The following is a 121,896-nucleotide window of genomic DNA, read 5'->3' as shown; positions in this document are numbered from 1 at the left end:
CAATTATTAACCCAAGCTACATGAATTTCTGGATACTTTTGCCAAGTTGCCTGAAAGTAACTTTTTAAAATTCAAATCAAATCATGTTATTTTGTTTTAAATTTCTAAAGATGGATTTCAGAAAATACTTCAGAGCTCCTAGCTAGGTATGCTGCAGGATTTGGCCTCTATTTACAGCTCTAATGTCAGCTCCCACTGCCTCGGCACCTGAGCCCTTCCCTCAACCACATCAAATGATGGAAAGCTCAAGGAATGTGTCAGAGTGTAATTCTTTGCCTAGACCCCTCACACTTTTCTTCAGCTAGCCAATTCCTACTTGTTGCTTTAAAATTTATCATCAAGCATCAGTTATATGAAGCACATAATTACATGTCTTCCATGTCAGTGCTTGCCATGAGTCAGACTCCACAAAAAAGTCACTTAATCTAATCATCAAGAATGTCTGCATAGATATGTTGTGTCCAACTTCCAGCAGAAGAAGAAAATGCTCCATTAGTCAGTGATTTACGTAGTCCTGTGACAAAGTAGAGACTTAAGATCCACATAAATGTAGTTATCTCACAACAGACAAAGATGCCATAAATGTACACTGAGAAAAAAAAAAAAGGTAGCCTCTTCAACAAATGGTGGTGGAATACCGGAAATCCATATGTAGTAGATTGAAATTGAACCCCTATATCTCACTCTGCACAAGACTCAACTCAAAGTGGATCAAGAACCTTGGCATTAGACCAGAGACCCATAGGCTACTGGAAGAAAAAGTAGGCCCAATTCTCCATCACATCAGCTCAGGAAGACTTCTGAGGAAGATTCCTAAAGCACAACAAGTAATAACAAAAATCCATAAATGGGATGGCATCAAACTAAAAAGTTTCTTCCCAGCAAAGAAAATCAAGAACATGAACAGAGAGCCTACAGAATGGGAGAAAATCTTTACCACCTGCATCTCAGACAGAGCATTAATCTCCAGGTTATACAAAGAACTCAAAAAACATCAAAAAGAACAAACAAACAAACAATCAATAAATGGAATTGGAATAGAATTTCACTCAGCCACAAAGAAGAATGAAATTATGGGATTTGCCGATAAATGGATGGAATTGGAGAGTTTCATGCTCAGTGAAATAAGCCAGTCCCAAAAAAACCAAAGGCCAAATGTGGATGCTAACCCATAACAAGGGAGGGGAGGGAGGGGAAGTATACAAGTTCTTTGGATTAGACAAAGGGGAATGAAGGGGTATGATGGGAATAAGAAAGAGTAGAATGAATCGGACATAACTTTCCTATGTTCATATGCAAATACACGACCAGTGTAACTCCGAGTCGTGTTCAACCACAAGAATGGGATCAAAGTTGTAATGGGTGACATACCATGTATGAGTAAAATGTGAAAATACACACTACTGTCAGGTATATCTAAAAAAAGGTCAAGTTCCTCTAACTCTAAGACCCCGTTCTCTCTGTGTGATTCACTTCCCCACTGATCTTCCTATCATTTAGATTCCTGAATTTTCTAGAGCATCCTGGGCTTACCTTTGTTTTTCTGTTTGCCCCTGTGTTAGTCTCCCTCATTCAACCATAATTTCTGGAGGGCAGAAACCGTGTCTAACCCACAAAGTCAGGCTCAGCCTATGTTCGTTGAATGAATGATGAATGAATGAATAAACATCACTTATAACTCTGACCTGAGTTTTCCTTCATTTCCTTTGCTGTCACCAATGATGACTTCATGAGCTTGTCTCCTTGGGGGATCACCGCTCATTTCCTCTGATGTCTCAGTTCATGCTGGGGTCTTCCAACAGAGCACAGGTGACGTCATGGCCATGGAACTCCTCTGCCAATAAAGGTGGACCCCAGACAGCATCCCATAAAATCAGCAGAAAGAGAAAGAGGCTGAGTGAGTGGGCCCGTAGAAAGTCTCTGATTGCCCATACATGCCAGAGAGCGAGAGGAAAGGGAACACAGATACAGACAGGACGGGGCCTCTGTTGTGTGGCAAAAGCTGGCCTCCCAGGGTGAAAAAGGAAAAGTGAGAATTTGGCACTCAGGTTTCCCTTGAACTTGAAGTGATCAGAGCAACAAGAACCATTGTCCACCTAGGCTGTCCCATTGATGCCAAACCTCACTCCACTCTCTTTGCCCAACGATTTGAACCCCAAAGCAGTGTGGTGGTAGATACATGGATTTCGCCCTTTATAACAGGCACCTTCCATAGCAAGAGTTTCTGACTGAGTGTTGCTTGGACCACATATTCCACAGTTTGGTCACCAAAGTGGCAATTATCCTTTATTCCTCCTCTCCAATTTCACCGCAAACATTGCAGCATCTCCACAAATGCCACCTAATGGTTTGTGTCACCCACTCAGGAGAAGAGTGAAGAGCACGTCCTTGCCTGTACTTGGACACACACACATGCACACAAACTTGCGTGCATATCCAATTGTATATACAAGCATGTATTCAAAGATACATATACATGTTTGCACATATAATTAAACACACACACATTTTCACATATCAACTAAAGGAAGGACTCTTTGATCTTCTACTAGTGTTTATCAGGGACCCGCTCTGTGCTGGCCATGATGCTCCATCCTAAGGGAAAAAAATAAAGGATAAGACATTGTCATCACCCTCAAGCAGCAGATGAGTGAGACAGACATACGCAGAGTGAGTCACAGAATAGGAAGGCCCTGGAAGGACTGCAGAGCCATCCTACCTGGTCTCAGGGTTCAGTTCTCCAGGGAAGGCGGAAGCAGATCTGATCCTTGAAGGTAACCAAGAAGAAGAAACTACAGTGCAACATGAAAGCGGTATGAGTTTGGGGAAGTTGTAAATTGTTCCCCATGGCTTGATTTTATGAGACAAGGGAAAAGGATAGGCGTCTGGAAAGAAATAGAGGCAGAGAAATAGGCAAGTCCAATTTCATGAAAGCAACCTACTCTGAAACCCCAAAGCTAACAACATGGCAAAATTAGCTATTGCAGAACAAATCGTCTCCAGAAAAAACAAAACAAACAAAACACACACAGTTAGAACTACTGATAAATATAACAGCTCCCCCCACCGAATAAAATATAACTACTTTCTCCCCCATTAACATATGGACCAGAGCAAAAGAGGTTTCATCCGTCAGATATGCAAGAGGACTATAAAAACAAGGTAATAGATTCAGACTGAAGTTGAAGTTGGAGACATGGGTAGTGGGCAATCATGCAGTCTGGTATATCAACCTAAGAAATTTGAACTATTTTCTGAAATCTTCTTTAGAGAGTTTAAAAAGAGAATGACATGATTAGATTTGCCTAGCCAAGAGCTAATGAAACCCTGGGGTCTTCCTCTTGTCAGGGGCAAACATAAAACTGCTTTCTAGAGATCAGGACACACTCTGAAAATACCAGCCCTACTGTAAACAAGCTTACAAGAAAAAATTAAAACCACACAAGTTCAAACTACTTGGTATCAAAATGAAAATTAAGACCCAAAGGAATTTGACTTGTTCATACTTGTCAGAGTGTGGAAAGTTAAAAGACAGACAATACCAATTGTTGAGTTTGGAAATCAATCAGCAAACTCCTATGCTATTAGTGGGAGTATCAATTTAATATAGCTATTTTGACTACTTAATTCCACTAAAGTGGAGATAGATGAACTCCACTCTCCAAGGATTTCATTTCTCTGTGCAGCAACACTAATTCTTACTTACTGTTCAAGAAGAAAAAAACACAGCAATCATTGCTTCACTGTTAATTGTAGTGAAAAACTAGAAAAATAAGTGGTCATTAATATGAAAATATGGTTTTTCCATATACTGTGATGCCACAGAGTTAAAATAAACATTCTAGCTCTGTGTACCATCGTGTTTAAATCACAAAAGCACAGCATTGAAAGATTAAAGATAAAAATACACATTACTTTTATAATATTTGTATATACATATACTTAAAACTCCTCTATGTATTGCTCATGGGTGCATACATAAAATGACATACGTCAAAATTCAGGGTAACTGTGACCAGGAAACAGACTGTGTGGAATGGAATGACAAGGTTTAATTGATATCTTAGCTTATTTCTTAATGATAACCACTTTTGATCTGGAAAAAAATGAGGCAAATTGCTAATCTGTTATGTCAACTATAGGTATATGGGTCTCATTCTCTAAATTATATTTTCAAAATGAATTAAAATTTAAAAATAAGAATAAATACTATGCTAGGGACTTTATTCTGTTAGTAGAGGAGTAGCACAGCTAGCTTTGTTCTTTAGGAAGCTCCCTCTGGCCTCTGCGTGGAGGATCTTTGAAGCGACTGAAGAGAGGCAAGGAGACCTGGTGAAGAGGCGATGTAGGCTGAGAAAGAGTTAATGAGGCTGGCATAAGTGGGAGGCCAGGGAGAAATGGGAAAAGATGAGCTGGAAAGCTATTGGGGGAGGTAAAGATGCCAATCGGCTGTCAGTCTCCTTTTTCTTGTGGTACATAAACAATTTTTTTACAAGCTTCCTTCTTTTCTCCTTTTCAATTGAAGTTTGACAAATAGACAAGAGCATTCATCATGAATACAGCCTAACAAATTTTCACATAATGACCACCACCCAGATCATCTTCTCCCAGTCTCTCTGTACTCCCAAAGGTTATCACAAATCTGAGTTCTATCACTAGATTAATGATTAGTTCTATCACTAGATTAGTGAATTTTATCTAGATTAATTTTGCCTGTGTTGAACTTTATAAAAATTAATTTATAAAATATGAATTCTCTTTTTTTACTTGGTTTTAGTCACTCAATTTTTTATATCATTCATTTATTCATTTTCATTGCTAAATAGTATTCGAGTGTGAGTATTTAATTCTACTGTTTAATTGTCTGCTTGGTTGTTGATGGGGATTTGAGTCATTTCCAGTTTTAGATGGAGCTACCATGAGCATTCTTATACACATCTTTGGCTGAGTCCACATGCAGCCTTCCATTGGGTATAAATTTTAGTGGTAGCATTACTGAACAATGGGGTATGATATTATTGCTTTAGTAGATATTGGCAATGCTTTCCAAAGTGCTTGTACCAATTTACATGGCCACTAGCTCTAAATGAGAGTTCCAATTGTTTCACAACTATAATCACTCTTGGTATTGTTTTGTTGTTTTAATTTAGACAAGAATGCACTAGGTATACGATGATAAGTCTTTATGATTTCCATTTGCAATTTTCCATGATTCAAAAGCTGAGCATGCTTTTATATGTTTACCTTTCATTTATATACCTCTGTCATAAAGTCTTAAAAATAGGTCACCGTTCCTTTTCTTGTCATTTACACCATTTTGAAATAAAAAAGAAAATGACTGAGGTGTCTGTGATTCCTGCCATTCATCTCCTATTCTGGGGTCTTTTGCTCACTGCCTTCTTTTAGAAGGAGGCACGACAACTCACACATGACTGTATGGATCTAAGTGTTTTGAAAACTCTACATACTTATCGTTAGACAGGTTTGTGTAAGAAACTAGCTTTTTTTTTTTTTCCCCCAGAGTTGGTTGCTCTAGAGGACGGGCTTACACGGGTTAGGAAGAAAGTCCACCATAGAGAACAGTCTTTCTGACTCATTCTGTTCCTGCGGCCTCAGCATTCACCAAGGACTCCCTCCCTACCCCACTGCCCTAGTTATTTATTTACTCCTTTGTTTTTTCTCTGCACCTGCATTTCATTCATTTTGCTGGAGCATAGGAGTGAAGTCAACAGGCTCTGGCCCTGTGTGGCTCTCTGTAGGATGAGTCCTCTGTAGGATGAGTTCCCGTAGCTTCTAGCATTCTTTCTTTATAATACTTATTTGAATCCCTACATTTGTCACTCAATCTCTTGCATTCCCCTCTAGACACAGCTCCTTGAAGCTGGAATGTCACCTGTTTTATTTACTACTCTACCTGGTGTGTTTACCAGGGCTTGGGACATAGGAAGTAATTAGAGTCAATATTACTCAATGAATAACCGAAATTGTTTGGATCTGAATCCCAATTTCTATCCCAAATTAGATGTGTGAACTAAGATTCTTAACTGAGTCTTGGTTTCCCTTTCAGCAACAGGGAGCTAATCATATCTACTTTAATAGTTGTTTGTGGAGATTTAAATGAAACAAACCATGTAAAATGGCTATGTCAGTCATTTGTCCATAAATACTCCTTTGGAAATATTTTAGAATAAGCTAATGGATATGTGAATCCATTCTAACTAGGAGAAGTCACGCAGACTTGGGACTGGTGAAGCTTTTTATCTCTATCTCAGAAAAAAATACATGTCCTTACTAACTCCTAAAGAAAGAGGAAAAGGTTTGCACTTCTCCATATCCCTGCAGTCTGTTTAATTGGTTGGTTACCAAGAGTCATGTGACTTTTTGATCTGGGGCTGGTTAATTGGCTCAATAAATACCAGGAACTATACCAAACAGGGATGCAAGACTTGGCAGAGAAGGTAAGATAAACTTTTGTCTCTGAGAACCTTATAGACCTTTGTGGGTTTCCCCACCCCACCAGTACGGGCCATTAAACCCAGTGTCACTCTTCCACTGAGCTATTCCCCTAACCCTTTTTAATTTTGAGTCAGGGTGTTTCTAGTTACTCAGGCTGACCTTTAATTTGTGATCCTCCTTACTCAACCTCCCAAGTAGCTAGGATTACAGGGGTGCATCACCGTGCCAGGTTAGAATGTTATAAGCTTGATAGACATAGGATTTTGGTCCATAAAGCTAAGAGGTCACTGATGTTTGCCCAGCATGCACTGAGCCAAGCCTAGCAGAAATGTGGCTTGGGGCAGTGAACACCAGATCAGAAGCTGAAGGTTTATGAAGTATAGAGTGGGAGTACTTCTCAAACCTTCCTGTGCACATGAACAACCTGGGATCTTGTTCATAGGAAGGTTCAGGTGGTACAGTTTTAGGTGGGGCAGGGGCTTCCACTTCTGTACTTGTACCACACTCTCTGGGGATGCAGATATTGTTAGTTTGTGGACCACGTTTTGAGAATCAAGGGTCTAGACTCAGAGAATGCCATAATGACAGAGGTATAAGAACAGGTATTGGAAATCCCATCCTTATAAAGTAACAATCCAAGACTCAGGTTCAGGCACATCTCATAGCCGGTAACGGGGAGAGCCAAGACTGTGATGTGGACCTGAGTCCCAAAGTCCACATATCCTTCTGCACTGCTGGGTGGCTCATCATGGTGATGACAATGGCTATTCTGAGCTGCAGTTCCATCTTTCTGTAAGTCTACATGAATTGGGGCTATGTCTCTTGTGGGTACGCTGTCAACTACTTGTAGATAGGCACAATGGACTGACTAGGGGACTCATGTCAGGAGGCTTTGATGCTGGAATCACCCAGTTCTCCCCTCCCAGTTTCTCTCCCCTCTTCTGCCCCCACCAGCAGGAGTTATTTTCTCTCTCTGGATCTTTGATCCTCAGAATTGAAGTAAAAATTTGAAGTGTGGCCTTAGGTTCTCCCTAGCTGCCCCTGGGGCCCAAAGGTACATCGCAATTCACAAAAAAGTTGCTGAGCTGATACCAGGGCATGAATGGTCCTACTTTGTCTAATAACCAAGAGCAAGCAGGCTGGTCTTTCTGGCAAAAAAGCAAGCCGTAAGCCACAGGAGTACACTTCCAGGCCTTGGAACCAAATGGATTTTGTCAGTCTGGATCTGGAAATTGCTTAGGGTTGATGGTTCCTTTTTCCTTTCCACTTCTTTTCTTTTTGAATATGAATGGCTCTGTTTTCCTATGCCTGTCCTATCACTGAATTTTACAAGCAGATAATTGTTTCTTTAGTTTTACAGGTTCGAAGATGGAGAACAATTAGACCTCAGGGTGGTATGAACATAGAGGCTTATCCTTACCTGATTTAGAAAATGAGATCTGGGATTGTTAAGTTAGTTTTAGATGAGATTTAAGATGTTTATTTATGTATTTTATTTATATATTTTGCAGTGCTAGATTGAACCTGGGGATTTTTGCATGCTACAAAAGTGCTTTATCACTGAACTACATTTAGGAATGGGGATGTAGCTTAGTGATAGAGCACTTCACTTACCTCAAGAGGGAGGGAGAGAGAGAGAGAGGGAAAGAACTTGGAGATAAAGTAAATCTATTTTGCTTTGGAAGCCAGAGGGTGAACTGTAAAGATGTCCATGGGCAAATCCCTGGAAACTCTGACTGTTTTTACATGGCTAAGGGGAATTAAGGTTTAGCCATATGGAATTAAATGTGCCAATCATTTTAATTTAACATAGGTGCATTATCCTAAAATTTATCTGAGTGGTCCCACATAATCACTAAGGTCCTCGAATGTGGAAGCTGTGGCAGAGGGGAAGAACCCGAGACAGCACAATAAGAAGGAAGAGGGCCACAGGCAAGGGATTGTAGATGAGGAATGAACTTCTCCGCCAGACCCTGCAGAACTGGGAAATTAACAACTTTGTGTTGCTTTGAACCACTGTTTGCGGTAATTTGTTACAATGACCATAGGAAACTAATATAAGACCTGTCCTGCAATTACTCTTAGACAAGTGGTTTCACCTTTGCATTCCTAGGCTTTCCTTACTTCTCAAAATAATAACTGTTCAGGGTAAAAATGAACAAAGAGGCAGAACTACCTGGCGCACAGGCACACAGAACATGTGAATTTCTAGCTTCCCCTTTTCTTCCTGGTTGGAAAGCACAAGAAGAGGGTCACAGGCAAGGAGACAGTGTTTTCAGCAGTGTGTCTTCTTCCTTTGCTGTGGACCCTGTGAAGGACTCCCCCAGTCAGCTCCCCAAACCCACCTTATCTGAGCACTGGCTCCTTATCTGCCTTGGGGGGGTGCCTCACAGCTCCCACTTCCCTAACTGAAAACCCCTCTTAGAATACAAAAGCTCTTTAGAAGCCCTTGAGATGAGAGCAGAGCCAGAGCCTCACTCTGCAAACAGGCTTTCGGAGATGAAAGAGCAGCTTAGCCACTGGTATCTCTCCTCTGGTTGCCATGTTGCCCACTGACAGAATCAGAAGGCGGTGCCCTGAGGGGGGCCAATCAGAGGCTGGCCTGCCTCCCCCTCCTCCTACCCACGCACCCAACACAAACATCCCTCCAACATTCCAGCTTCCTTAATTAGTTGTGTTATGAGCTTTTATTTAAAAAGCACATTTAATACAAGTATAGTTTCGCAGATACAAGTTTTCACTTTGTATGCTACAAAAGTCTTTGAATATTATTCTCTTTACAAAATGGAACCTTACAAAAATACTGACAATTTAATGTTTTTATACATTTTTCTCTAGTTGCAGTTATTTCTCTCATTGTAAAACAATGGCTACCACAGAACTATTGATATTTTAGTTGAGATTAAAAAAAAAATTAACTCATTGCTTTTTTAAGCAGCTAAAGTAAATAACACAGGTCGAGACACAGTTTATAATCATAGTGGATATAGCTAAAATTGCTTCAGAAATAATATTTTACATAGTTAACTTTTAATGTTTTATACATTATTTATATAATATTTATATATAAAAATCATAGCTTGCTATACGTTGAAATGAAAGGACGGATTCTGTAACAAGGATGTGCATGTGGTTGATCCATATGGTTACATGTAGCCCTTTGAAAGGTTTGCATCCAAGATCAAGAAGCATTTCTTTCTTCCTCCTTTCCTCAAAGGTCCAGTAGAAGGGGTCCCCATCTACCACCCAGAGTACGACCTTGCTTGGAAGGACACTTATGGATAGAGAATGAGGAAAACTCTACGGAGATTTAACCCATGTGTTCTGCCCAGCAGAACCTACCAAGAACTGCCCTAGGGGTCAACCCCAAGACAACAGTGCTTTACACAGCTTAGCAAGAGCAACTCCCACGGAAACCCTCTCCGCTCCGTTATCTTGAAGGGTAGCCTTTCAGGCAGGAGACCGGCTGCTACTCTGGCTCCCTCCGAATTGGAGTAGCTGAAAGGTTGTTTCATCTTTCATTCTGCCCTTTTCCTCCCCTGTCTCCTGTCCAGAAGGCTGTTTTGCATCAGCCAGAGGCCGACCATGCCCTTGCTCATCTCTGGACACTCATAGGAAACCCCAGATTTCAAGGGAGATGGCAGTAACCGAAGTCTAACCGTTTCTAAGAGTGTGCAAGTGCCCGGTGATTGACGTGTACAACATCAGCATCCTGTGATCGACATCACAACATCACAACATCACAGGACGATGAGTCAAAAGAAGACAAATGGAGGCCTGGACCCTCCAGTTCTTCTGAAATTGTGCTATTTGTGAAGTTCACTCATCCCACAAAGAGTCTTCTAATCTCTAAAGTGAGGGACCATGGTTGTGGGCCTGTGGACTGTGCAGGGGTCAGGAGCTGTGATAGAAAATCCTAAGGACTAGGGATTTGGATTTGGGATCTTGACCACTTGACTGAGCAAATATGCTCATTCCTTAGATTTAAGAAAACAAAATTTCCTGAACCAAAGTCACAGTAGAGAATAGAGTGGATGAGAAGGGGGAATGCCAGAGGGGAGTCCCCCAAGGCTAGGTTGTGGATTCAGTGCTAATTCTGGTGTGATGTGCTACAACATTGAATTTGCACTTTTCTCACAGGCCTGGGATTCTCAGGTCACAGAAGGTGACCAGAAGACTCAAATCATTTTAGTGTTTGTGGTGGGACAGGCCCGTGCTCACTAGAACATGAACACTTAAACCAACTGCACATCCAGGACTCCGGCACTTGGTGTTAGTTTGCTGTTGATTCCACATAGGTGAACGCTACCTATTTTGGAAGGCCACAAGGTAAGACTTTTTTTTTTTTTTTCCTTTTCAAAAATCAGTTGGGCAAAAAAGTTTTTCCCTACATTCTACTGTCTGATGAGATTGGAGAGCAGCAAGAACTTGCTGTCAGCAGTCATTGTACAAAAAAAAAAAACCAGCTCAGGAGGCGGGCAGCACCTACACCATGTTGTGGTGATTGTTCCTGTCAATAATGTCCACAGGTGAAAGGATCTCCTTCCTGATGGCAGGCGAAGGCAGGGAGAGTGTCGTCTTAGTCTTGAAGAGGTCTGACACGAAGAATACCTAGGAGAACAAATCAGAGATCCGAATTAGTAATTGCCACCTGGGATCTGGGGACAGGCAGAGGCAAATGGAAGGAAGGTGGGAGGTACACAGACTTTAGGAAAAGAGAGCCCTAAACCATAGCTCTTTAAATCCGGAAGGACCATAGAGATCACATAGTCCAACTCTTATTGTTTGAATGGGAAAACTAAGGTCTGGAGGACAGTGACATGGCCCAGGTTGTGCAAGAGTAGAATCCAGTTTTATGGACTCAGTCCAGTGCTCTGTACCTGCAACCCCAGACTTCCTGATTTCTCAGGGCAAATGAGCAATGAAAGAGAAGTTCTTAAGCAAGGGAAGCAAGTCATAATTAGTCAGTAATCCAGGCTACTTTCCCTTTCCTTACAAAGGAATTCAGGGTGTAACCAAGTCAGATTGGCCAATATGAATTCCTGTCAACAGGAGCTGAAGTTAGGAAGCAGCAGTGACCACTTTTTCCTAAAAACCCCATGATAGCAATCATTTCATAGGGGACAAGAAGCCAGGTCTTTTTGCAGAGGGAGTCAGCAACTAACTTGGAGGAAAAAGGTCAATAAAAAAAATCTCCTATCCTCATACCCAGCATTCTTCCTCCTCTGGGCATGTGACCTAGGAGTCTGTCCTAGAATCATTGAGTGCTGAAAACCCTTTGGCAAGCATATAAGGATGGCTCAGATGTAGCTGCTGTGTCAAGGAGCTATGATGCAAGAGTCAAGAACTTGATGAGCTACTGGAATAACAAAAACCTGTGCTTTGTATTAGATAAGCAAAGTAAATACACAGATTTCCACTTGAGCCATTTAGCAGCAGGGGTTTGTATTAAGTAATTATAAGTGGCAGCTGTCAATTGTGTAATTTAATAGAAAATACATAGCTGAATGGAAGTGGGGAATAAAATACTTTCAAAGTTCCTGGCAAAAGATGTAGTTCAATGGGACAGCGCTTACCTAGCATGCACAAGGCCCTGAGTTCAATCCCTAGCCCCCTCAAAATCTACATCCCACACTTTCAGAACTGAAATGTTTTGCAATATCTGCAGATGGTAAAGTGCTCACTAACAATTAAGGTACTGCCTTTTCATTCTGGCCACCTTTTTTCTGGCCAAAAAAAAAGAAAACTTCACCAAAACTAAGACTCTAACAGCCAGGGCCTGGTCATGGTAAGGCCTTGGATTATTTGTTGAACTGATTTCCAAAATGTCACTTCTCTAGTAACACAGCAATCAACAAAGTGTCATAAAGAAACTAGTAATGCTGGCTACCCCAGGAGAGGGGAACGGAGTGGCCAGAAGATAAATAAATTTGGAGACCCACAAAACTCTTTTGTATCTTCTAATTTTGAGCCTGTTACATATTATAAACATTTCATTTTGTTGGCTACTACAAGAAAAGGGGATCTTAGCCAAGAAATGTCACCCTTTAATACATTTTTAGCTTGAGAGCCACTGAAAGTACCCTTTTGCAAAGGGGGGAAAAAATCTAAGTCTTTTCTCCCTGTCTTTTCTAAGGCAGTTTGAACAGAGAAAAGGTTGGGACAGAAAGGTCTGTCTCCCAGCCAAGGTCAAACTTGAGAGGAAGGAAGGAAACGCCCTGTGTGCCAGCTGCTAGGGGGCTCCAGGCTTCCCAACAAGGGAATCCATTAGGAGCAACTGGGGAGGTGGTCTTCAAGTGCCCCCAGTATAAGAAAAACTGAACAGATGCGATCAAAGTTCAATGTGTTCAATGATGAAACTTTCAACTTCTCCCTACCCCAGCCCCTTCTCTCCCCCATGCCCTCCCTTCCTACTGTACTAAAATGATGCTATCATCAGACAGGTGCAGATTCTGTATCCATTTCTCTACCTAAAATTATCCTCCCTTTTGCTTTGTCTCTAGGTAAAGGTCTCGATCCATCTCTCCATCACTGGCTCTTACCTCCACTATCTCAGCAGGCTCTCCCAGTCCTAGTTTCTTAGAGATCTTTCTCCTAGATTCCATCTGTGAGGGCAAATCAGACAGAGAACAACTCCCTCATCCCCAACAAACACCTGAACCACTGACCCCTTAATCTACTGATTTATCTCCCAATCTAATATTTTGGGGTTCATATTCATTGCATGTTAGAGTTTGTGTTGCCTAACTGCAAGATGGAAATAATATGAAGGTTAAAGGTCACGGTGAACTCAAGAAGACCTAAAATTGTGCCAATAACGAAGCATTTCTTTTTCTAATGCTGTGGATGCCACAGTAATTACTGAGCCTAGACTAAGTGATGCTCCCTCATGTCTTCAAAGCTTTGCTAGCTGGCTGTTCTTCCTGGATGGGAGGCTCTAGAGGAGACCCAGTCCTTATCACCCTGGATCACCCTCAACACCTAAGTTGGGTTTTGCACCTACCGGGTGGTCAATACATGTTTGTTGTTGAATTTCTAAAGTTCCCCCTAGTTCATGAAAAGCAAGTGCTCTGGCCTTGGGTTCTACCAGTATATACAAGACCAACAGACTTCAGGGGAAGCACATACTCGGATGCCACAATGCACACAGCCAGGCAGCAAGACGAAGGGTTGAGTGAGGTCAGGCAGAATCCCACCTCCTTGCTTTCAGTATGGCTTGAGGTTACACAAACATTTTTTGAGGGGGGATCATTAAACGTGATCCTATCAAGACTCAAACAGGGCTTCATCTTCCTAATGCTTAAACAACAGAACACAAAAAGCTCTAGTAAATAAAAGTGGTAAACATCTTGGCTTGGAACAGTTCCACTTCCTGGGTGATCTCTACCTGGAGGCCGAGGCTGGAAAGGCTCTACACAGATTAGTGGACCTTTCTTAGGTCCACAGAACAAACCCACTCCCAGTCCACAGCCCAGCTCCACAGGTCTTCTCACTGTACAAAAGAATATACCACAATGAGCACTGTCTCAGCAAACAAGAAAACTAGACGCTAGATACCAAGAGGAGGTCTAAGCTACAGTGCTCAGGACATTGGCTTTTAATTTCATTTCTCTGATTTTTTGAATTTTATAAATTACTTTTTCTGAAAAAAGAATCAGGGCAATTATTAAACATTTATTAAACCCCTGTTGTGTTTTAAGTCCCAAGAATATGAAATTGAATATTCACAAAACACAGTTCTTTGTCCTCAAGGTAAGTCTAAGCCAATGAGGGAGAGTCACGTAGGAAGATGGCCTCCACAATATTGTGTTTGGAGGAGTGTGACAGAAAGAGGCCAGAGTGGAAAAGAAGCCCAGAGAATGTGGCTTTAAATTCAGACTGAAGGGATGGGGAGTGACCCTTACAAGGTTTCCCCAGGGGACAGCTAATGGGGCTTAACTCTGGAGGATAAGGAGGGGTTCCCCAGGTAGGGAATGTCCTGGAGATTGTTACAGGCAGAGGGAGCAGCACACTGGGGTGCAGAAGTCGGGGAGAACAGAAAGTTCAGGACTTCCTGATGCTCAGTGTGGCCGGACAGAGCCATCAGTGAAGCTGGAGAGCAGAGGGCCTGAACTTGAGAGGCCTCCTTGGACACGTCCAGCACTTCAGACCCCCTCCTTTCTAGACATCATTGTCAAGGGTGAAGCACTGGAAAGTTTCGCAACAAGGTCGTGCTAATAACTCAAAGGAGTCAGAGAAGGTACAGGGAGCCCCAAAATGGGGACTACAGAGTCTAGGAGAAGATGAGTCCTGGGATGGCACTATGAAGACAAAGAGGAAGAGAGTGATTTTGAAATACCGAGGATAGGCCTGTAGCTGATAGATGCGATGTGTCTGTGTGGGTGGGTGTGACTTTAGCCATGACTTTCTTGCTAGTTCTGTTTTTCTACTACTGAATTTTTTTTTCCACATTGGTTCCCACTGAAAACTCTTAAAATTGGGGTAATTAGGGCGAGGGGGAAAATGATAGCTCTCTTCCGCCTTCTAATATTTTGGCTCCTTTTGATATGGTCTTGGGGAAGTGATTCTGACCTCCTGCTGAGTCAGAATGTCAAGCTATTCTGTGATCAGATCTCAGGGCGGAAGGTGATTTGATTTACCCAAACACTCTGGACAATATGGCTCTTCCTTCAAGAGCAAGACTACACACAAACAAAGCAGCTCTAGGCTGTAGGAACCCCATCCACACCACATGATGAAGAGATAAGAAATGTGCAGGGAGCAGCTCCTTATGAATGGCTTTTAAGGCTCTAGCACCACCGCCCTCTCCCCCATTCCCATCCAACCACAGAGCGCTGCTGAGAAGCTTTGTTCTTTAAGGTGGGATGGACTTGTTTGCAAATCCAAGGTTTGCCACTTTCAGCCAAATACCCATGTGAGGGATACAATGCCTATCTCTTGGGGGTTACCATCAGGATTATGGGATGTAATGTGGATCTCAGGTATGGCACCATGACACACAGAAGTCACTACCCCTGGCTTGTGGGTTCAGTGCCTGTCTACGCAAACTCACTTCTTTGTATCTTGCTTTTATGTGGAAAAAGAAGGAAGAAGAGAAAGAACTAGAAAAACTAGAAAGGAGAGGGGAAAAGAGGAGCCATTAAGAACGTGAATGAACTTGGGAAAGTGGATGCTGACTCAAGACAGCTCCAGGGACCGTGTGCTGACTTGGAGTTTTCCACAAGGCAGATAGGATCTGCTTTTAAAGACTTACAATTTCTGGGGCTATTTTTGGAAATGAGTCACACTGGAAAAGATGCTCTGGAGTCTTCTTGCCAGCGTTCACCTGCTGCGGAGATGCCAGCCCCGCCTGGAGCACACATGGCCTGGTCCTGCTGGGCCTGCTTGGCTGGAGCTCACCAAGAACCAAGTCCACCAGAAGGAGGAAGTCTGGGTGGTGGCCAGGTCTCTACCTCCAGGGCCATGGACGGTTGGATCAGCACATTTTGAGGGCCATTTTGTGAAGGGCAGAGTATGACAACTAAACTGTCTTTTTAAAAGTTCCTGGAGTCCAAGAGTGTTTCAACTCCTGACTGTGTGTGAGTGAACCTGAAGATAGGAATCATGCTCTTGGCCATGGAGACTCTTTATAAGCTCCCACTGAGTTTAGATACCAGCACAGGGCAGATAACTATAAAAGCCAAAGGATTTTAGAATCGTAGAAGCAGAAGAAGACAAGAGTTGTCTATTCTGGTATTTTGGGTTTGAGTGCAGCACTCAAATTATCTGTTTCAGAATCACCTGGGTTCTTCTTGAAAAAGCAGATTTCCAGGCACACGACAGACCAATTTGGAGAGTGGCCTGGAATCTGCATTTCAACAACACCACAGGTATTTGTTGTGCAGACTACAGACAAGAGAACTTCAGTGGGCGGTCTATGAAGATGAATGGATGGACTCAAATGATAGATGTACCATTGCGTGGATGTGTGTCACTGGGCTTTAATATTCTGAGACAGGCTCTTTTATCTGCACCCTGGACACCAGGATGCCTCCCTGAGCTGCCTTCTCTTCCCTCTTTGGTTCCCCTACTGAACTTTTAATGACCTTCCGTTTCAGCATTAGGCCACAGGCCGGGATGCATGATCCTTCAATGCTATGTCATGTTTCCCCTTCTAGACTGTCAGCTACTCAAGGGCATGGGTTGTGTTGAGTCATCTCTGTGCTCACAGTTCAGGAACAGCAGCCCTCAATGAAGGCTGATCCCACTGCCATGTGCAACAGAGATCCTGGTTGCTGCTGCTGATTTTGCATGCACTTCAGTGTGTCTTGGCCCTGAAATTTCCTTTGGGCTTTCTGGTCCACCATACTCAACACTCTCCAGATTAAGGAAAGGAGAAATTTCCTGGGAGGAGAAAGCCTTGGGAATCAACTCACCCTCCTGCCCTACTATATAGTAAGTGCTGTCTAGACGAAAGTTATCTTTGGCAGCCTTGTCTTTTGGAGATGGCATTACTCAATTACAATCATTATTTTTTGTCCTCAATAAAGGGCTTTCAGCAGCTGTTGACACGATACATTTGCCAGTGTCTGTGGTGAGTGATTTCCTGATGCATCTGAGAAGAAACATGATGGTGCAGAAAGAGTGTCACCCCAGGAGTCCAGCAGCAGGATCCAGTCCCCAAATGGCTATTGTTGTGGAACTGGGACCAAGTCACACTCTTGTGTCATCTTGAACCGATACAAAATGAAAAGGTTTGATGATTTCAGGTGGTCTTCCTGCCCTGGATTTGTGTGCAAATATTATTAAAAAGAAAACTAACTTCCTATATTTACTGTAAAGCTTAAATGAATAATACATGTGAAAACACTTCCTATCTGTGAAGGACTTTTCACATCTTATCTCAGTTATCATCATTAAGAATCATCACTGCTACTGAGGAACACAAAAGAAGTTAACCTTCTCTAAAAGAAGAAAGTGGGTTTGGAGGAGGAGAGGAGAGTGTCATGGGCCATTCTGATGAAGTGCCCTGTTGAGGAGCCTGCAGGAAGGTTCTCCTGGGCTAGCACAAAGGAGGGCACCCAGTAAGGAGGACCCTGAGGGCTGGTGGCCCTGCAATGGGGCGCTAGTTTCAGCAAGAGCTGGTGCTCAGGAATGTGGCACCCAGAGATGACAGAGAATGGACAAAGACAAGAGCCACCATCCTCAGAAATCCTCCAATTTAGAAGCTAAAAGGGAGAAGGGGGCTATTATTCACTGAGCTGGCCTCTCCTTTTTATCCAATGGTTTGCACCTCTGAGCCGAGAAACGAGGCATTCTTTCTATCCATCCCTATGTCTTATGCTATTCTTTCTACATACAGATCCCTGGCTGATCTTCTGTATGTCATAACAAATGTCCACTCATCTTTCAAGAATCACCTTCCTTAGGAGTTCTAGACCTCCGAAACCCTCGAGGAGAATTAATGATCCCCACTCTTGTCTTCTGCTGTCCTCAGTAATGGACCCCATGCCAACAGCTGTGCCCTTCCATTGTACTTGCTTTTCCACGTGTTTGTTCCAATCAGATTGGTCTCAAGCCCTCAGTAAGTTACTGGGTGGTCACCATCTGCATTTTTAAGAGTTAAATGGAAAAAACTAAGAAGGGATGTCTGTGTGTCTAGGAACATTAAGTGGTACTTTGTGTTTGGATGCCTCTGTGGGGTTATGATGTACAATGTATTTCTTATTATGGATGAGGATCAAGTCTTGGAAACATATATTGCACTATAAGTTCTTCAAGGACCAACTCCTTTTAGCTCTGAATGCCTAAGACAAAGCACAGCATGTACTACATAATGCCCATCCACTCAGCATGTTGTGTGTGCCCGATGTAATGCATCTCATTGGCATTGAATCCTCAATCTAAAAATCACGTAAATACAATAAACCCCCTCGTTGAGTAGGAAAAGGCAGCTGAGAAGTGAAATGACTTGGCCAAGAGGGCCAACCGGCAAGTGGCAGGAATGCGGCTCCCCCTTATGAGTCAGTACAGGGTCACACACCCCACTCACCTCAGCAGGGAAAAGTGAAAGGAGACTTGAGAAGTACTTTGCAAACAGTAGGGGACTGGAACCACACTGTTATCATTGCCTGGGGCCAAAGTTAATGCCTGTCTTTGCTCCCTTCTCTCCACCACATCCCGCATCATCCATGTTTCCACCTGCCTGAGCAGGGGCTCTGTGGTGGCAAGGTCAGCCTCAGGAACCACTGGCAAAGAGCTAGGCTTTGGCAAGGCCATAAGAGATTTGGGAGGCCATTTCAACCATTCCCCTGCACCCAGACATGGAATACACCCAAAGAGAGCAGATGGGAATCTCCAGAGAGAGGAGGAAGTCCCTTACAAACTCCAGCACAGACCACGTTTGCTTGGAATGGCTGTTGTAGCTGGCTGGGATGGGCTTGAGCTACCAGAATCTGGTTCCAACCCCACCAGTGTGCTGGGCCAGGTGTGGCCCTCTCCTCACGTGTTTCCTCTCCAAGGTCGCCATCACTGAACTCTTCTTCCACCAGCACTCTGGCTGGTCTCTCTTCCCAAGGTCAGTGCACTAGGGCGGAGACAAAGAATGCCCTCTCCCTTCCCTACATCCTGGAGGAAGATAGCAGCACACAAAAGAGCAATTGCTGGCTGGGCCACACCCTGGGAAGAGGAAAGCCAGGAAAGACTGCCCTGTGTTTATGAAACTCAGGAGCAGCTGCTTCCTCTGCTGAACCCACAGCAATGGCGGCCTGGCCCTCCCCTGACCCCTCCCAGGGCCCCGCATTTGCCATCTGTTAGAGGGTCAGCGAGGAGGTGAGCAGACATACAAGTTATCACTAGACAGGAAATGAACTGATGTCGGTCCCTTCATCTGAGTCCCTGGGTGAGCCCAGCTTTGGAGTCTGCATCTTTGCTAGGGGTGACTTTGAGGGTGTGTAGGTGGGAGGAGGGCTGTGAGGGTCAGCCTGTGCCTGAGTTTGTGTCTGTATGACTGTGGTTTGGAGTTCTGGCAAGAGAGAATGGATGTCTGTGTGTCTGGGAACATCTGGGTGTGTCTGGGTTGTGACCTTCTGCCCTAGTCCTGTGCACCTCTGTCCACATCTGTGGAGCTGTGCAGGTCTGCCTGGCCCTAAGGGCCTGTGTCTGGGGTTGAACCACCACACTGAAGATTTTCGATCTGTATCAAGTTCTACTATGTTCCCTTCCTGGGAAGCATTCAAGTAGTGAGCAGTTCTGTAGGGGATGACCCATCCCCATTTGGCATGTGATTTTTTGTCTAGACAAGTCTGCTTACTGTGACAAAACTATCCCCAACACACTTGGGTTAAAGTGCTTGGCTGACCCAATATTCCAGGTTAATGCACTGCACTACTGGGGGCTTAAGGGCAGGTCATAATCCCCCAGTACAGGGCACCTTCACAGGCTTTTGCAGGAAGACAATTTCACCTGAGAAACCCAAGTCCAGCTCAGTTACACAAAGAGCCACATCATAAGATCTCAGTGCCAAAAGGTCACGGAGCAGCAGGGCTTCCAACTTCAATTCACAGATGAGGAAATCAGACTGAAGGGAAGTGTCTTGCCTGAGGCCACATGCCAATTCATCATTCACAATTTACTCAATGCTTACCAAGAACTTATTGCATGCCAGGCACCATAGTAGGCACTGAGAACCCATAACCGGGTTAAGCATAGATTTTGCTATTAAGACACCCACAGTCTTATTGGGGGAATCAGGATATGAACAGGTAATTGACAGAATAGGTCAAAAATCATGGTGGGAAGAAATCATTGTGGGCTGTGGGAGCAACAGAAGAAAGGTAGACAGTTCTATCTCCAGGGACTAGGGAAGGTATAGTGAGCTGAACAAGGGCCCCTCAAAGATGTCCATATCCTTCTCTCAAGAACATGTACTGGGCTGGGGATATAGCTCAGTTGGTAGAGTGCTTCCCTTACATGCACAAGGCCCTGGGTTTAATCCCCAGCATCACAAAAGAAAGAAAGAAAAAAAAATTAAAAAAGAACATGTGCTGATGGTACCTTATATGACAAAACAGACTTTGCAGATGAGATTAAGTCAAGGGTCTTAAAATGGTAATGACCTTGGTTATTAATGTAAATCACACAGCCCTTAGGAGAGGGAGGCAGAAGGCTCAGAGTCACAGAAGGTACAACAATAGGGGCTGGGTTGTGGCTCAGTGGTAGAGCACTTGCCTAGCATAAGTGAGGCACTGGGTTCAATTCTCAGCACCACATACGAATAAGTAAATAAAATAAAGGTTCATCAACTACTAATAAAAATTAAAAAAAAAAAAAAGAAGGTACAACAATAAAGTGGAGGCCAGAAAGTGTGAAAAAGACCAGAAGATTCCATGCTTCCAGCTTTGACAATGAAGAAAGGGGCCAAGAGCCAAGGAATGCAGGCAGCTCCAAAGAGCTTCGAAAGGCAGGAGGAATGGACTCTACCTAGGGATCCGGGTGGAACGCAGCCCTCCCAGCACAGCTTCAGCCCAGCATGACCCATCTTCCTCTTGACACTCCCCCCATGGTCAGAAAACAAATCTGTGTTGTTTTCAGCCACTAAATTTGTGGTGATTTGTTACAGGACAGCAGCCATAAAAAAACAAAGGTAGAAGGAAATGAAGTGGAACTGGAGCTGTGCTCCATCAAAGGTAGCCAGCTCTCCAAGCTAAGAGCTCAGCGTGTTGGGGAGGGTGAAGTCTGGCTCACCCGGAGGGGCAGGTGGGGGACATGAAGGTGAGGCGCTAGAAGCTGGGGTTGTGCAGTCCTGGCCCTGACTCACTCTGTCCTGAGTCCACTGTGGCTTCTCTGCCTCCTCTCTGTTGGACTAATCCCTTTGGACTCTGTCTCTCATCTCAAGTGAAGACAAGGACAATCTTTGATATAGGATTTTGGGGGACTAAAGATCCAGGTGAAGCACTTACCCTAGTGGCGGCACAAGGTAAGCTCTCGATAAATGTCAACACATGTCACATCTCTGTTAAGGGAACCGGAGGCCCACAGAGGCCTGGCTCAGGAGGTTTATCTGGGTAGAGGGGGGAATGAGCGTGTCGATCCCCTGCACCACGGCATTTCTACCACTCTGTACTGCCTCTTTGTGAAACTTCCTAACCTCAGGGGTTGTCTCTGTGTTTCAAGAACTACTCAATAGCCTGGCTCATACCTGTAATCCCAGCAGTTTAGGAGGCTGAGGCAGGAGGATCATTAGTTCAAAGCCAACCTCAGCAAAAGTGGGGTGCTAAGCAATTCAATGAGACCCTGTCTATAAATAAAATATAAAATAGGGCTTGGGATGTGGCTCAGTGGTTGAGTGCCTCTGAGTTCAATCCCTGGTACCCCAGCCCCCCTACAGAAAAAAAAAAAAAAGAACCACTCAACGGAGCCATGCTCATGGGTAAGAAGCATACTGGGCTTCTTGTGGAACTCACTGGAACGCCAGCTCTGGTTCTTGGGTGGGGTTCTGCTACACCGCACAAGGAGAGCAGAGGCCAGACACTCCTGCCGAGAATGTGAGAGCCACGTGAGAGCCACGTTGCACAACTAGGGAGGAGGCTGGTAAAGCAGCAACACCTGTGAGGCAGACGCCTTCCTCCTCCTCACTGTTCTCCCTCCAGGACGCCCGGTGTCCTCACCAGACGGCCTCATGGTCCCCATACCTCCTCTTGGATCACCATCCCTGGCTCAGTTCAGGGCCGGCCCTCGATCCTGTCTCTTTTGTGATCACAACCAGGAAAACGAAGCCCTGATAGCTTTCAGAGGCTAAGGACACACTGCCTCTCTCTCTCAGCAGAGCTTCCCACACTCCTATGCTCAGGAGCCACAACTATGAGGCCCTTCCTCGCCCTGGCCTCTTGGATAACTTGAAACGGACCACTCCGTCCTGTGATTCCAAGACAACGGTAACCAAGGATCCTACTGTGCATCTGGTTGTATTAGGAATTTGGAGAAAAATAATAAGAAAGATTGAGTCCCTGCCCTTGTGTATTCATAGCTAAATGGGCAGAAGATGGAAAAATATTTATCACCCCTTTCCAAACTATCTGTATATGGCAAAACAGGCTCTCAAACTCAAAGTGGTGGCTGGATTAGCCCGGGGGTGGGAAGGACCCTTTGACACACTTAAATGGCACTCTTTAAGCAGCTGTCAATGCAGCTTCTGCCTCGGGTTACCTCCGCTGGTCTCCAGCTTGGGTGGCCTGCCCTCCTTGCCAAGTGCCAAGTGCAGAAGGCCTGGCTGTGAGCCCGTTCCAATCCTGGGAGCAGCTGTCTACCAGCTCTTTGACCTTGGATGACTGAAGTCATGACTCTTGAACTTGAGTTACCTCATCTGTGAAATGGTCCCACTTGGCTAAAAGGAGACACGATGGTAAAATGTCTACAAAGGTGCCAGCAAACAGAAGGTGCTTTCTCAATGCGGGGACCAAATTCCTATGCCATCCCACAGACAGCAAGAGTCAAACAGGATGAGAGTCAGACCCTCATTTCCTTATTGAAAATAAGCCTGGGTCCTCCAAACCCTGTCTAATTGCTCCCGGCCAGTGCTCTAGAGTATAAAAGAGAGTGAAGGCCCCGAACAATCCCCACACCTTTTAATTTTTTTAATTGGGGGTGCAGGAGGCTCCAATTAGGGCAGTGGCGCCACCAAGAAGGAAACACAGCAGCAGGCCCCCAGGGGACTGTGCTCCTGCTGGGAGCAAAGCTCAGAGGGCACAGGCAGCACAGGGTTACCCTCCAGTGCAAACACCCATCCCCCACTGTCATTTCACATTAAAGGGCCAGGCACCAGAGGACAAGCTGGACGGTGACAGCTGCTCTCATTAACAGTTTGTTTCCCAATCTTTCTCCCTTCTGCTCTTCACTTAAAAAAAGAGAAAGAAAGGAAACAGAAAGCAGTGAAGACCGCCATCTAGACAGCCAGCCTCTTAGGCAGGAGGCCATGTCAAGGCTGCCTAGTGGTTCCGATCCTACTTTTGTGGTGGTGTCCACTCTGAGCACCTGACCATCCTCCCTCCTCTTGTCCACAGTGCCTCAGACTGTCGCCCACCTGCCGGAGCATCCTGCCCATGTGTCCACCACAGCCCCACGTGGTACTGTAGCTCCTGTGCTTGACTTGGCTGTGCATGTGGCCAGAATGGGATTTCGTTAAGGGCAAGGGCTCAGCCTTTATTCATCCCTCTGCCTTCAGGAGACTATTCCCTACAGTGATCTCAAGAAAGGCCAAGTCAACTCATTGATTTGAGCTTTTTGCTTATTAAGTACACATTGACCTCTGGAGCTAGGAACCCTGAGAGGCCTCGGGAAGACAGAGAGACCAACATTTATGTTACATACCGTCCCCGTCCCTGCCTGTCTGAAAGGAGACACATTAACGTCGCAACAGAGTGACAAATGCTATTACAGAGAAGGAGAGGGTGACTGCAGAGAGACGCAGGACTGCAGCCAGGCTTAGAAGCCAGGAACAGGGAGAAAAGCTCTGGATCTCTCTATTGTTCATAATCCTGTCTGTGAATGAGCAGGGACAATACTAACAACAACTCAGCCTATGTCATGGGTGCTGCTTAAACATCTTTAAGCCTTTATAGAGCTCAGGGTCTCCTGCTGCACTGGGGGCAGCTCCTCTGAAGAGGACCCAGGAAATCACAATGTCAGAACAGGTGCTCAGCCATGTTTCTTGAATAAGCCCCTTGAACCTTGCAGTGGGCAGGAAAAACAGAGACACCCCATAGAGCTCAGAGGGGTGGAATGCCTTTATCCCACCCTCTCTGCAAGTCAGGATGAAATGTATGCAAGGGGTAGCCCAACCATTTGGGGCAAATCAGCATGTGGCCCTTCCCAAGTGCAGTCTCCAGGGAACTCTGACGTAATGTGCAGAGAGCCCTTTGGCCCGGGAAGGACTTAGCTTCAGCAAACCTCCTTTGCTGCAGCCAGAGTGAGGGCCTCAAGGGTCACAGTGGAAACAGTAGGCATTTTCCAAAAAGCAGAGTTCAACTGAAGAGTAACCATCCACCAAAGCAGCACGTGAGTACTCTGTGAGTCAGGAGACTTCAACTCTGTTAACTCATGTGACATGTGACCTTGGCAAGTTTCTGGTCTAAATGTCCTCATACATAAAGCGAGTAAATGGGACAATACCTAAGGTCTCTTCCAGTTGCAACATTCTATAAACTCACACCTTCTGTGTTTATGGAGAAGAGGATTTACAGATCCTGTCGGATCAAAACTCACAGTCTGGAAGGAAGCAAGAATTATTTGCACTTAGCAATGGGGTTCTGGGGAGGAGGTGGTTCTTCAGATACCAAGAGAACAGGAATAAGGGCTCTCTGGCTTTGGTCACTGAGCTGGAAACATTTAACAAGCAAAGGCCTCCGCTTGCGTGCTGAGGCCAAGAGGCTACTTACTATGCAGCAGGCCACCAGGGCTCCTTGAGCAAATCCTGCCAGGACATCAGAAGGATGGTGCTTATGGTCAGATACTCTGGACAGTCCCGTGTAGAAGGCCATCATGATCAAGGTGAACTGCAGGAGGGGTCGAAGCAGGCGGGCACCTCTCCAGGTGAAGCGGGCCTGCAAGTATAGCTGGAGAGAGGAGACAAAACAAGCAGACACTGAGTGACTCCTGTTTGCAGGCCCTGTGACACCAACTCCAATCACACTGTGTTCCTGCTAAATGGAACTCCCCAGACTTGGGGCAGTAGGTTGTGGATGGAGCATTCAATGTGGACACGACCTCGAGCCAGTTATTTAAATGCCAAGCCTTAGTTCTACAAGAACAACAACAACAACAAAATAAGAAAAATAGAGATAAACTAGGGAAAGCTGAGAAAGATAATACACACAAATGAATTTCACATTATGTTTGGCACATCTGTTTCCTTTTAACATCTTCTTGACTGAGACTAAGACCAGTAATGGGTCAGTAAAGACTTTATTTTACAACTGATAACAACCCACTTAATCCATTTGTGCATTTCCTTGGAGATAGCGGATGGACAATCCCTATACTCCCTGCCTCTCCCCACCCCTAAGGTCGTGGAAATACAATAGTGATAGGGGAAGTGGTCGTGATAGAGGGATGCTTCTGCTTCAAAACAAAGCACTCTACCCAAGGACAAGTTTCTAAGTCACCACTAGGAGCTATGGATTTTGAATTAGCATAGAAGGAAACACATAAACCAGCCAGACAATGCCAGAGAACTTTCAAGAAGAGACTGAGGGACACTGGATGGGGGGTGAGGGGGGGGCGTAGAAGAGTAACCTGAAGAAAAATGGAAGGGAAAAAAAAAACTAAAAACACCTCTGGCTGAAGGAAAGAAGTTGAAATGACGTCAACTGGGTATTGTCCCCTCAAGAGTTATCTGGCTGCAGTTTCCGTTCTAACCTCTGGGCACAACCTACTTCCCAGGTTCCTGTGGGAACTTGGGAAATGAGGGGGGGAAGCGGCAAAGGGACAAGGGGAACTTCCGACTACAAATCAAAGCCCTGGGAGAGGCCAGGGGAGAGGGGAAGCGCAGAGGGAGGGGCTGCTGGCCTCCGGCAGACCTGTGGCAGTGGCAAAGGGGGGCTCTGCCCTTCCTTCTGGGGTCAGGAAGAAGCAAGAAGCAGCCAGTTCTGAGGAGCCAGAAGAGTGGAAGGGCTCAGTCACTCTTGGCTGCAGGAATAGCGTCTAGGACTCAACCCTCAATGACTTGGAAAACTATTTCCAAAAAAGCCAGGCATGGAAAACAGCAGGCAGCTTCATAACCATTTTGAAATTATGTAAGCGTAGTATTGGAAAATCTAAGAGTAATGAATGAAAAACATAAGAGGCTGTACTGATGTCATTGGCCACTAAACCAGTGATAAAAATCAGTGGTCTTCTCATATGTAATTAAAAACCAGTTAAAAATCTAAAAGAAGCAATAAAATCATCCTGTTACAAATTCAGTAGTTCATATGTACGTTCAAATAGATTCCCATGGACATCATAGAAAAATTTAGGGGGAAAGAATAGAAAAAACTTATGCTGAAAATAATCCTTAAAGACAAAACCTGTACCTATAGCCAGAAGAGATTGAGATCAAAAGTGTCAGCCAGGTTCCATGACAGGTGAAAAAATGTACACAAACGATTAGTTTAAATTCCTGCCTGGCCAGGCCTAGTTAGGGGATGCAAAAAAACTGTACTAATGTGTTTTGTAGGTCCCATGAAGGAAGCTGGGGGAACAGGGTCCATGACTTAAGGGGAAGGAACAACTTGAACCTTAAAGATGAACAGGAGCATTTGCTGGGGGTTAAGGGAGCAGTGGGGAGGGTATGGATTCCACACAGAGGGATGGCTGAGCTCTGCCATCCATGTCCCCAGGAACTTCAAGTCATTCAGCACCTCAGAAAAGAGGATACATGGTCCATGAAAAGGAATAAGGCCACAGAGACAAGAAAGGGTCAGTTCTCAAAGGACCTTGGATGTCAAACTAAAGAACCTGATCTTTATTCAGAAGACCCATATTCTCCACTTTGTATGGAATACAAAAGGACTATTTAAAAAAATAAAATAAAAAAGAAACTGGCAAATGCTCATTACTCTGTAATACATCCTTATTTCTGTCACTGATAATGCTTATGAGATTTCTAAAGGCTCTGAGAAGCCCTGCAGAGAAAAAAAAAAGATTTATTTGGCTTTAAGTCACTATTTTTATGGAACACCTACCTACTGGATCACAGAGAATATTACCGTATGCAATGGTGAAAAACATACAGTTTTGAGCAAGGCACCCAATACCATGAAAACAAAATAATAATTTGGATGCTTTTTAAGGGCTCTAGGCAGGGCTGGCTCAATATAAGCAATGCCCAAATCACAGTGAATCTAAAGCTACAGTCCTTTCTGTTGAAAGGACCTTCAGCAGACTGTGCCATCATGGATCAAAAGATCCCTTCCTTCTGGGAGTAGGGATGGAATGATGTTGGTCCAGCTCCTGCTCAGCAAAAAAGTCTTCAGAACAACGGCAAGTTCAGGGAAGAAGGAAAAGTCTGCATACCCTGTGCCCACTGTGGTCTGGCCCTGATCCAGCTGTGCTGGGCAGTGGATGAGGCGGGTGGATAGTAGAAAGATGTGGGTCTTAATCAGAAGACCCTCAGTGAACCTTAGCTTCCCTTCCCCCATAAAAGTGTCATAGCTGCTATCACAAAGGCTGTGGTACGGATTGACTGCTAAGGCAGACAGAGGACAGCACAACATGCCACTCAACACATAGAACAACTTCGTCCATCAAACATTTAAAGTAGCCCCAAGATATTTCTATTTCCCACACTGAACAAAGCTGCAGGTCTTCCGAAAAGACTTGTTTGAAATTCTCCACCCTTCCCCTCGCTAGCTGCACGGACTTCAGGTCTCAGGCCTTGGAATCCAGGGTGGGGCAGAGGAAGGGTGGGTTTCCCAACCGGACAAGGCCCACATCTCCCCTGCCACTGACTCAGAGACTTCTCAGGCTGGAGTGCATTCAAAGAAAATTCATGCACGAGAGGAACTTGAGGATGGAGGAGAGGACAGGCCTCAGAATAGCTCCCAGAAGAGAGGAAGAGTGCTTCTGAATGAGCAAGAGGAGGCGCCATGAGGAGAAAATTCCTGAAGGAAGCCGTCATTCTAGTGACAGAGATGCAGCTGCTCCCCCAGTTCCATCAGTGATGACTACACTCGGGAGCAGGACTGTTCCTGGGATCCACAGCTGGGGCTTTCGGGGAGACAGTGCAACTGTCAAGTGCATTTTGGGGGGGGGGGGGGATACAGCTCTGAGTCCATGCCACTCTGCACATTTCAAGTGCATGGTCATTGACCTCTGTGCACCTCAGTATCATCTATAAAGCAGGATGGACCACATTTCCCTCTCAGGATCAAAGGATATAACATAGAAAGGAGCCTGGTGGGCAGAGGACAGGCACACAAAACATTCTTGAGAAATCTAGTTGCCTATGCCTTGATAAATGAGATGTACTCAATGACTGTGGCGATTTCACCAAAGCAAGTAAACCACTGAGGGAGATTGTGCAATAGCCCTCCACCCAGTGGAGTCATCTGATTTGAGATCTAAGCTAGGGGCAGCAGGCTTTGAGGTTGATCACGCTTTGAGTTGTATTCAGCAACTCCCTGTATCTCTCAGTAATCTCAGAGCTGACTGGGTGGAATTTTGCAGGTTCATACACAAGTCACTCCAGGCCAGAAGTTTGGGCCTCATGAGGATGGCTGAATACATTCTGGACCTGGGAACAACAAAAAAAAAATAACTGGAGTTTCAATCCATTTCCAGTGCAAAGGGGCAGGTACATTTTATTCAAGAGAGGAAGTCAACCCTGCTGACCATAAGATGCCAGGAGACAGCAAGATGTTCCCAGAATCAGAATCAGAATGCCTGCAGGGGTTTCAGCAGAGTCATGCAGCCCACAAAGGTTGGTTAGGAAAAGGATGAGCAGAGCTGGACTAAACCAGAAAGCCTAAATCACCGGACCTCCCACAGTCCGCAGCCCACAGATTGTCCAGTGTTCTCATCCCCATCTCTGTGGAGGAAGACCCCAGGGCCATGCTGCAGCATCAGCAGGCAGAATCGTTTCCAGGACATTGCTGGGAGCCAGGGTTAGATTTGCAATCAGAACAACGAGGGTGGAACTTCTACTCTACTACATAGCAGCTGAATGTCCCTGACTAGTCATCTATTTTCTCACATATCACATAAGATTTTTGTGTGTGTGTGGTGTTGATGATTGAACCCAGGGCCTTGTGCATGCAAGGCAAGCACCCTACCAACTGAGCTATATCTCCAGCTCGTAAGATTTTTCTATTTTTTTAATGCTGCAAGCATCTGTTATATTCAAAACTCTGAAAGACACAGATTGAATGAAATAAGTTCTCACAGAAATTCACGTATGTGGGGCGGGGTTGTGACTCAGTGGTAGTGCTCTTGCCTAGCATGTGTGTGGCACTGGGTTTGATCCCTGGCACCACATAATAAACCAATAAAATAAAGGTATTGTATCCATCTACAACTAAAAAAAAAATTTAAAGTGCACGTATGTGTATGTATGTATACGTATACACACATGTATATATAAGTCTATATACAATCTTAAAGTCCTTTTCGTGTACCAAGATTCTGTTTCCATTTGCTAAAGAACTGTGGATGTGACGAGAATCACAGGTGAAAAGTCCTTGCAATACAGAGATCACCCCATAAAATGGAGCTCTCCCTTCTCTTTCCTGGTCCCAGCTTCAAAATTGGAGTCCTGCAGAATTCCAACAAAACCTCCTTACACTGAATGCTCCTCTGGTTTGAACCAGCCGGGTCAGATGTGTGTGTGTGAGTCACACTCTCATTCTTGCTAAGTCATTTGTGTTTCATGACATGATTTGCATACTGGTGAAACAGGTCTCTACTGTCCTCTCACTTCATTTCCATTGCTCTAGGGACAGTTGACCTAAGAGTGAAAAGGAGGCTTTTGTCCTTCCTATGTCCCTGCCTCTCCTCTTCCTGGAAGCCTATCCAGATCTCCAACTCCCATAGTAAGATACTTTCTCCTTTCTCCAGTCTCCTTGATGGTTCCCATTTGGCTGTGATTCATGAGCTTAGTGACTCACTCACGTGATGGAGAACTAGCATTTCTCTCTGTAAAGTTAATTATCTGCATTGAGGACCAAAGAAGAATTTTTAGGTGACTTTTCTCCTCCTTTTAAAACTAATCAAATCTTGTCTTCAGTCATTGTCAGGAGAAGGAAAGAAAATGACCAGTTTGCTGAGCAGTGCTCTAGATGTTTCAAAGTACAATTCCTGCAACTGTCACAACAATCTCTCTCTTTTTTTAATATTAATTTTTTAGTTTTAGGTGGACATAATATCTTTATTTTATTTTTATGTGGTGTTGAGGATCGAACCCAGTGCCTCACACATGCCAGGTGAGCACTCTACCACTTGAGCCACATCCCCAGCCCACAACAATCTCTTTTTAAGTGGACATCAATGTGCCCATTTCACAAATGAAGAAATCAAGGTTAAAGAGAACCATGATTTACTTGGAAAGTAAAGGAGTCCATGATCTAAGTACAGAACTACCCGGTCTCCTTAAGGAAATTACTGCTTTACACCCAAAATCTTGATCTTTTGTACTAGTCTCTTCGATCTTTGAGAAAAGAAGCATTACCTCATGCTCCATCCCCTCCCATCCAGAATCAGAAAAGTTCTCCAACTATTCTACAACTATTTACTTTTATGACTTTGTACCATATTATGAACATTTCTGTGTTCCCTGTGTGAACAGGGTGTGACATAGAACAAATGCTCAGAAACGGATGGATGGATGGATGGATGGATGGGTGAATGGATGGATGGATGGATGGATGGATGAATAGATGGATGAGGGGTAAAGGAGTGGAGGGGTGGAGAGATGCATGAGTTAGGGAGGAAAAACATCTGATACAGTGGTTTATTTCCCTTGGAAACAACAATCTTGTTCCTGCAAAGGATTTCAACAGACACTCCCAATATGTGTGGGTACATCTCATGGGCACACCAGATCCCATGCTCTGGGATTCCAAACATATTGAACAAAACCTCAATGACTAACAACCACAGGCTAGAGAACATGCCTGGCAGAGGACAGCCCCTTCCCTGTCTCCTTGGTACCCAACAAACCCTCTGACACATCAATAGTTCTCATGGGACAGCACAGAAAATCCAATGGGTCAAGTGTTCAGCAGTGGCAGAAAAGGTCTTCCCCATACCACATCGGCCCTTTGTGGTCTATCGGTCAGTGATGAGGAGGCAAAAGAAAATTCTGATTGGAATGGAAAGGAGCACAGCCTCTGAGCATCAGATGGCCTGGGATTCACTCATTCCTTCATGTGATGTTCACTGCGTACTTAACTGCTTTGGGGAGTGGGATGCAATAGTGACTCAAAAGACAAAAAATGGGGCTGGGGTGGTGGCTCAGTGGTAGAGTGCTCGCCGAGCATGCAGGAGGCACTGGGTTCTATCCTCAGCACCACATAAATGTAAAATAAAGATATTGTGTCCACCTCAAACTAAAAAGTAAATATTTTTTTTAAAAAAAGACAAAGAATGTTCTCCCTAGTAGAACTTACAATTTAGTTGAGACAAACAAGCAAATGAATATATAATAGGTAGCTGGTTAGACACTGAGAGGTATAAAATAAGGCTACAAAGGAGGATGGGGCTGTCACTTTAAACAGTGTGGTCGGGTAAAGTTCTCTGAAAAAGTGACCTGGGGAAAGGCAAGGGGTAAGAGACAGACTTAGAGGGAAAAACACAGCAGCTGGGGAAAGGCCTCGACACAAATTTGCTACAAAAGAAGGAGCTGGGACGGAAGATCCCAAAGGCTGGTGATCAACTCTCAAGTGTGCCTTCCAACTCCCTGTGTCCTTCCAGCCATCAAAGCCAATCCCCCAAATCCCTATCCTCCTTTCACCTGCACACAGGAAGTTCTTCTAATGTCTCCTGTCTTCATGGGACCAACCCTACCAGAAGCCTTCCTTGGCTTGTGCCACCTGCTGTTCCAGGTTAGCATGGATGCCACAATTCCCATGATAAAGTACACATCCCCTTGCCCCTTCTGCACAATTCATCAGACTGTTATTGTCTACCTACGCCTCCAGTCTGAACTCTCCAAGGGCTGACTGCTCCTTACTAATCTCCATCTCCCCACTCCTATCATGGTGCTTGGTGCATAATAGTCACTCACTAAACACTTGACAAATCATGAATGTTCAATGCATAGGTGAGTTCCTTGAGGGCAGGGCCTGGGTCTGATTCATCTCAGTAACCCCAGAAGGTAGCAGAGCACCTGGCACAAGAGGAGACACCAGGTGTGCTACACGATTTGGGATTTGCCCTGTAGTTTATCCAGACAGCCAAGTCATCCTCAACCCCTAAACATAGAGGTGCAGGACCAATCCAGATGTGGTCCCCTGGGGTGCAGGCCAAGGCTCAGAGGCAGGAAGCAAAATTTATGCTTATAGATACTGTGGGGTTTTTCATATTTGAATTCACGTTAATATCTAACAAACCTTAACCTCATCCTTAAGCTTCTGTGCCCAGATATAATTTGGTGTTTGGGGCATGGTTTTTCCAAGCTACCCATTTTGCAAATCAAAACCTAATATGGAGTGCCCTTCAAAGCCAGGGAGGCCATAGATGGCAGCTGCAGGAGTGGGGCCGGCTAGTGTTTCTCATCTCCTGCTGTCTTCAAACTGTATGCAATGTAGGTGTTTGTCCCTGAGAGCTTCCCATCTTCTTTTTAACACAGAGAGCATTTCAAAACTCTTGCAAAGTGGACACAGTTGATAGAGTGCTTGCCTTACATGCACAAGGCCCTGGGTTCAAGCCCTAGCACTACACACAGACAAAAAAAAAAAACTCTTTCTAGTAGAACCACAGAGATGTTGAGATGAGATGTGTAGACACCATCTAATCCCACTCTTTCATTTGACAGATGAGAAAAGTGAAGTCCAGGTAGGAAAAGTGGCAAGAACGCTGTGGAATAGACAGGACAATCTCCACTTGATAGATGAGTACCCCGAGTCTCTAAGCTAATCCCCCACTTCTGGTTCCTGGTTCTATAGTAATGCCTGTTGGATTCTCTCTGTATGTTCAGAAGTGGTCTCCCAACCTTTCAAGGTCACATTAGCAAAAGCATAGGGCTTACTGGAGGAGGCCAGGGTCCATTTGCCCAACTCCTGCACTTCCTGAAACACAACATAAAAGCATCAGGGAGGGTGGAAGGGCTTCTCTAACTGACTACAGGATCTTCCACCTCCTCTGACAGGCAGCTACAGTGCCTTGGAACTTTCTTTACAAAACTTTGCAAATTGGTTATTATAAGGGATGAGGTTTCTGTGTCACATCACCCTGGCAAACAGTACCACTCTCATCTTTAGCCTTTTGCTTCAGAGGTTGTTTCAGGCCAAGGTGACTTTACAGGTAAAAACGAGTTGTGTGTAGGGACGTGTACATGTGGGTGTCTGAGGGTTGTAAATGTTGAATGGGTACATGTTCCCAAGAGTTGCTAAGAGTGTGCACTGTGGCATGACGACGTGGGAGGAGTGATAAAAGGCTTATTAGGAGATGAGGGATCAGGGTCTCATCTCATTTTCCCTCTCTCTTCCTTTCCTTCCTTCCTTCCTTCCTTCCTTCCTTCCTTCCCTTCTTTCCTTTCTTCCTTGTTACCTTCAAACAATAGGAAGGTGTCAGAATTTTTTCCTCCCTCAGAGACATGCAAATAAATCTTCAAGTCACTCCTTATAGCTGGGCATGGTGGCATATGCATGTAATCCCAGCAGTTTTGGAGGCTGAGGTATAAGGATCACAGGTTAAAGAGACCAGCCTCAGCAACTTAGGGAGACCCTTTCTCAAAATAAAAAATAAAATGGGCTGGGGATGGAGCTCAGTGGTAGAGTGCCTCTGGGTTCAATCCCCAATACAGAAAAGAATAAAAAAGGAGAAGAAAGAAAAGGAGAAGGGGAAGGGGAAGAAGAGAAAGAGGAAGAGGTGAAAGAAGAAGACAGAAAATCACTCCTCACTCATGATTTATACAGAGATTCTTTGCCATAACCTCAGCTGGTAAAGGGGTGATGGTGGAGTGGGGTACATGGGCCTGGTGGAGAGGGTAGGGACATCTCAACCATTAAAGCAGTTGTGTAGAAAAGCAAGTCTCCTTCAGTTGAAAATGGAGTTAGGATCAAGAGGTTATCTTCCCCAAGCTTATCCTGATGAGATTTGTCTGTGTTTGGTTTTGGTTTTTGTAGCACAACATAATGGAAAGAATAGACCACAATGTGGACTCATTTCAAGACTAAACTTCAGGTAGCTTTTCTGTCTCTTACTGGCTGCAGAATTTTGTTACTTCTTAGATTTGGGTTTCTTTGTTTCCAGAAAAAGGAAAATCAAAACACATCTCATCAGACTCCTGACAGCATGTTACCATATAAGCTAGATACAGTCCCCAGTGACGGGAGCCCCCAAAATAGGCTCCCCCAAAACATCATCTTCACCTTTGGGGCAGCTGTAAAGAACATCCTGCCCAGTGTTGGCTTCAAAATAATCCAATGTTTTTCTCTTGGAATAAAATGAAGGAACATTAGAAAGAAAAAAAATGAACCCATACCCAACTCTTCTAAGCACTTTTACAAAACACTGAAATTACATTTGTAAAATTGCTTCCAGCTCTGGGTAAAATATACACATGCAGCAGGAACATAAATACTTTGCTAAATTATCTTTTCTAAAGTCAAAACAAAAACAAACCAACAAACAAAAAGAATGGAAGGAAGTGCTATTCATGAATAAAAGATCCAGGGGTAATGTTTTCACAGGTTGGGACCACCTTTAAGCTTTGTATCCTAGGTACCTGAAAGCCAGGGCTTCCAGGCTTGGAAAAGAGTGGGGGTCACAGGGGGAAGCAAAAGAGAACGAGACAATCTCTCTGTTGTGTTTTTCCAATTCCTAATTATGCTTTTTAAATAAGTTGAAATCAAAACGATCTTTTTTCAAACAGCTAATGCTCTTCGGAGCGCTCTGACTTCTCAACACCTTCTCACTCTGAACTCCACCAAGGCAGCTGGAAGCAGGAAGTGCCCTGGCACACAGACCTCATTGAGGGGAGAGGAAAGGCAGAGAAAACCAAACTTAACTGACAAAGAAAAACAAACAGCCTGCTGTCAGGCAGCTGGGGAGAGGAGGGTGCTCCTCCTGCACTGCCCAAGCATCCCAGGAAATCAAGGCAGATGTAGCCAGGGCAAGGGCAGCTTGTGAATTCAAACCATGGCTCCACCCCTGGCTGAAGAATCTCAAATGTGCTCCTTGGTCTCTCTGGACCTTCATCTCTGGATTCAAGAAATAGGGATAAGGATTCTGTACTTGACAGTGTTGTGAGGAGGCCAGGTGTCCTCAACGATGCTTTGAGTAAAACTCAAAACCACTCTCTGTGGTCAGATGATGATGATGATCTTTAAGGAAGATGGAGAACTGATACAGGGAATATTGGGAGGAGCTGGATCACAAGGCTTGGATTTGAGCAGCTGTTCTGGTCTTTATGCAAATTTTGGTGGATTCTCTGAGCCTGACTTAGTTATCTTTTCCCACAACAGAGAGGATATTATTTATAACATAAAGTTATTTTCTAAGGATCAAATGAGTTAATGGATTTCCAGAAAGCAGGGCTTGTACCATGAAAGCATATGAGCGTCTTCATCGCTTTATAATTTCAAAATGGATTCGCAATCCTTACCAAGAAAGATGGCAGATGCTATTTTTATGTGAAAAGTAGAAGAAGCCTGGAAAATAAAATAACTTCTGCTCAGGCAGTGCCAAGCCCAGAATAAAAGCTAACTTTGTTAGCAAACCTCTCTTTCCAGGACTTCACAGTGAAGTCCGTCCCTAATGATTCTGAGGGATTCAAGCCAGGACTGGACTCGGTGCTAATCAGAGGGTAGGTACTTACCACCAGATACAGCATAGTGTACATGGAGAAGGAGGCGTGGCCAGAGAAGAAGGACTTCCTGCAAGAGCAAGAAAGGGCCATGAAAGGGCATATTCACATCCCTGATACTCGCTTGTCTGTCTTCCCTCCCTAGACTGTGACCTTGAGAGCAGGCACTGTGTCTTGTTCATTCTTGCATCTGTGGTGGTGCTTTGGACACATGCCTGGAACATAGCAGGCATGCATGAATAAATAAAAGAAAGAATAAATGAATGGACTTAGCAGTGCTGTATCATAATGGTTTCTTTACATATCTGTCTCAATCATGTGACTCAATCTTGAATCCTGCAAGAATAGGGTCTGGGCCCTTATTTACCCATTGAAACCAGAGCCTAGCACTACAGGTGCTCAGTGGGTGCTCTGTGAACTGCTCTGCATTGAAGGGGTGCATGCTGTGGCCACTGGGAAGTGCTGAGGTGGCGCCTCACCTGGCTTCCTGCACCTTGCTGTCATCGCCTCTGCATCTGTAGTTCTGAATGTAGCCCTCGGAGCAGTTGATCTGGCTGAAGTCGGGATTGCAGACACTCAAGAAGTGAGGGCGCAGACGTCCTATGGACACTTTGGCAATGTCCGTGAAGGACTGGCTGATGGCACAGCCAAAGAGGAAGCAGCCCACTTGCTTATAGAGGGCTGCCACGTAGGGATTCTGAACTGCTGACCGAGACTTCTCCTTCAGGTAGTAGATCCGGTAGAATTCTCCTGTGATGATCTAAAGGGAAACAAGAAGCAGATTAGGCAGTATCAAGACCCATCTTCAAAACAGATGGTGTAAAGAGTATTAAATGACATAGGAGAATATTCAGTATTTACATACCCGTTATAATCTATAAAAGTCCAATTTTCTACGTAAGAAGTATATAGACACAAATATGCACCAGAGGAATAATCATACTGATAACACAATCATTATTTCCTTTTTTTTAAAAAAGTTCTACATGGGGCTGGGGTTGTGGCTCAGTGGTAGAGCACTTGCCTAGCATGTGTGAGGCACTGGGTTTGATTCTCAGAACCACATATAAACAAATAAATAAATGAAGATCCATCAATAACTAATAAAAATACCTAAAAAAAAATAAAGTCCTACATGGTCACATAATACTTTGTAACAAGAAAAAATTCATAATCAAATATGTATTTGAGAAAATCTCAATGACTCAGGAGGTTAAGGCAGGAAAATTTTGTGTGTGTGTGTGTGTGTGTGTGTGTGAGAGAGAGAGAGAGAGAGAGAGAGAGACAGACAGACAGACAGACACACAAGGGCTCTGCTACAGAAAAAAAAAAGAAGTAAATGAAGAATCAAGGACATGGTTCAGGGTGGCCAGAATGTCAGGGGACCTGCAGATCGGAGGTCTCTGAAATTTGGGGTAAAGTGTCACCAACAGCACTGACTCTGCTGAGGGCCTGAGCCCCAGTGGCAACATTATACTGTGGTGGGGGTTTCTGCACACAGCAGTGAGTACCCCACAGGCAGGTCCTGAGTCTGAATCCAGGCTCCGCCACCTGCCTGGTGTCCTTAGCACTAACTTAACCTCACTGAACCTCAGTCCTTCTCCATGAGAGGATGCTTCTCACCTTTGCAGAGCAGTAGGTTCACAATAACAATGGGTTAATAATAATATGGATGGGAAATGCACCAAGTTATAGAAAGAGATGCTTTTATTTTACTTTTCAGAAGTATGGTATGGCAAAAGGAACACCAGTCTAAAAATCAAGAGACTTTCAGTATAATGCCTTTGATGCTCATGAATGTCTCTGAGTCAGCCTGTGTTGTCTCCTCAGGTCGCAAAGGTCAGCAAGTGTGTCTAAATTTGCACACCTTCCTCCGTCCCACGGTGTCTGCTACTTGCCTGAAACCGCCTGGTCTTCCGTGCAACACCGGGGCAGCTCTGCTCAGTAAGGTGAATGTGCATAGGTCTGTATATCAGAGGACCTATTTGACGTTGCTGATGCACACCACACAGCCTGCTCCCCTGGTCTTAACTCCACAGCACAGCTGTGGCCACTTCCTGGTTGCAACCACAGCCTGAGGACAGCACTGGTCAACTCATCGCTCACCACAAGAGATCCTTTCCCACTTCCTCCCAGGGCCACACTTGCCCTTTCAGCCAGCAGAGAGCCGCTCATGACCACAAGGGAAGCAATAGACTGGCATATCCGGGCACTCCTTTGCAAAGGCTCCCGTTAGGTTTTCACACTGAGGGAAGGTGTCATGAGGTCTGATCAAGGCCTTCAAGGGCCCCAAAGTCTGTGGAAAGAAAGCAGCATGTAGGACGGAAACACCAGCTGGTCCCAGGGACCAGCAGGTGCAGAAGTGAGAACAGTAACTGCCACTGCAAATGCTGGCACAGAGAGGCTGTGTTGATACATGGGTGGTATCTGTAAGCGCCACTTTGTTTTCCCAGGTCACGTTGAGTGTGATTCTCTATGATGGGCACATGGGCAGAGGCCAGTCCAACCAGCATCCTGGCCTAGCCATCCCCTAAGACAGGACAACTAATATCTAACCCTACAAAGTGCTCACAGACTGTCACTGAAGGAGCAAATGAAAGGGGAGCAGGAGAGGAGTCCCAGAGCTCCTCCCTGAGAAACTGGAAATATCCTCTGAACGTTACCAAGGGCCCTTTGATAACACGTTGCAAAGATTAAAATCCGAGAAGCATGGCAAGTCAGAAATGAAAGGGACCATTATGTTCAGAAGAAACTGAGGTCCAAATTAACTCACATCTAAAGATTAGACCCAGGTGCACTGACTCCCTGTCCAGCATTCTTTCCTACCGTTCATGATCTAACCCCCTTTTGAACCTGTTTACACTTTTACCCTATGTAACCTTACAGGCTAACGAGTTCCAGATGTTGATTTCCACAATCATGTTCCCCTACCTTCTCATTCTTCTTTATTTATAAATCATCCTCGCGTGTCTTATATGCAGGCAAGAACCCTGAAGGAGTCAAGTGGCCAGGGGTGGTGTCCCCACTCCTTGAGTGAATTCAGGGTATCAGGTCCTTCATTTGCAGGATCATGGCACTGGATTCCATGACTTATCCCCCTCATCACCGCAGTGACATTTATTCTCAACTCTCCGGGCCTCTCTCCACCACAAGCTTCCCAACCAGGCAAAGGTGATACCACAGCAGAGGAAGGTTGCTTATGAATAACAGCACAGGCAGGAAAACAGAACCACAGCCCGGACACCACCCCTGCCCCAGGATTGCTCCCGAGTTCCCAGAACCAAGCTGCTGGCTCACATGAAGAAACTGTTTCTAAGCGGCTTGCTTGAGCAGCCACCAGCATGATTTCCAGCTTGATGCTGAGAGAGGACACGTGGGTTTATATGGCACCTTGACATCTCACATGCAATTATGATTAATCTCAGGTGAGTCACTTTTCCGCTTCAGTCACCTCAGGGAGGAGGGATCAATGATAATTCAAGGGCTGTCCCCAACTCTAAACTCCCATCATTCTACAACTTCCCTCATCACAGCCTCAGTCTTCAATAGTAAATTGTGAATTAAAACCCTTTCTCCTCTCCTGGGGAGATAAAGAGGTAAAAAGGAGTGCATTTCCTGGCACCTCGGGTTCCTAAGGACATTGATAGCAGTCTCTTATTACAGTTCTTCTGCACTTGAGTTTCATCTGGTCTGCAACTCTGCGAAGAAGATAAATCTATTCTAAGCGCTTGGGTAGATCTGAAGGATGTGAGGCTTGCCAATGGTGGAGTTAAGAGGAAAAGTCCAGGTATTCTCTGTCTCTCAGATGCAAAGATCCCCAGCAGTCTCCATCAAGAGAAGTTTATTATTTCTAATGTTTTAAAACCATTTTCCACAGGAAGAACAGCAATTGCGTTTGAGGACAGGGCCAGGCTGAAGCCATTTAGCAGACACATGACTCCAGGACCACATGGCTTCTGGGACAGCCCTGACAGATTTTGGAGTTAATGAGCAACAAATTATGTATTTTCTCTATCCCCTTGTACAGAAGGGTCGGGGAGTCGGCAACACAGCCATAAATCATCATTATGAACCAGCCGGACTTGGCTTCTTGTAATCCTAACCTTTAAAAGCCCATTTAATGAAATTCGGGCTGTGAAAGGCAGCCCAAACACCGCACCTAGCCTACAGGACAGGCGAGGGCTTAAATTGTTCTCCGACACGTTACACACTGAACGCTGGAGTCCCAGATTTATAGCTTTCGGACTTTATTCATTACTCACAATGTTTTTATTCCTGGGTCATAAAATGAACTCTTCCCTCCTCTGCCCCCTCCAAAGGCTCTGTCCCCACCCCCCCAGGGCCCTCATTTCTGCCTCAGTCAGCAAGGCTCTGATATGTAAATTTCACTGCAGAGAAAAATGCCTTCAATGTGGAGGCCTTTCAGGAACAGCCAGCCACAGATCTGGGGGTGGTGGCAGGCTGCCAGGCGAGTGGGGCTTCTCCCTACCTGCCTGTTAAAGCCCTTGGCACAGAGGCTGGAAACTCATAAAGTGGGGAAGCACAGCAGTTCAGCTAGGAGGGGACAGAACGGGACCCGTCCTTGCCTGCCAGCGGCTGCAGTTGGTGGGGACCCTGTCTCCTGGAGTGAGGAGCTGCTCTTCCTGTCTCTTCTGGTGAAAGAGAGTTCAGCTGCCCACATATTTACAAATACTCAACTGTTCTGGAAAGGAAATTTGAAGAAACTTAGGAGCGATTTTTTTGGAAAGGACAGAACCTGGGATGGTGAGAGAAGCACTGATTTGGGAAAGAAAAATCTGTCTGAGTCCCATCTCTTACTTTAGGCCAAGTGACTTCACCTCTCTGGGTTTAGGGGACCCTACCTATAAAATAAGATTAACAATATCTGCCTAGCAGGACTGCATCTTCAATAAGGTGATATGCCAACTGCCTGGCACCTAACACCTTCCAAAATTGTGTGTGTGTGTGTGTGTGTTTTTTTTTTCCTCCTTCCACTGGAGACAAGAAAAACAAAACAGGGCTGAAGATGAGGCTCAAGCGGTAACGTGCTCGCCTGGCATGCGCGGGGCGCTGGGTTCGATCCTCAGCACCACATAAAAATAAAATAAAGATGTTGTGTCCACCGAAAACTGAAAAATAAATATTAAAAATATTCTCTCTCTCTCTCTTAAACAAAAGAAAGAAAGAAAGAAAAACAAAACAAAACAAAACAAAATCTAACACGTACTTCCTAGGGAATATCTCTTCCAAGATACTTCCAAGAGTTCCTTGAAAGAGAGCATTCCAAACTGAAGAGTTTGGAAGTGTTGCTCCTCCAGGGTAGAAGCACATAGTGTGTATGGATGATATAATACTGTTTTGGGTTTTTTGTTTGTTTGTTTTTGTTTTTTGGTAGTGGGGATTGAACCTAGGGGCACTTAATCACTGAGCCACATCCCCAGCCCTTTTTTATAATATTTTATTTAAAGACAGGGTATCACTGAGTTGCTTAGGGCCTCACTGCTGAGGCTGGCTTTGAACTCACGATCCTCCTGCCTCAGTCTCCCAAACCACTGGGATTACAGGCATGCGCCACCACATCCGGCAGATGATGCGGAATTTTGACCATTTCATCTAGGATGTCTTTTTCAGGGGAACTAAACAGATGGAAAGAAAGCCAAAGCAGAAAGGATAACCCACACTACCATCTTGTTTTATTTTTGACTTTCTACTCTATTTAGAAATTACCCCAAGAAAGGTAACGTTTTTGCAGTGTCCCAACAATTTCTCTCTGAGAACTCATCTTCTTCCCTTGCTGAGTTTGAGGGACAAGCTTCCCTATATTCTAATCTGCTTTAATACAAAGCACTTTTATATCTACTGTGTTTGCTTCTCACAAAACCCTATGAACTACTAAATTATTACTGACACTTTATAAGTTAGAACAGAGAGGCCAGTGAGTCACCCTCAATCAAAAACAAGGCATGGCAGGGCATGGTGGCCCAGACCTATAATCCCAATGGCTCTGGAGGCTGAGGCAGGAAGATCACAGGAGGCCCTAAGCATCTTGACAAGACACTGTCTCAAAATAAAAGATAAAAAGGGTCAGGGATGCAGCTCAGGGGCAGAGCCCCCGTGGGTTAAATCCCCCCTGGGTTAAATCCCCAGTACTGAAAAAAAAAGAAAGAAAGAAAAAGAAAAGGTTCTAACTGCTTGTGCCAAGCTGGCTGTCTCCTAGATGCCCTGGCAGGCAGCAGAGTCTCCAGAGACAGACAGACATAGATGACCTTGCACACCTAAGGCCTTGCTGACCACAAAGAGCCGAGTTATTTTTCACATCTCAGTTACGTAGGCGGATGAAGTTCCTTCCACCCATAAGAGAGTCGTTCGACAAATCTTTGATGATGAAGAATCATCTCAGTTTCCTTCTCAGTCTCAAGGTTCTGCTCCTAAGCCTGGAGACGGAAGCATAGCTACATTTTCTCTGAAGCTGACTGCTCTACTGAGGGCAATGCAGTACAGTCTCATCTGTAACTGGAAATCGATTAGAAATTTAATCTTTGATTCCTCTCTCAATTGGTCATCTTCAGCCTCTTGGCAGGAGATCAGTGCCTGGGAAAGGTAATGAGGACATAGATTTGTCCAAGGCCATCAGAGGAGTTTCTGGGCTCTGTAGATAATGACAAGACTCCACCATCTAGAACATGGGCAGCAAAGAGGCCAGACAGAATCTTCAGAAAATATTTATGTCTGGAATCAGCAACGGCTGACTTGATCACACAAGTCTTATGAAGAAAACAGTTTGAAGCATGGAGCATTATTATTTTCCACTAATATTTTCAGGGACTCAGAGCCATAGGCTCCTGGGTGACCAGCTCTGTAGTCCGTGCGAGAGTCTCCTGGCTGTTCTTTCTGTGACATTGCCTGCTCACAACTTTGTACTCCTTTTTTCACATTGAATTTGCTCAGCTTCCTTAATATTGCTCTTTTTGTTGTTGTTATTGTTATTTCTAAACTAATTTCTCCTTCTTCTTGAGTTTCCACATCTGGCTTCCACCCCATAAATGTGACTCTTCCCTGAAGTTGTGCCCCTGGCTTTCTGCTTCGATCTCAGCCTCTTGAAATACCTTCAATTATTCCTTCTGGGAAGATGACCTCCAAAAGATGCCTCCTTCTCCCTCTCTGTTTCTCTAGCTCCAGCCTACCCCACATTCCTACCTTCGTGGCTCAGGTCTCATTCTTACAATCATTAGAAAACCGAGCACAATAGCTTGAAATAATACTCTAATCATTATCTAGCAATTAAGTGGAGTAAAAAATCCTCAGCATTCAAAGACTTCCACAATCTTACTTCCATCTTTTTTTCCTTGCCTGGACTTTGTCAGTTCCCTTATACTGTGCACTTCCGGGTCTGCTTGACAGTTTTCCTGCAAGCACTATTGCTGCCAAGTCTCTCCCACTGGTGGAGCAATCCCCTCTGCCTGGAATATCAGGATCTCTCGAGAAAATGCCACCCCTTCTTCAAAGCAGAGTTCAAGTCTAACCAGGGTACTGGAGCACTCTGCCGGGGTAGGGTTCTGGTTTTTCCAGTTATGACTCTTGGACGATTGAGCTCTCAAGCCTCCAGTTGTTTATCCATAAGATGGGGTTGATACCAGTATCAGGAGCATAAGGGTTGCTGTGATAACTGAATGAGGCAAGTTCTCACTAAACAATGACTGATGCGGGCCTCTGCAGATGAAAACAGCCTTAAGCATTCTTCCTCTGAACTCCCAACAGCACTGTATTCTCACGTGACACCATGTGGGGATGAAGGATCTTGCAAGGAGAATCATTTTTTTCTCAGCTTGTTTCTCAAGCCCAAAGGAAAGAAGTTTCAACGTTCTGAAACTCTCCCTCCCTGTGACCCCCTGCTGTGCATTTCCTCCTCCTGTCTTTATTTGCTGACCAATTCTTTCCTCTTCTTGAAGGTCTAATAGTGCAGCTTGTCTTGTTTAGTCTTGCCTTGCATCCCCTTTGGACCCTAAGCTCCAAGGACAATTCTATATATTTTACATCAGCTTGTTAGGAGGGAGCTGTTCACCACAGGTTCACCTTCTGTACAAATCGCAGATCGCACCACACTGTCCATCTCTGGTGGCCGTCTGCCAGTATTGTGTATGATTTGTCTTCCTCCATACATTGAACCCTCCCCACCCAAGGAACAAAAAGCTTTACAGCTAACTAAATAATGAGCACTCTGCACAGCATGGGTCTTCAATAACTGTCCATCAAAACGCATGGACTTCAAAGCAGGACAGACCTGAGTTTTGATTCCTGGTCCCTCTTTCTGTAAGCAGAGTAATCCTGGACTAATCTCTTTGCTTTTTCAAGCTCCAGTGTCCTCTCTCATTTATAAAATGAAATAAATATAATACCTACCTTGCATAGCTGTTGAGAGGATTTATGATAAGGTAAACTAGTTTTTGGTCCATCAATCGGATGGTCTACCCCTTTCCCCAACACACACTGACTCACACAACATATTTCCCAGCCTCATGAGTATTATCAATTGAAATAGAGACTATTGTTATCTTGGTACTAGACACATTTTCCCAAAAGTCATGAACCCCTAAAAGCTGTACATAACTAAGAATCGCTGCCAGTGTCACCTCTTCCCAGGGATAGGAGTGAGTGTGGGTGGCAGGAAAAGGAACACACGAGATCCCAGACAGTACAACCTCAATGCCTGTGTTTGTTAAATCCCAAATAGATGTCCCTCCCAGCATCCCCCAGGGAGAAGGTCTCAGAAGAACTCATAGCCATCTGATCAGGGGACAACATAGTTGAAGGATTCATGTGGCCTCTCTCTGTTGGTGGTCTTGGTAATTGCACAGATGTAGTGGATTGTAAACCAGGGGACTGGGTCTCCCACTAACACACTGCTGGGCCAGCACAACTTCACTTTTTGCAGAGTTGAAAATCGACCAGCCTTTAATGAGGAGGCAATGTTGGGGAGCCTTGTTTTCTTGGCAGAGTTGTTGCAGATAAAGGGAGATGGGGGTGGGGGACTAATGAACTCCAGATGTGGGCAAACCGAAGCCTGATCCTGAATAAACAAGTCCTGGAGGTATTAAGCTCTTCTTCTTGTCTCTCCAGCAAGAAATTTGCATGTGGCACAGAGTGTATTCCCATGCACCTCATGGAACCTATTTAAGATTTTTCAGGAAGCAAACAGGATACCTGCCCCTGCTCCACAGAGCCTCTGACATCCATGTGGCCAAATGCTTTTGGTTTTTGGCCCATAATTTTAGGCCTCTTTGGTGATTTTCACAAACATGATACTGAGTACCATGGCCTTTGTCTTGCACTAGCAATAAAAATCAAATCAGATCAATCCCTACCCTGTGCAGCTAACAGGATGGGCAGGAAATAGACCAGTAAACAGATAAGACAATTCAGCACAGACACTGCCAAGAATAGAGGTGGGCCCAGGGTTCTCCACAATCTTCAGAAGCCTGGGAGGAGGCAGCAGAATGCTTCCTCAAGATGTCTACTTGGTTTTTATTTAGCTCCTACTGGCCTCTGTCTCCTAGGAACTGTCATCTAGCTGGGGAGACAAGACCTGGGCAGGAATGCATCACAAGACACCCTATTACAGGTGCTACTTGCCTGCTGAGATGGGATTTAGGGCCACAAGACAACATGCAGTTTATTGGACTAAGCCTCACCACTGTGTTCCCAGTATCTAGCATGCCACAGATGCCTAGACAAGAGCTGGCTTAGAGGGCAGCAGTGGCACCATTATTTAAAAAGCATTGGCTTATGAATCAGAGGATTCCTGGTCTGGCCTTGCCAGTTATGGGAGAGTCACTGAATAACCTAGAGTCCCAGATGTCTCAGCTCTAACAATCCACCTCTCAGAATGACTTCCAGGTGCAAATAAGAGAGTGTGCACTTTGCACGGCTATATTCCAAAAAGAAAGGATGGGTCTCACCGATCTCACATATATAATATCATCTGTTTGATGGACCAAAATGAACTCTGCCACGAATTTAGAGAAAAGGAAAAAATGTAGCTCCAAGGTGGGGGAGTGGTGGTGGTGGGTCAATGGTTGCCCTGAGGCTGCAAGATAAGTAAAAGAATTAGTAAGCACAGAAGTTGGGACTTGAGCCTCAGTCGGATGATGCCAAAGCCTGAGATTTTTTCTTTAGTTAGGAAAATAATTACAGAAGTCAGTTTCAAGGGGCCGAGGGGTCCTGGAGGGAAAGTAGCATTTTTATGGCGAGAAGGAGAAGGGGATTCATCCATGACTCACCCATGCATCAATTCCTAGGTACTAAGAATCTATATAAATCCCTTCTGGGGTCTGACCAAAGCAAGTACTGAGCCCGTGTTTATTTAAAAAGAATACTGAGCATTTTTGCCATATTAAAAACTTTGCTTAGAATAATCTTCATAACACAGTGCAAGGCACAACTGAAGGGAGGCTAGATAGGAGGTGGGATTTTATTGCTTGCTTCTAATCTCGCTGCTGCTAGAGTCATTAAGCTTTTGCAAAGCAGGTATAGGAACCATTGCTTTGTGGATTTGGAAGGAATTCCTATTATGCTATAATTCCAGAATCTGAGATACATATGAAAAAGAGGTCAAAATGACTGGGTTTTTCCATAAGTCCTGCCACAGAAAGGTGTCTGCTTTCCCTATAACTTCTGATGATTTGCATCTCTGCACCACCCTGGCCTCCGCTGCCATTCCGTTCCTTTGTTGTGGGGGCTGTTCACCCTGGATCCACGACCTCCAAATCAGGCAAGTCTTCTCCTGCTGCTTCAAACAGACCTGACATTCGGCAGCAGAAGGCCCAGGACAGCAGGTAGCAAGATGATGAGATTCCCAGCCCCGCAACCTGCCCCCACTATGAGGGTCACTCATGTCCTCTGATCAGAAGCCGGTTCTGGATGAAGCCAGCCAGGCTCTTATGGCCAGGATGGAAAAGTGGGAAATGTGGTGTCGCTGTTGTTAAGTTGTATAGCTTTTCCAGAGTTGAGCAAACCAAAGCAAATTCTGCACTTGGCCTCTGAGGCCTCTGCATGCATTTTTCTCCTGGAGTACTCCTGGTAGGCAGGGCAGGAAAGCAGGCTAGTTGACATCATCAGGGGCCACGGTCCACCCACGCCTCCAGCTGACATGCAACTGCAGCTAGATCAGGAGGCAAAAGTCCTACTGCAAAGGAGGGAGACTCAAATGACCTGGGTTCTAATTCAGTAACTCCAAGGAAAGATTGGGACTTTTTCTGTCTCTTCTTCTCAGATATATTGCTGTGGCTAAGTCGCCTCACTTTTTGAGTCTGTTTACTCATTTACGATAAAGATAGTTAATATTTACTGGGTAGACTGTATATGCCAGGCACTGAGTCACTTTATAGACAGGAGCTCATTTTATTCTCAAAACCTTAGTCCGTAGACATACTCTCTCCATTTAACAGATAAGTCTACGGAGGCTCGAAGAAATTCATGAACTTGACACATGTCCCATAGGACAAGAGCTCAAATCAGACCTGGATTGTATGTCCTTTGCCCCACGCTAAACGTAACAATACCTGGCTTTTGGGGTCTCTTCCAGGGTGAAATGCATGGACATAGTCCAGGGCACACAGCAGAACTCAACAAGGGAAAGCAATTAGTGTGGCATTGTCTTGCCTGGTGTCTCCCCAAGGTGTAGAAAAACCATCAAACCATCGTGCTGATCTCACATAGAATAAGGAAGCAATGCCTCTGCTTGTCCTATAACCAAGGCCCAGAGCACAGGTCTGCTTCAAGGAAACCCGAGAATTCAGACAGTATTTTATTTTTTATTTATTTATCTATTTTCTTAATATTTATATTTTAGTTTTCAGTGGGCACAACATCTTTATTTTTATTTGTATGTGGTGCTGAGGATCGAACCCAGTGCCCCGCGCATGCCAGGTGAGCGCGCTACCGTTTGAACCACATCCCCAGCCTCAGACAGCATTTTAATTAAAACATCAACATGACATGAGGGAAGAGGACAGGTACAGCTGAGCTCTGAAAAGCAGATTTTTTTTTTCTTAGACCTACTGGCGTCGCTGGAGGAGGTGGAGACTGGCCTTGACAAGCCTCAGGTGAGGAGCTGTTGACTGGGACCTTTGCTTGGGGATTAAGGAAAGATGGGAAGAGAGACGTGGCCCTCAAAGGAGCTCCTTTAACATTTCCTTTGCCCATGCTGGGGTCAGGTGAGAACCCAGAACCACACCTCCCCACACACATTCCAGGTAGCACGTGGCTACCTGTGTGTCTCCAGGCATTATTGCATGAATTCTTTCAGCAACCCAGTTCCCCTCGGGACTACCAACACCACTCCCACTTCACAGATGAGAAAACTGAGGGTCAGGGGCACCAATGAGTCACCTAATTCGGATTAAGAAAGCCTCCTAATTTACCTCTCCACTGCGATGTGCCTGGAAGCAGACCACTAGGCAAGATTGGAACACGACCAGGTAGAGATAGGAAGACATGTGACAGAGCCATCCTGGTGCTGCTCTTACCTCAGGACACTCCTGGAGTCTAACGTGCTCCTTTGAAGCATTCAATTAACTGATCCTCCAGCTGTCAAAAGCACCTGTTCAAACTGATCCCAAGATACTGTGCAATTATTTGCCTTCCACCACAAACACCTTTTTCGGGAACAGCCATTCTTCCTAAAGAGCCCAACTCCATAGCCACCAATTTGGAACAAATGGTAAAATCAAACCTTTCGTTTTTCAGCTTTTGAACACAACAAAGATCCTTAGTCCACCTTTGAGAAACTACTACAGTTGCCAAATGGACTGTTTTTCTTTTTAAAGGTTGGAAAGAATTCTACTAGGCCCCTTCCCCCTCCCCAAATTCAAACTGTTGGTTGTGCGCCTGGTTTACGATGTTATTAAAAAACAAAGAGGGGGTCTCAAAAGTTTACAACCAACCCCCAGAGTGGGCAAGTCCGGAGAAAAACTTCATGCAATGTGGTTCCTGTAATATCAGCAGAGTACATCTGATCTAGAGTAGGCAAGATAAGCCAACCGCCTATCCCCTGGAGCAGCTCATTAGGGTTGGGCAGCCATCTTGAATGTAAGTCTTCATGATGGAAAGAGGCTTTGAAATAAGCCAAGCGTAGGCTTGAACCAGATTTTTTTCTGACTACAGACTTTAAGCCATAGAATCCCTCTAAGCTTTGGATTTTCCATCTCCATAATGAGGACAAGAGCCTTTATTTCACATTTAGTGTTCTAAATATTATCTCTCTTCATGCTTAGCTTTCTAATACAGGCCAAAGTTGAGTTACCACACTATGCTCAACAGTAACGTGATTCGAAAGATCTGCAAAAGGGATTTATAAACCTGATGGATGTGTCACTTATCCCTTTCACCCACATGGCCAGGGCTCAAGGGCAGAAAACAAGCTTAGGAAATTCTGGAAGCTGTGACAATGTAGGACTTGCAAATCACAAGACTGGATTTCAATTATCCTCCTCCTTTTCTGCCTTAAATGGACACACTAAAATAGGGTGGTGACCTTCCAAGTAGGGCCCATGTGGGCCATACCCCTATTCTCGTGGGGTCACCATGGCTCAAAATAACTCTGCATCTTGTCAAAGTCCACGGCTCATTTCTGTAATGTCCTCAATGAGGACTGCACCCTTTATTGGAGGCCCTGGACCTGTAAGCCTGGACTTTACACCTGCACGCAAGTAACCTGCTCAGCAATTAAGAGTTTGTAAAGTGTTCCAATTTTCATAATCCCTTTTATACCTTACTGCAGCACCATGATGCAAGATGGTCATTGCTGGTTTTAGAGGTCTATGACTTGTTATCGGGGGACCAGGTTTAGAAGCTATTTGTCTGGGATCCAAATCCTATTACATTGGTGCCACAGCCACTGGCAGGAAAACTAAACACTATGCCAGAGCACACCAGTGGCATAGTCACTGAAGCTAAGTGCAGAAAAAGCATGGAAAGAACACAGAAAACATCCGAGAGAGCTGGTAAGGTACTTCCCGCACAGTGGCCCAGAGCTCAGATCTGTGTAAGAGATAACTAGGTTCAAATCTCAACTCTACAACTTATTAACCAAGTGATCTTGAGCAAATTAGTCTTACTCAGTGGACCTTAGTTTCTTAATTTGCAGAAGAAAAATAAGAATAATATTTAGACTCCACTGGATCGTTGAGGATAATGTGTGAAAAATATTTTAAAAGGGTGCATAGTGTGTATTGCACAGTAAATGTGGGCTTTTAGTAATAATATCAATGGCAGACAATAAATAGCATTCAGTAAAATTCTACTTGGGAGAATTCTCCATTGGTTTTGTTGGCTTGTACTTGGAGGAAGTCTCCCTTGGCTTGGTATACACATCTCTGTTGGCGCAGACGTCCTATAATACCATAACACAGGAAAGTGTCAAGACAAGGTGGACCTGGTGGAGACCCGACACTTACCGCAAGGATGGCAATGACAATCCCCACAGCACAGAGCACGGCATCATTTATCGTCTCTCCGGTTTTCAGTGGGTACTTGATGCTCTCATCACTGCAATAAAACCCTCGGTGGTAAGGCTGGATGGTGCTTGTCTCGATGATGATGAAGGGCAGTCCCGCTGCAACCACGCACATACAGGGAAAAACAAGAACAGGAAAGGGGGGAAAAAAGAATCAGTGCAAGGTAGCAAAGAGGAACAAGGACAGCAGAAACCTCTCCAAATGACACTGATAGTAATGTTAATTCCTTTCCTTTGTAGCAATCCATGGGCTATAAGAAGATTCCATGATAGGGATCATCCTCTTTTCTTACCCCTCAAACTCAGAGGAGGGTATTGGAAGAACCAGGGCAGGTTCTTCCACAACCCTGCTCCACAACACCCTGCTAACAGTTAAAGGTCAATTAATTATTAAGGATTAATTAATGGTCCTCATAAAGTAAGAGGACTAGGAGTTTTACTGAACCTCTGGACTGAAAAGTCCACAAAATTGTCTTGGTGATAATGACCAGCATTAATTATTAAGGATCAATGATTACCTTTTTTTTTTTTTTTTTTTTTGTAATTCTGGGGATCGAACCCAGGGCCTTGTGTATGCGAGGCAAGCACACTACCAACTGAACTATATTCCCAGCCTAAGGATCAATAATTACTAATACAGTCAAACCTTGTGATGCCCACTATGCCTCCAAAGGCATTATTTCTTTGCTCTTACCCACTTCCCCTTGGGCAGCTCACCCTAAGGCTAATTGCCTTGCAATCAGATAACCTAGATGTGAATCTCAAATCCACCACTTCCTTGTGGTGGGTGCAACCTCTAGCCCTCACTCCATCTCCATGAGCCTCAGTTTCCTCACAGTTATTAAATGAGTTGTGACAATGATTAAATGAGATCACACACATAAAAGCTCTAGCACAGTGTCGGGTACAGGGTAGCTGCTCAATGAATGCTATTTTCAAGTCTTTTCTTTCAATGCTCAGAGTCATTGACAAGACAGCAGAGTCTAGCTCAGCCTCATCGTCCGCAGTCCTGGAGAGGAGCCCAAGGGCACTGGAAAATCAGGTGGCTCTTGCAGCTGCTGCTGGTAATCAGTGGCCAGCTCAGATGCCATTCTCTCCAAGGTCATGGCCAATGGATTCTAGTATCGGCCCAGAAAAGTCCCTCAAAACCCTGAAGCAAAAGGTACATGCCCATAATAACTCTGAGGTCACTACTGCAGTCTCCAAATTGGTTTCCTGGCTCCTAATGTCTCCTACATATCCACTAGTTTACTTCCTGAAGGGCTCTGACCACGAGTATCTTCAAGGGCTCCTCATTGCCCAGGGTGAGATAAATTCCCTAAGCCTGACCTCAGGAGTTGCCCATGACCTGAACCTCCTCTCCAGCTTCGTAGTTTCCTCTCCCCTCCTTTCCTCTCCTCTTCCACCCACTTCACACACACACACACACACACACACACCCCTCAGAGAACACCCAGTGACCGTCTTGGTTCTTGCTGTTCTCTACACTGAAATATTTCTTGCTCTCCTACTGCCCAAGTTCAACACCAGGTTCCAACGCCACCTCACAAAGTAAGAGGATTAGGGTTTTTACTGAACCTCAGGACTAAAAAGACCACAAAACTATCTTGGTGATAACAACCATCATTGACTGATCACCAATAGTGTGTTAGACACTTTATAAGTGTTTTCACATTGACTCTTCAATAACCCTGAAAGGTCATTTTAAAGCACCATTTAAGCACTAGTCTCTCCCATCTCTAGGTGAAAAGAACAGAGACTCAGAATGGTTAGCTCATTTAGGGTTCCTCAGTCCACCTTACTAAATGCCTAAATCCCTAATTTAACTTTGCAAATTGGTTTCATCCAAATGTGAAATTCATTAGCTGAAAAAAAAATCTCGAGATAAGCACTTACTTAAAAGAACTAAATTCATGTCACGTTGCTAAAGCCCCTGACCGCCTCCAAAAAAAAAAAGAAAAAGTACCATGAACTCCACAATTTTTCAATTACTTTGGTCCAGACCGGCAGTGATAAAAATGCTCACTTTCTTAAAAGTGTATTTATGTATCACCATGCATACGCACATGGATTTATTTGGTTTTATTCTTTGGATTTATTTGAATTCTACGGCTATTTATTTTGTGACCCCTAACTGCTTCCTGCTAGAACAACAATTTACTTTATCAAATTCATACTGGTGCTTTGAAAAGAAAGAACAGCGACACACCACAGTATTGTGCCTGACCTTCTCAAAGTAAACACGGAGGGGCCCTGAAAGGCAATAACCATTAGATCTTGGAACTCTGTGCTGCAGAGCAGAGGAGGGGGGCGGCAAAGGAGGAATGCTCTGGCTCAAAAGTGACAGGAGTCAGCGGACCATTTTGGGTCCAGGGGGGGCCTGGGGAGAGAGAACATATGGGCCCAAACCCCATCTTCAATTCACAGCCCAAACATTTTGAAATGTGACCCAACTGGCTATGAAAAGTAGCTGAGAAGCCAGCCGTATGATATTAATAGTCCACTTTTAAAGTTCCACACATCATGATAAAAAAAAAAAAGCTTAGCTTCGAGTCCGAGCCGGCTGCAGCCTCCATGGTGCCTGGGAGCCAAAGCGTTGCTAATAAACTCAGGGAGGGAATAGACTCTGAGTTTCTTACCCTTGTGTTATGCTCTAGGCCTCCAGCTTCTATTTTTAATAGTGTTCACATGATAGGCCTGTAAAACATATGTTTCTAAGGACAATAAAACACGTGTAAGGAGCTTTGGAGTTGACAGAACTCAGTTAATGGTCTCAGTTCTGTTCCCTATTACTTGAGCAAGTGATTTCCCACCTCCAAGTCTCCCCTTCCCACATGCTCCATGGGAAGAATGAAATCCAACTTTAGGACTATTGAGATGATAAGCTGATGTGTTCATTTATTCATGGATCTACTTACTCAACACATATTCATTGACCCTTAACTGTGTGTATTAAGTTATGGAATACAAACATGACCCAGACCCTGGCCTCAGGGAGCTTACAGTCCAGGCTGGAAGACATCATCAAAACCAGTCAGGAAATTTTAGGTGGAAGAAATTCAAGGGAATGACACTGGGTCACGTCAATACCGAGTCTGAGACCTAACAAGGACAGTGAATAAATGTTAAAAAGGAGAAGAGAAAAAAGTCCCGCAGAGATGGCTAGAAAAAAAAAAACAAAAATCTGTCCTCTCAGTTCCTTTGCCTTCTCTTTGGAACAATCCAAATCCTTTTCTTTCTTTGCCTATGGCTGGGGAGAGTTTCCGGTTCTGATTATGTGGATGATGACCACAAACGGAGAAGAAGCTGGATCTGAACATATTCTGCCTATTTGCTTGAAAGGCATGGAGATAGCATTTAGAAAACCCAAAGGCTTTTTCTGCCTCCCCTCCAAACTTGCAGTATTACAGGGGGTGGGGGGAGTGATGCCAGTCAAATCTTGACTTCCCTCCAGAAAGCGGTAACCTCAGATTGCCTTCAGTTGACAGGCCATGCATAAACAGTCCCCAACTGGGCAGTCCTCAAGAGACACAAGCCCATGCTTTGCTTTGAGGACACAGAAAAACAAGTTGTCCTTTTCCAAAGCAGAGTCTCCATTTCCGACACGGGTACCATCTTTATTATCCATCACCACAGTCGTTTGCCATTTTGCCTAAAGAAAATCTCCAGTGCTGGACTGGGGATGCTGAAGGTGACTTGTCACAGCAGCTACTCTGGAGAAGTGGTGGTGGTGTGACAAAGTCACAGAATAAGTGCACTCAAGTCTCTCCAGTATGAGGAAAGACCACTGTGTAGACTGCAGCAAGGGCACTAAGTCCAGTCTACCAGGATCAGCAAAGGTGTCCCACAAGGGATGGGAGGCTTGAGTTGACCCTGACGTGAATCAGAGAGGTTTCTGGGAGTTATGGACTAAGAATGCTCAAAAAAAATCCATGCAGTTTAAGGATTCCAATACTGGCAACCACAAAACGGATGGTTTTTATAATACAAGTTTAGACTCTGCTCCAGGGGTGGAGGAGAAATACAAATAGAAAACGAAGGAAAGCCGGGGAAGAAGAGCACCAAGACTCCCCACAGCCAGCACTTACTTGACAACTATTCTCTGCCTACACGGTGTTGAGGGTCCCCACATAAACCACTGCAAGTCGGACAAACCTGGCTATGCCTATGTCCTAGGCACTGGCTGCGCTACCAAGATGAAAAGATGCCAAGTCCCAACCTTCCAGTGGCCCAAAGGATAATAGGAGAAACTGTCATAAAAACTAATACATTAAGCTACCCTAAGGTTCAAAAAGAGATTAAAGTGACTTTCCAGAGTAAGCGATGGAGCTGGATGAGGTTCAAATGATCCGACTCTAAATGTCGAATACTTTCTAAAGTGAGTCACTAAAACCAGAGAGCAGGAGGCACCTGAGTGTTCATAAATTAACTGAAGCTCAGTTAACTCTCATGGCCTGTGAAGGAAAAAAAGAAAATGTTTTGGAACCATCAAGGCAATAACACGTGCTGACGTTCACTGCCGTGCACCACACACATGCTGATTAGACACACACACATCTAATCCAATCAAAACTCTGAAGCCAATATCCTGGACTTTAGATTTATTGATAATAAACTGTGCATTACGAGCTTTTTACAGAGCAGGGCCAGAGAGAGAGAGAGAGAGAGAGAGAGAGACAGAGAGAGAGAGATAGATAATAATAATATGGTGATCCTAAAACCAGACTCAAGCATTTTCTTCTTCTTTTAATCAAGATCAATTAACTTCCTATACCTCCAGGGACTTCTTGGGATGTGTAGGCTGCAGAGGAGGCGAAATACGAACTCACTGACAAACACTTAATGGGCAGAAAATCAAAGCAGGAAGAAAGGCCCCTGTGTTGGGTTCAGGCCTTTGAAACTTCTCTGGCTTTGAAAAACTAACACTTGGGCAGGTTGGGTGGTTTGGGGGTGGGGTGTAAGAAAACACAGGCTAAGTTTTCGTGGCCCACCCATTGATAAAGTCATGTGGGAAGTGTTACCAGAGTGACCCAGCCCTGAGCCCTACTCCCTGCAGCCACAGCTTCACATTTGCACAAAATTAAACACAGCCTCCTTCTCTCAAGGTGCTGTTTAGAAAGCCCTCGGTGAGGTCGAAAAGAGAGGGGAGAATGGGAGAGAATGAAGAGAAATGATTCCAGTCTTTGCACGACCAAAGTCAGAGAGCGACAGAGAGGGGGCTTCCCATCCTTCCTGTGTACCCAGTCTTTCAAGTGCCTTTTCTGAGAGTTCTCCAATTTTCCACTTAAACCAATCTGTAGGTACCTTAAAATGAGCAAAGTCTAGGATCTGCAAGAGCAATAATTAAACTAACATCTGCAGAAAGCCTATGTACCTACCCACAAAATAATACAGGATACAGAGTACATGTGCAGGCATCTGGTACAGCATAATTGCTCAAATTAGGCCGCTAGTCGGACTCCGTGACTGGAACTTTACATGTTTTACCTACAGCGCAGAGTAATGAGAAGGTGCAGTTCCACCCATTTAGCAAATGGAAAAACCGAGGATCAGAAAGATCAAGCAGGTCAACTAAAATGCAGAGCAAGCAAATAGCACCAATTAAGGTCAAAATCAGAAATACAGACAGAAGACACTGGAGTTCTACTTCCAAGTCTAGTTAGGAATTGATTTATTTAATTTCTGTAATAGCTACAAGAAGTTGTAGACCGTTGTTTTCATTTGTACCCAACAGAATACTGAAGGCAGCAACTTTATAAATTTCTCCAAAGTCCCCAAATGGGTAAATGGGTCACTGGGATTTGAACCCAGGTCTGCCTCTCTTTTGGTGCATGTTTTCTTCCTCCCTGACCTGACCTTCCCCTTTCTTTATAAATGTATTCCTTGTTCAAATATGACCAATTGCCTTTTTTTTTTTTTAATCACTTAAGGTCAGAATGGTCAACCCAGCTACTACTTAGAGGTTCAAAATACAAATATTTATGTTGCTTGTAAGTGACAGCGCTTCTATTTAAAGTAATTAATTGCTACTGGTCTTAGAAGAGTGCAAACTTTCTTTGGTTTACAATATTTGTCCAGATTTTTAGACTGGACACAATCCAGAGCAGCCAAGATGAAGTTTCCTATGAAGGCATTTCTTCACCTTTGAAACAGACTGCCATGAAAAACACTTGCTGCTGGCTGGTGTGAACAGGAATATTCTGGGGCTAGAGATTTTCCTTGACAAATGCTCATTCTTCAATGCTAGAAAGTCCAGGCCCTTTCTCACAAAAAGAAGACTGTCGAAACCAACAGCAATTACATGGTACAAAGGAAGGAACTGCCAGCAGATCCAAGCTAACCTGGTGCTTAGGTTTCCTGACTCCTTTAGTTCAATTCGGTGAGCAAACGTGGACAATCTACAAAAGGTGGGCGCTGCATTAGGTGCTGGGGACAAAGAGGACCAAGACCCCACACTGCTTTTGCGTCTCCCACCTTCAGGAAGCCTCAGGTTCCGTGACAAAGAGAAACTTGCCTTTAGTCTTCTCATGGTTGTGAAGAACTTTTTTTTTTTTTTATTTGAAAGTGATTTCAATGAAAACATTTTATGCTTTAAAATAATATCAGTTTTCTTGAAATCTCTAGCTTTGGCTGTTTGGACCTTTTCAGTTAAGATTTTTAAAAGGATTATCACATATACCTGGAAATAGAATGAACTGATCAGCAACTGACCTAGTCCATGCCTCTCACGGAGAGAGCCCCAGACCTCTTTGTCTCCATTAAAGATGTCACAAATAAAATATTTTATTTCTAGTAATATGCAACTACCACGGCAACAGGATTGGTAACACCTCCACTCTAGTAAAGCTGAGTCTCTTCCCGAGATTTCCTTCTTCTTTTTCAAGGCTGGGCATGAATTTGCATTCATTGAGCACCTACTATGTGCTAGGACCTTTGGCTATATTAGCTGATTTAACTCTTAATACAATACAATCTTCTAACTTAATTGCTAGAACACATCCGAGAACAAAGAGTCAGAGAAGTTGCAATTTCTGTGTTCACTCTGCTGAAAAGAGGAACAGTTAGGATATGTAATAGAACCATCTGACTCTAAAGTTCATTCAGAGATGGGGACAAACAGTTAGCCTTTCTTGCTGAGTACACACGAGCAATGCCTGCGCAGGCTTTACCAATCTAAAAAGTCAACTACAGAGCTCTTCCAAGTGCATTTAACCTTGAACAAATAATACACTTCCTCCTCGGATGTTGAGATGGAGTTCTACAGGCCCACTTGCTCTCACTGCCTTGGTCTCCCTTAGGAACCAAGGGTATTTGTTCATAGCATGGCTACCCAGAACCAGGATACTGCAAGAATCACATGTGTGCACAGCATGTCCTAGCTCCCACACAAACAATCACATTCAGTCTTCCTAACAACTCTGCACTGTTCCCAACATTTGTATTAAAGTACCGCTGGTAAACTCCTACTTATCTTTTAAGACCTTAAGTATCTCTTTGATAGAGGATCCACTTAGCCACGTGACCCACTCGGCAGGGTTAGTTGCTCATTTTTTTCCTGGTTTAACCATGAACTTTGGAATCAGGCAAATGGGATTTCATACCCCATTTCTCTCCCCTGTCATGTTTGCTGTATGACTTTGGGCAGGTTGCTTTACCGCTCTGAACTTCATTTTTATTATCACCCAACAGGACTTTCTATAATAGTTCTCAGGATACACAGCTGATCGTGAAGACTGAGATAGTTTATAAAATATCCAGTAAATATTAGTAAATGTGTTAGTTTTTGCAACTAGACATGACAAAACCACTGAGAGGTTTAAGCTGGGTCAGGAGGTGAGCAGAGTTTTGTCCAAAGTTCATTCAAGCAGCCATAGAGCCACTGGCTACTTCCCAAGTGCAATCTGATCCCAAGGGGAAAACATGATCATAAAATCCTGTAATTCTGGGGACTTCTTAGGATTGGGTAAACAGATAGGCCTTTGACAGTGGTTAGCAGGATCCGCCCTCTGATCCAGGGAAGCAGCATCCTAATGGGAATCAGGCCACGTATTGTCAAAAAATGATGAGGCTTTAAGAGAGGCCATAATAAAAGTGAAGAAACAACATTTTTTTTTTATTTCTCCAACAAGTAAATATGCATTCGTCAGCACCTCCCACCCAAGCCATGCCACCCAGGTGTACACAAAGCCACCCGGTCACATGACAGGAGAACAAACAGCCCATGGACTGGCAGGACATCAGACACCTGCAAAGGCCAGAGCTCAAGACAGTCCAAAGGCCAGACTGGAGCCAGATGTGGTGCCAAAAATGAAGCGCTGATGTCTTATTGGAAGAAACAAAACCATGCGAGTAGGCAGCCCAGGTGTCAGGGCACTCCAAGGTACCTATCAACTACGTGCTCAAGCTTGGGGTCAAGGTCACAAACAGGCAGCCCACAGCCAAATCTGGCCTACAGAGATGTTCTGCTTGGCCCATCCAAGGGCCAAGATGTCTAAATGTCTAAACTTTTTAAATTAGTAATTAACACTTAATAGCAGCAGCCTCACAGACTATCCAGCTTTTTCTTTTTTTTTAAATATTTTTTAGTTGTTGATGGACCTTTATTTTATTTATTTATATGTGGTGCTGAGAATCGAACCCAGTGCCTCACATATGCTAGGCAAGTGCTCTACCACTGAGCCACAACCCCAGCCCCTATATCGAGGTTTCTTAACCAGCTCTAGTGACTGTAGTGATGTGGGCAGTGGTAACCGGGGCCATTCCTTCAAATGAAGCACATGCCCCCAAAAGGCCACCAGTCTCCAGAGTCTCCCTGACACTAAGACTGTGTTTTGCTGGCCTTTCCCATGGAGCCTAAACTGTCAATTTTCTCCCACCCTGTCACTTTGGTCATTTAAGGACCTGGCTCTATAGACATTTGACTTTTTGATCCCTGCACTAGAAAATACAGGAGTATTTTGATGAACTATACAAATAATTATCTCTTTTGGTGGGGGTGGGTACTGGGGATTGAACTTAGGGACACTCAACCACTGAGCCACATCCCCAGCCCTATTTTGTATTTTATTTAAAGACACAGTCTTGATGAGTTGCTTAGTGTCTCACTTTTGCTGAGACTGGCTTTGAACTCATGATCCTCCTGCCTTAGCCTCAGGAGCCACGGGGATTACGGGCTTGCGGCACCACACCCGGCACAAATAACTGTAACTCTTGATGCAACACTATCTTCCCAGTGAATAATGGTCACATTAGACGTGTGAGTGTGTGCACAGGCATGTGTGTGCAATGTGTTTATGTCTTGATGGTAACTCAAGACTGAGCCCCTTAACTATGTTTTCAATTCTAAATCCAAGAATTAAGTCTAGTCACCAGTGGGAGGCAGTTAAATTTTTACATTTTAGATATGGGGAAACTGAGGCTAAATGAATTGCCAAGGGTCCCACAGTTAGTAAAATGAACAAGGATCTAAAGTTAAGTCTTATAGAAACTATAAAACCCTTAGAACATGTACTACATGCGCCTGGTGGTGGGGCCAGCAGAACACCTGCTTTACTGGCCAGGAAAGCACTGTGCATCCTCATACATTGCATAGCTCTGCTTCAGAAAACATGAGCAGACCCAACTTATAGCTCTCTATGTAACACTAAGTGGTGTTAGCACAGAGCTCTATTTTTAAAGGCACTAGTTATCTAAAATAATAAAAACCAGCCTCCAGAGAGAAGATCATTAATCCTAGAGAATAAAAGCCAGGTGAGAAGGGATGAAAGTCCATAAGATGTCTGTTGGCATTACAAATCTTACTCTAAATAGTTAGGCATATATATAACAGGAATACGATGATAAAATTTTGGAAGCACAAGAGATTTTAGAGGTCATTACTCCATTTACTAGATGGGAAGACAGAGACCCACCACCCAAGCACTGTAAGTGTTCCTTTTCTATAAATCTCTGAAAGTTCTCTTCAGAAAAGAACTCCTGTTATTCACAACTGGATCCTCAGCAGAGAGAGTAATTTCTAGCACTTAGTAGGTGCTCAACCAACGTGTTGAATAAATGTTTAGGAAACAACTCAAAATTCAGAAAATGTGGCTCCCCATAAAATACGTTCTGTGATCTGTGGATCCTTTCTTTCCTGTTCTGAATTTTAATCTGATATCGCTCACATCTCAAATGTTCAATCCCTGCAAACAACACACTACACGCTAATCAGGGATTAGTGGTGAGGAACCTAACCAGGTTCAGGTTTCAGATTGGATGACCTTTGAAACTCTTCAGCTTCAGCTTCCAAGTCCCTTTTACACCGTAAAACTATGGCAAAGGCTTTGTAGCCTCTGAGAGGCAAACTGAAGATCTGACTCAGCTGCCCGGAGGGCTGAGGGATCCATTTCTGCACACCCCAAACCCATTTGCTAAGACTCTCTTAGGACTCACCACCCTGGAAGAAAGCTCCAAGTAAGAGGAAGATCACAGATGTTGAGAAAGTAATTTAGACCTGCTTTTGCAAACCAGTTTTGCCACTTGTAATCTCTGTGATCTTTGGCAAGTTGCTTAACCTCTCTGAGCCTCAACTGTAAAAAGAATGCCAATACCCACTCCGAAGAACCATGAGGTGAAATACCTTATGGTAGGTATTTAACAAAGGTTAGTTCTCTTCCCTCCCAGTCCTGAAAATCTACTATCCCTCTGTTTACGAGATGTCAATCAACTGGCTTAACTGGTTTCCTCAGTAAGGTGGCTGGACTAACCTGGACAGGGACTGTCACTTGCATTGAGCAAGACTGGAGCCATTCCAGGGTGCTGCGGAGAAGACAACCCTCACCCAGGAGCACACTCCCATTCCCAGCCCTGTCAATGTTCCTTTTGTGAAATACAGTAAACCTTCTTCGAATCTGACAGCAGCCACCTGCACAAATAATTCGGGGATGTAATTTTGTAACTGAATACAGCCTGAAAGCTGAAAAGTTTGAAGTCCAAAATAATCCCTTTGACCTTCTGCCTAAATGCTCACTAATTACTTTTTAATTTGCAGTTGATTTCCTCTCTATGTGCTGTCCTGAAAGGTTAAATTTTCATTTTAGAAGTATCCAGGGAGTGCATGGCATTACAAGACACCTGATTAAAGTACAACTCAAACTTCTTTCCCAGACAGCTAAATCTTGGTCCGTGCCTCACTGAGTTTTCCAAATGGCACTGGGTGAGCAAGAAAGGAGGGGAGAGCAAAAGAGTTGCTTTGAAGGAGAAAAACTCCTCACTGAGAAAATTATGGGTACAGACATTAATAAGATTCAGCCCTGCTCTCTAAAAATGCATACTCTGGGGACGGAGACCCATAAGCAAGGAGAGAGGAACTTCTACAGTGGCATTACTCAAATGGCAGCATGAGGACACCCATCAGAAAATGACCAGCAGCCCAATAAATATATTTTAAAAATCTCTTGCTGTCATTAGATATACCAACAATGTACTCAGGGTGCACCCACACATCCTTTTTTTTTTTTTTTTGAGATACTGGGAATCGAACCCAGGGCCTTGTACACTCTAGGCAAGTGAGTTACACCCCAATCTTTTTTATTTTATTTTGAGACAGAGTCTTCCTAAGTCACCCAGACTAGCCTTGAACTTGGGATCCTCCCCGTTCAGCCTCCAGAGTAGCTCGAAGCATAAAAAATGCCACCACATTCAGCTTCAAAGCTATATAAAGTGAAGAAAGAAAAATTCAGATTCAGAAAGGTGTTCTTCACAAGAAGTTAACAAACTGCTATTCCATTCTCATCGCCCCCACCCAACTTTTCTCCCTGAAGCGGGGAGTGGGGGGGGAGGAATTTGAGGGAGCTCATCTAGTTCCTAAAACATAAACATCTGAAACATCTAAAAAAATGCACAGTAATTTTATTTTTAAAAAAAGCAGTTTAAAATGTTCTTAAATCCAGAAGAATTTTCTTAGTTTCTATTTTAATCACCACCAGGATTACAGTAAAATGAAATAAGTTGAAGCCAAGTAGATGTGCTGCAGTCATTCTAAGTTGTGTCTAGTCTAGAAAATTAGTCAGCCTTTCAACCTCTGAGTATGGGGGTCTTTAGGGGTCTGAGCAAGGAGTCAGCTCAATCAATATTCTAGAGGGTAAAAAAAATCACCCAACACCAGTTTTTGGTTGAGTAGAAGAAATATCTTGACATCCAGAAGATTACACAGTAAGTCTGAAAATAGGAGTGAAGTTTTTGTTGCCAATGTATCTTAAGAAGTAGGCACCAGGTACCCTGGTACACGCCTGTTATCTATTCAGGAAGCTGAGGCAGGAGGATTCCAAGTTTAAGGCCAGCCTGAGCAATTTATCGAGACACTATCTCAAAATAAAATAGGGCTAGGGATGTGGCTCAATGGTAGGTAGGGCATCCTTGGGTTCAATCCCCAGGATTGAAAAATAAATAAATAGTCATCAAAAATAATTGATAAAAAAAAAAATAACTGTGTTTCTCAGTCTTCATTCTCCTGAGAACCAACCGCGTGATCACAGGACTGTGTTTTCACTTCTGCTGTCTCAGGTTCCTTTTCTTCATGTGTAAAATGAAAGGGGTACCCGGTCTCACCAGGTGTCTCATGGGCTTTTCTCTTTTAGGGGTTTTCATCTTAATTCGAGGTGTGGGGTTCCCAGGGCATTTCTATGAAGCAGGAGGACTTCACCACCCACCCTGATCCCAGCTGAGGTAACAGAACACACAGTTTTCTTTTCCATTTGCGAACACAGATGCCAAGCAGAGACCTCCAGAGTTCAAAGATGTTCATTCCTAAAGAACAGCTCCAGAAAACACCCTGTCTTCAGACTTTCAGATAAAATTTAAATAAATCTGCAGCACTGGGCTCTGTCAAAGCAGGAGGCATCATTAAAAAAAAAAATGGGGAGGGGGATCAGAGGGAGCCCCTGCTACAACTGTGACACTGTTCCACCTGGTATGTAGGTGGTGTCCCTTTATCTCTCCCAATAATCCTTCTCAGGTGATTCGGAGGAGCTTGATTTCACAAGAGCCCAAACAGGGTCAGAGGCAAAGGTCCCAGGGCAGCAGTGCAGGCGGCAGCAGGGTCCAGCCGATCTTCCACAGAAGTGGGCACCTCCACATTTTTCATCGTTAAGAGGCTCTGACTGGAACTGGGAGGGGGGCTTCTCAGCAACGGGCAGCCCTCTTCCTGCAGATAGAAATCCAGATGCTCTGGGGCTACTCTTAGCTGCTCTGACACGTGGCCCCTCCCCCACCATGATGGGGACAACAAAATGTAGGCATTAGGATGCACCAGGGAGAGCTGGTGCAGTCCATAACTCCTAGGTGGCTGGCTATAGGGACCCCATTGTTCCAAAGCTGGGTTCTCATGCCAGAGCTCCTCAGGAAGCCACTGTACTGTGATCATTTTTCAGCTGTTGAGAGAAAAGGTAGTTCCTAGGACATTCTCCAATGGTTCTGGAAGCCAGGTCCTTAATCTTTGCAAAGCAGCAAGAGGCCATCTTCCCCCAGAGGGACAGAATATCTAGAGCCCTTCTTCCAAATCAAAAACATAAAATCTCCCTAACTCCCCTTTACCACCTCTCAAACTATGTGAATCAGGCAGAGTGGTGGGGAGAGGATTGCGAGGCCCTGGGGCTGGGGGGATGTTGAAGCCTTCACTATCCCTCCTTCCCCTGGTGACCCTGCCCACCTGACCCCTCTATTGCAGCCAATTACAAAGCTCCCACTGTTCCCTCTGCCCATCCTCCTCCTCCCACCCCACCCCCATACATACACTTTTTTAAAGGGCAAAATGCCAAATAACATTATTCCCCTTCACCATGGCATTGCCATGAGAGCTGCCTGGTATGTTTGCCTGAGAAATGCAAGGTTTTCATGGAAATCTCAGCCTCCACTACAGCTCCCCTTTTGTTGGAAGTGGACTTGAAATGAAATGGAAGGATTCCCAAGTGGAACCTAACTGGAAGGACAACAGGGAAGAGACCGCTCGAAGGCTGAGGAAGAGTTGATGTGCCTTTGGGAACCAAAAGGCCTTGGGATCACTTGCAAATCAACATCCCCCAACTCCTCTCTGTCCCTCTGCGTGATATTCTACTCAGTCCTGGACAGCCCCACCTTGGAAATAGGGGCTCTGCTATCTAACAAGGTGAGGAAATGGGAATGCATAGCACACAGCTTATCCCAGATGCAAACAGTGCAAGATGGGAATCACACAAAGTGGTGTCACAGCCTGTATTCTTCCACTGAGCTCCAAGAAAGAAAATCAAGGATGGTTTCCTGGGTTTGATTTGGTTTTGTGGCAGTGTGGAATTAGCAGACACGTCCCTCCCACCTCTGCCCAAGCCATGGCAGTGCGACTCTCGACTAGTGAATTCTCTGGACCTCAGTTTCCTTGTCCGCAAAACAGATCCTGCAGTCTTGTAAGGCTGCCCTGAAGATTCCCTGATGCAGTGTGTCCAACAGCCTGCCACACACACAGCAGGTACGTGCTACTGTTGTTTCCTTCTCCCCCCAAAAGCACAAAGGGGCAGGGGGTGATTCCTAGGAATAGGACAATATCCGTGAGAAATAATCTCTCTGTCATACTCCAGGGACTGCTGAGAGTGAGGCTGCATATGTGGGCTGCAGCTTGTCCATCAAGATGACAGAATGGGTCTTGGGGAATTAATTATTCAACAAACTTGCCCTTCACAAATCCCATCCAAAGGAATGGTTTGATGCCTTTCAGTACACTGGCTATACAAAACACTGAAAGACCAGTGCACTTCAAAAGCCTCACAAAAACCCAGGCCTGGGTTTGGCAGGAGTTCCTCAGCCACTGGGTTTTTCTGTGTGTGGTTTATAATAACATGCAAACCTGATGCCAAGTCCTAATCTATTAAGGGACTGCCAATTAGCAGGAGGCTTAGAGCTGCAGGTTTGAGAACTGGGGAGCAGGTCTAATTAGGCTTGCGAATCATTTCTCTCCATCACCCTTTGCAATCTGACACAAGGTATACTGGCCAATTGTTCTGGATAGATCTTTGCTATATTTCTATACAGACTGTATTTTGTTTGTTTGTGTTAAGATTCCAGACCTGAAGGCTAGTGCTTATTTTCATGTCAGCCTTAAAGGGTAAAATTTGGAATTGAACGAGTTTCTCCTCTGGACCTTGATTTTCAGGTTCCCTCCATTAGAATTTCCAGGGAGGGCTCAGAAATTCTTTTTCTTCTTCTTCTGCAGTGCTGGAGATCAAACCCTTGACTTTGAGCATGCTGGGCAAGAAGAGGTACATCCCCAACCCAAGAATTCTCGTTTTTAGTAAAATCTTCAGTGATTCTATCTCAAGGTGATTTGGGAATCCCTACTCTAAAACGTAAAAACTTCACTTCTGAAAGAAAAGGTTATTTAAAACACTGATATGTATTATGCACATTATGAAATTACATAGGTATACAGCAAAACCAACAAAATTTTAAGCCACAATGAATATCAAATGTTTAATGAGCACCTGATGTGTGCTGGGGAGGGGAAATACTAAGATGAGCAAAGCAGGGTGTTCCTGCCCTCAAAGAGTTCCCCATCCAAGGAAAAGCCCATAAGGAACATGAGGTCTTGAGCCTGCGGTTCCCCTCACTCTTTCTCTTCTCCCTCATCGTGAACATAGTTTTCCAATATCTCTGTCAGAACAACTTGAAGAAAGAAAATCAGATGACTTCAGATGCCAGACATCAGAGACCTGTCTCAGGAGGGAAAGTCTGGGAATGGCATGAATTCAAGATGTAAGAGCAAATACGTGCCTTAGGACTATCAGCTCTTCAGACAAATCGAGGGTGGGGAGAAACACTGGAAAGCTCTCTGCACAGCAGGAAAAGCCCTGGCTGGGGCTTGAGAGCCCAACACTGGACCCTTTGGTGATTTAAGAAAGTCCCTTTTTTTTCTCTGAGGCTCCTTGTCCAGTAAGGAGAGGAGGCTGGACTAGTTGGCCACACACCAGAGCAAGTTCAGCACAAACATCTCCCCTGAGGCCTCCATCAAAGTTCAACGGCCAGTTTCACCAGGGAGATGACCAACCCAGAAGAACTTGGATTATCCAGAACATTCTGTAAGAAAAGCCAGGCTCAGCAATCTCTAATCAGTTCTAAAATTCTGTTTTGTGTGTGCAGCTTTCAAACATGACTGATTCCCTAGCCGGAAGGGCCAATGTTTAATATTTATCCTCTCAACAGTGCTGGGTACACAGAAGACACTCAAAATGTGGATATGCCTGGGGAAGGGAGTGGCCCAGCCAGGTCATGTTGAGCAAGGTCACTCTGGTGATCCTGTGAGAGATGGGCTGCAGCAGTCAGCTGGTTCCTGCTAACTGAGGAGCAAGCAGCCTTCTACATTCCTAGACACATACATCCCCATCCACCCTGAATGAGATGTGTTCGGGCCTCTCCCAGCCGTGACGCCACACTAGGTCCTGAACAGCACAACTCAAATAATGTCTGCTCTCCAGGAGCATCTGGGGCGGACTCCTTCATGGTTGCAAACACCCGTCTAAACTGACTGTGCAATCTCCCTAGGCACACTCCCCAGGTAACCCTAACAGCACAATGCCAGAGTGTACCTAGGTCTAGAGTAGAACTGAGGGGCTAACGGGGCAGAAAGGGAAACTGTGGCATGATGTACCTGCAAGTGTGTAGACTCTGCAGACACACCTAGGTCCTAGTCTGTACCTTAAACAAGTCACCTAGCCTCTCACCCCGACATGGGAGGAATAAGAAAGAGTATGTGGAGAGGCTATGAACAATCCCTGGCCCACAGAAAACACTTGGTTACTGTTGCTTTTATGAATCTGGGATGGCACGAGGAGATAAGGAGACACAAGTGTTATCTTGCCCCATAAAGAGATCCATTATTTTATTTCACAGATAATTACTGAATATGTTTTGTGAAAGTCCACAGCCTTTGGCTGTTTTGTGGGTCTTGAGGGAGTGACTGAACAGAGAGAGATCAGAACTAGCACAGGCTTTGGGGTGAAGGAGGTTCACGCTTGAAGCCTGGATCTGCCTCTCTTTAGTCCTGTGTCATTGAGCAAGTTTCTTACGTCTCCAGGCTGCAGGGAAAACAAAGCTAATACAACTAATGTTGAAGGGTAACTGTGAAGCTTAACGTCGCAATGCCATATGTAGAGCGCTCTCAGTTCATGGGCACTACTGTTATTGCTCATGGTCTTCCATACAAAATACACTAGAAAGAAGAAAGATGTCCCCCAGGGACAGCGACACAGAACCTTTAAAGCAGACAAAAGCAATAGTATACATGGAACTTAAAAAGAAAAAGCCTCTTTAATGTTGGATTATTTCCAGCCAAAGGGAAATAACTGGGGCTTTTCTTAGCACTTCATGCTGGTTTGAATGGAATGTCCTCTGGAACTTCCCTGGTCCACTTCATATCATCAGTTTCCATCTCTGTCCCATAATGCATTGGTTCACTCTCTCTTCATTCATTTTTTTTCCCCAATAAGTATCTATTTAAGCATTTACAACGAATGGAGCATAGACTCAATGGGGGACATGGAGCAATCATAGTTCGAACCCTTCATTTTTTTATTCATGTAAGGAAAGAGGAGTGGTGATTCGCCTGAGGGTATTCAGTGGGAAGGGGACACCAGTGATCTCAAACAGCACAGCTTGGAAGGTGCTACTCCCAGGCTTCAATTCTAGCTAGGTCTAAAACGAAGAATAACACCACTCCTACTCCCCCATAATGGAGAAGGCTGAGCAGGCACCATCTAGCGCCTTTTGCTCAACAGCTTTGGCAGGGCCTTTGTCTTCCTTGGGAACAAGGTCAGCCCAAGGACCAGGGACTGGCTGACTACATTTACTGGTTATTGCCATACTGGTTCTAGCCTTCCCTGGGGCTGCTGGGATCCATATGTGTGTGTGCATGCGTGTGCATAATATGAATGTAGTTAGCTATTGTCACTTAGCAAGAGAAGGAAACTAAAAGCTACAATAAGCAATTTGCCAGAGAGAGAGAGAGAGAGAGAGAGAGAGAGAGAGAGAGAGGAAGGAAATCAATGCTCAATATCTAACATTGACTAACTATGGAATATGGCTGTATATCCAAGGAGTTACTGATCCCAATTAGCCTTTACGAACTTCCAAATACCAATGGAACAACTGGTCCAACTGGCTTAAAAGAAGCTTTATGGCAATGAAGTTTAGTTAGATAAAATGTGGTTTTTAATTTATTTTAAAATATTTTTTAGCTGTAAATGGATCTTTTATTTTATTTATATGAGGCGCTGAGGATCGAACCCAGGGGCTCACACATGCCAGGCAAGTGCTCTACCGCTAAGCCACAATTCCAGCCCCAAGATTTGGTTTTTAAATAACATCAAAATGTAAGTCTCAACTGGTCAAACTCAATTAAATTTAGCAGCTAATAACCACCAAACATTGTTTCACGCTAAGCAAACTCAGGTCAAGGGAGACCTCTCTCTCTCTCTCTCCCCTGCTCATAGTGTTTTCAATGATGAGCAGGAAACAGGATGAGATGAAAATGTAGCATTTCATCATTGGCCTAAATTCCAGTCTCAAGCAACTTAGCTTGGGCTTCAATTTCCTCACATATAAATGGCAGGGGGTGGGGGTTAATGGGTTGAATTGTGTTGTCCCCTCACCAAATTCATATGCCCAAGTCCTAACTCTCAGTACCTCAGAGTATGAACTTATTTTGAGATACGGTCTTTACAGGGTTAAAACGATGTCATTAGGGTAGACCCTAATCCAAAGTGATTGGCGTCCTCATGAACGGGTATGATGTCATCAGGAACTGAACACAGGGCATATATAAAGGGCAACAGGGAGAACACTATGTAGGTATGAAGGCAGCCATCTACAAGTCAAGGTGAGAAGCCTGGAACACAGGTTTCCCTCACAGACCCCAGAAGGAATCTCCTTGCATCCCCTTGATTTAGAACTTCTAATCCTCTAGAACTGGGAGATACCGATTTCTGTTAAGCCATGCTGTTTTATTGTAGCCGCTCTAGCAAACTAATATAAGAAGCAAGAGTATCCACTTAAAGACTTGATTTGGGAGAATACAGCGAAGGAAGTAAAATAAAGGGTGATGCTTAATTCTAAATGATGTTAAAGAGTTATTTAGATACCAGGTGTGGTGGCACAAGCCAGTAACTCGGGAGGCTGAGGCAGGAGGATCACAAGTTCAAAGCCAGCCTCAGCAATTTAGCAAGGCCCTAAGCAACTTAGCATGACCTTCTGTCAAAATGAAAAGGGCTGAGGATGTGGCTCAGTGGTTAAGTGCCCCTAAGTTCAATCTCTGGTCCTAAAGAAAGGGAAAAAAGAGTTATTTGATCAAGTAAAAATAATTTTAATTATGACTACTAGCAACTAGAAAATCATATATACCTAAATAAAGGAAATAAAATAAACATAATAAAAAGGAATACACTAAAAATAGCAATAGTGTTTGCAGTAAGCAGTAGATCAAGTGTGATCTATGTGATTTTCCCCCATCTTTTCCAGATCTTGAGTAAATAAGTTTAAAGCACCAATTAACAGAAAATGAATTTACCTTTTAGGAAAAAAAGGCATATATATATATATATATATATATATATACACACACACACACACACATATATGTACACATAAACATACATACACATATGTACCCATACACACTATGTATATATACTAGCATCAAAATGACTTGAATTTCTAAATTTTGTTCAGTTTTCATTGAAAAATTTATATGTGCTAGGCCTCATGTTAGGCACTACAAATATAGTAAAAAACTGAGTTCCCTGCTTCAGATTACACTGTTCTACATAGACCCATACTTATTATCTATGTCCCTTCAAATATCCAAACGTAACATTTTCTCCAAATTTTAATCATACAAATACTCTAATTCAACTGTGTGGGGTCTGGGGATGTATCTCAGTGGTACAGAAGTTGCCTAGCATGGATGAAGCCCTTAGCACCACAAAAAAGTTATGTTAAATCTATATAAACACATTAGAAACTTTTCTTCCAAATTATTATTCAATAAACCAATCAACATTGTCTTCTCTGATTAGATATAGTCATTAAAAATGCTATCTGCATTTTATGAGTCCTATCTAAGAGAAAAGCCATCCCTGCATCTCATGACAAATCAAACTTGTTAAGCCATCTGTTTGCAGATTCAAGAAGGCCCAGGAACCTGAAATGCAGGTGCATTCATTGGAGGAAATATTCTTGAGGCACAGAGCAAACGTGTAACATCACTAATTTATGATAAGATGTCCCTCCCTGCCTCATATCTCCTGAGCCCCATCTGTTCAGAGGGATCAATTTTCAAATATGTGACCCGACGTCACTGCTCTTCTTTAGGGACAATGCTGAGTTGACCTGTGCCCTCTCACACTGTTAATGGTTCTGCCAAAGTCACTCTTCTCCTTGCCATCCCTATTGTTCCCCCATCCCCATCTTACCAAGCAGTTGGCAGGAAGTCTCTGCATGATAAGTGAAATTTAGACATATAAAAATATAGAATTTTTTATATTAAAATATATTTTAAAAAGTAGAATCCACCAGGATTTATTTTCTCCCCCTTGAGTTGTGTAATGGAGGGCTGGGGATATAGGATGGTAGAGCGCTTGCATCGCATGCACCAAGCCCTGGGTTTGATCCCCAGCAGTGCCAAAAAAAAAAAAAAGTTGTGCAATGGAGTCTTTTCCCCTGTAGCTAGCCCTTGTCTCCCTGCTGGCCTCCTCTAGATGGTCAATTTGCTGCTGTTTAGAATACGAGGATTAGAAGTTTGACTTCTAATAACCAGTTAGGGAGGTGGAGGGAAGAGGGTCGTGTGTTTGTGACTGCAGAATGAAGAGCTCGTCCCACAGGGCCATCTCCTGCCCTTCCAGTCCCCACCTTCTGGTTACCTAGATTTTGAGCTCCTTGAGTAGGAACTGTATCTTTTTAATCCCACAGCAGCGTCAAACTAGCAGAGAGCACGCAATCAATACACGTTGCAGCTAAAGTGGGCGGATGAATGCAGGGATTACGGGAGCTGCTTCGGGCTTTGTATCAAAACCACTGCTCTTCAGGTCAGATGTCCTTATTAGAAAGGTCATGTCTCTGTGTCTTCATGGATCAGTCCCCTTTTCTGCTGGAAGACCTACGTTGTCAAACCCACGTTTTACAGGCATGCTGATTAGGCTGACAGGCGAAGAGATAGCTCCTTCTGAAACCAACTTTCGAAGGTTTTGAAATATAACCCTTCGCTCTATGGGGAAACTTTATACTTCCTCCATCGATCTCGTAGTCCCTCTTCTCCTCAGCAAGTCCCAGGGCACTTTTCCAATCCCACATTGCTCTGTGTTGAAGCCAAAGCCCAGTTTCCTGCCTCAAAAGGCCCTTTGTTTGAGCTCTCTTTCCCAACCAGCGTATCCTGAGCTTGAACCCCTAGCTTTTGAGCATTCAGATGCCTTGGCAGCAAGGTCTTTGCCAGCAGGTCTGTGGTCCTTAACAGCTTTCACAAGCCTCAGTGTGAGGGCATGTCTATGGCTAAGAAACTCTTTTCATGGGAGGGAGAGGAGGGAGTATTATTTTAAGAGTTGCAAAAACAACTTCGAATTGACTCTTTAGTCTTTAATTGCTACCAGAAGACTGAGAACTTCTTGTTCTCTTGTGTTTAATTAAGATGATAGTTTTAATCAACTTTAAATGATATTGGTTAATACGCTCTGCTCAATCTCTCAGGCAGGTTCCGCCTCAGAACGCTGGAATGCATTAAAGACAAATTTCCAACATGTTCCCCTCCCAATTGGAAAACACCTTCAGCAAAACGCAGCTGGAAAGGTAACGACATCTGGGCAGCCACCGCCTGATTCTCTGGAAGGACTCCAGAGTCACTTTTCAAAGATCAGATAAACCGTGTCTAATCCAAACTTTGTATACCACACACAAGCCGTAAATCCAGGTAGCAGCTCTCTTAGGCACTCATTTGTCCCTAAGCTTGCCAATTATCTATGACAGATAACAGTTTCCAAACACTTAGGGGCCAGGGTGTAATAATGTCAAAGAGCCTGCTGTCTGCCAGGCACCTCCCGATCTCCAGACAACCTGTAAAATAGGAATTACTGCCCCCACTTTACAGATGAGGAAACTCAAGTTGAGAAGGTCACAGCACTTGCCTCAAGTGATAAGCTATCAAAGGAACCCAGAACTGAACTGACTTTCTAAGACCCATCTTTCCATTGGGGCACATCGTTTAGAACTCTGTGAGTGTGGTTAACATTGTGTGAGTAGACTATGGTCAACCTTGTCCTCTGTTCTGGGCAGTGCCCAGTGACAGCATTCGGCAATTCAACACATCAAGACCTCCAAGAAACAGGCAGTGCCCCCAAGCATGCTGCTGTGACTCCCTAACAACCTCTGCAGATATCAAAGACCTCGTTACTCAACTTCCCCTTATTTAGGAAAGGAAATTTAGGTCAACAGAGTGCAAGTGACTTTTTTAGGGTCACTAACTAGCACTAGAGTTGTAATGGCTTGAGATCAGTAGGTGAAAGGACTCTGCATTGAAATAGTGAGAGGCAGGGTGAACAGAAACGAACTTTAAGAACAAACAGGTTGCCTTCCCATGGGGAAGAAGGGGAGAGAATGTGAACAAAGGCCAGATGTGCTATCTCCAGGAAGTAATGAGCCTAGTGTGGACGAAGGTGGATGTCAATGAGAATGCCCGTTACTCCAAATGAGCCCACTCAGAACCACAAAACTCTTAAAATAGATATGCCTGGGGTTGTGGGATGTGAAAGGATGGTGCACGAGGGTGATTCCCTTCTAAAATATTTTTGGAATATTTTTGACAATAATATACTACTGTGCTTTATGATGTTTTATTAGGGTTTACAAGGTTTTGTGGACTACATCTGATTTACAGAATGACCATCTCCTTAGTGTAAAGGGACGCTATGTTTTTCTTGAATTGAAATCGAACCTGTACAAGAGAAGAGTGTATTTCCTCTGGATTCTCCCCAGTTGCTAAGACAATTAATATCTCTGAGCCTAGTTTTCTTATCTGTTAAGTAAGGTGGAGAGGGGAGGATTCTGGATGGTTGGGCCCTCCACCTCCTGCATTCTAAGATTGTTCTAAAGACTGGTCACTGGTATGGGGCAGATCAGAGGCAGGAAGATCACTCTGCTAAAATGGATCCTTCACTACAGCCCCTTCCTTGACGACGGTGCCTAACTGCCACTGCTGCCTTCAGAAGCCTTTCTCCAACAGCCACCCCCGACACGCTGCTCCTGCGCACAGAGTGCCCATTGTCTTTCTACACCTGCAGTGGTCTAGTATCTGCTCCGGAAGACTCAGGGTTCTCAGTGCATGTTTATTGAAGCGGCTCATCACCACCACTAATTCAGGCCCTTTTAATGATAAATGGACTGATAATATTATTGAGGCTAATAATTACTTTACCAATTGATACCCTACCAAACCACAGAGGCTGGGTTAAAATCATAGAAGGCTGATTTTCGGTCACCATAACCTTTTTTTGAACAATTAGAACTGCCTGCAAGGAATGAACATGACCTCTCAGAAGTATGAAGCAGGGGTTCGATATTAAAGAACCCCTGAAGATGGTTTTGTGGAGCTGTGCCCTGCATGGGGGGCGGGGGGTGGATATTGATTAAGTAATAATGAAACCTAAGCTTTGAAATAAATATAGCCCCAAGGTCATTCCTAATAATCTGATATGTCTCAGTTTTGTCATCTGTAAAAGCAGAGGAATACGCCCATTCCACCAGGGTACAGCAGGGATCGGATAAAACAGCATGAAGCACTGGGAACCCAGGAGATGCTCTGTGGCCTGAGTTCTTTTCTGAGTCAGATACTGGAGTATTTTAGTCTCGGTCCTCTCAAGAAGCAAGGCTGACCCAAATAAGTAAAAAAGGCAAATATAACAAAGGTTTACACTACAGGATCATTTTTAAAGGGCTTTCTAATGGCCAAAAAGCAATAAACCCTTTCAAAGTGACAGAAGTAAGGACAAGCATGACAATACAGTCCAACAGAGGAAAGTGAAGGAGAAAATTATCCCCCTTCCTCCTCCCTCCTAGTGTGACCCTCACATTATTTTAAGGAACAGGATTGTGGGAGGAAGAACACACACCGCCCCCCTATTTGGGCAAGAGAACTAGAGAATTCTTCACGCTGGAAGATTTAACTGTCACGTTTCACAGCTGATTCAATAGTCACAGAGAGGGAATGTTACTTGGCCAGGGTGGCCCAGCAATTAGCAACAGTTAGGACATAAAACAAGATTTCTTGCCTCCCAGCTTGGATATCCATCCTCTACTGGAGGTTTTCCTGCGCAGTGCATGCTCTCTCTCTCTCTCTCTCTCTCTCTCTCTCTCTCTCTCAATCCATTCAGAATCCTCTATGAGGCAAGACTCAGATGAAAAATATCACTCCTAAATACTGCCCTAACCTGGAAGGTAGTTAAAAAAAAAAAATTTAATGGAAGCCATCATGGTTGGCATGAATTCAATTTGTTGACCAAGTTCAAAACACTATATGAATGCAAAATTGAATTTAAAATAATTAGATGCCCTTAAGTTAGTTGCATATTCCCAATTCTTTCAAGTTTATTAATACTTTATTAGGGGCTATCACAAACTCTAGCAAGTAAAGATTTTTTCCCATTTTCATCACACTGACTTAATGATATACCTAGTTTTTAGCTCCATAACTATGCCTAGTTATTACTACTCAGCTATGTATAGAAAGAAGAGATATTCTACCAGGGGCTACCTCAAGATTATGGGATTATAAGCAACAAAAAATTTATTATTAATATTATTTTTGCTTTTTGTCTGTACTTCTAAAAGACTTTTTACTTTCAACAAAAAAAATTTTTTTGAACACCCATAATATACTAGGAACACAAAATCTAGCAAAATAGAACTGTACAAAACTATAAAAGACGTCGAAAATTTTGACATTAGAAAGGTCAACACAAAATAGTGTGGAGTCCAAAGAAGAGCTGATTCCTCACAGAGGAAACCAGGAAAGGCTTCAGAGAGGCTCCGGTAGCACCCGGAGTGGTCAACAAGAATTGAGCAGCACAGCACGGACCAAGCAAAGGTAAAGAACATGGCAGGGAACCATCTAGAAGAGCTACAGTGGAGATGTCTGGGGCAAAGGTGTGGCTTGAGGGAGGACAGATGGGAAGGAAGGGGATAGGAGAAAAAAGAGACGGAAGACAGAGTGCTGATTGGAGCCCTATTCTGAAGGTTCTTGAATACGTGTTGCATAGTCAACCAGGGCTCATAAAAATCCTATTCTGAAGAAGTGCCTATGTGCTCAGAGTTGCAGTTTTGAGAAGTGACTCCTGTATACTAATTGCACAAAGGTTATATGGGAGAGGCAGAGATTATCACCTGAGAAAAAGAATCTGCAAAGAAAATTCTCAGATCTGTGTGAGTGACAGCAAGCTTCTGGGGAGAATGAAGAGAGCACACTGCTATTCAATTATGCAAATAAGAGTTTACAGTTACAAAGTATTTTCCTCTGCATATGGGATACCACACCACTGGGTCTCAACAGCTCTGTGAGGTAGGCAGGGAACTAATTATTCTGATTTTATAATGCGTGAAGTGGCAGCATTGCCCAAGGTCACCCAGCTTACACAGGAAAAACTGGGACCAGAGCCCAGATCAGCAATGAGCTACCTCTTAGACTCTATGTTTTCATAATCTCATTTAATTATCAGCTCAAGACATCTGACTTTGTTTTTTTCCAACAAATGTTCAAGTGCCCATCTTCTCACTTGCTCCTTGAGGGCAGGATCCACCTATTGAATATTTCTTTATATCTTCCTCAGCACTTTGTATTTAGCTCAATAAAATACTGAGAGAGAGAGAGAGAGAGAGAGAGAGAGAGAGAGAGAGAGAGAGAGAAAGAGAAGATAGACAGCCAACTCTCAGGAATGTTCTCTGTGGTTGTCTGACAACAGGAATGGTCAACAGCCTGGAATCCACTTTCCTGGTAGCCCTGTGGGTATTTTCTATTCATCCAGGGGCCAGGGTGCAGGAACAGCCTTGCTAAAATTCCTATGGCCCAAGACACCTCCTGCTAGTGGCTTCGCTGCTCTGCATTCTAAGCATGAAGGGTCTTTGCAAAATGGGCCTGCTGTAAGTCCTATTTAACTTTTCCATGAGTCTGTGTTTGTCAAAGCTTCATGCCAACTCTGTCAGAAAAAGAAATGCCACAAAACTTCTTTTAGGAAAAGGGAAAAAGACCTATTTTATACACATGGTCTCATGCTAATCACACCACCATTGAAATCTCAGTTGAATAGGAGCCCTACAATAGCCTGGGAAATGCATGGAGCCTTTTCCAAAGTTCAGGGTCCTTGCTCAGGCCATTTCATACCCCTGGCTTTTTAACTCCTTTGGAGAAAACTGATAAAAATCAACAATACAATCTGAAATTGCTATCCCTCTGCAGGAAAGCCATTCCATTCCTGGATGACACTTGCAAAGTGTTCTCCTATCATGGCTTCTGTACTTTTCCTCAAAGGCTCTACAAAATTGAAGCCGAGATACTTGCAATAAAAGAAGATATAGGGTCCAATGACCTGCTCACGGCAGATTCTAGAGAAGCACTTTCCCTGGAAGCGTAGTAAATGATCTCTGCTGAAGATTAACTAGTTGAATTATTAATGCAATGGGTCACCACCCACCTGTAAGAACTGAGACAGGCATTGCTGACCAGCTTCTGAGAAAACTGAAATGAACTCCAACCTCCTCTTTCATAGGGTTGTTGTGAAATTCAAGTAAGTTAATAATGCATGAAATGCTCAGCTCACTGCCTGCCACGTAGGAAGTATCCTGCAAAGTTCACGCCCTTCCCTTCCAGCCTAAAGATCTTGAGTCTAACCTCTGTCCCCTAAGAATTTACAGAAAAACAGGAAATACTGATACAGTCAAAAGGCTTTAAACCCCAAATCAAACTTAAATACTCTACAATACTTGATCATTTCTTTTTAAAACATTCTAGCTCACTTGCTTGCTTTATATGCTCATTATTAAAAATGGTTATCCGCTGGGTGTGCAGGCGCATGCCTGTAATCCCAGCAGCTCAGGAGGCTGAGGCAGGAGGATCATGAGTTCAAAGCCAGCCTCAGCAAAAGCAAGGTGCTAAGCAACTCAGTGAGATCCTATCAAAACACAAAAAAAGAGCTGGGGATTCGGCTCAGTGATTAAGTGCCCCTGAGATTAATCCTTGGTTAAAAAAAAAAAATTGGTAATCAGTGAAAATTCAAATGGTAATCTTCATTTTGGAGGAAAGAGCACCAGTGTTGGCTGGTTCATATCTAGAAGCTCCTCAGTTTCATATCCAGGAGCTCCTCAGTTTTTGCCAGTCACTCAAACTCTCTGAAAGGTGATGGCCTGCCTCATCTGTGACATCAGTTAGGGGGGTACCACCCCTTCAGGGTTGTAAGATTCAATGGGATTTGTGAATGTGCCTGACAATAGTGTAAGTGTTCAAAAATGTTCATTTCCCAGCCTTTTCTCAGTTTTCTCAGTTGCCTGCAGAGTGCTAATTCTGGGTGTGGTGGGTTTGCAGCTTTGTTTGCTTTTTAGGGTTAGGAAGATCTACAATGAGAAAAATTATTTGAGACAAGAAAGAAATTTGAAATTCAAACTCTCAAATGCACACATTATCATTTGGTACAATTGTTCAATGGAAGGGATAATTAATAATAAATTCTTGGATTTCACAAGCTGGGACAAGCACAGTTGTAAACAAGTTAAGGCAAAAATTATAATTAAAGGTTCCTCATGGTCTTGGACAAATTAAAACTAAAACCAAGACATTCCCTTAGGATTGAAAGCCCTCTATTTTTTTGTTTGCTTGTTTTGAGGTTTGTTTCTGTTTTTGTTTTTGGTACCAGGGATTGAACCCAGGGACACTTAGCCACTGAGCCACATCCCCAGCACACCCTACCCCACACTTTTTTAATATTTTATTTAGAGATGGGGTCTCACTGAGTTGCTTAGCACCTCACTTCTGCTGAAGCTGGCTTTGAACTTGTGATCCTCCTGCCACAGCCTCCTGAGCCACTGAGATTACAGACAAGCGTCACTGCACCCAGTATTACTTCTCCACTTTTAGTAATCAAAGCTTAGAAGGTGGCAAGTGCGTGGGCTGGGGATACAGCTCAGTTGGTTGAGTGCTTGCCTTGCATGCACAAGGCCCTGGGTNAAAAAAAAAAAAAAAAAAAAAAAAAAGACAGAGAAAGTGCCAAGCACATCTCCTGATTAGCAAAAATAGTGAGCAAGATCAATAGAGTCTGATGATGACTAATGTCATGCAGTCACAAATGCAGAATACCCATGCTTTGGCAGATGGTGATGCTCTGAGTTAATCTTGGCAAGATAATCACTAGTAAAAGTAAACATTAGATACGTTTTTTAATATTTTTTTAGTTGTACATGGACATAATACCTTTATTTATTTATTTATTTATTTATTTATTTATTTATCTATCTATTTATTTATTTTTATGTGGAGGATTGAACCCAGTGTCTCACACATGCTAGGCAAGCCTCTACCACTGAGCTATAGCCCAGCCCATTAGATATTTTTGAAGCACTGAAAATAGCATAGGATGCTCCAGGATTACCCTAATAGACCTATTTAGGTCCAGAGAACCCAGGTGGGAATGACAAGTCTAACTCAATTGGGACAACTCTTCACTTGCTGTTGCTGTGAAAACTAGCATGGGGAAGTAGGGAAATGTCTAGGCCTCAGAAACACTCTGATTGATAACACAAGCAGGAGCCTGGTGGTTAAGAATGGCCTCACAAGACAGACTGGGGATCCCAGCTCTCAATCACTTGCTGCACAACCTTTGTTATTTTTAACCTCTCTGAACCTTAACTCTGTAAAGTGGAGATAATAGTGATCAGCACTTCATTGGCTTCTTAAAGGATTAAATAAGAGAATGTATGCACAGTGCTTAACCTGATGAGAGGTAGCATTCAATAAACCTAAGCAATAGTCATTACATGGGCAGGCTTCAACCCAAATCCCCGCCCCAAATATATAAGCTATGTGAACTTGGCCAGATCATTCACCCTCTCTGAGCCACAAAACCATTATTAGCATTTGGCTTATTCTGCTATTGGAAAAATTAAGCGTGATATTATGTAAAGCATCTAATAATAAAAGTAAGTGCTCTTTCTTCACTCTTTCTTAGTGCTTGTCATTTAATTTGGTACACACTTAGGCTTGATTTTTAGTGCAATTTAGCTTGGTGATCAAACTAATTTCTAAATATGTGTGCTTGTCTTACACCCTTTAATATGTCCTGACATTCAGTACAGAAGTCTAAAAGATACATAATAATTTTAACTCCTGAGATGATAATTATACATACAGCCATGCATCCTGGGAGAGAGAAAAGGATGAATCATCAATCTTGGCAGGAACTAAATAGAAAGATTTCTATTGCATGGACTTAAAAATTATTTTAAAGTATATCCTAGGAATAAGTAACACAGGTTTTATATATATATATATATGAGAGAGAGAGAGAGAGAGAGAGAGAGAGAAGGAGAGAGGGGGTAGGGAGAGGTATATGCATTAACATTTACATTTTTATATATATGTATTATATATATATATATATATATATATATATATATATGCAGTTTTTAAGGTACAGTGAAGATCCTTTTTCTTTTTTCATTTCTGTGTCATGCCTCCCTCTGTGGCAGTGTGACTCCACGGGTCTAGCTGACCACCCAGCATGTGTTTCTTAGTTTATTGTTCTCTGTGCACTCCTTTTAAAAGCAGTGACACTACTAAACTGATTAAAAATTTTGTTTCTTTGTGCAAAATACCTCTAAGAACAAAGTAACACCATAGTGGTTTCATGAATATGTTAATTCCAAAGATCTTCAGTAAAACTTCTGTATTTTTTCTTACATACTTTAATCTTAAGATATTTCTAAAATGGTGCAGCCACCATAGAGAACAGTTTACAGGCTCCTCAAACAGTTCAATGTAGTTATCATATGATCCAGCCATTCCAATCTGAAATATACAGACCTAAGAGAATTGAAAACATATGTATCTGGATGTTTACAGCAGCACTCTTTATAATAGCCCCCAAATAACCCAAAGACTCATTGAGTATTAAATGTATAAACTAAATGCGGTATATCCATACAGTGAAATATTATTTGGCAATAAAAAGAAATGAAGTACTGATACATCGAACAATATGAATGAACCTTGAAAATATTATACTGAGTGAAATAAACTAGTCACAGAAAGACACATTATGTAATGATTCCATTTATATGAAATGTCTAGCAGAGGCAAATCTGTAGAGAACGAAGGTCAATTAGTGGCTTGTCATGGGATGGGGGAGGTGGATGGGAATGGAGACTGAGTACCAAAGGGCACAGTTTCTTTTTGAAGTAATAAAAACATTCTAAAAATTATTTGTGGTGATACTTTTCTAAACTTGTGAATATACCCAAAACCAGTGAATCGCACACTTCAAAGGGATGTATTGTATGGTAAGTGAATCACATCTCAATAAAGCTGTTGAAAAATACACGATTACGACCCAAGAACAACCCTTTCTCTAAACCAAGGTTTCCAGTCCACTTATTTTAGGGGGCATTTGAGGAATTTAAAAATTTAAATTTAAACAGTTTTTAAAAGAGATAACTTAAACTTCATCTTTGTAATCAGGCTATGCACATAAAGAAGCATCTATTAATCTTATCACATGAGTTTCCTAAGTCTTCCATAAATACCACATTTAAGTGTTTGGGAAGGAATGGCGTCATCGCAGACCCTGGGCTTCCAACCAGGAGATCAGGAATGACCTATGACGCCTTTCCCACCCTCCTTCTCCTCTCCATCCCCAGGACCCAGGTTCAGCTCTAGCCTCCAACATCCTCCCCTTTCCTGGGTCTGGAGCTGTTATTTATCTTGCATGATCCAGCTCCATGCCTGTCCCTCCATTACTCTTTCCTGTGTGGCTATCCACCCCCTGCAGGCTCCCCAGTCATCCCTTAGAGCACAGATCACCAGCAAAAGTCTGTCTCCCATCCACCAGCCTAGGAATTCCTCCAGAGCAAACCTGGGGCTGTAGCACACAGTAGGTATTCCAGAAACATCTGAGGAAGACAAGACTCACACTTGAAAGACAGATACAAACATAGACTTAATTAAATATACTCTCTAGAAATTATACTGATGCCACAAACTAATTTGGGGGCCAGATACAAAGAAAACCTCAATGAGGATAGCTTCCTTCGTGTCAATGTAATCATGTGCTTTAAGGATACATAAACAGGAACCAAAGCCTGCTGTTTATTATGACAAGGCGCTTACATTAATTTGCATTTCTCTGCAAAACTCTCTAGGCATATAATTTCGTTAATTTGTGACAAACCTCAAAAACACACGTAACCACCACCGATACCCTGATTGCAATGTATACTTTTAAAGCACAGAGGAATCAGCAAGTTCCTTTCAAAGGTTTCCAACTGAGTCCTACATGTGTTGTTCCGTTTGGTTTGGGTTTAAATTTGGAGATTTTAGAGCAGAACATAATTTGTAGTTTAACCTGGACCTACGGGAAGAAATAATTTCACAAGGATGTTCAAGATCCTGGCTAGCCTTCTTTGGAGTGTAAGAACCACCAAGTAATGCATGACCTTAAGAAATTATTTAAAGTGGGATTCAGTTTTGTTCTCAGCAGACCAGAATAATTTCTACCTCAAGAGTTGTTGAGAGGCTTTAAAAAAGCAAAACCTTTGAAAACAAAGGTTTTTCTTTCTTCTCTCCTAGGATAGATATATTTTTAAAAGGTGGTGCCTATTCAAACTGAAATCAGTTTGCAGTGACCTTAGGTAATAAGCACTTTCTAGAACAAGAACCCATTTGAAGGAACATATCAAAGACTGCCTAGTCCTTCCTATTTCCCTATGCATCCCTGGTCTCACAGCTGAAATCCACTGATTTAGATTAAAAGTGAAACCTGTTCATCTTGTTCCTCTGCTCATTGACACCGCCAAAGGAAAGAAAAGAGGACGCTCTCAGAAGAGCTGTACCGCGTGAGTGATATTTGATTCCAAACTTCCAAGTAAACATCAGAAAAGCCAAATGGCAAGGTAAGACCCTGGTTCTAGGTCTGCTCTCTCTAGGTCTCAGGTCCCCATCTGGGCACCAAGGGCCTTGGCCAGGATGCAATCAATGATGGCAGCAACCACCATCTGTTAGGTATATATGTCTGCACCATACCAGGGAAGTCCTCAAAACTGCACACACATGTGCGTATTATCCCATTTTACAAATGAGAAAACTGCGCCCTCAGTGGGATTAGGTAACACGAGTAAGCGCTTATGTCTCCAAAGCCTGTGCCTTTCCTCTCATACCTCCCAGCCTCCTCCACTCACTCAAAAAAGTCTGTTTATTGTTTGTTTGTTTTTCTTTTTTTTTTTTTTTTTGCCAGGCTTGGTGTTGCATGCCAGCAGCTTGGGAGGCTGAGACAGGAGGATCATGAGACAAAGTTCAAAGACAGCCTCAGCAAAAGTGAGGTGCTATGCAGCTCACTGAGACCCTGTCTCTAAATAAAATTCAAAATATGGCTGGGGATGTGGCTCAGTGGTCAAGTGCCCCTAAGTTCAATCCTCGGTACCACCACCCCCAAAATGGTGTGTTTTTTGACTGAGATTGTTAAAAAAAGAAAAGGAAAAAAACCTTCGTATTGTTGATACTGAAATTCTAAAGATTCCATGAATCTAGACAATAAAGAACTACTCTAATGGTATTTTCTTTCTTATGTCTACATTATTCATCACATTTTAAACCATTTCACAAGTATTTGTGTTAAGTCTATGTCCTACATTGGACCCTGTAGACCACAGTGTATATACATGGACTCAATAAAATTGAAATTTGTGAAAAGGAATGGAATAGAGTAAGTTTTCATTGCATTATTTGCACTGAAGAGTGGACAACGGGGTAAACGACAAGAGCTGTGGAAAACTCAGTGACTATTTACAAGCTAAGTACACTTGCATTAATTATTTTAACTTCTCTGAGCTGCAGTTTCCTCATCTGGCCAGGCACAGTGGTGAACATCTGTAATCCCACCTACTTGGAAGGCTGAGGCAGGAAGCTCCCAAGTTTGAGGCCAACCTGGGCAATTTAGTGAGACCCTATCTCAAAATAAAATATTCAAAGGGCTGAGGGTGTATCTCAGTGGTAGAGGGCTTGCCCAGCATGCCTGAGACCCTCAGTGGAATCCCTCGTACCACACACAAAAACAAATAAGCCACATGATTGGCTTGAATAATAAATACATGGAGCATAGCAGTACCCTTCTTTAATGAATAAGAATGTCCTGGATAAGGAGCATTTGGGTCATTTCCAATTACTATCATTCTTTTTTAGTTTAGGTCTTCCACCTGGGCAGTCAGTCACATGACAGACAAGAGATGGCCCAAATTCTCCCCACCCTTGCCTAAGGTGTTGTTTGCCTCCGTCTGTGCCTTCCCACAGGATGACCTGATCTGGCTGTCCCCTTTCAAAGAGGAAGAAGGAGCCACCGAAGATGACTGGGTTCCTGCACTCCGACCTTCCCAGACAGGGTCAGGAACCTGCTGCTGCGTTTCTCCAGTTAATGGAAAACACTTGTGTCCACTCTGACTGGTTTTCTTAGGATTCTCCTCTGATGTTATTTTTCCCCTTGATATATTTCAGGAAACTTTGCTGCCAAAAAATGAAAGAAGATTTCATATAATCGTTGAGCAGTAAGGAAACTGGGAAGGAACTGAAAATACTATGACTCTGAATTACGACCAAGTGCCCTCCACTTTTCAGAGTGCTTTCAGACTCATCGCCTCGCCTTCCCGGGCTACACAACACAAGGATGTTTCCAGATTTGCTAGTTTATAAATGGGGAGACAAGCCTGAGAGGCTCAACAATTTTTGCCCAAGTTACACCTTTCTTAGGTCCACAGAGAGGCTTATCCATCACATTTTAAACTATTTCACGATTATCCATGATAAGTCTGTCTTCTTCACTGCCCAGTGCGATCCTTGATTGATCTCTATGTGTCCTAACATAGCTTCACTGCAGGATTTGAACCCAGAACTGGGTTTAGTCCAAATTCTGTGTCGTTCCTACAACACTGTGCCAAACTAACTTTGATCTATTAAAGACTCTGTTTATTCCCACTTCACTCTTTGCTCAGGCACAAACTTCATTATCTATTTATATCTATCTATCTAACTATCCATCCATCCATATGTACATACATACATATAAAATCAGAGTTAACATCTCATTTTCCCAAAGTAGTCACTTGGCTGGCAACTTTGACTACACAGAACTCAGTTTAGAACCAGAAAATAAGGAATCTAGCCTGTCAGACTTCAGAGACACCACCAAGTCCTCACACTGAAAACCAAAAGGAAACTTCCAGCACTGTAGCAGAGGTATTATTTCCTTTGGAAATAATTCTAGCAAGTTTGATTTTTCCTTACTGAAAAAGACAGTTGCATTGGCCAAAAAAAAAAAAAAAAAAAAAAAAAGTACAGACAACCTAACAATGCAAAAAGTGCTAGAACATTCAGTGCAGGGCAAAAAAAATAAAAATAAAAAAAAACCCACTACATAATTCAGTCGCCCTTAAGACATCAGCTATTACACAATGTAGTGATTCTAAAATTGGTCTGATAAGAATCAGCCAAAGATTTTATAAAATACAGAATAGAATCCTCGGCCCTGGCTCAAAGCTTACTGAATTGGGATTTCCTGAGAAGGAGTCTAAGAATCTGTATTTCATACCACATGGTTCTATTATTAGGTAAGTTTATGAAATCTTGACATAATAGGTAGCACCTACCCCCCCCCCAAAAAAAAAATTAACGGTTACTCCTCAAATAATGTGTATCCAGTTGAGCTGCCACACACAAGGTCGGTCTCTCCATAAATATAACTGCCTGCGCAGGGAAGAAGCCTTTGACTACAGTCTCATTAGCATCATGCTGTGACCAACTGGGCCTGCCAGCCCAAACAACCTCACAGGAAGGGGTCAAGAAAAAATCCAAAATTGACACTCAAAAGGGCTAAAAGTGGAAAAAGGCCACCAACTCTGGATCTAGCAGAGTTGTTGCAGTCTCCCACAGAAGGTGGGTGGTGTATCTCCAAAGATAAGAAAATGTAAAGAAAGAAAAAGGAAACAGATAAGAGGAAGGGTGGGGGAGACTAGCAATTTTTGGACAATAAGAAAATGGAGGTTTTTCCCACCATCCTTAGGAAATCCAGCAGAATTTACAAACTAAGTGCAAGTTCCCTTCATATTTATTGCAATCCCTGCAAGGTATTTGGGTAGGCAGCTCAACAGTTGATTAATGAAAATCTGTTTCTATGTTCTGTGATTCAATGGTAGATTAAGTTATCAAAACCTACTGTGTTATTAAAAGCACATACTGAGTAAATGTGATAACTGAGCAAAGAAAAGGGGAAAGGCCTCTTGTGCTTGCTTACTTGCTTGCTTGTGATTATTATAAATTTCAGGGGGCAGGTGAAAAGAACTCACTGGACCAAAGACAAATCTAGCCAGTTCCTCAGCAGACTGGATTAACTCATAAAAGCAATACTTAACCTTCCCTCTGGAATTAACACCAATGTAGGGTAATTTCCAACATTAATTCTTCGGGCAAACACATAACAGTTTGATTAATGATAAATGATCCCTAAGAAACAATGACTGAGTTCCTACATATCTATTAACATAGACTGGTGAAGTTGTTAAAGGGTTGGAACACTGACAGATGATCCAGGCTCCACCCTTCACTACAATAATCGGGAAATCAAAGCCCAGAAAGTTCAAATGAATTTTCCCCAAATCGCATAGCAATGTAATGTCAGGACAAGACTGGAACCCAGGCCCCTGGGCGCCTCGTTGTTGTGATAGTTCCCAGAGCTAATGTACGTGAAGAGCATGCATATATAAGGTAGACTTCAGACGCTGCATCCTTCCTTTCTATTAGCATGCTTCATGGGGGCCTGAGACATTAGACATAATTCCACTCAACTAGCCATTTAGCTGATAGAAAAAATTGAAACCCACAGAAAACCAACTTGTCCATAATCACACAACTAGCTCCTGGCCGCTGGCCAGCCTGGAACCTAACTCCTGATTCCAAGTCACCTGTTCACTCCTCTATACACTGCCCCTCTCTCGTTATTAAGTAATCTCATATTATTCATGATGACTCTATATATCCCACATATGGAACCAGCTCTGAAAGTTTATCTCAACCATTTCATTGCAAATTTAAAAAGTGTCCAAAAAACATTCCAACCAAATTAAATATCATGATTGCTGTCCACCTAAATTCTGTATCCAGTGTTCAGGAGAATCAACCTCTTTTATCCATCTGTTGTGGTGCAAATGGGAAACCAAGAAATGTGGACAAACAGACAGGACTTCCTGCAATCTGAGCTTCGGGGTCCAGATGAGGAAAAGACTCCACTTGTGCTAAGCTGAGAATTAGAAATGAACCTCAGTGTGAATCTGTCTTCCCCATCCTTGAGACTTGGTTTTCTGGTCTATAAAATGGAGATAATATTGTCATAGGAGTCATACTTAAGAATATATAAATTAATCTATATTTTGAAAAGAGACTAATAATAGAGCCTAGAAAAACAGTAGGTGGGCTCCAGTTTTTTGCCTGGGAATCTTCTTTGCCACTCTCATAGAACCTTATACACAAGAACCAACACACACACACACACACACACAAACAAACAAACAAAAAAAAACAGTAGGGGATACAGGTTACCTAACTAAAACAAAAACAAAATGAATTTCAGAAAAGCCACCATGCAAAGATTCAGAATTATATTTAAAAGTACTCAGTTGGCAAAGATAGCTGTTAAATAGCAAGTAAACTCCCATTGGGCTTTTCTAACACCAAATTCTTTCTTTCAGCCTTCAAATAAGAGGGCGATTTTTGTTTTATCACCCAGAATTTAATATTCCAAAAGGTATGTGAAACAAGTTAAACTACTTGCATATTTTCACTTACATAACATTTACATAGCACATCAGCTTTTATTTTTTCCAGATACTAGGAGATGAAGCTTGGTATATAATCCTATGGGAGAATAAACAGAAAACTGTCTCTCTTCTTAATATATTAGTGCCCTGTAATCCAGACCATATGATCTGTAAACTATATAAAAATTAAATCATATTGACAGTCTTAGGCAGAAAGGCAACTAAGTAGAAACAATTTTTTTTTAGGACTGTAGTATGTGGAATATTAAAATCACATGTTGTGTTATTCATTTTTCTTTGGAAACCAAATAGATTTCTCTTGCATAAGTATATCTCAAGATATTTGTTTATCTTACAGTTTTTCTATTAAAGGTATTACGAAGACATTGAATTAGTGAAAAATGTAATTTGGTTTCTGCTTAGGTGGAAACACAATAATGACTTTATTGCCATGGTTTTAATAATAAGACACATAGACCTTGAAAAGGTAGATATGTGTCTTTTATAATAAAACCCATGGTCCTGACATCTGGCTGCACTTTTTAAGTAAACAAAATCATCTATTCAAACATAAGACCAACTGTGAATAAACACAATAAACAGGTCTACAATATTAGCTTGGGGAACGTTGTAGCCAATGAAGAACTAAAACACCTACACACCCTTTACCTGCACCTTGAATGCTTAACAGAATACCTCTGTGTTCCCAGCTAAACTATAGCTGGAGGGTATGTCTTTTCCCAAATTCCTTCATACTTTTTTCTTTTTCATTTAACAGGAATATGCCATGTCTTGGGATAGCCTTCTGAAATTGGAAGAGCGGAAGGGAGGAGAACAATGAAACTGTAGGAAGGCTGTCAGGCATGTTCTAGCTGGGCTTTCCTTATCACCAAGTGGGAGGCAGGAGGGGGACCCTGCACAAGCAGCCTAGAATTTACCCTACCACCAGCGAGAGCCAGAGTGAACACTGGGAAGCCCCAGGCAAGTTTACAGGGAACAGCTTCAACTTGTTTAGGGCCAGTGTACTCCCCCAGGACCTGGGAAGGTCTTTTAAAAATTCAATAGCTTGGTTACAAGATGGTAGGTACTAATCTGTCCCACTGTGCATGATAATAAGACAACTGCCACCAGGAAGGTAGGCCCCCCAGTGACAATTCCTTTACATAGCATTCTAATGTTGAATTAATACTAAGAGAGCTGGAAATGAGATATGCCACCTAAACTGTGGTGACCTTTCTCCCTGCCTGCAGAGCACAGTTTTACTTTCTAAGGTCTCTCCCTATCTGAAGAGGGCTATTCTTATTTTTAAACTTTAAAAATGCCATCTTTCTTTGGTTCTCAGATTTTACACAGGCAGCCAAGCCAAGGATTAGAGGACACTGTATACTCCCTACACTGCTATACTCTCTACACTGAGTCCTGAACACAAGGGAGTAGAACTCCTGCCTAAGAAGTCTCTGGTCTGCACCATCTGCATGGACAAATCCATTTCAAAGGGGACTTAAGTCTCCATGCAGGAGTTCTATTTTAAGGGAACTGAACTGGGAACACAGATGTTTCTTCAGTTAGCAGAGCTGGCAGAACAGCTCCTGGACCAAATCCGAGTTCTTAATGCAAGAAGGGGCCTCGGAGAGCATCTACTTCAACTCACTCATTCAACTAAGGAGGAAACTGAGGCCAAAGAGGCAGTTAGGTGGCACACCCAGCAAGTGGCAGAGTGGCAGTGTTCTGATGACAAGTCCTATGCACTTTCCATTACACTATAATTCGCTTAAAAAAAATAAAAATCCTACGCTGACTTCAACCTTGGAACTCCTATAGATTCGTGTCAAGAGCTTTTCCCTCCCCCAACAGAGTCCATAAATCCTCCACCCCCTCCCACTCCCAATTCCTTTAACTCCCACGGCCCTTTAAGGGGTAGCTTCCAACGACTCCCAACAAAAATGGAGCATCTCCTCTACTTTCCGGGAGTGCGATTGAATTGTGGTCCCAAATGGGGTTCCTGGCCCCTATGGCACCAAGTCAGAGAAAGGGTTAGTTAAAACGGATGCCAGCGAAACTGCCTACCACCTGTCACACAGTAGGCACACAAGAGGTGCTTACTGAATGGAACCCAGCAACAAGCCCGGGGAGAGCACTGTCCCAACCCTGGGGCATTCAAGAGAACAGCAAGTGAAAAGTTGAGCTTGCAAATCTGGCCTGGCGAGGCAGCGGCGGCGGAAGGGCTGGATGTTTACATACAGCCGGGGCCAGGCAGCGCGGCTCCAGGCAGGAGCCCGGCTCGCCCAGAGATCCATTTGACTGGGATGAAGGGCGACAAGTATATGCTGGCTCTGGGTCACGGTTCAACCACCTTCCCCTCTGCTAGAGATGGAGCCCACCCCTCCGGTGGGGTTGTGCCCGGGCTCCAGAAGAAGACTTGCTCTTAAGGGGCCGGTTTACCGTGGCCCGCGAGCGCACAGCATGCCCAAACACACTAATCCACAGGCCGGGAGGTTGGTGGGATCGCGGAGGGCGGGACCGTGGGCCAGAGCAGCCCGGGCGCCCAGGAGGGCTGCGGGGCCCCACTGCTGACAGCGCGGCGCGGCCCNTGCTCGGAAAGCGCGGGTCTGGCGTATGTGTGTGTGCACGCGCGAGGCAGCGAGTGGGCAGCGCGGGGGCCCGGCCACCTTCCTCCGCAGCTGGCTACTTAATGAATGGGAGCTGCGCGGAGCTCTGCAACTCCGCAGCGCCTGCCCCACTCCAACTTTGCCTCCTCCTCCTCCTCTTTCTCCTCCTCCTCCTCCTCCTCCTTCTGCTGCTGCTGCTGTCGTTGCGGCTGCTGCTGTGATCGCTCGGTTTGTTTTCTGCACTTTTATTTCACGAGCTCCTTTAAAAAGAGGCAGAGAGAGAGAGAGAGAGGGCCCTCCTTACTTGGCTCTGATGGGACTCCGAAAGCACAGCCCCTTCCTAAGCTGCCTAAAACGTAGGATAATTAAGGCCACATTTTCCCCCACCCCCTCCAAAAAAAAAAAAAAAAAATCCTAAAAGGAAAAGTTACTCTCAAACCAGAGAATCCGGGAGCCCCTAGCGTTCAGAAACACCAAATTGTCACAAAAGGAAAAAATATATAAATAAAAAGAAACATTTTCTTGCTGGCCTTGGGTGATACAAAAGTTAGGATTGTACTACCAAAATGCACTGCTCCTTATTTATGAATTTGGGATTTCCAAGTCTTTATTTTGACTTGAATTAGAGTATTACAGTTTTAAAAGAAACTAGTTGGGTTTGTTTGTGCTTGTTTGTTTGTTTGTTTGTTTTCAAGATCTTCTCATTCGGTGCCAGGTCCTGAGTGCCTTGATTAGGAGGAAACTATGGTGAAAAAGACTTCCGGACCCTGGAGCCACATACCTGGACCTGAAAGCTGGCTGGGTCTCTGTGCCTGTTTCCCCCCTTGTAAACTACAGATGATAACTTTTTCTCCCAAACACAACACAACAACATTAGAAATTTAATTAGCATATGCATAAATTTAATCCATACATGCTCCTGGGATAGTGTCTCTTACACAGGAAGTACTCTGTGAGGGTTAGTCATTACTTTTATTCCTGATTCTAGGGCAGAGGATTCCCAAGCTTTTCCAGTAGCTGCCAGTCGAGCTGGCTGCAAGCTGTGCTGGTTTCCAGCTCTGTGTGCCACCAAGGGGAATTCCAGGACAACAGGAATGCTGTGGGGCTCCAGTTTCAAGCAATCTAATGAGTTTCTCTGGAGGCTGCCATATTGTTTTTACTTATTTTGTATGAGTTCTTCTTCTTCTCCTTCTCCTTCTAGATAATGAACACTTCTAGGGAAAAGGCCTTCTTTTACATCTTCTGTAGTATCTAGAAGAACCAAACTGAAAACATGGAAGGCAATAACTAGACATTTCTTCCAAGAGTCTCTTTTTGTGATCCAGAAATAGAAATAAGTGTGCCTTTTTGATGCATTATATCTTCTTCCTTACATTGACTTGTTAGGGGGTTCATTAACCTACATCTAACCATCAAGCAACTACTTCCATTTCTTGAAAACAGTCCTTTCACACTCCACACGCCTGCTTTCCTACATCTTGGCTCATATATACCTTTCCCTTCCCAGACTGCAAAATGCTCCTCCTTAGTGTCCTCTGAAATATCACCTCATCCCTGTACCCTTTCCTGACCCCTCCACAGAATTAATCTCACCCTCAACACTTTGTTTATAACACTCTTGTAACACTTATCTCAATCTGATTTGTTGTTATCATTAGCAAAACTAGTCAGTGGTAAATCACCAGCCCCATGGTATCTCCCTAGTGCTCAAGCCTTGATGTCTGCTGAAATGAGATCAATTTGGATTGGATAAGAACAAGAAAAGCCAGGCGTGGTGGTGCACGCCAGCAGCTTGGGAGGCTGAGGCAGGTAGATCTTGAGTTCAAATCCAGTCTCAGCAAAAGTGAGGCACTAAGCAACTCAGTGAGACCATGTCTCTAAATAAAATTCAAAATAGGCTGGGTATGTTGCTTAGTGGTCAAGTGCCCCTGAGTTCAATCCCTGATATGAAAAGAAAGAGAGAGAGAGAGAGAGAGAGAGAGAGAAAGAAAGAACAAAATTGCTATCTTCTGGAAGCAAGAATGACTGAATCTCCAAGGCAGTTTTGGAACTAAAGAATCTATCTGCTATCAAACAGTTTTCAGGGAGAAATGCAGCCTCCTGTCATGTTTAGCAGAAACAATACAACGCCAAGCTCATAATTAATGAAATTCTAAAAGGAATTCAGGGTTCCAGTGTATTTTCCTTACCCACCCAATCCTCTTGGTAAATTATGATTGTCCTAGAAATTCTAGGTCGTCAAACCACACCTTCTGAATTCCAATATAAAAGTACCCGAAAGCTTTCCCCAAACCACAGCCCCCTCTCATCTTTTCTGTCCTTGGGTTGCAAACACCCCTGAGCATCTGTGCCCCTCAGAGGGCTACCTATATTCATACCTCTGTATCCCACTCTGTCTTAATACACTTGACACAGGTAGCCCATAATTTGCCTCTCAAAGATTGCCAGCTCTGGGGTTGGGGCTGTAGCTCAGTGGTAGAGAACTTGCCTAGTAGGTTTGAGGCCCTGGGTTTGATGCTCAACACCACATAAAAATAAACAAACCAATAAATAAATAAAGATACTGTGTTCATCTACAACTGAAATATATATATATATATATATATATATATATATATATATATACAAATTAAAAAAAAGAGAGATTGCTAGCTCTGTGCATGTAGTGAAGTCCAGAGCCCCCCCCAAAAAAAACTGTAGCAAGTAAATTTCAGCTATCTGCCTTTGAGCTTTCTATCTGCTTTTCATTATCTGTGAGATGACTTTTATTTATTAATTTAAGAATAAAAATATTTTTAAATCAGATTTTTACCATTATTGAACAGTTTCACCATTGTTGGTCTCTTTAAACATTACTGGGTAAGAGTGTTAACTCTAGTCTGTGCTAGATAAGCTACTAAGAACCTACTTGCAAAAAAAAAAAAAAAAGAACCTACTTGCCTTAATGTTCTCTGGATTAAACCCCAACTACTTATTAATGAAGATAAAAATCTGATATTTCAACAGTATATAAAAGGGAAAATAAGTGGAAGTTGAAATAAGAGTTTTACATTTCCATTTATGAGGCTATGTGGGGTATTTTTTTCATAACTAACAAATCATAGTGTTATTTGATGCATGTAGTTCTGTGCAAACAAAAATTTATTTGAATATCTCTTCAATGGAACAGAATACTACAAATCCTCATTAAAATTGACTTGAACAAGTTATAAAATATAGTGTCAGTATGATTCTTTAAAGAATCAGATATAAAACAGCCAGCCGGATACACAAGTTTGAAGGCCTCTTGGCTTTACATTTTTTCTTTTTCTCTCTTTTTATTATAATTTTTCTTCTTTTAAACATTGAAGCTGAACAATCTTACCAATAAATAAAATGCAGTGAAACAGACTTGGTAGTTTAGAATGGTGTCATTTCAAAGTAATTAGGTAATTAAAATTCCTGGTAAACATAGCTTACCCAAATTCACACATTAAAATGACATCCAGTTCACTAAACGAGTCTGTATAAAAACTATCCCATCAGCAGGGATAAATGCCTCTTTAAGATTAACTTATTATGTGTGGGCAACCACAGCACATCATTCTTAAATAACTGATCCCTCCCAAGAGATTGAAATAGGCTTCGTTTCTAAGATCTCCTGTTACCTCGTAATTTTCTTACTCTCTCTTTTTAACCCTTAACAACTAATAATTAATCATTTTTAGTTTTTGAGAAGGTATAAATTGTCTCTGGGAATATTTAAGGGAAAGTAGCTGAGTCCCTTTACATAAAATTGTATACTCAAAGTCAGAACTCAAATTTCTTAAGCCATGGAAATTAACTTCAGAAGGGCCCATTCATTTGGTTTCTTTTAAAATTGTTACAGTCCACCTCTGGTATTCACTAAACAAAGTTTGTTGGCTTGCTGTTGTAGGAGCTGGATTTGATATCATGAGGTATTCCACAGGACTGCATGGAGGAGCCCAATAACACTCTTGAGTAAGGGCAGGAAGGACATAGGATATGAGGTCAAAGAGTCTTGGATCTGCTGTTTGACCCAAGACAAGCCCAGTAACCTCTCTGATCCTCAGTTTCCTCAACTTTAAAATGGGGCTGATATATTTCTTTGGTGTGGAGAAGACTTTAAAAAATCATAAAATGAAATAATATATTTTGAACATACTTGGTATTCAGAGGCATTCAATAAATGTTGGTTGAATGTTAATATTTTAAATGAACAATATAGAGCTTGGGATATAGCTCAATTGTAGAACACTTGTCTAACATGCATGAGGCTGGGGATTCAATACCTAGCACATGTGCGCGCACACATGTGCATTACGTGAAAACTATTTCTATAGTACACCTAATCAAATACAGGTATTCAAAAAGCATTTATCAAGTACCAGCTCTGAATATGCCATTTGATTTCATTCATCCTGCCTTAAGTGCATTAGTATCTTCGTCATCTTTATTCCTCATTTTCAAACACTCAATTATTAGAGGTTTTTGTAGGTACTAAATCAAAGATGATGATTTTTTAAAAACCATCTAATTACACATTGTTTTCTTTAATATTGTTTGTGAAATTCAAGAAACACATTTGCTTAAACATCTTCTTCTGCTTTCATTTTCTAAGTACTTTCACTACTATTTTTTTTCCCTTTCAGCTCACTGAAGTAGGTGGAGTTGCTATCATTAGCCCCACTTAACAGATGAGAAAAACTGAGGCAAGCCCATTTAAATGAATGGAGCTGGTTTTCCCCCATGGATAAAGTGGAAGTGATTCTAACATTAGCTAAAGGTATTTGCTTGGGTTGGAAGTAAGGAAAGTTCTGAAGCACCACAATCCAAGTCTCTTTATATATATATATGTCTCAATCTCATAAGGTCTTGCCCACAAAGCTGCTGAGGAATTTCTGCTTCACAGGGTAACTTAGAGGGGCTGCAGACTTAGCCTTATGTTTGTATTGGACAGAGGAGAAGTTTTATTTTGTTTTGTTCTTTCTTATAGAATTGGAAGGGAACAACATTGTTGCACCTTTTGTCTCTGAAACAAGAGGTTCTGGTTCATAATTTGTCAAGCGCTTGTTTTGTTACAAAAAGAGAGTTTAAGAACACAAAGCAGTAGTGTTACTATAACTCAACCTTGAAATCATGTCAAGTTTTTTTTTTTTTACCTTTCTTCAATCAGTAATCTTTTCCTTAGCTAGAAATTAGGACAGTTAAAAGCTAAACATGTGATAATTCAAAAGTTAATTTGTTAATTTAAAAAAAAAAACAAAAACAAAAAACAGCGTCATCAACAAACCAGAATCTAGAATGGCTGGAGAAACTTAAAAGATGCTGGAGATAATTTGTCTCTAGAACTGCTGAGACTAGAACCAGGCTAATCCAAAAGGAAGCCGATGCTGCCACCTTGTGTCATTATGGAAAAATGCTACCGCTTCTAGAGCGAAGCTTGTAGTGGAGGGACAGGGAATGGTTGGGATGGGCAGAATTTTTCTATCCTGCAAAACATAACAGCTAACGATTTCTAGATTTTGATGACCCAGATATTGGTAATTCACTCTATATGTATTTACTGAGTATCTACTATGTGCCAAACACTCTCCATCAGCGATTGAAAAAGATTAAAAACTCCTGTCTTCTGGAACCTTTAGGCTTCTGATTATTTTTTATATATATTAACTCACTTAATATTCTAGAGAACTCTATGAAGAAGATTTTCCCATTTTAGTGTTGAAGTTTCTGCAACACAGGGAGGTTAAGTAACTGGTTGAAGATCACCCAACAGGGCTGGGATTGTAGCTCAGCAGTTGAGCGCTCGCCTCGCACATTCGAGGCCCTGGGTTTGATCCTCAGCACCATATAAAAATAAATCAATAAAGGTATTGTGTCCAACTACAATGAAAAATATAAATATTTTTAAAAAGTAAAAAAAAAAAAAAAGATCACCCAGCAGCTGAGTAATAGGGCTGGATTTGAACCCAGGCGGTCTGATACAGAAATCTTTAAGACTTTCATCGTTGATCTATACTGAATAAACTTTGTTCTCTAAGGTACACAGGAGAATGATTGGTGGTTTCGAAAATGGTTCTCTAGCTATGTGTGTCTGGGAAGAAAGGAAGATTTTGCATATGTGTGCATATATGTTTGTATATGTATATACACATGTATGTGTATTTATTCAGTGAATTCATGTGTACCATTATTCTATATAACATTTACTGCATTTGTGTATATATTTATTCATCGAATACATATGTGTACTTATTCATTAATCAAATTTTCATGGGTATCTTTTTATACTAGGATTCATATTAATCTCTAGAGAAAATTAAATTAAAGCTTATGGTCTCTTTCTACACATAACTCATTTTTTTCTTTTTTTGGTGGGGCGGTACTAGGGATTGAACTCAAGGGCACTCAACCACTGAGCCACATCCCCAACCCTATTTTGTATTTTATTTAGAGACAGGATCTCACTGAGTTGCTTAGCGCCTCGCTTGTGCTGAGGCTGGCTTTGAACTCGAGATCTTGCTTCAGCCTCCGGAGCCACTGGGAACATAGGCCAAGCCACCTCGCCAGGCCACATAATTCATTTTTAAAAGGAGAAAAACATATCAACAAATACTAGCCATGTTGCCATGGTACTTATTACAACAGTTTAATTCTTCTCTTCAAAAGACTATCATCTCCTTCAGACAAACCACCTAGCATAGTACATCATAATTCTCCAAAAAGTAATTGTTCAATAAATGACTAGAAGAGATGTATGAGTTTAACTGATAAAGCATCAGGAAGAACTTCACAGAGAATATACACCATAGTTACAAAATAAAGTTGAAAACAGGCGTGTGACAACTCAAGGAGAAAAGTATAAAACCCCCTACTACACACCACACACAAAACTCCAGCCCATGTGAATCCGTAGACATAAATGTGAATGATACAACGAGTGGAATAAAACTGAAAGGGAAAAATATTCACAACTTTGAAATAGGCCAAGATTTCTTATATAGGAACCAAAAGCATTAATGACAAAAGAAAAGATTGATAAATTGTTAATTCTTTAAAATTAGGATCTTGTTTCTGTAAAATAAACCAGAACTTGCTACATTATGGGCTGTGAGCCAAATCCAGCCTGCCATATGTCTTTATACAGCTTGTGAACTAAGAATAGTTTTTATATTTTTACACGGTTGAAAAAAATCAAAAGAAGACTATTTCATGATGTTTATAAAGCATATGAAATTCAAATTTCAGTGTCTGTAAATAAATTTTATTGGAACATAGCCAAGCATACTCACTTAACGTATTTTCTCTAAGTGCCTTTGTGCTACAATGGCAGGATTGAGTAGTTGCCACAGAGACCACATGGCCTGCGAAGCCTAAAATATTTACTATTTGGCCCTTTACAGAAAAATTTTCCAACCCCCTAAAATATATAATTAAGAAAGTAAAAAGATAAACTATGGGTTGCAAAAATACATAATCCAGAGAAAATTTATTTCTAGAGTATATTTTTAAAACTCGTACAAATTGATAAGAAAAGATGAACTGATTTTTTTTAAGGGAATGGGGACAAGCTTGAATAGGCATTTCGCCAAAGAGGGTGCACAGTGGCCACCACGCATATGACATGCTCACCATGAGTCACTAAAGGGATGCTATTAGAATCATAGCGAAAATCCTATGTGTGTACATCAGAATGGCTGATACTCAAAATCCTCATGAGATGGGGTGGTAAGGATATGAACCAACTGCATTGAAGACTGGTGAAGCTACTTTGGAAAATTTCTGGGCTGTACACCACTGAGACACACCTACCCTGGGGCCCAACAATCTTACCCTAGGGATATGCCCAACATATGTCCACTGAAAGTCTAATACAAGAAGGTTCATAGCAGCTTTATTCATGATAGCTTACAAATGGAAACAACACAGGTTAGCATGACTCAGTGAATTGTTAAGTATCCAATATATGTGGTGGTCAATATAACAGCTACCCAGAAAAGTTTGGATGACTCTTTCAAACATAGATTAAAAAAAAAAAAAGGCAGTGAGGTTTGTATCTGCCATGAGGGACTGCCTACCACAGCCCCAGGAACAACAGAAGCAAATGACTGAAACCATGAGCTAAAATCAATGGCTCCTCTTTTGAAGTAGATTTTCTCAGGTATTTTGTCTCAGCAATGGAAAGCTTACACACACACACACACACACACGCGCGCAATTTAAAAAATTTTTAAAAAGTAACTGTGATATTCAGCTTTCCATCTTCCAGAAAAAAATACCAGAAATAAACAACCTTAAAAAAAAAAAAAGAAAAAGATTCATTTAGGCTCATAGTCTCAGAGTTTGGGGGCTGTGGTTGCTTGGCTCTGTTGCCTTTGGGGCTGTGCTGAGATAGAACCTCACGGCCAGGAGTACGTAGCAGAAGAGGTCATGTTCACCTCATGGTAGCTGGGAAGCAAAAGGGGGTGGGGCAGCGTCCCATAATTATCTTCAAGGGTATTTCCCAGGGACCTGCCTTTCTTCCGTTAGGCATCACCTTGCAAACATCCCACCGTCTCCCAGTAGCACTGCAGGCTGATGACCAAGACTTCAGCACATGGCCTGTCGGGAACATTCTAGATCCAAACCAGCCAGGCATATAAAATGCCCTCATCCCCAGCACCACAAGAGCAAACAAAGAGGATCCAAACTGTCACAGCATACTATCTTGCTTTACAAGAAGTTTGAAAATAAGTCATTAGTCCACAGGGAGATCCCAGAATAGTGGCTGCCTTTGGGGAGGGGTTATTCACTGTGAAGACACATGAAGAAGGCTTCTGGGGGCTTGATGTAGATGATGGTCACATGGGTATGCACAAGTAAAGAACAGGAGTGCAAGATTAACTTAAAGGTTTTGCATCTATTGTATGCATATTATACTGCAAGGCAGACTTAACTATTAAAATGTTTTAAAAGTATGAATGAAAATCTGAGTAAGAGTAGTAGCTCAGCTCTAGATGGTGTGGATGGGAGAAGGGATGGGTGAAAGAATGTCTTCAATTTTCCAGAGTATGAACATTGATCACATTTGTCTATCGGAAGTTAGACCAACAGAGAATTCACAGTTAATCTGGAAATCTAACTTAATTAGTCCTCGCAACTCCAAAACAGATGTCAGGCTCACCTTGCCCTAGGACCGTGTTAATGGTTATGGCCATGTGAACATCTGTACCTCGGGCGACTCTCAGTTATCGGCCTCAATTCTGAATCGACAGTGCCTCCAAAACAACAAAAACAAAAACAGCAACACACACACCTTTTAATAAACAACTTTTCTACTTGGAAAAAAAATGAGGGATTTCAGAAAGTCCACAGTGAAAGTAAAGGAGAACTGAAAAAGACTTTTATTGGGTATGATGGATTAAACAGTAGCCCAGAAAAAAAAATATGTTCCTATCCTAATAGACAGAATCTGTGAAAGTGATCTTACTTGGAAAAAGGGTCTTTGCAGATGTAATTCACTTAACGATCTTTAGGTGAGATCTTCCTGAGTTCTAGATCCAATATCAAGTGTCTTTATGGGACACAGGAGATATGGCCATGCAGAAACAGACACGTGATAACATGGGCAGAGACTGGGGTGATGTGGCCAGAAATGCATAAGAAGCCACCAGAAGCTGGGAGAGGCAAGGAATGACATCTCCTCAAAGGGTCCCGGACAGAATGTGGCCCTGCTGGATATTGGACTTTTTACCTCCAGAACTATGAGAGAACACCTTGCTGTTGCTCTAAGACACCCAATTTGTGACAGCCCTAGAAAGGAACACATTTAATAACTCAATGCATTCTCTTCCTCCATCCAGTAGACACTTTTCTCTTTATATCCTCGAATTTTAGAGAAAGGAAAAGCAGGATACAGAATGACAGGGACACTTGGGGAGGGCCCTCTGGGAACACTTCCCTCTTCCTCATCCCCTTGTTCATTGTCACAGATTGTCACGACTCCGCCTCTCTGAGGTCCTGGCTTTATTTGACTCTATGGAATTTATCAGGCCATTTGTACTTTATTTGTTCCTTTCCTGCCTTCTCCCATGACACATTAAACTCTATTGTGATCAGAACTTTGTCTTTTCCCCCTTCTGTCTCTGAGTGCCTGGCACTCAGTAGGTATTTGTTGAATGGATTAGAAAGAAATTAATGAGTGATCAAGTGAATGAAGGGCCAGTAGCAACTGCAGAGGCCTCAGGGATAGTTCACAGAAAATTTCTATATGGTCAAATGAATGTCCTCTCTTGAGGAGGCCTGCTTCTAGTGTTCTACCACTAGGTAAAATTTACAGCTGTGGGGTTTGATCTCATGGAATCCAGTGTCCCAAACCAATCCCGCTTCTCCCAGGAGTTATGCCGTCTGCTCTGCGGTGTACTCTACATTCACATTTGCTTACTGCATTCTGTCTCCCCAGCCTGGATTGTCCTCCCTGTAGACATTCCCTCCTCCCTCCTCCCCTCCGCAGGCAATTGTCCCTGACTTTAGTCTCTTTAACAGTTGGGCAATTTAGTGGGTTTTCTCATCCTTGGAGAGTGTCCAGGTAACTTGATGTAAATAAAAACAAAAAAGTCCAATTAAGAAAAAGTTCAGGTGGAACAACAAGGGAGGAACCTTCAGTAACATTCTTTAAACATGTAATACATGCTGATTGCTTTCATATGTATTATCTCATCTCTTCTTGTCAACCTTGTGAACTAAGAGTATTAGCTACCACTAGGCATCTGCTTACTCTGTGCCTGCCCTAAGCATTTTGCATATGTTACTTAACAGCTCTGTGAGATAGTTGCTATTATTATGCCCATTTGGAGATTAAGAAAATGAGACTCAAAAGGGTAGGTAACTTTCTCAAGTTACTTACAACAACTAGAGCCAGCGTCCAAATGCTGACAACTGAGGTCCAAAGTGTGTGATTTCATCCAACAGGCTACAAGAACCTAATAGATTATGTATCTATTTTAGGTTACTTTATCTCCTTTTATAGTTGAAGGAGTCACAAAAAATAACTTTTTCAGAAGTCACATACCTAGTATCTAGTAGAGTCAGGATTTGTACCCAATCAGGTATCAAACTGTCTACATGTCTACTTGGTTGTTTTCAAATTCATCCAGAACCACACCACGAAAATCCACTGCACCCCTGCAGTCTCCATCCGAGTTCATGGAATCTGTAACTACCCATATCCTTGACGTCCTACATCCAGCAGTCTCCAACTCTCATGGACTGCCTCTCCAATAGCCCATTTCCATCTCTGTCCTAATTTCAATTGTCCAGTCAACAGCAATAACTTTTTAAAAATATTTGTTTTAGTATTGGGGTTGGGACCCAGGGCGGGTGCTTTACCGCACAAGGACATCCCCAATCTTTTTGGTTTTATATTTTGAGACTGAGCTTCACTAAATTGCTGAGGCTGGCTTCAAACTTGAAATCCTCCTGCCTCAGTTTCTCAAATTGCTGGGATTACAGGTGTGCACCACAGCAGCTGGATTGCAGTAACCTTTAAATTGTTCTTCCCATCTCTACAGTTGCCCGGGACTAATTCTCCACACAATAGCCAGCTAGAACGGTATTTTAAATAGAAATTTGATTAAATCTCTTTACTTGCTTTAATTCCTTCAAATCTTCCTTTAGGGCATCTGATAAAATTTTAAACCCTTCATATCAGGGTCTTTATCTAACTCTTCAGCTGTTTTTCACCTTACTCATATACTCTAGGATATTGGCCTTCTTTCTGTTCCTAATAGGTATAAAATTCCTTCCCAATTTGAGGCCTTTCTATACACTCTTTTGTTATGTTCCTTCTCTCTCTCTCTCTCTCTCTCTCTCTCCCTCCCTCCCTCCCTCCCCCCCTCTCCTATTTCCCAACTCTCTTTTTTTAAAACCAGATTTATATAAACATAATTCACATACCATAAAATCCACCCATTTACAATGTACCATTCAATGGTTTTAGTATATTTACAGAGATGTGTATCATCACTACAATCAGTTTTAGAACATTTTTATCATTTCTACCTAGACACCTGTGCCCATTAACAGTCACTCCCATTTCCTAGTTCCTCCAGCCACGACAGCCTTAGGGAGTTGCTAATATCTTTCTGTTCCTAGGATTTGCCAATTCTGGCATTTCATATAAATGGAGTAGTAGTTGGCCTTTTGTAATTGTCTTCTTTCAGTTAGGACGATGTTTTCAAGGTTCTTCCAAGTTGGAGCACGAATGAGCACTTCACTCTTTTTTTATGGCTTCCACTGAATGGAGGTAACATCTATTTGTTTATGCAATGACATTTAGGTTGTTTCCATTTCTTGGCTATCATGAATGACGATGCTATAAACATCTCTGCCAATGAAAGGACTTTAACCCTTACTCTAAGTGAAACGAGAGTCTATTTTAGACCAGGGATCAGAGGCGTGTTGATCTGCTTATGTTGTAAAAGATTCCTTCTGGTTGTTTTGAAAATAGACAGGGTTCAGACAAATGCTGGAGCCAGGAGTCTAGTAGAGAGAGTGCCACAGTAAGAGTGGCTGGGGATTGAATGAAGGCAGTGGTGGTAGATGGTAGAAAAAGTGAGGACAGTGGTCAGTTTCTGGCTATATTTTAAAAGTAGATCCAACAGGTTGACAAGATTTTTTTGTCAAGATTTGCTGACAAGATTGCTTTGTGGTAGAAGAAGAAGAGAGACAGCAAATGTGACTCCAGGCATTTTAGCCTAAGTAATTAGAAAGATGGGAGAAATCTCATCAACAGAGAGGAGAAAGACTGAGAGTGAAGCAGCTCTGGGGGAGGGAACATCAGGAGTTCATTTGGGGATATGTTAAATTTGAAATATCTAACAGACTGCCAAGTGACCAGATGTCAAATATATGTGTGTGTGTGTGTGTGTGTGTGTGTGTGTGTATATATATATATATATATATATATAATTCTAATTTGTTCTGAGAATATCAAAAAGCCAACATTACTTAGATTTTTGTCATTGTTATTGTTGTTGTTATTGTTTCAGTAAGTAGCAAGTGCCTGACATGTATAAGGCTCCACTGTATATATCCCAGAAGGGTAATCCAACTGTTTTTGCTTCAGACCATATTATACATGTTACCAGTCATCAGTGAAAGCAGCTTGCGGTCTGCACACCAGAATATTAATTCTATTTCTACTCCAATTGATTATATAATCTTGGGCAAGTATCTTCACTCATCTATGCCTTGGGTTTCTTCAACTTTAAGGTGGGAGTTGTGCAAGATGGTAGCCAAAATCTCCCCACAGCCCTAACAATCATTTGATTTGAATTATCTTAATTGAAAACTGGTTTTCCCAGATGACATCATTTATTTGGAACTTTGCTGAATTTAGGGAGTTCCCTTTCCTTCTCCTGTGATTTCACAGGGCAAGGAAGAAATAATTTGGTCCATATATTCCTGAATCTCCATGGCCACTTCCATCCCATTGTTTCTCTACCATGAATTTAACAATCTGATATCTGCAAGCAACAAAACTTATTATTATCACATAAGTTATATTTAGTGTAGATGAAATTTCATATTACATTATTTCTTCTTTCCTCTGCTAGTTTCTCATAACACTGCCCATACTTCTGGCATGATATTTGCAACATTCTGTCTGCTATCAACTTCATCTGTGTGCTCTGAGATTTGTCTTTCACAAGGACAGTGACTATGATATGCTCATTTTTGCAGTTCTGTAAATGTTCCATTTGGTATCATGTCAATAATAGACCTAAAAATGTATGCTGAATTCCCTCAGCAGGCCAGTAAACCATCTATAATAAAATGTACTTCTATAATAAAATGTACATCCTAAGATCTAAAACACAGTAAAATAAAAATTTCCAAAAGGACTCTTCTGATATCTATGGATAGTTGTTCTGCTCTTTTGAGCTTTTAAGTCAATATTCATTAAGCTTTCTTTGATTTTATACACACTGTGAAGTCATTGGAATTCTCTCTGGCACATACAAAGTAATTCTAATTTTTTTTTAAAGTAGCCTAGTGTTAAGGTTGTTGCCATTAGTACCAGCAATTTGAACCCCAGGTCTGTCACTCACTGAGTAGCTGGGGGACTTTGAATAAGTTGCAAACTTTCAGTAAACCTCAGCTCCTGAATTGCTAAAATGAAAATTATAAATTTTATACACTGGGTTGATATGGGAATTTAAGATAATGAATATGGAAATCTAGATTGAAATGATTCTACTAAGAAAAACTTTTAAAAGTAATTTCTGAGAAGATATACTATTGTTATATTATTTTTGCTGTTACAATGATCAAAATTATATGATGGAATAATTTGGCAGACTCCTACTTTAATACTAAGATTTGATAAGGTTTCGACCTAAGAGTTATGCTCTGTGATTTTTAAATGAGGGGGCAGAAAAATATGCTCATAAAATTGTGGCGATTTATGTGACCTTAGGGCTGCTCCATATACAATTCTTAGATCTGAATTCTTATTTTTTAAAAGATTTTTTATTTTGAGACAGGGTTTCCTTAAGCTGTTTGGGACCTTGTTAATTTGCTGAGGCTCGCCTTGAACTTGCAATTCACCTGCCTCAGCCTCCTGAGTCACTAAGATTATAAGTCTGGGCCACCACAGGTGAGATTTGTAATCTTCTACTGCAGTGAAGCTCCCTGGAGCTTCCTGGTGCCCTGCTGCATCCATGGAGTTAGTTACAAGAACTGAGAGACAAAATATAGAATCCTAATAACCTGTGTTTGGGGATTTATATTTATAATGAATCATTAAGCTTTATGTATCTTTCTTTATCATTGTTAATACAAAAAATAAAAATATTGAAATACTTATTGCTGAGTAATATTCTATTCTGTATATATGCCACATTTTTTTTATCCATTCATCTATTGAAGGGCATCTAGGTTGTTTCCACAGTTTAGCTATTGTTAACAATGCTGCTATAAACATTGATCTCTAATGAACATAGATGCAAAAATTCTCAATAAAATCCTGGCAAATTGAATACAAAAACATATCAAAAAGAGTGTGCACCACAATCAAAGGGATTCATCCCAGGGATGCAAGGTTGGTTCAACATAAGGAAATCAATAATGTAATTCATCACATCAATAGACTTAAAGATAAGAATCATATAATCAGATGTAGAAAAAGCATTTACAAAATACAGCACCCCTTCATTTTCAAAACACTAGAAAAACTAGAGATAACAGGAACATATCTCAACATCATGAAGGCAATCTATGCTAAGCACCAGGCCAACATCATTCTAAATGGAGAAAAATTGAAGGCACTCCCTCTAAAAACTGGAACAAGACAAGGATGCCTTCTTTCACCACTTCTATTTAGCATAGTTCTTGAAACACTAGCCAGAGTGTTAAAGGGATACACACAGGAAAAGAAGAACTCAAATTGGCACTATTATCTGATGATATGATTCTATACCTAGAACACCCTAAAAGTTCCACCAGAAAACTTCTAGAACTAGTAAATGAACTCAGCACAGTAGCAGGATATAAAATCAACCCCCGTAAATCAAAGGCATTTCTGTATATCAGTGACAAATCCTCAGAAATAGAAAGTAGAAAAACTATCCCATTTACAATAACCTCGAAAAAAATAAAATATATGAGTTTATTTCTGTCCTTAAGCATTCTTTCAAGGTCGTTCTCCTAGGGTAATCAGTAGTTACTCAAGTTCTAGGATTTGGTACACACTCTCACTTAGAACAGGAAACACAGGGAAAGAAAAAATATTAGGGTTAATGTCTGAGTAGATTTCTTAACTAATTAATTAATCAGTCATTTTTGTAGTGCTGGGGAGTTGAACCCAGGGCCTTACACATTGCTAGACAAGTGCTCTACCACTGAGTGACATCCCCTGTCTCATTTCTTAACTCTCAATAAACATATGTCTGGATTCTCTCTTGGAAGAGAGTGGTTGTCCTTCTTGAGTTGTCCTAAATGATTCATTTGATTAATTTTGATACTGTTACCATCAAGAGTTGGAGTCAGACACTACTGCTTACTAGCAGGTGTGACCTCTGGCCAGCTGCTGAGTTTCCCCCATCACTTAAAGGAGAGCTGTGGTAGCTTTTCAGTGTTACTATAAATAAAGAAGGTACATAAAGTGTTAATTAAAATGCCTAATTCAGATTATACATTTTACATTTCACCCAACAGGATGGGACTGCTTCTTAAGAAATGACATTCCCTAATGGAGAATTAACTCTTTGAAATGCTAAATTTTCCAAAATATAGACAAAGAAGGGAAGAAATACAGCAGAATTCTGGATCAGGTAGACCATTCAAAAAGAAAAGGCTGAAGGAGAAAACACAACACTGAGAGCTCTTGTAGGCCAGTAAAATCTCCATTTGAAAAAGCTCAGGGGGCTGTTTAAATTCCTGCTAGGCTTTATCATTCTGACCTCTGGATCACTTGATTGCATCTACAGGGAGGAGAGTGATAGAATCAGAACTCCTCCCCTCCCTAACTCACAAGTCTGGAGTGTCCACCTTTGCCACAGAAAGAATTTACCTCAGCACAAGTATTTCTTTAATGCATAAAAATCATTCACTCTTAGAACTGGAAAGACTCTTGATGGACTACTGCCTCATTTTATATGCAGGAAATTAATCTACAGAGTGAGTCCAAGAGATGAGTTTCAAATAGAGAAAACCAGGATCCTGGATTTCATTCCCAGTCCTGACCACACTCCATTGTTTCTGTTTTGGTTTTGTTTTGCATGTGAGAGACTCTGTTAAGAGCCAGAAAGAACTTTTGCCTTCATAGATCTATTTCTATACTTTGTAATCTATAATTTTTTTCACATGCGGTTTTCAACCAAAAATATTTGGAAATGTGTAATATTATTTTTTCATAGTCACTATGACTGGCATTTGCTACAGGCACAGAATAATGATTAGGACCCAGGAATGTTGCATAATGCAGCATGATAAATTATCCTGAACAAATGCAGCGACTATCTTTCCTGTTGGAAAGGAATGATGTGCTGACCATGACCGTGGTCTAGGCATTGTACTGCTAAAGGCTTAAATACATTAAATTCCATTACAGAGCAGGAAACCAAGGCACTGAGGGAAAGACCTGTGTGTATGTAAGATATATGTATTGGCATTTTTTTGTTTTAATTTTTTTAACTTGTTCTAATTATTTATACATGACAGTAGGATGCCTTTTGACACATTCTACACAAATGGAGCACAACTTCTCATTCCTCTGACTGAACATGGTGCATAGTGTCACCTGTAATGTATTGGAATTTTTCTTAAAACTTTTTTTTTTTACTGTCAACCTAAAAAATATATGAAAAATAAAAGAGAAGGTGGAACTAGGGGTATAACTTAATAGCAGAGCATATGCTTATAGCTAAATGCTTGAGGTTCTGGGTTCAATCCCCAGGATCCCTCCAAATAAAAGTTTGAAAAAGTTGGAAGAGACATTGTCCATTTCCTGTAACATTAGTACCTTTCATGTTTTAGTATATTTCTTTCAGATACTATTTCCTGTCTATCTGATTTAAAAAAAAAAATGATGATAATTGTCAGGTTGATGGTGGTGACTTAGGAACAAAGCACCAAGCAGCCTGCTCCATGCATGAAAGAAACACCAATCAGGCACTGATAGAACCGCCTGTCAATCAGCAGGGTCTCCTGGCCAATCCTGGATCTTAGCCAGCTACCCCCAACCAACCCCAGTAAAACAAGGACCTCTAAAAATCCCTTTTCTTGTCCCAAGCCCTCCCTTCCTGTCTTAAGTCCAATAAAAATTCCAGTCTGGTCAAGCCCCTGCACGCTTCTTCTCAGACCTTCTTCTTACTCTCCTGGTCTGAGAGTTCCACCCGGGAGTGAAATCTCAACAAAGTCTCCTTCAGCAGCCTTTTTAAAAGCTGCCTCCTTTTGGTTGCTACTGTCTGACCTTACATCTGGTGCCAAAACCCAGGAGGGATTACCCCATACCTTTCATCTGGGGTAGAGGTCTACCTTTGTCTTCAAACATACTAGGAAATTCCTAAGCTGCTTCTTCCTTTCCTCTCCCTTCATCTGGGCCACAGGAGTGGGGTAAGTTCCCTTGTTCCCCTGACTTTCCAGACCCTCTCTGTCCAAAGGGGTCTATCATACGCGTGCCATTGACCTCTACCGGTTCCATTCAAGGCCCTAGGAACTGTGGAAATGTCCCAGTTTTTGTGTGAGCCATTCCGATTCATTTGGGCCCCCAGTGGGTTGCAGGGACTCCCCAACCCCCGACCGGCCCTTATCCATTCCTTGGTTGAGTGCAATCAGAATTTGGGATGCTTTTTTTCTGCTCCCACCCACCCCCAAGGGTGCCAGAAGTTCATGGGAAACACCGAGTCCTCCTTAACTCCTTTGGATGTCTATATTCAAATTTTGCCAGATAAGGACTTACTCAAGACTAATGCTGTAACCACCATCTTTTACTCCACTGTGGCCTGGCCCCAGTGTGACTTAGACAATGAGTCACAATGGTCCCCAGAAGGAACTTTTGATTTTAAACCCTCACTGAATTGAACAAGTTCTATCGCCAGACAGGGAAGTGGGCAGAAACGTTCAGTCTTTGAGATACTCTCCCGTCCTCGCCTCTGTTCTATCTGTTCTACTGCTAAAGTTTTTCTTGGTGGGGAACCACTTTCCCACTGTTCTTCTTTTTCTTCCTCATTCTCAGATCCACCCAAGCTTCTCTCAGCCCCACCTTCCTGTCTTCCCCCTCCCTCCTCAGGCCAAAACCCACACAGAGGGACCTAAACCCATCATAGACAGGTTACTTGCCCAGGGACTCCTCATCCCTACTGACTCCCCGGGCAACACTCCCATATTGCCTGTACACAAACGCTCAGGTGCCTATCACTTAGTCCAAGACCTCCTCCTAATTAATGAAGCGGTTATTCCCATCCACCCAGTGGTTCCCAACCTGTACACTCTTCTTTTTCATATCCCCCATTCGACCACTCACTTTACTGTCCTGAATCCTAAATATGCCTTCTTTATAGTGCCTCTCCATCCTGACTCTTATTACCTCTTTGCCTTCACATGGGAAGGATCCTTTAGGTCTCAACAGCTGACATGGACGGTCCTACCCCAAGGCTTTCAGGGCCAGCCCCCACCTCTTTAGGCAACCTTGGCACAGGATCTAACTGCTTGTGACTTGGGGGATAGCACTCTCTTACAGTTGGATAGAAGTCTTCCCTCCCTCCAGGGAAGCTGCTGACAATGTCACCTCCATCCTCACTGAGCAAATTTCCAGGTTTGGTCTTCACTTCTCAGGTTATTCAACTAGTCTCCAAAGGTCTCAACCTCACTTGGAGGCTCCACATCCCCTACCGACCCCAATCCTCGGGTAAGATTGACAGGGCTAACGGCATTCTCAAGGATCGTCTCACTAAACTTGCTATTGAATTCAGGCTGTCCTGGCCCAATCTCCTGCCATTGGCCCTCACCCAAATTCCGGCATGTCCTAGAGATCCCTCAGGCCTTAGCCCCTTTGAACCACTCTATGGGCACCCTTTCTTAATCAACTAAAGCTTTCTAGTCACTTTACCACCTCCCCTTGTGTCCTACCTGCCCAATCTCACATTTCTACATCCAAGCAACAAGGCAGCAGGATGGCACCACCTGCTCTCAGTTTATGGGTCAAGGTGATTGCCCTTCCACTAGCTGCACTGGATTGAATCCAACATTACTGGATTCAATCAGGAGACCTCATCCCACCTATGTTCAGCAATGCTACTATGCTTCATAACAGACCAAACTGAGGAATCTTGTAAGTGCTGGCCTAACACCTATGGCGGGTGCCCTTATGATTCATGCAAGAAACGCTTCCTAGATAAGCCTTGCTATGAGAATCGAGCCTACACAAAATTAACTATTTAGGACCCATGGGACCCCAAATGAGCTTCTGGTGTTGATAGTAAATTTATTCTTGGGGTTTTGCCAAGCACTCCTCAGCCTCTATCAGAATATAGAGAACTTACATACAAATGTTCCCTCAAATTCACATAACCATCCAGGAGCAAGAGAAAGAACTCCAACACCAGCCAGATGTAGTTGCCCATCCTAAAGCTGACCATTTCTCATGGATGGCCCTGATAGGTCAGGGCCTTCAGTTTCTCAATTTATCCAAAGTTAATAACATTTCAGAATGTTTTTTCTGTGCAGGTTTGGATCATACTCTGTTAACTGCAATACCCGTTGATCTTCCTCTCAATACCTCAACCAGACCCCAAGGACCTCCCTCTCCAGCCTTTGAGGAAGTATCTCTTTTTCATAACTCATCAGGGAATTTCCCCTGCTGTTACACTGCCTCTGGTTCAGCACCCTGTAACCAGGTCATTCGAATTTCTTCCCCAACCTTTGCTCTACCAGAGTTCTTTTTCTGGTGCAATGGTATCCTAACAAAAAATCTAAACCTCAACATGCCCTTTGCTTTTTGTGTCCCTCAATTAACTCTGAACAGTGAGGCTGAATTAACATGGCTTGTTACTACCACCCTTTCCAGGACAAGGCGGCCACCTTACAATAATACTATATACAAATATAAGCTTATATCCTGATTTTTCATTTAATATAAGCACCCCCTTGGTGAAATACAGGCTTTGTTTTTCCATCAAATTGGCTATACCCCAATTTCAATAAGCATCCATTCTTCAGTCCTTTTTGCTACATTAATTATGTGAGGAGAATATTTGTGATCTATTCTCTCCTAAATACTCTCAGCCCATTCCTCTTTCCCATTCCTGTAGGCCTCACTCTGGGCTTCCATCATACTTTGGATAGATGTAAGATGCCTCTCCTCCTCTGTACATGCTATCCCCTTACCCAAAATCTGAAGTATCCTGTGCCCCTTCTTCCTTTGGCTGCACTCTACCTAGGGTTAAAGAGAAGCTGAGACAGTTAATACAGAATTCATTGTGTAGGCCTGAGAGCCTCTTCAGTATCTTAGGAAGAAGACCACATCTCCTATAGTGAGTAGCAGAAAAAGCTAAAATAGAAACTCAGAATTGAGGAGCATCCTGCAGCACAGAGACAAGGGAACACTTAAAACAACCACCACCGCCACCACCACCACCACCACCAACACACACACACACACACACACACACACACACACCACACACACACAGTTTATTAAGCCAATGTCAGGGCACTGGTTGGGAAACACCTGGGATAAGGATGTATGAGTGGATGCCCCTGAGCTTCTGTGACCCCTTGGAGCCTGCAGAACTGGCCTACCCCACCTCACCCTGGCATTCTCTTTATGGAGGAAGGCACTCTAGAAACTTCACAGTGCAACTGGCCTGAGCTGCCAGATCAGTAACCATATAGAATGACAAAATGCTATAGAATGGGTTTTAAAAGCCACTCCACATCCCCTCCCCCCAACAAGACCCATGTGTTAAAGGCTTGGTCCCCAACCCATGGCTGGAGTGGGAGTAGTTAGAAGCTTTTAAAAGAAGGACCCATGAGAGGTTTTAGGTCATTGTGCATGCCCTTGAAAGGGATTGTGGGCCCTTCCTTCTCTTTTGCCTTCCAATCATGAGGTCAATGGCTTTGCTCCTCCAAGATCTCCTGCCATTATGTGCTTGCCTCTCAGCAGGCCCCAAAGCAATGGGCCTGCTACAATTACAGTCTCCAACTACAGGCTGTAACCTCCAAAATTGTGAACCAAAATAAACCTTTTCTCTTTATAAGTTGATGGTCAGTTATTTGTTACTGTAACAGAATGCTGACTAACACAGAGAAAAAAAAAAGATAGGGTCTATACTCCACATGAGCTTTAAAAATTAGCATGTTCCAGATGGAGCCAGGGGTGTGCTTGTGGGACTGGATTTTGAGAACATATTATCAAAAGGGACTAGAATATAAGACTAAGTATTGACTTGGGCTGGGGCAGGCAGAGGACTCTCATGAAATAGTAGATTCAGTGCATTTCCAAAAATCTGCACAGGGACAGGTGCAAATGCACTGGTAGCGAATTTAAGGAAAGTAACAGCTTCTGCTGAGTTAAACTGAAATGCTTGAATATTTATGAAGTGAGAAAATAAAAGAGTAGACATATTATGTGAGGTTAAAAGACCCAACAGAGGATTTTGTTCCATGGAAGTTTCAAACATTACACAATTTACCAGCTATCTATCAGGAATATGCCAGGGAGGGAGCCACCAGCCTCACTAAGAACTTGAGCTGTGGCTGTCCTCCAAAGGCCAGGGCTGGGAGTAGGAGAACAACGGGGCTCATTGGTAGGAAGAGGGATGGGGCCAAAATGTAGTGCTTAAGCATCAGAAGCTGGGGGTCCACAGTTACTATAATGATGGGCAAGAGGGTGTGTCATCCAAGAGGGCTTGACCCATAGAGTTTGGATGTGGTCAACAGAGCACAGCGTCCCTAGGAGCAAAAGAGATGGGCAGCCAAGGAAGTATTGCTTCGTATCTGGAATCAAAAGAAGGCAGGGCGGGCTGGGGATATAGCTCAGTAGGTAGAGTGCTTGCTTCACATGCACAAGGCCGGGGTTCAATCCCCAGGATCCCTCCAAATAAAAGTTTGAAAAAGTTGGAAGAGACATTGTCCATTTCCTGTAACATTAGTACCTTTCATGTTTTAGTATATTTCTTTCAGATACTATNAAAAAAAAAAAAAAAAAAAAAAGGCAGGGTGGATAAATAGGGGGCAAGAACAGTTGTCTCAATACAAATTTGTGATTTCTTGACCAGTTTCTGGCCCTGTGCCTAACACCAGGCCTGGGCTTTGTTTGTTTCAGTGTATATACAATTAGAACTCAGAAATCACACAGTGATTTAAACAGGGGAATTCAATATGAAGAAATTAACAAGCTATGATAAGAGAGTGGTATAAGATATAAATATTCTTAGGGCTAAGGGAGAGTACTCAAGAAAGGAGAAGTAGAGGGCTTTACGACTCATCTGAAAGGTACAGTGAAAGATAATGAAGGTGAAGGGTGAGGGAATGTTCTCTGATTTCACAGGCCAGAGCTGGTCCACAGCCACCAGCCCAGCAGGAAGCAGGCCTCAGGGCCCAGGCAAGCCATGACCAGGGGCTTCTTAGCGCAGCATGGGATATAAGAGAAAGCTGCTTTCACAGACAAGAGAGCTGGAAGCCAATGGAGCCAAGTTTGTCATCTTCTCTCTGTTTTTTTTTTTTTTTTGTAAGTTTGTTTGTTTTTGTTTTGTTGTCATTTTCTCTCTGAAAGTGGCAAAATACTCCCCAAAGAAGCCAACCTGCCGAGTGCAGTGAAACATGTCTCTAATCTCAGCAGTTTGGGAGGCTGAGGCAGGAGGATCCCAAGTTCAAAGCTAGCCTCAGCAAATTAGCAAGGTAATAAGCAACTCAGTGAGATCCTGTCTCTAAATAATAAAAAAGGGTGAGGATGTGGCTCAGTGGTTAAGCACCCCTGGGTTCAATCCCTGGTACAAAAAGGAAAAAAAAAAAAGGAAAGAAGTCAACCCTTATCACAGTCCTTATACCTATCATTCTGCTATGCTGGTCAAGCTCAGAAGACACTTTAGTTTCTAAAGTATGTGCTTCATCTGGCACTCCATCACAACCAACCACAATTTGACTCATGGTGATGACGTTACACACCACAGTTTAACTAGCACCCGTTTCCTACTAGCAATGTCCTTAGAACCACACACACAAGTGCATGGCCAAACCAACCCCCATGTGCCTGGGCCTGTGTCCTGGGACCATTCTCAATCTCAATCAGTTGGGATCTAAACAGGGAACAGAAACCATATAGTGATTTTAAAAGAAGTTCTATAAGAATAATTAAGCTATCATAAAATAATATGTATGAGATAGGAGGGTGCCCTAGGGATGAGGGAAAGTAACTAAGTAAAGATAGACTTGTAAAAGGACATCCTCTCCCGAAGGCTGAGGCTCAGATTTTGTTGGGGAAGATATAGTCATGCATGCTGATGGCAGAGATAATCGCTGGTGTTGTCAATTGTTAAGGTTTGGACCTTTAATGTCTCCCCAAAAGTAATGTTTTGAAAGCATGATCCCCAAAATACCTAAAATGTGGGGCTTTCAGGCAATGACTAGATCCTAGGGGTTGTAATCTCAGTGGATTAATCCATTGAAGGATTCATAATTTTAAATGGACTACTGGATGGTAATCGTAGACAGACAGAGTGTGGCTAGAGGAAGTAGGTCACTGGGAGAGTGGCCTTGAACTGTATCTTGTCTCTATCTCTTCTTTCCCTCTCCTTCTGCTTCCTGGCTGCTATGAGCTGAACAACTTGCCTCTGCCACATTTATCTGCCATGATGCTCTGCCTCACCTCAGGCCTAGAGCAATGGAGTTGGCTGACCATGGACTGAACCTCTGAAACTGTGATCCCAAACTCAACTTTTCTCCTCTAAGTTATTCTTGTTGGGTACTTTGGTCACAGTGATGAAAAGCTGATAACACACCAGGTTAGAGCTAGTCCACTTTTTTTGGGAAAGGAGGGAGACAAATCTCTGAAGAGGCAGTGGTTTGCAGTGGGAGTGCAGGCCCCAGTGCAGGTTGGATGCCTGCAGAGCACAGTGCCTGAATCAGAAAGGTTGGCAGAAATGTAGGAGAAGGACCTCTGACAGAGGGATAGGAATGAGTGCAGGAAACGGAGTGCTGGCATGGACAAGAGGTTTGCAGGGCCCAAGGTCCATGTTGCAAGGGCTTTGAGGTGAGGGTTACTGGGGTAGGTGCACGTGTGTGTGTGCACGCGCACACATACACACACACACACACACACACCATTGGTATTGTTTCTCTGGAGAAACTAATACAAACACCTAGAAATCCAATGTTACCATCACCCTCTGTACACTACATGTAAAATTGGGCCAGTTAGCATACTTGCAACCCCAGCTACTCAGGAGGATGAGGCAGGAAGATCCCAAGTTCATGGCCAGTCTGGACAACTTCGTGAGACCCTGTCTCAAAATAAAAAATTTTTAAAAAGGAGGCTGGAGATATAGCTCAGTGTCAAAGCACCCCTGAATTCAATCCCCAGTACTGAAAGGGTGGGGCAGGGGGAGTGGACCAAGCAATAAGTAAATTCTTGGCCAGTGTGGCTTACAATTGGTGTACTACATCTGTGCACCCACCCTGTGATTATTTCCCCAATCCTTGAATGTATTATAGAGATTGACATACTTGGCATTTGTAGTCACCCTGACCAATGAGCAAAGAATTGTGATAGCAGGGATGGCCAAGTGCCCCACCCCCACCCCAGATAGCATTAGTAACAACATTATATCTCAAAAAGGTTGGAATGGACTGGAGTCATTCTTAAGGATCTCAAGGATGCATGAAAGGTGGTAGGTATCATATCTCTGTGTGGCCAGCCAGTCTGGTCTCTGCAGAAACCAGATGGTGGATTCTGGAGAATAAGAGTAGACCACTACAAACTCAACCAGGTAATAGCCCTATTTGTAGTTAACATGTTGGACATGGTCTCTGAATTACAGCAGATTAGTATGGGTTCTGGTGCATGGTATGTCACCATTAACTTGAAGGATGTATTTTTTTTCTAACCCAGTTAAGAAAGAGGATCAGAATCTATTCATATGAAATATACAACTACACATACTCACAGTTTTGCCCCCAGAGTTATGTTAACTTCTCTTGTCTGACACAGACCAAAGAGATTTGGACCTTCTGGATTTTCTGCAAAACATCATACCAATCCATTATGGTGATGACATTGTACTGATTTGGCAAGATGAGCAAAAAGTTTGTTCTCATGTATTCTCCAGTGGGTAAGGGATATACCCTGTAATTCAGGACCTGACAATTTCACCAAAATTCTCCAAGGTCCAGTGGTCAGGCACATTTTTTCAAAGAACATTTCTCCAAAGGAAAAGACAAGCCAATGCTTCTTGTATCTTTCCATAAAGATGGAAATGCAATGCATGGTAAACTTCTTTGGGCTCTGGACACATTCCACACCTAGAAATACTGTTTATATACAGGATGTCGTGAAAGCCTGTCCCCTTCAAGTGGGACCTGGGATAGGAAAGGGCTCTACAACAGATCTGGGGTGTGGTGCAAGAAGCTCTGCCACTCAGGCCAGTTTGGCAGAACTTATGTTGTTAGAAGTATCAGTGGTGGAAAAAGTATAATGATTAGTTTGTGACAAGCTCTGATGGGAGATTCACAATTCAGGACCTTGGGCTTCTCCACAAGAATCTGCTGCAGAGAACTGCGTGCCTCTTGATAAACAGTTCCTGACATGCTGCTGGTTCCTGGTAGACAGGGGATTAGTAACTACAGGATACTACATGATCACATGTCAAGAACTATTCGTCATGACCTAGGTTCTGATAGACACATTGAGTTGGACAACCCAGTTAGCAATCTATCTTAAGATGGAATTATTACAACTGGGAGCAAGCCCAAGCTGGACCAGAGGGCAAAAGTTAGCTGCACAGAGCCAGGCATGGTGGTGCATGCCTATAAGCCCCGTGACTTGGGAGGATGAAGCAGGAAGACTGCAAGTTCAAGGCCAGCATCAGCAACTGAGCATGACCCTGTCTCAAAACAAAAAACAAAAAGAACTGAAGATGTAGCTCAGTGGTAAAGTGACCCTAAATTTAATCCAAAGTGCTGATGGGGGGAAAAAAAAAAGTAAGTTGCATAATCAGGTGTCCCATCCCAAACTCTCTTAAAAAGCCCTGAAGGAGAGAGATACTCTGGCAAGAGGTGAACTACATAGCACAAAGGGTAGACTATAACTATCACAGAAGTACACCTTAGCTCTTCTTTCAAGAAAAAACTTGCCTAATCATGTGAGTTTACGTGAGATCTCGTAAAGATCTCCTCACTCCAGGTAAAAACCCTGCTAAACTTTATCTTGAACTTTCCAACCTTCAGAACTGTGAAAAAGTAAAGTTCTATTGTTTAAGCTACCCAGTCTATGATATTTTGTTATGGCAACACACACAGTCGAATACAGTGTACTACAGCCTGGCCATTTATACTCAATTAGGACTCTATTTTTTTGGCGGGGAGTACTGGGGATTGAACCTGGGGCACTCCACCACTGAACCACATCCCCAGCCTTTTTTACACTTATTTAGAGACAGGGTCTTGCTGAGTTGCTTAGGGCCTTGCTAAGTGACTAAGGCTGGCTTTGAAGTCATGATCCTCCTGCCTTAGCTTCCAGAGTCACTGGGATTACAAGGATGTACCACCTCACCCAGCAGGACTCTTATTCTTTGCTCCAGAGCTTCTCATTAGGTTGGTTAAGACTTTGATCTTCTGAGTAGACAGAGGGAAGAAATATTTTAAAATAGATTTAATATCAAATCAAATTTATGAAAACATTCTTAAAATATCTAAGAGAGTATTTAGAAGGGTTGGTTCAGACAGTGTTTCTCTTAACTGTATTCTGCTTACATAATTGATGGACATTAAGTTCAACCACAGGAAGAGAAAACACTGAAAGAAACAGGTTGGGCAGAGTTGGGGGGTGGGGTGAGAATGGTGAGTTGGCGTGTTGGGCATGCTGAGACGGAGGTGCATTTAAGATGACTTCCTAAACACCAGATCCATCTCCTGGTGGAGGTCAGAGGAGAGGTCTTGGTTGGTGGTATAAATCTATGAGTCACCTGTAAGTGGTGTCATTTGAATTTGTGGGTGTGTGTAAGAATGGCTAAGCATGTGCCCCGGTGAAGAGAGACAAGACTGTGAGGACTGACAACTCAACAGGCGGAAAGAGGAGGAGGAACTCATGGAGATAGGGAAACTGGCCGCAGGTGAGGAGAGTTACAAAGAAGCGAGGGAAAGAGGTCCTAGAAAGGAAAGAACTCTAAGCAATGTCCATTGCTGCTTGAGGTTGAGTTAAAATGGAGCCATAAAAAATGATCCTTACTACACACACACACACACACACACACACACACACACACAAAAGATCATTAGATGAAGCAACAGAGTGATCAGTGACTTCAGGAAGGGCGGTTTCAGTGAAGCATTGCAGGCAGAGGTCTAACCAGTCAAGGAATGAATAGTAGAGAAATTTAAGGCTTCACAGAGGTGTAGAAGTTGCTGCAGGACAATGTGAGTTTACGTGAGATCTTGTAAAGATGGGAGAAAATTTTAATGCATATGGGAACAATCTAGTAGAGTGAGAGAGTGTAGCTGAAAGAAGGAGGGGGGAATAACAAGAAATCAAGCCTCCGAGAGGACAGAGGGAATTCGATCCATAGGGAAGAGTTGGCTGCAAGAAGAGAAAGCACACTTGGCCAGATGAAATAGGAGAAAAGGAGAAGAGGCCAGGTTCAGATAGGCTGTTGACGTGGTGATAAGATGAGGAGGGAGTGCCCATCGGGTGGTTTCTACTTCCTCAATTAAATTGGAAGAGAGGTTGTCATTTGAACGGGATAGAGATGAAGCCAGGAAGTGTGAGGATAGAGATTCTATGAAATCGATATCTCAGAGAACGGGAAAATACGCTTCCAAGAGGAACGTGGCATGACGGTTGGACGGTATTGACAGCTCAGCTGGCAGTCTTCATGGTATTGTTTTTCTGTGCTTCTCATCCTGTGTTGTAAACGAATCCAAATTGATCTCTGCAAGAGATGGTTCTGAAGGAACTAGATGATGGTTTCAGTTATCCACTTTACTCATATCTCAGCCTGGATCTCCTAAGAACAGAGTCTGAAGCAAGGAGTTTGTGTGCTTCATTTTTATTTTATTATCCCCAAGGAAGAAGAGTTAAGGGCAAGGAAAATGAAGCAAGGAAGGAGGATGAGCCAAAGTGAGCAATGTGTAATTAGTTGCCTCAAAGTGTAAAAGAGTCAAAAGACCATGCTCCTGAGAATCAGAATATGCTCTATCTCTGGACTTCTGGTGCAGGGGGCAGAACAGACCAAGACTTTATCCACTGGCTGTGTTCTAAAAGATCATAGGTTCGCCTCCTCTGTCTCCAGATTGCACATGTCTTTGTGTTGGCCCCTAGAAGGTTCCAGAAAGGCCGCAACACAAAGGAAGAGACAGGTGAAAGGTAGAGCCAGAAAGTAAAATAATTTCAATTTAGGCCTATGTGACCTTTGTCAGAGATAATGCAGGGCTGGCTGCCCCCAGAGCAGCTGGAATAAGAAATAAATGCTGCTATAATTTAGATAAAAAATGCCCTCCCAATGTCCATTGTGTTAAAGGCTTGGTCCTCTACTTGGCATTGTTGGAAGGTGGTGGAAACCTTTAAGAGGTGAAGTCTAGTGGAAGGTATTTCATGTTACTGGATGTGGGTTCCCAAAGGGGATTGCAGGATAAATCTCTTGCTCTCTCTCTCCTTACTTTCTTGCCTCCATGAGGTTAACAGGCATCTCTAGTCAAGTGCTCTAAAGCAATGGGGCCAATTGGTCATGGTCTGAGACCTTCAAAACTATAAGTCAAAATAAACCCTTTCTCTTCATGAGTTGATTTATCTCAGGTATTTGTTACAGTAATAGAAAGCTGACTGACACAGATACATGCAAAAAAAAAGTATCTTATATGATTTGTGGGAATATGGCTTACTTGGTTTGACTGGAGTCAAACAATACTTTTAAAATGTGACAAAAAATGAAACCACCTAATCATTGTTAAAGCCATTAACAGAAGTATCCTAGTCTAGATGGTGAGCTGATCAGAGATTTTAAGATGAATCCTATATAACAGGAAATTTCAGATTTTATTTGGGAAGACTTATACAGAAATCTATTTTAAAATCATTATCATATCAGCTCAGAAAAGTCTCATAGATTCTGAAGTCTGACTTAAAAAAAATATATATATATCACAAAACATCCCTGTCCTGCCATCTAGTGTCCCTTAATTTGTTGAAGGGGGATTCGTAGGAAGCTGCTTTACCTATTCTTTGAGGGCAGCACTAGGGACATACTGTGTCAGGCCAATTTCTAGTAACAAAGAAGTGTCCTGGGCATTGCAGGATATTTATGTCCCTCCCTGCATTCTCCCACCCCAGCCAGTTCCTGTCATTGTGAGGGCTGAGAACAGTCCCACACATCTTCCAGTGCCCCCTCCCCCTGACCATGGAGCACCCCCACAGGAAGGTGTGATGATCAGTCTCTGGTTCACTGAGGAAGAACAAGGGCTTAGAGAGGCACATTACAGACAGGCCGGGGAGCAGGTACTCCATAACCAGGTATTTTCCTAAAGCCCCCCTGGTCTCTACAGAGTGTTTTTAAAGTAACTTTAGCAATCGTAGTGCATTGATAATATGACAGTGTGTACAGATTCTATTTTCACATGGTAATCTTTCATCCAAATAGGCTATACATCAGAGAAAAACCACACAATACAAAGATCATTAAGTGACTGAGTAAGAGACCATAGGAGCAATTTTAAATGAATTAGTTTATTCAGCCCAGAAAGTAGAATGAGGATTTGATGATGGCCTTCTAAAACAGGAAGGGTGTTCACCCCAGAGAACACTATGTACAAGGGATGTAATGTACCAGTCCGAGATATTGTGTCAGGATAATGTATATACTACAGTGCTTAAAAGTTTTTATAGACCTTATCTTATTTGAGTAATGTATAGCATTGATTTAAACGTGTACATGTCATGCACATCTTGGTATGTGCATAAGATGAGGAAAAACACAACTATTATTGATAAAAGTGAAAGGATTGTTGAAAAATAAAACACTTCCAATGATCCAGGTTTTGATTAATGAGAGTTTACATGGTCCACGTCCCACCACCTAACATCTAGGTAATATAGGAAATGGCCTGATTTTACTAAAGTTTCAAGTACACAGTGTAAGATCCAGACAGCTGAACAAACCAACCAAATAAGGGAGAAAGAATATATGTAAAACTGAAGGCTATGATGAAAACAAAAACCATTTTTTAGGACACAGTGAAGTTAGGGACCCAAAATTATAGGGAATGGAAAAGGCACAAGGAAACGTAGCAGAACAAAGAGGATGATATAAAAGAAAAGCCTGGAAATCTATGATGTTCGAGAACTCCTGTGAGAACAAAAGAATACATCAGTTACGACCCCTGATTCATCACTCACAAGGGCACATCCATCATTGCCTGTGTACTGTAGCCTACACCACTAGGAAGGGAACTTGATGCAAGAGGCAAGAGTGACCATGTAATGTGTGCGAATATGTGTTTTGTACTGGCAACATCCAATCGGCTTTTAAAGTAAGGTATCATCTCTTGTGATGTTTGGTCATGCTTTCCTCTTTGAGATTATTTTTTTTTCAACAGATAGAGCACCCATTATGTGCCAGGGACTATCTCAGACACCAGGATACAGTCAACACAAAACAAATATATTCTTGCCATCACGAACATTGTTATCTTGTATGTTTGTAGTAGGAATGGGAGAGGAAGACAGGTAAACAAAGAAGTAAAAAATTGCAGTGTTGAAATGGTGACAAGGGTTATTAAACACTAAATTATAAATACTAGATATCAAGACTATGGTAGGGAAGAGACAGGGCCTGTTGGGGCACCAATAAAGAAATAACATTTGTTTCTCAGGAAAAAATTAGGGAAAAGAAGCAGAACTGAAATTGCACCCGAGTACATTGACACAGTATATGTAAAAATATATTTAAAGCAATATGCACAGAAGAGAATTAAAGGAAGTATATCTAAATATTAAACTGATTATCTTTTTAAGATAAAATTTGAAGTGATTTTTTAAAAAATGTTCTTTGGCCAGGTAC

General features: G+C 42.9%; 1 protein-coding gene across 2 annotated transcripts; it reads right to left on the bottom strand.

The window, feature by feature from the left end:
• Positions 1-9,124: 9,124 nt before the first annotated feature.
• On the bottom strand, positions 9,125-56,075 carry Plpp3 (phospholipid phosphatase 3). Of its 2 annotated transcripts, XM_048815315.1 has the most exons (8): positions 56,071-56,075; positions 54,878-54,882; positions 51,854-51,856; positions 50,389-50,546; positions 36,415-36,695; positions 35,948-36,005; positions 24,870-25,046; positions 9,125-11,067 (listed from the first exon to the last, which is right to left on the bottom strand). In XM_048815315.1, coding segments are annotated over exons 2-8 (804 nt in total). In that variant the 5' UTR covers positions 54,879-54,882; positions 56,071-56,075; the 3' UTR covers positions 9,125-10,941. The 2 variants fall into 2 exon arrangements, with proteins under 2 accessions (XP_048671272.1, XP_015340429.1); XM_015484943.2 differs by lacking the exons at positions 51,854-51,856; positions 54,878-54,882; positions 56,071-56,075 and having other exon boundaries at positions 50,389-50,577.
• Between the last annotated feature and the right edge of the window lie 65,821 nt (positions 56,076-121,896).

Source organism: Marmota marmota, unplaced genomic scaffold, assembly GCF_001458135.2.
Source record: "Marmota marmota marmota unplaced genomic scaffold, marMar, whole genome shotgun sequence".
In the NCBI taxonomy this organism is placed as follows: Eukaryota; Metazoa; Chordata; class Mammalia; order Rodentia; family Sciuridae; genus Marmota; species Marmota marmota.
The sequence above is the reverse complement of the archived record's forward strand: the minus strand, read 5'-3'. Positions and strand labels throughout refer to the sequence as shown.

What these genes read in the sequence shown, in the direction of transcription:
- Plpp3 (XM_015484943.2), bottom strand. Translation starts at nt 50,562, where the DNA reads ATGTGCGTGGTTGCAGCGGGACTGCCCTTCATCATCATCGAGACAAGC. An exon ending in ACACTATGCTGTATCTGGTG is followed by an intron (nt 25,047 to 35,947) that starts GTAAGTACCTAC and finishes TCCTCTCTCCAG; the next exon opens with CTATACTTGCAGGCCCGCTT. An exon ending in CCCTGGTGGCCTGCTGCATA is followed by an intron (nt 11,068 to 24,869) that starts GTAAGTAGCCTC and finishes TTGTTCTCCTAG; the next exon opens with GTATTCTTCGTGTCAGACCT.